Consider the following 113,413-nt stretch of genomic DNA (forward strand, 5'->3'; position numbering starts at 1 on the left):
CAATCCCAAGGAACTAATGAGGAAGCTTACTATGCACCCCCATAGAAAGAACTGATAAAAAGAACACTTGTGGATTGTACATGTATAACCTGGTTGTGATCTTGTGGAGGGGGAAGAAAAGGGAGGGAGGGAGGGAGAAAAATTTGGAACTCTAAATCTTATGAAAATGAATGTTGAAAACTACCCTTACATGTAACTGGAAAGTAAAATGAATGTTTGTTGCTCAAAAAAAAAAAGAAAGAAAGAAAAATATGAATTGGTCTCAGGCCATAGAGGCACTCAAAAAGGAATTTGAAGATAAAGTTAGAATGGTAGAGGAAAAAATGGAAAGAGAAATGAGGGTGATACAAGAAAGACATGAGAAAAAGTCAACAGCCTGAAAAGCCAAATTGGCCAAATGGAAAAGGAGGTGCAAAAGCTCTCTGATGAAAATAATTGCCTAAAAATTAGTATTGAACAAATGGAAACTAGTGACTTTATGAGATATATATATAATTTGGGAAAATAAAATTCTAAATATTTTACCCTCAAAAAAAAATAAAATGAAATCTAGACCACAGATTTCTTGACTCTGTGTGTGTGTGTGTGTGTGTGTGTGTGTGTGTGTGTGTAATGGACCCTTTTGGCAGCCTGGTAGAGTCTATGGATCTTTTCTCAGAATAAAGATGTGTAGTAATATTAAGTTTTAGAGAATGTTTCAATTTTTGTTTTTATTATATGTTTCATGTGTATCAAGTGGACAATAATTGTAAAATCTCTAAAAGATTCTGAATTTCCTTAGACATATTTTTGAGAACTCTCATTGTTTGATTTGATTATTGGCAAAGCTATTTAAAGTTGCTTAAGCTCAATTTTGTAGGAAACTTTCTCAGATGATTACCAGTATCTGAAACACCTGAGGGTTTCACACCTGAAACTCTACAGCTGAGACTTGTTAGTTGATTATCAGCATCCACACCTGAAAGACTTCCCTTCCACAACTACACCCAGAGGACATCCCAAGAATCATCTGAGAAAAGACTTCCAAAGACTTAAATGGATATTTTCCTGTTTTCCTTTTCCACATTGTATACACTGTTTATAATGTCCACATACTAAAGGGGAGTGACCCTTTTAGTTTTTCTCTGTTTGTAATGCCAACCGCTAAAAGGGGAGTACCTTCTTTTAGCCTTTGTTAGAGCATCTGCTCAATTTCTTTTCTTTCTTTTCATTCCCTTTACTTTATTAGTCATAAGAATCTGTAATGATATTTCTTCATTAAGGAAACAATTGTTTCTTAACAAGCAGGGGGGGGGGGAATGTGATAAAATAATGGGATTTTTCAGATGCCCAGGGCCCCCCACCTGAAGATTGATTTGAAATTGATTGAATTGGGTGACATAGGAGACTGAGAACCTACTTAAGGTTGATTAAATGGAGACCACACCTGGCTGGCCCTGAGTGGGGTGTTGTTCTCAGAGGCTGTGGACTAAGACATCAACAGGAGACCACCTTTAACCAATTAGCTTGAAGGACCTCCCCTTTCCAGGATGGAGACAGGAAGTAGGAAGGTGAGGCTGGCTCCCTGGATCAGCCTCTTTTTTTGCGGGGACTTTGGATTGCTGGCAGAGAGAGAGAGAGAGAGAGAGAGAGAGAGAGAGAGAGAGAGAGAGAGAGAGAAAAGAAAATAGATAGGCTTTTCTTGTATTTTCCATGTGTTGTCTTTACTCTTTAATAAATAATTAAAAGCCTAAACTCATGAATGAGCCATTTTTGGTCATTGGTAATATATATTCACAGGCTTTCCCCTAGCCTGTTGTTTAGTTAGAATAAAGGGGACAGTCAGAAAAAAAAGGAGAGGGAGAAACAAAGAGAAGGGTACTCCCATGGCTTCAACTTCTCTAGAGCGTGAGTAAATCCATGATACTTTCCAGGGTCTACCAAATGTCAACTTCATATTTTATCTCATCCACAGAAAGCCCAAATTTTGTTTTATTTTGTCTTTATGAAAGAGAATCTTCTTGTCCATTCTCTTGTAGTCTCCTTCCTCCCTGAAAGGGTATAGGAGGTTTTTTTTTCATTGTCAGCCTTTGACTTGATTAAGGTACATTACACACTCCCCTTTATCTTTTCCCTCCCCTTTCTCCTTTCTCATTCTTTAATTTATTCACCAAAAAACATTGATTCACCTGTAGACAGGGTGTTAGGAAGTTTAGTTCAAGATATTTCAGCCCTGTTTTCTTTCTTCTGGTGGTTGTATCTCACCTCACCCCAGCCCCACCTTGTCTGCCTCCACTCTTTAACACCCCACTTCCTCTGCCCCACTCCCTCCCACAGTGGCCTACTCAGGTGTTCATCCTTCACTTTTTTTTTTCATCCTTCACTTTTAAAGAGGATGAAAGACTTCATGGGGGTGATATCTTGACTTGCGCGTGAATTGGATTTAGTGAGGCAGAGTTTCACAGAGTTGTCAGCCTTTCACTCTTACTTCCAGTAGTGACCTGTTACATGTCCCATTCTCCCTGCCCCTTCCCACTCCACCTCTCCCCCCATACCTATTTAAAGGAATTTGTTTTCTAAAGTTGATTTCAGGACACATTTTATGATGCTCACCCTGGGTGCAAAATTTCCTAGTGAGGGCTCTGATTCCCCCTAGATAATATGGAAATTTCAGTATTTGTCTCCTCACCCCCAACCAGGACAAATTTTACCAAAGTCTACCTAAATTAATTTACTTATTCAATGCCATACCAATCAAACAACTAAAAATTATTTAGACATAAAGGGTGATACCATAGGCAAATTAGGAGAGGAAGGAATAGTTTATCTTTCATCTATGGAGAGGAGAAGAATTTATGACCAAACAAGAAATAGAGAATATTATGAAATGCAAAATAGATCATTTTGTTTACATTAAATTAAAAAGGTTTTATACAAACAGAAGCCTTACATCCAAGATTAGAAGGAAAGCAGAAAGCTGGGAAACAATTTTTACAGCCAGCCTTTCTGATAAAAGCCTCATTTCTAAAATATAGAGAGAACTAAATCAAATTTGTAAGAATATAAGCCATTCTCCAATTGAGAAATGGTCAAAGGCTATGAACAGGCATTTTTCAGATGAAGAAATCAAAGTTAGTGTCATATTGATGTGGGGTGGAATTGGGGTGATAAGATTGATCATGAGGCATCCCAAAGAATTACAAGACTCAGTGACTCAGTTTCCCAAGTTTTATTGCAATACTGTGAGTGACCACAGGGAGGGCACCATGGAAGTGTCTCTCAAATAGGGAAAGAGAAGACAGTTATATTTATAGTATGGATAAATTGATTATCAGTCTCATTATAATAATGTCTACCTTAGAAAGGTACAGGGGAGAACTTATCCTAATTTGGAGTTCCTCAGGGCTTAAGCCAACCCACGAAGTGGGTACCTTTTTCCATGGAGGTGTGTTTTTGGAGTTTACATGTCATAAGGTGAACCAGGGACAAATTTGGCCTTTTCTGTGCATGTTACCTCAACTTGCCAAGGTCAGAGTGTCCCTATGTTTTTCATTCCCAGGCCTAGTTTCTTGATATTAACATTTATCAATTAGGATTTCTATAGCCTGTCTCTATGTTTTGGTTGTAATTAAGGTCTCTATGACCTGCCTCTTATGTTTTTGTTATGAGTGGTGATTAATGGGGGTAATTAATAGGAGCCAGATCTCCAGGTAGTAGGCCCTGACTTTGATGAGGGGCCAAGTTTTAAGTTATCCATTAATCCCTTTCAGAACTCGGGCCTGAATCCCTCTTAGAGCTCAGATCTAAATCACAGCTAGAGTCTAAGGTTTTTCTGTCAACCCCTTTAGGTACCATTGATAGCTGCTATTGATAGGTTATATGTTAACCCTTTTAGCCTCCTCCATCAATATAAAAAAATGTTTGAAATAACTATTGATTAGAGAAATGAAAATTAGAACAACTCTGAGGTACCAACTCATAGCTGTCAGATTAGCTACAAAAAGGGAAAATAATAAAGGTTGGAGAAGATGTGGAAAAATTGGAATGTTAATGCATCATTGGTGGAGTTGTGAATTGATCCAACCATTCTGGAGAGTAATTTGTAACTAGGCCCAAAGGGCTATGGGGTTGTGCATACCCTTTGACCCAGTAATACCACTACTAGGTCTTGACAAACACAATTTACTGAGAACTGATTGACTTCATTTAGTTTCTTTCCCCAGACCAATGAATGACCTGGGGCTAACAAAACTTTGTCAGTTCCAGCCTCTGATTACTTTGTAGAACTCCCAAAGAATCTGCTACCCTCAGTTTATGTAAAATAATTTAACAGGTGAAAAGGTGAAACAAAAGACAATCAACCAAAGGCTGCCTGGGTTTTTTGGTTGTTTGTACCCTATATATAAACTTTGTTTTCGTCCCCTCCCTTTGGATACTCCTAGCTTGCTATGGCAGTATCATGAGTTATAACTCCTCTGCCCTGATTAAAGATCTTAATTTTCTTGTATTGATTGTTTTATTAATTTTCACGGTGACATTCTGGGGGCTTGTCCATGATTGAAAGAGTGCCCCCCTGCTCAACTGAACCCCATTTTTGATTTCAGACACTTGGTGTGAGCAGGAATCCATTGAGTTCTGTGGCTTGGCTTGAGTCTCTTAAAACACAGAACTTGCTTTTTTTCCTCCTGAGTTCCTAAAGCTTTTTGATCAGGGGTCTGGCAAAACTCATGTGTATATTGTGGTCTACTATGGCATGTCCACTAGAATGGACTGCTGCATGGTATGAACCATGTTCTTGTAAGTACTTGGAAAATTGGCAAAATTTTACTAAATCTGAACCAAAATACTGATGGCCATGCAGTGGGATCTCTTTTTTGAGTTTACTCTTGATTCTGTTGGCCCCAAAATAAAAGGGCCTGAGTGGGCCTCATTTTTTTTCTGATGGCATTTTGAATCAACTAAATGGCAATCTGAATGTGAAGCCTCCTCCCTTACACAAAATAGAAAGGAGAGAGAGAGAGAGAAGAGAAAGAGAGAGAGAGAGAGAGAGCAAGAGCGAGAGCGAGAGCAAGAGTGCGCAAGCAACCAATTGATCTGGGTCAAATTAATGGAGCTTTGAGGATATAGAGGAAGACTTAATTTGTCCTTGTAGAGTGCTATTTATGAAAAGTGTTCTGTATATGTGAGTGTGCATGTGTCCCTGAGTAAAAAGCAAGCTGTTTTTCTTCTTCCCTCCTGCTGTCCAAGCTAAGTCCCTTATCTTGTATTAAGTTATGAAGTTCTCTCTGCCACTAAAAGCATAATTGTCAGAAAGGTAATTTACACAGAGGGGCAGTTAGAAAGTGACTACCACTTGATTTTTTGCTTGCTTTTAACAAATTTGTTAACACTTTAATTGGAAATTGCTCTCTAATATTAGAAGTTTTAAATCCAGGCTTGTAGATCAGGTTCAGTTTAAATCTGGGACATTGTCTGGCTTCCCAGTTGGCAGAGTTTTAACACCATGTAAAAATGAGTATGTTGATAATAATGGTTTCATATTGAAATGCTAATAGTAGATGAGACTTAGATAAATTAATTATACCATTTGGGAAAATAGATCCAGTTGTAATTGAATTTATTATACTCTTATTTCAAGTGAAATGTCTTCTAATAAGATTTTTTTTTAAAGTCAGGATATATTGTAACATTTGCATTAAGAAAAAGTGTTTAAAAATTTCGCAGATCTGGAAAATTGTTAATTTCACGATCTTAAAACAAGTTACTTCAGTTTACCAATCTGTAATGTTAATATTTGATAATTATAGATTAATATTCTTTTGGGTTATAAGTTGTTATAGATTCAATTATTAAAAGAATGATTAAAACTGATTGTTTAGAAATGCAATAGATATTTTACTATGAATTCACAAGGAAGTCATCTCAAAGTTTACCATTTCCATCTCCACCTCATTTTACAGATGAGGAAACCCAGACAAACAGGATTAAGTGATTTACCCAGGGTCATACATCGAGTAAATGTCTGAGGTTGGATTTGAACTCAGGTCTTCTTGATTCCAGGTCTAGTGTTCTATCTGTCCACTGCACCACTTAGGTTTTCCATGAATTGATTAGGTCAGGCTCTAGAGGCTCAGACTTACCTCCTTGTGCTGGGCCTCCAAAAACAAAAAAGGGAGACCAGTCTGTCCATTTTGGAGAGATCCAGAGAGAACTGAGCACAGATGAGAGTACCATGGCAAGATTAGGAGCAGAGCTGGTGGTCAATAAACATTTATTAAGCACCTACTTCTTCAAATCCAACCTTCTTGGGAGAGGAGTTCCAGAGTAGTGCAGGCCCACTGGAGAAAAGAGTTGGCTGAAAGAGCAGCAAGAAACTGGAACGTGGTGTTGAGAAGCTAGAACAATACACTTATCTCTCTGCTTGCTACTTTGAGTTATTTAGTTCATTCAAGAAGGACCTCCCCACTACCTGAAGTTAATTTTTCTTTCTGGGAGGAGTATTAGTCTTTATCATAATATTAGGCTGAACAGCTCCTTCCTTTCTCACCTGGCTGTACTAATTTGGTACTTCTCCAAGCTTTCCACCCTGCCCTCATGTCAGACACCTCCATTTTTCCCTTTTCAGTTTCCTTTTCTGTGTTATCTTTCTCCTTCAGATGGCAAGCTCCTTTAGGGCAGGGACTGTCTTTCTTTTTTGTATTTGCTTAGCAAAAGTGCCTGTCACACAGTAGGTACTTAATAAATGTTGATTGATTGATTGACCTGCAATACTGGGATGTGATTGGAATTCAGCAGAATGTCAGGGAAGTACTTTTTTTTAAAGCTACTCCAAGATTGTTTCCCTTAAATTTTTTTTATTCTAAATTTAAACACCAAAAAAGAGAATTTCCATATCCACAGCAGATTAAAAAAGAGAATGTATATAAAATTATTCATTTCCAATTCACTTCACTTTTTTAAAGTATATAATTCTAACATTATTTCCAAAACTCTTGCAATTGTTTCTCCTAGGAATTTAAAAAATATTTTAGTACTGTTGGGTTTTTTGGGGGGGCATCAATATTGCTAAACACCCCTCCTATGCACCCAACAGCTGCCCAATTGAAAACTAATAAATAAAAAAAAGCAACTTTGTAACAAATAAGCATAACCAAGCAAAACAAGTTCCACTTTGGGCCACCACTAAAAATTTATGTTTCTCTCTACACTCTGAGTTTCTCTCTCCTGTAACAGCCAAATTTAATAAGGGGGGAATTAATTGGGCAGCTCGCCGAAATATTGGGGTAAGAAAGGAGATTAACAGACTCAGAAAAAACAAAACAGGGTTTATTGATGGGAACAAATTTAAAACACAAGTACGGTTTATAAAAATAGGGACAAAGATAAAAGGGATAGGAGAATGAAAATTATACGATCTTCAATCACACCACAACCTAGACTCAGCAGTTCCCAAGGAGCACACAGCTGCATCCCATCTCTCTCCCTCTCTCATGCCAGAAGGAATTTCTCTTCCTTTCTCCTTCCAAGAAAACCCTCTCTTTCACAGGAAACAGGGCAGCCCCCCCACACACAGCCCCAAGCTAATTGGCTGGCAGCCCTGATTGACAGAATTAACAGGTGGTTGTAGAACTGCCAGCCTCCCCAGCTTCTGGATGCTGAAGATCACCTGACTGCCCTCACCAGGCTTCTGGTCATGGTAATTTGGCTAGGCCCATGTAGGTATCGGTATGTGGTGATGACTTGGATGGAGCTGACGAAGAGGGGGCGGTGTCTGAGACTGGCTGGGGAGTGCAAAAGGGGCTTCTAATTCTAGCCAAAGATGGGGTCATAGAAACCTCAAATAATTAATTTCTTATACTCTCTTTCTCAGGTCCTCTGGAGACACAGTTTGGTTATTACATCAATGTTCTCAAGTCTTTCAAAGTTATCTTTCTTTAAATATTGTTGTCCTTGTACAAATTATTTTTGGTTCTGGTGACTTCATTTGGTGTCACTTCTATGAAATCTAATCTTTTGTCATTTCTTATGCTATGATAATATAATCATTATATTCATACAGCACGCTTTCTTCCTCCATTGGCCAAATGATGGATACCATTTCCTTCTTCCCTTAGATTGTACTTATTTGCTTTTTCTTTTTTTCCCTTTCAATTCCTCCTGGTTGGGGTGGGAAGTTTGTTTTGCTTGCATTTGATCCCTCTGTAACATTTTAAAAAGGTTTGAGAGACATAATTTCTGGGTAATTTAATAATTTTATTAATAAGGCCTGCAGATAATTTATAAAAAGATGGTCATTTGACTGTCTCTTAGACCAAAGACCCCTAATGTCAGTGGGGTCACAGTTGTTTATATGCCCTTTGAAGAAGATGTATTCTTAAGGGATGCCTAATCCTCTCTGATTGGTTAATAATGGAAAGTGGGCTACCTTGGGATATGTGAGTTAGTTCACTCAGATCTTGGTCAAAGAGGCATCAATTTCCATATCACCTGTCTTGATAATAGGGAGAATCAACATTTCTTCAGGACCTGTCTAAGAAAACACAATGAGCAGGAATATACCCATTAGCTGAAACTTAGAATTTCTTTTACTATTTGAGTAGATTTTGGACTGGGTAAATCTCTGAGATTTCCCATACAGGTTGGTTTTTGGATGAGGAAGCAGAAAATGAGAAAAACCTTAGTCCTAACATAATAATTGGTTATTAAATATGGTAAATATTAATTTCTCACACCTCTCTGGTGAGTGGGATGGGAAGTACACCCACCAACCCCTGTAATTGAGACTCGAGGAGAAAGGATGCCAAAGCACTGATTTTATTTCTTTTGAAAGAAAGGTGTACCACACTCAGTGGGACAACCAGGAGGTGTGACACACCCTCGAGATTAGGAAACCAAGCAGTTTTTATACTCTTTACAGACATCTATTTTAAGCAAAATGCGGTATTTAGGTTAATACTATATGTTCCCCAATAGATCTCTCTCCTGGGATGTTCAGCGATAAGTCTCTCTCCTGGGTCAGAGTGCCCCAAACTCAGGGGTTCAGCCATAGGTTATTTTGCAAAATTTCCTGTTTCAGCAACAGTTTATCATATCTACATAATGTCTTGGTGCAGAACCTATGAAGCAATTTTTAAGTTGATATGCTTATATTTAGAAAGGGGGATAGTAGCCTCCCATTATTGCCTCTCTCTAGAGAAAAAACAGAGAGAGAAAAATACCGGGCTTTAAGGGGCTTTAAGACCTTGAGATCAGATCACTAGGCCGAAGGGGGGACACTTTCCATCTCAGTGGAGGGTCATATCCCTATATCCCTCTCACTGGTGTTATGCTCCTTCAAGCCTCCCCACACCCATCCCTGGTTTCTTTGTGAAATTTAACATATTTCTATACCAAATTGTCTCTCTTTTTCTCTCCCTGTCTGTCTGTCATTAAGACTGCCTGTCCAGGGGGCAGCTAGGTGGCACAGTGGATAAAGCACTGGCCCTGGATCCAGGAGTACCTGAGTTCAAATCCGGCCTCGGACACTTGACACTTACTAGCTGTGTGACCCTGGGCAAGTCACTTAACCCTCATTGCCCAGCAAAACAAAACAAAACAAAAAACAAAAACAAAAACAAAAAAAAAAAGACTGCCTGTCCATGTTTCTCTTTGTTCAGTCTGATTCAGTTAACAGTGAAGTTCATTGGATGCCTGCTTCCACTCCCCCTTCTGCTTCCTCCATGTTTGCATATTATTCTTGTTACACACCTCAGTTATGAAAAACAGTAAGTTTCACCCCTTCTTCCTTCTTTCTACACTAACATATATGTCCTTTCACTTTCTCTTTTCTTTCCCTTCTTCACATACTCAGAATATAATCAATCTATCCCTGGGTCTTCTGTTTTTCAGTTTTGACTCTCTTGATACCCTCTGAAGACATGAAAGTTCTGAGCATCATTATATAACCTCTTTCAATTTCTCAGATATATTTGCCTCTCTGGCTTCTCTGGAATCTCTGTGTATTATTTAAAGTTCCTAATCAGGGAGCAACTAGGTGGTACAGTGGATAAAGCACTGGCCCTGAATTCAGGAGGACCTGAGTTCAAATCTGGCCTCAGACACTTAACCCTTATTGCCCTGCAAAAACAAACAAACAAACAAATGAGTAAATGAATAAATAGATAGATAAACAAACAGACAAATAAATAAACTTGAAGTTCCTAATCAGCTCTGGTCTTTTCATCAGAAATGTTCCATTTCATTAAAAGATAAATAGTTTTTTCCTGTAAAATTATATTCAGCTTTTCAGAACAAATTATTTTTGCTTATAAGTCTGTATATTTTTCCCTTTAGAATTTGGTATTACAGTCTCATCTCATTTATATCATACGTTGCCAGATTTTATGTGATTTTGATTGTGGTTCCATGATACTTTGAACTTTTTCTTTCTGGATGCTCCAATACACACACACACACACACACACACACACACAAACTGCTTCTTTCTGTATGTTTGCTATATCTACCTACACTTCTTTCTTTATGCTTGCTACATCTATTTTTAATATATGTATATGCATGTATGTATACATATACATGGGAGCTCTAGATGTTGGTTATGATGTTCTTTTGTGAAAGGTGATTAGTGTATTCTCTCTGTCTTCACTTTTCTCTTTGATTGTATTTGGTCTGGGAAGTTCTCATTTACAGTTTCTTGAAATAGAGTTTGCAGACTGTTTTTAAAAAATCATGGTTTTCAGAGAGTCCAGTGATTCTTTAATTATCACTGCTTGACATGTTTTTAGGTCATTTTAAAAAAATACTAGATGAATTACATATTTTCTATTATTTTCAAAATCAATATTGTTCTAATATTTCTTCCTGACTCATGGAGCCATTAATTTCTATTTTTTTTTCTATTCTAGTTTTCAGGGAGTCCATTATTTGTTGTTGTTGTTGTTGTTGTTTTTTAGTGAGGCAATTGGGGTTAAGTGACTTGCCCAGGGTCACACAGCTAGTAAGTCTTAAGTGTCTGAGGCTGGATTTGAACTCAGGTACTTCTGACTCCAGGGCTGGTGCTCTATCCACTGCGCCAACCAGATGCCCCAAGTCCATTATTTGAATAAGATTTACTTTCTTTTCTAAGCTATTTTTTCTTCTAAGATGTTTAATGCCCTTTTAATTCTTTCCTCTAGAGTTTTTATTTTATTAAAAAAAATTCTACCTTCATTTCTTCGAGGTAGTCACATGGTCCTTATGGAAAAAATCCACTTTTCCCACCATGAGTCAATGTGGAGTTACTTTCTCCATTTTGGATATGCCTGAATCTATAATAATTCGTTATAATGGAAGGTCTTTTTTTTTTCAATTTTTAATTTACTTATCTCCCCAGCTTAAGATCCTGAACTGGGGCTTTGTGTCAGGGTCCAGCTCTGCCCTCTGCTGTGTTTTAGGGTGGGGTGGGTGACTGATTGCTTTCATCCTAAATCCCATGGTTTCTGTGCTGACTTCCAGTCTCAAAGAATTATCCCTCCCCTCACCCCCACAATTTTTTAAAATAAAGTATTTTATTTATTTATTTTTTCCCAGTACATGTAAAGATAGTTCTCAACTTTTGTTTATACAAGCTTTCCAATTTCAGATTCTTCTCCCTCCCTTCCCTCCCTCCCCCCTCCACTAGACAGCAGGTAATCTGATATAGGTGTTTTATATATATATATATATATATATATATATATATATATATAAAATAACATTAAAAATATTTCTGCATTAGTCATGTTATAAGAGAAAAATTAGAGCAATGAGGAAAAGCCTCAAAATAGAAATACAACAGCACCAAAAACAAAAGAAATAGTATGGTTCATTCAGCATCTATACTCCACAGTTCTTTTTTTTTTTTCTCTGGATTTGAAGATCCTCCTCCATCATGAGTTCCCTAGAACCCTTCTGTATCATTGCATTGGTGAGAAGAATATAGTCCATCACAGTAGGTCAACACACAATGTTGATGATACTGTGTACAGTGCTCTTCTAGTTCTGCTCATCTCACTCATCATCAGTCCATGCAAGACCCTACAAGCTTCTCTGAACTACTCCTGCTCATCGTTTCTTACAACACAATAGTATTCCATTACATTCATATACCACAACTTGTCCAGCCATTCCTCAATTGATGGGCAGCCCCTCAACTTCCAATTCCTTGCCACAACATAAAGAGCAGCTATAAATATCTTTGTACATGTGGGTCTTTCTCCCCTTTCCATGATCTCTTTGGGAAAAAGACCCAAAAGTGGTATTGCTGGGTCAAAGGGTATGCACAGCTTCACAGCCCTTTGGGCATAATTCCAAATTGCTCTCCAGAATGGTTGGATCAGTTCGCAGCTCCACCAACAATGCATTCCAATTTTAACACAGTTTCTCCAACATTTATTATTTTCCTTTTTTGTCATTTTAATCAATCTAATAGGTGTCAAGTGGTATCTCAGAGTTGTTTTAATTTGCATCTCTCTAATCATTAGTGATTTAGAGCATTTTTTCATATGGGAATAGATAGCTTTGATTTCTTCATCAGAAAACTGCCTGTTCATATCCTTTGACCATTTCTCAATTGGGGAATGACTTGGATTCTTATAAATTTGATTTAGTTCCCTATATATTTTAGAAATGAGGCCTTTATCAGAAGTACTGGCCATAAAAATTGTTTCCCAGCTTTCTGCCTCCCTTCTAATTTTGGATGCATTGCTTCTGTTCGTACAAAAACTTTTAAATTTAATGTAACCAAAATCATCCATTTTGCATTTTATAATATTCTCTATCTCTTGTTTGGTCATAAACTGTTTTCCTTTCCAAAGATCTGAAAGGTAGACTATTCTTTTCTCTCCTAATTTTCCTATGGCATCATCTCTTGTGTCTAAATCCTGTATCCATTTTGACCTTATTTTAGTATAAGGTGTAAGATGTTGGTCTATGCCTAATTTCTGCCATACTATTTTCCAGTTTTCCCAGCAGTTTTTGTCAAATACTGAGTTCCTATCCCAGTAGCTGGAGTCTTTGGGTTTATCAAACACTACATAACTAGTGTCATTTACTACTGTGTTTCCTGTGCCTAGCCTGTTCCATTGATCCTCCACTCTATTTCTTAGCCAATACCAGATAGTTTTGATGACTGCCGCTTTATAGTAAAGTTCCAGGTTTGGTACCTCTAACCCACCTTCCTGTGCATTTTTTTTTCATTATTTCCCTTGATATTCTTGACTTTTTGTTTTTCCAGATGAATTTTGTTATTATTTTTTCTAGCTCTATAAAATAATTTTTAGGTAGTCTGATTGGTATGGCACTGAATAAGTAAATTAATTTAGTTAGTATTGTCTTTTTTTTTTTTTTATTGAGGCAATTGGGGCTAAGTGACTTGCCCAGGGTCATACAACTAGTAAGTGTTAAGTGATTGAGGTCGGATTTGAACTCAGGTCCTCCTGAATCCAGGGCCTGTGCTCTATCCACTGTGCCACCTAGCTGCCCCCGGTATTGTCATTTTTACTATATTAGCTCTGCCTATCCATGAGCAATTGATATCTTTCCAATTATTTAGATCTGATTTGATTTGTGTGAAGAGTGTTTGGTAATTGTGTTCACAGAGTTCCTGGGTTTGTCTTGGCAAGTAGACTCCCAAGTATTTTATATTATCTACCATTACTTTAAATGAAATTTCTCTTTCTATCTCTTGCTGCTGGACTTTGTTGGTTATGTATAAAAATGCTGATGATTTAAGTGGATTTATTTTATATCCTGCTACTTTGCTAAAGTTGTTAATTGTTTCAAGTAATTTTTGAGTTGATTCTCTAGGATTCTTTAAGTATATCATCTACAAAGAGTGATAGTTTTGTTTCCACCTTGCCTATTCTAATTCCTTTAATTCCCTTTTCTTCTCTGATTGCTAAAGCTAATGTTTCTAGTACAATATTAAATAATAGAGGTGATAATGGACATCCCTGTTTCACCCCTGATCTTATTGGGAAGGCCTCTAATTTATCTCCATTGCATATAATGCTTGCTGATGGTTTTAGGTAGATACTGTTTATTATTTTAAGGAAAGTTCCACCTATTCCTAGGCTCTCTAGTGTTTTTATTAGGAATGGGTGCTGTATTTTGTCAAAAGCTTTCTCTGCATCTATTGAGATAATCATATGATTTTGGTTAGTTTTTTTACTGATGTGGTTGATTATGTTAATAGTTTTCCTATAATGTTGAACCAGCCCTGCATTCCTGGTATAAATCTCACCTGGTCATAGTGTATTATCCTGGTGATCACTTGCTGTAATCTCCTTGCTAATATCTTATTTAAGATTTTAGCATCAGGGCAGCTAGGTGGCACAGTGGATAGAGCACTGGCCCTGGAGTCAGGAGTACCTGAGTTCAAATTCAGCCTCAGACACTTAACACTTACTAGCTGTGTGACCCTGGGCAAGTCACTTAACCTCAATTGCCTCACTAAAAAAAAAAAAAAGAAAAAAAAGATTTTAGCATCAATATACATTAGGGAAATTGGTCTATAATTTTCTTTCTCTGTTTTTGCTTTGTCTGGTTTTGGTATTACCACTATAATGAAATAATGGGATTTAGCAGATACTCAAAGACCCACCTGGAGTGAGAGAGATTGACTGCTGATTAGCCTACTTCAAGTTAACTGGATTGTAATCACACCTTACTATCACTTAAGAAGGTATTGTTCTCAGAAGCTAGACTGTGAACTCAACTTGAGAACACCTTCAAAACCAATGGATTTGGATGACACCAACCAATCAACTTGAAGCAGTGTGTAAGGACCACCTCTGTTCCAGACCTATAAAAAGCTTCCACAATCAGCTTGATGGAGAGTTCCTGATTAAAGCAGGCTCATGGAGGAGGACTTGAGGAAGAACCCAACCAGGCTGGAATTCTAGGCTAGATAGACCTTTTCTTAACTTTCTGAACTCCATGTTAATACCTGTATGCTTTAATAAATGTTTAATGCCCAAAGACTGGTGCTGAAGCTTCTAATTTAAGGTGATCACAAAATATAGATTTTAAACATCACACCACCATATTTGTATCATAAAACAAATTTGGTAGAACTCCGTCAGCTATTTTTCCAAATAATTTGTATAATATTGGAATTAATTGTTCTTTAAATGTTTGGTAAAATTCACTTGTAAACCCATCTGCCCCTGGGGATTTTTTCTTAGGGAGTTCATTAATGGCTTGTTCAATTTCTTTTTCTAATATGGGTTTATTTAAGGATTTTATTTCCTCTTCAGTTAACCTGGGCAGTTTGTATTTTTGTAAATATTCATCCATTTAATTTAGATTGTCAAATTTATTGGCATACAGTTGGGCAAAATAACACCTAATTATTGATTTAATTTCCACTTCATTGGTGGTAATATTACCCCTTTCATTTTGGATACTGGTAATTTGGTTTTCTTCTTTCTTTTTTAAAATCAAATTAACCAATATTTTATCTATTTTATTGGTTTTTTCATAAAACCAGCTCTTAGTTTTATTGATTAATTCTATAGTTTTCTTGCTTTCAGTCTTATTAATTTCTCCTTTAATTTTCAGGATCTCTAGTTTAGCATCTAATTGGGGATTTCTAATTTGTTCTTTTTCTAGCTTTTTAATTTGCATGCCCAATTCACTAACCTCCTCTTTCTCTTTTTTATTCATGTAAGCAGTTAGAGCTATAAATTTTCCCCTAAGCACTGGCCTGGCTGCATCCCATAGATTTTGGTATGTTGTCTCATCATTGTCATTCTCTTGGATATAGTTATTGATTATTTCTATGATTTGTTGTTTGACCCATTCATTCTTTAGAATGAAATTGTTTAATTTCCAATTGATTTTCATTCTATTTTTCCATGGCTCTTTCTTACATGTAATTTTTATTGCATCATGATCTGAGAAGTATGCATTTACTATTTCTGCCTTTCTACATTTGACTATGATGTTTTTGTGCCCTAATACATGGTCAATTTTTGAAAATGTGGCATGTACTACTGAGAAAAAGTTATATTCCTTTCTATCCCCATTCAATTTTCTCCAGACATCTATCATGTCTAACTTTTCTAGTAATCTATTCACCTTTTTCAATTCTTTCTTATTTGTCTTTAGGCTAGATTTATCTAATTCTGAGAGGGGGAGATTTAGATCCCCCACTAGTATAGTATTACTGTCTAATTCCTCTTGTAACTCATTTAACTTCTCCTCTAAGAATTTGGATGCTATACCACTTGGCACATACATATTTAATATTGATATTACTTCATTATATATAGTACCTTTTAGCAAGATGTAGTTTCCTTCCTTATCTCTTTTAATGAGATCTATTTTTGCCTGCAATTTGTCTGAGATAAGGATTGCTACCCCTACCTTTTTTACTTTAGCTGAGGCCTAATATATTTTGCTCCAGCCTGTTACCTTTACTCTGTGTGTATCTCTCTGCTTCAAATGTGTTTCTTGTAAACAGCATATTGTAGGATTCTGGTTTTTAATCCACCCTGCAATTCACTTCCATTTTATGGCAGAGTTCATCCCATTCACATTCACAGTTATTATTACTGTCTATTCCCCTCCATTCTATTTACCCCCTTTGTACTTTCCCCCCCTTCTTTCACCCTATTCTTCTCACCAACATTTTACTTCTTACCCCTGCCTCCCCCAGTCTGCCCTCCCTTTTTATCACCCCCCTCCCTTTTCTTTCCCTTTTCTCCCTTGCTTTTGTCTTTCCTTCTATCAGTCCCCCCCTTTCCCTTCCCCTTTTACTTCCCTAAAGAATGAGCTAAGTTTCTTTATCCCAATGAACGTATATGTTATTCCCTCTTTGAATCAAACCTAATGAGAGTAGGGTTGAAACAATGTTCTCACCTCCTTTATTTCCCTCTGTTGTAATAGGTTTTTTTCACCTCTTCATATGATGTAATTCACCCCATTCACTTTCCCTTTCCTCTCCTCCCCATAGACTCCCTTTTTAACCCCTTAATTTTCTTTGTACCATCATATCAAAGACAATTTATATTTATACCCTCTGTGTAAAGTCCTTCTCTCTGCCCAAATACATGTACAATTCTTAAGAGTTATGAGTATTATCTTCCCATGCAGGGATGTAAACAGTTTAACCTAATTGAGTAACTTTTTTCCCCTCTGTTTACCTTTTTAAACTTCTCTTGAGTCTTTTATGTTAAGATTGAATTTTCTATTCAGTTCTGGTCTTTTCATCAAGAAACATTGAAAGTCCCCAATGTCATTGAATGTCCATCTTTTCCCCTGAAAGAGAATGCTCATTTTTGCTGGGTAATAGATTCTTGGCTGCAATCCAAGCTTTGCCTTCTGGAATATCATATTCCAAGCCTTGCAGTCCTTTAATGTTGAAGCTGCCAGGTCCTGAGCAATCCTGACTGTGGCTCCATGATATTTAAATTGCTTCTTTTTGGCTGCTTGGAGTATTTTCTCCTTCACCTGATAATTCTGGAATTTGGCTACAATATTCCTTGGAGTTTTCCTTTTGGGGTCTCTTTCAGGAGGTGATTGGTGGATTCTTTCAATGATGATTTTATCCTCTGATTCTATGATATCAGGGCCGTTTTCCTTAATAATTTCCTGGAATATGGTGTCTAGATTCTTTTTCTGATCATGGCTTTCAGGCAGTTGTGAGATTTAAAATTGGATATTAGATCATAAATCTCCCCTACTTAACCCTTCCCTTAATTCATCTCCCAGACTAGTAAATGGAAGAAGCTTCTGGTTTTCTAGATAGAGCCTTTATTGTATATAAGGTGTTGTTGATTAGAAGGATAGGAAAACAGAAATACAGTACAAATCGTCTTAAATCTAGGCTGTCTATATTCCTTATAAAAACTCACCAAACCGATTTAGGCCACCTTTGGAGTGAGTCAGACCGTCTGTGCCGCGCCGCCCGGAGTCCCGCCAAGCCGGCAAAAAAGGCTACTCCCCTTCTCTCCACCCCGGAAGTCAAAAAACCCCGGCAGGCAGTCTGACATGCGCAGCAGGCGGACTGTACCCAGCAGGCAGTCTGACATGCGCAGCAGGCGGACTGTACCCGGCAGGCAGTCTGACATGCGCAGCAGGCGGACTGTTCATCTCCTCCCCAAAAGGGTGGTCCTTGAAAAACTGGCGTCTTTCAGTTATCCTAACCGACTGTTAAAAACTTTCATATTTTACCACATTTCCCCCCTTTGCTTCCTCAAGAAATGGAATGTTTCCTTGATGGAACAGTAAAAAGAATATAATAACTTCTGCTGACTAATAATATGCGAACAACAATACAGAAAAGGAAGAGAGGAAAGTTTTGTCCAGAGGGGCGATTTTTTTTTTTCCTCATGAACCAACGCTTTGACATTAGTCTTGCAAAGGGAGAGCCTCTGCAGAGAGTACATGTTACAGATAGTATATAACAGAAAGGAGATAGTAAAAGCTAATAAAGCAAAACAGTTCATATAAAGTCTCTGAGTTCTCTTGTCTTCTTGAAGTGGTAAGATGTCATCAGGAGGAAACTGGATTCTGGTCTGGAAAACTGGATTCTGGACTCTGGACTCTGGTCTGGAAAGCTGGATTTCTTCTTTAACTGTTTGAATTGCTGTATTTTTTTTTTTTTACTAAACCTTAGCATAGCATTTTGCAATCAGTAACACTTTTTACCACCATGTGTCTGGATCAAAGTCAAATTTAGTATGTGTTCATGACACCTGAAAATGTTATGGAAAGGTTATCATACCATATCTCATGGTTCCGAGACAGCCAGTGATTGTGCTAGGCCACAGGTGAATTCAACTGAGTGAGATAAAAAGATAAGTAAGTTCAGTTAAATTAGGTTAAATTAGGAGGGAGAGAGGATGAATACTGGACTGTGCCTAGTAATTGTGCTCTACATAGTCACCATCATAAGCAAACCATGGACTTATGTATACCTGTCTCTCCTTTTGTTGCACATATATTCTCTCCAGGGCCTGCATCAGAGTTCACAGCAAGTTAGTCTCTGAAATGATAAGTTTCCATATTTCTGAAATCTCATTAATTTCACCAAAGACAATATGATGGTAAAAATGTGTGCTATGCTGCATAACTGAGAATATATTAGTGATATATACAATAATTCCAAACCATACCCAGAGTATAATGACATATAAATAATAAACGAATGTAAATAGCTGATTATATTAGACATTGTTACATAATCTTCTTTTAGACATTATTACATAATCTTCTTTTAGCAATTAGACCACATCATCTTATACATGAATTCTCTAGTATAACAGTAGCAGATACTTAAAGTGGTGATTAATTCATCAAAAAGAAATAAGACGTCAATAAGCAAGATTCAATATTCAATAGCATATACTTAAAATGCCTTTGAAAAGTCACTTAGTTTACAAAATCGGGTTTTTAAAGAAAAGCAAAAGAAACAAAAGTAAAAAAAAAAAAAACAAAGCAAAACCAAAAACCAAAAATAAAAGGCAAAAGATTCGCTAAGCACCCTTTTGTGCTCTTAAAGAATTTAAAGGTGTGGTGAATTCCAGGTCTTTTCAGTGCCTTTCAAAAGTCAAAACAAAACAAAAAGCAAAAAGGATAAAAAAAAAAAAATAGGTATAGGGTAGGGAAAAGGGTGGGAGAAATTGAGGTGGGCCAGAAAACTAGGCCATGTGCTTCAGTGCTTCTGCCTGTGGAAGGAAATGCTTGTTAAATTTTAAGGTATTTAAGCTGCTAGAGTTTGGGGTATGCCACATTGTTTTAACTGGTTCCCCAATTCTCTGCATGCCAAAGTGGCAGGGGTTTCTGAATTGTCATTGATCTTTCTAATGCTGTCATAATGTTCTTTATGGTAGAAAATGTGGAGTTCTCTAGCATCAGTTTTGTCTGTGCCACTGATTTTCAATAAAGGCTGATTTAATTGATGAACCACAACATTCAGCTGATGCTGCTTAGCAAATGCTACAATTGTATCATTTCCTCCCCACTTTCCAAATTTCTTTAATTCATCAACATATTCTTCAAAAGGGGAGTCATTTACTATAAAAGACTCAAACTCTTGTCTATGGTTAATCATATAAGAAGCAGCTTCTTGTCTGTGTCTGAGATGATTTCTACAGTGACCTTCTAGCTGGTCTGCTAAAGCCCTAAAAAGGCAATTTCCGTCTCCTGATACTTTAGGAAGACTGAGTCCCAAAGCATTTAACTGATCAGTGGGATTATTAAATGGGAACTGCCTTTTTCCTCTGAACTCTCTTTGCTCTTTAACAGTTGCTATCTTTAGGGTTTTTACCTCTTTAGCGTCTACCTCAGGTCTATCTGAAATCTCTTCACCTATGAATGGTGCAGGCTTTATATGAGAGCAATGAATCCATGAGTCTTTTTCACCAATTTTAATGGCAGTAGGAGTTGTCAATAATACCTGAAAAGGTCCTTCCCAGGCAGGTTGAGTTCCACTGGTTTTCTGAAAATTCTTTACATATATTTTATCTCCTGGGTTGAAGTTATGCAATGAAAAGTCTAATGGTCCTGCCTGGACCACAGCTCCTGCCTCATGGAGTTCACGTAGCCTGGTCTGTAATTCCTGTATATAGGAAGCAACAGAAGTATCACCTCCCACCAGTGATGTATAAACTGGGGAAAAAGTTTTAGCTTGGATAGGAGGGTGACCAAAAAGCATTTCATAAGGAGATATATGAAGTTCTCCTCTTGGTCTACTTCGTAGATAGAATAATGCCAATGGTAGAACATCAGGCCATTTCAAATGGGTTTCAGTACATAATTTGCCAATCATACTCTTAAGCTCTTTATTCATACGTTCGACTTGGCCTGAACTTTGTGGATGGTAGGGCGTGTGGAATTTTGGAGTCACTCCCAAGAAAGAGTAGATTTGGGATAAAATCGAATCAGTGAAATGTGTGCCTTTGTCAGAATCGATGCGGGCTGGTGGGCCAAAACGAGGTACTATCTCTTTAAGAAGAATTTTGGCAACAAAGGCAGCTGTGGCTCGGGGGCTGGGAAAGGCCTCCACCCACCGAGTGAGCTGATCAACTATAACAAGGCAAAATTTATAATGTCCTGCTTTTGGCATAGTAATATAATCAATTTGTAAGTGCTCAAAAGGTGTATATGCTAGAGGACGCCCTCCATAAGCTTTGGCCTTAAAAGCATACTGATTATAAGACTGACATGTGGAGCAGCTCGAGCAGATTCGAGATGCTGTATTAGTCACACCTGGTGCTATCCAGGTTCTCTTAATAGAGTCTACAATGCCTTGTGTACCAAAATGGCCTTTTCTGTGAACAGAGAGGCATACCTGGTGGTAGAATTTCCGGGGAAGAAATGGCTTACCTTCCGGAGACACCCAGATGCCATTGATCTGTTTCGCCTTAAATTTCTTTTTCCACTTTTCTACTTCAGAATCGTCATAGGTTAGGTTGGAAGGAATATCCTCAGAAGGTGAAAGGTTAAATACATGTTCAGGAGCTTCTAATGCAGCTAGCTTGGCTGCAGAATCGGCTCGTGCATTTCCCTTTGAAACAGGATCACTATTCCCTGTGTGGGCAGGGCAATGTACAACGGCTAGGGAAGAAGGCAGTTTTAGGGCATCTAAGAGGTCCTTGATAAGGTCCCCATTGGCAATAGCCTTGCCCGAGGATGTTAGAAAGCCTCGTTGACGCCAAATCATACCAATAAAGTGGCATATGCCAAAGCCATATTTCGAGTCAGTAAAAATGGTGGCACTCTTATCTTTAGCTATATTACAGGCCTGTGTAAGAGCCACAAGTTCAGCAGCCTGTGCACTAAAATGGGAAGGCAGAGAAGCTGCCCAGAGGGTGTCATAATCAGAAACTACAGCAGCTCCAGTAAAACGGGTTCCCTCTCTCATAAATGAGGAACCATCTGTATAGAGGACAAGATCAGGATTTTCTAAAGGTGTATCAAAAAGATCGTCACGGGGTTTTTCAGCCATATCAACTAAAGAAGCACAGTCATGCAATGGTTCCCCCGAGAATGGTAAGTTAGGGAGTAGTGTTGCTGGATTAAGAACTGTGCAGCGTTTTAAAGTGATATTCTCATTACCTAACAGGGTTATTTCATACTTAGCCAGCCTTTGATCTGAAAAGGCTTGTGTCCTGTGACGTAGTAAGAGAGCCTCCACTTCGTGAGGGCATTGCACAGTTAGAGGGTTACCTAGGACCAAATCAGAGGCTTTTTCTACCAAAAGCGCTGTGGCCGCCACTGCTCTAAGGCAAGGTGGCGCTCCAGCCGCTACAGGGTCCAGCTGAATTGAATAGTAGGCTATAGGACGTTGGTTAGGCCCCAGTGACTGAGTCAGGACTCCAGAAGCCACCCCCCTTTGTTCATGCACAAAGAGAGTGAAAGGTTTACTATAATCTGGCAGTCCTAGGGCAGGTGCTGATAACAAGGCCCGTTTTAATTCTTTTATGGCTGAGAGATGCTGGGGATCCAACTGTAAACTGTCTGGAACAGAACTTTTTGTAAGAGCTATGAGGGGTTTAGTAATTTCACCAAAAGAGGGTATCCATTGTCTACAGTACCCAGCTGCTCCCAGAATGGCTCTCAACTGCCTCTTAGTAGTGGGGGCAGAGAGTTGTTGAATGGCCTGGACTCTCTTAGAAGAGACAGAGCGAGTTCCAGCAGCCAAAATAAATCCTAAATATTCTACCTGGGGCAAACACCATTGTACCTTTGTCTTGGAAACCTTGTGTCCTCTCTTGTGCAGCTCCAGCAGTAAGTGACGGCTATCTTCCTGACAAATTTCAGCATTAGGAGAGGCCAAAAGTAAGTCATCTACATATTGTACTAGTATGGAGCCCTTAAAGGTAATAGAGGCCAGATCCTGCTGTAAAATTTGGGAAAATAATGTGGGACTGTCTACAAATCCCTGTGGGAGTCTAGTCCAGGTCCACTGTCTATTTTTCCAGGTAAAAGCAAATAAATATTGGAAGTCCTCATGTACTGGTATGGAGAAAAAGGCAGAGCAAAGGTCTACCACTGTGAAACATGTAGATTCATAGGGAATCGAGGAAATTATCGTAGCCGGGTTTGGAACTATGGAATGTCTAGGAATAACATAATTATTAATCGCTCTAAGATCTTGCACAAAACGATAAACAGGTTTACCATCTGGCCCAGGCTTGGGTTTTTTAACTGGCAAAATGGGAGTATTGCATGGAGAGTGATGACATGGAATAATAATACCCTGGCTTTTCAAAGCCTCAATTATAGGGGTGATCCCTTCTATTGCTTCCCTAGACAATGGATACTGTGGAATGGAGGGGGGTGGTCCCCCCTTAACTTTAAAGGTAACAGGCATGGCAGACTTAAGGAGCCCCACCTCATTAGGGGATGAGGCCCATAAAGACTCAGGAATGTCAGAGGGGATTTTGGATACCTCCCCTGCTGTTCCTTGAGCTTCTGTAAGTAAAATTGGTAATAAATGAACAGTATCCTCTGGCAATTGTAAGGAGACAGCCCCATCTGGAGCACAAGATATGGTTGCTCTAAGCTTGCAAAGGAGATCACGACCTAATAAATTTACAGGGGCATCAGGCATGAGTAAAAATGAATGTTCCACTGTTAAGGGCCCCATAGATACCATGCGAGGATTCAATTTTGCCACTCTCTGGCTCTTTCCTGAGACTCCCACTACATTCAAAAATCCTACAGGTCTACACCCAGCATCTGGTTTGCTTACTAATACTGATTTAGAGGCTCCTGTGTCTAGCAGACAATCATAATAAGTCTCCCCCACTTTTAAGGTGACATGTGGTTCATTACTCTGGGGAGGTGAATGGACTGGCACAAGTGCATTCAAAAAATCCGGATCTGGGAATATATGGCTTTCATTATCTATGTTCCATTCCTCCCCAAGACACCATCATTCCTGTGTCCTCTTCTGAGGGGGGTCTTGGTTACCATTATTCTGGTACTGCCTTTCTGTATTCCTCCAAAAAGATCTATTTCTATTTTGATTTCGCCTGTAATTAGAATTAGAATTTCTTCTCCAAGTCCTACATTCTCTCAATTCATGCCCCTCCTTACGACAGTAACAACACACCTTAGTGTCCTTGTTCCAGTGTCCACATGGCTGACTAGGAATCGCTGGTGCCAGAATGCTCTGTTTAGGGTGATCTGGATCTTCCTCACATGAGTCAAAGACATAATTTGCAAGTTCCTTAATTCTATCTACTGAGAGATTTCTCCAGTCTGGACATTGTTTCAGAAAGTATCTGCGTATTTCTGGCAGTGAATTATAAACAAATGTGTTGAGAATGATACAGGAATCTCTTAAATCTACTGGATCCAATCTGGTGTACTGTCTAGCGGCCTCACAAAGTCTATCATAAAATCTGTTTGGTCTTTCATTAGCCTCCTGAGGTAGGCTTAAAAATTTCTGCCAGTTTTCCGGTTTTCTAGAGCAAGATTCCATTCCCTTCAGAAGTGTTTCTCTAGCATCTTTTAATCTTTGGAAATCCCTATCATCATTATAATTCCACTCTGGATCCTTTAGAGGCCATTCCACATCGGCCTTACCTTTCGCAACAAGGGCATTTCCTGCTGAGATAATATCTGTAATCTCAGTTGGGGACAGTAAAGTTTCCAAAAGGCAAGTAACATCAGCCCAACTGGGTTGATATGTATTAAATATAGTCCTTAACTGTGAAATTACAGTGTTTGGATTTTTCTCAAAACTAGGGATGATTGATTTCCATGCGCTCAAGTCACTTGGTCTAAAGGGGCTATATTTTCTGACTTGAATTGGCACTCCCTTCTTACTATGTTCTATAGCTTCCTGCAGAGGGAGTAGTTTCTGCTGATCTGATTCTGAACTTGGATTATCTCTAGTAGAAACAGCCATTTTGAGGTCTCTCTCCATATGTGAGAGTTTCCCCCACATCATAACAATGATAATAACAAAAACAATGATAATAACAAAAACAAAAAAAAAACAACAAAAAAAAATAAAATCCTTAGTCGTATGAACTATGGATGTGGTATTAAAAGGTATTTCAATTGCAGGCATGAAATTTCTACTTATATTAAACGTATTTTCCCAAAGATTCTCACGTATACTATTATACAAAAAACTTTTTGCTGCCTGAATGAGGAAAAAACCAATAATGTTATGAAGGACCATTGAGTAAACTATTCCTCTAAGTCGGGATGTTATGCTGTCCCAATACATTCCGATGAGAAAAATCAAAGGGATGGTAGAATATTCAAGCATCTTGCCCTTTAAACTGGGCTGGCTTTTCTGTTTAAAGCGAGACTTTTAGAGGCTTAAAGTCTTTAAGGGAGATTAGACAAAGGGAAAGTCCGCGGGGGGGGGGGGGGGGGGGGTATTTGGAAAATCCACCGAATTAGCCGGCTTATGGCCAAACTAGGGAGGGTGGGAGGGTCCTTAAGGTCCCTTCGGGGTCGCCAAACTGTGAGATTTAAAATTGGATATTAGATCATAAATCTCCCCTACTTAACCCTTCCCTTAATTCATCTCCCAGACTAGTAAATGGAAGAAGCTTCTGGTTTTCTAGATAGAGCCTTTATTGTATATAAGGTGTTGTTGATTAGAAGGATAGGAAAACAGAAATACAGTACAAATCGTCTTAAATCTAGGCTGTCTATATTCCTTATAAAAACTCACCAAACCGATTTAGGCCACCTTTGGAGTGAGTCAGACCGTCTGTGCCGCGCCGCCCGGAGTCCCGCCAAGCCGGCAAAAAAGGCTACTCCCCTTCTCTCCACCCCGGAAGTCAAAAAACCCCGGCAGGCAGTCTGACATGCGCAGCAGGCGGACTGTACCCAGCAGGCAGTCTGACATGCGCAGCAGGCGGACTGTACCCGGCAGGCAGTCTGACATGCGCAGCAGGCGGACTGTTCATCTCCTCCCCAAAAGGGTGGTCCTTGAAAAACTGGCGTCTTTCAGTTATCCTAACCGACTGTTAAAAACTTTCATATTTTACCACACAGTCCAGTGCTTCTCAAATTGTATCTCCTGGATCTGTTTTCCAGATCAGTTGTCTTTCCAATGAGGTATTTCACATTTTCTTCTATTTTTTCATTCTTTTGATTCTGCTTAACTGATTATTGGTGTCTCATGGATTCCTTATCTTCCAACTGTCCAATTCTAATTTTTAAGGCATTGTTTTCTTCAATGAGATTATGCACCTTTTTTTCCATTTGGCCAAATGAATTTTTTAAGGCATTGTTTTCTTCAGTGAAATTAATCACCTTTTTTCCATTTGGCCAGATGAATTTTTTTACGGAATTGTTTTCTACAGTCAATTTTTGTGCTTCCTTTTCCAAGCTGCTGATTCTTTTTTCATAGTTTTCTTGTTTTGCTTTCATTTTTCTCCCCATTTTTTCTTCTACCTCTCTCAATTGATTTTTAAAATCCTTTTTGAGCTCTTCCAGGAAGGCTTTTTGTTCTTGAGTCCAATTCACCTTCCCTCTTGAGGCTTAACATGTAGGCAATTTGAGGGTATTGTCCTCATTTGAGTTTGTGTTTGCCTCTTCCCTGTTGATACAGAAGCTCTCAATGGAGAGGACTCTTTTTTGCTTCTTACTCATTATTGCAGCTTATTTATTTATTTTTAAAGTTGAGGTCTGCTCTGGGGGCACCAGGGTCCCTATTTTGGGCTTCTTGTGCACTGAGGCCTTTATGGTATGTGCAGTTCATCTGCCCTGCACTTCCTGTCTGAGTGCGCCAGGATCAGTGGGCCTAGTCACACCTATCCTGTTTGTGACCCTCCAGCTGGCAACTTGCCCTCTCGGCTGTTGCAGGTAGGTTTTTCCACTGTCCTGCTGGGCCACCAGATTTTTGAGCCAGGATCCAGGGGCCTCAGTTGTTCAGCTGTGGCCTGCAGCTTCTGCTGACTTATCCCGACCCCCTCGGTGCTGGGCTGTTGCCCTGCGCTGTGCTTCCCTTTTGCTCAAGTCAGACCGACCTTTCCTGAAGTCTTCTAAATTATCTCTGGTTCGAAGACTGTGTCTCTCTGTCTCTTTGCAGGTTCTGTAGTTTCAGAATCCGTCCAGAGGCTTGATTTCATGTTCTTTTTGAGGGAACAGAAGGAGAGCTCAGGCAGCTTGCTGATTCCTCTCCACCATCTTGGCTTTGCCCCACAATAATCCACCCCCACAATTTTTGAGGATTAGAGTGCTCATTCTTCAGAACTTTCTAGTGACCTCTAGGGGCAGAATACTAGGGACATGAAGCCCCTGGACACTTGTGATATCTCAGTCTGAGTGCTGCCATATCTTTCTGATTGCTTCTGCTCCCCAGGGCTTTCAGGGTAGCCACCTTGGGGCTTTCTAGTCTACCTTGGCCCATTCTTTCAGGGCGAAATGGACATAGAGCCTTGTAAGCTAAAATGTCTCTGGCTCATAAATCTGAGAGGTTGCTTATAGTCCTTGTTTCTATTGCCTATAGGATTCTGACTGCTTTTGGTGAAATTTTGCAGAGGATTAAGTCATTTATTATAGACTCTCATTAGATTTCTTGATCATTATTTGATTTGGTATTAATTCCAAGTTTTTGCTGCAGTAGGTATGAGGAACACTGTCAGTCTGCCATTTTTATTGGAAGTCTCTTTTGTAGGGTATTCCAATTACAGATGTGTACTATTAATCTAGAGAACTGTATACTCCCCCTGGGGGAAAGTGAAGTATACTAAAGAGAGAGAAGAACTATACTGATGGCTTATGTGAGTCTTTTGTGTTTTCTTCATTTAAACAGTGATGTAAAATATTCATTGTTACATTCATTCACTACATGGGAAACATAACCTTAAATCACAAAATAGATGTTGTCTCTGACAAACTAAGACCTGGGAATGACCGTAGCTTAAAAGGGCCTAGTCGGCCACCACATCAATCAACTTGACCTATGTCTTGCCACTGGACTCAGATGACCCTGGAGAAGAGAGTGAGGCTGATGACCTGTACAGCCTTGCCTCACTTAAATCCAGTTTACTTGCAAGTCAAGACATCAGATTTCTGACATCATTGGTCCTCTTCAAAACAGGATGAACAAGAACAATGATTGAATGGAAACTAGTGAACTCTTTTACTCACATCAATGGATGATGTCTAGACATAGGCTCTATTCTGAAGATTCTCAGAGGAAACTCTTGGTGGGGACCAAAATGAGCCAAAGAGATATGATTTTAGGATATACCTACAGTTCACATAAGTCCAGAGTTTTGTGCCTGGGCAATAAGTTCAATTTGTTTGACTTATTGATTATTTAGGTTTTCAGGGTTCTGGGGCAATGGTGAATGAGTCACTTGACTCCAAATCCATTGCTCCTTCTTTTATGGTTATCTGATGTTGCAGATAACCCAATAATTATTGGGTTAAGAAAAAAAAAAAAAGAAAACTCTGCTGCTTTAGGAAAGAAGCCAGGATATTTGTGATCTGTACCTAAGGAATGAGCAATGAATTTATTTGTTAAGATTTCCTTGAGGATCTGTTGTGAAGAGTAATAATATTGACTGAGTAGGTGAGTTAAGAAAGATCAATATAAATGACTACAATACATTTTGTATGATATATAGAAACTGCAAATATTAGATGAAATATTGATTGAGTTGGAATGAATCCAAGAAGGCAAACCCATTTACCTTCAGGGAGAAATAGAAGCCCAGGTAGCTATATTATTAGTAGTCATTGGAATGGAAATAATAATTGTCCTTGCCCAGACCACACTTTGATATTACTTACTTTTCTTTGGAAAAAAAAAGTCTTCCATCTTCAGATTCTCTACCTCCTCTGACCTCAATCTTCTTCAAGGGTATTTCTGGCAAGTAGGACAAGGGTGGAGCCAGTGGAGGGAATGCAGACAGAAAGTGATTCAGATTGCTTCTGCATTAGACTCCTTGGGGAACAGGGGCTGTTTCATTTTTTTACTCTTTTTAGTCCCAGAGACTAGCACAGTAACTACTGTGTGACAGGAGCTTAATAAAAGCCTGTTGAATAGAATTGAAGAGGACATCCCTGAACTCTCAGAGGGTGTAGCCTGCATTTGGGGATTACCATTGACATACATGCAATGTTACTGGAAGATCCCTCTTAAATGATCTTAGGAGAAAGGGATCATGTCAACCATTCCGTAGATATCAATAGATCCCAGCTATGGTGTTTAGGGGGGTCATAAAGGTGATAACTCTAATGTAGCTTAGCTAAGCTAGACTGTCCCTGAGGGATGTACAGCATCAACAATCAACCTACCCCTGATGATTGTTGGGAAAGGGGCAGAAGAGACCCTTGAAAGGGTGTGTGTGTGTGTGGGGGGGGTGTACAGACTTTCCACCCTGAGGGAGGCTGGGAGGAGGGGAAGTGGAAAGAGCATGAGCCTGAAAGTGGAGAACTTTTTTGGAAGAGAGCAGTAAATATCTTTAAGTTTAGTCTGTGCTGATAGGATGATTACTTCCATTTCCACAACTGGTAGGAATGTGGCTCTCTTGGTTCTGAAAATTCCCTGAAGGTAGATGGATTTGCTTTCTAAGATCCATTCCAGGACAATCAATAATACTTTATTTAATATTTACGCTTCTATGTGTGTTGAAAAATGCATTCTAGTCATTTATATTGACATTTCTTAACCCAGCTTGCCAGTTAATATTTTTACTCCTCTGGTGGTGTCTGGGCTAAGCATCCCGTTAGGGTGGAGTGAGCATCCTGCCCGGGTTTGCAGGGCTAGGATCCCTCCTCCCCACAGGCGATCGCAGGGTGCCAAAGTGGGTGGCTCTGCGGGGGCGGGGAATTGGTCGCATCCTTGGATTTTCCGCCCACCCTGTGGACTCTGAACCTGTGCAAATAAAAAGCTCCCTTGGGAAGGAGAGAAGCTTGCCCGGCTGGTGTGTGTCAGTTTCTCTGCCTGTCTGTCTGCTGGTCCGAGATCAATCGCTCCGTGGGTCAGAGACAAAGCGTGTCATGGGGACAATAGCGAGGTGCAGGAGCTGCCTGGCTGCAGGGTTGTTACGGAACCAAGTGGCTATCGTCACTGGCGGCGGCACAGGCATTGGCAAGGCTATAGCCGCCGAGCTGCTCCACCTAGGTGTGTCTGTGTGCCCCCCCCCCCGAGCCGAGGTGCAGGGGCAGGGGGGGCATACTGGGGACAGTGAGCGGGAGGGCCATAGTTGGGGCAGAGGACCCCGGGGGATGCCGGGGCAGTTTGGGGGACCGTAGGGGTAAAGCGGGGGCGCGGAGGGCGAAAGGGGCAGAGCAGAAGACCCTGGAGGAGAGACGGGTAAAGGCAGGGCAACTCTGGGGGAGAGGGATGGGCGTAGGGTGAGGGCGGAAGGGTAGGAGCTGGTGGGACACCAGGAGACGAGGATCGAGGGAACATAGAGTAGGGCCTAGGAATGAAGGAAACAAGGGGACGCTGGGGGGGGGGGGGAGCGGGGGTGGAAGCTATTGGTGCAGAGACCGGAGGAGAGGAGTTACTGTCACTAGGAATGGGAGACAATGGGAAGAGTGGGATAAGGTTTTCGTAAGAGGGGCAGGAACTCTGGAATGGAGAAATAAGGAGAGGGACAAGTTGGAGGGCCGATGGGAAGAGGGCCTAGGTCTGGAGGTGACACCGCGGATCAGGGCAGTAGTCGGCGGGTGTCTGGGAGTTTTTTCTACTGAAAGCAATGGGACCTCTGGGAGAGGCATACGGGGAGGGGGTCCAGTGATTGTGAGTCGAAGTTAGAAAGTGAAACTGAAAGCAGGAAACTGTATAAGCCTGCTAAGAAAAAACTGCTGATGGCAGCATTAACTTGCTAGACGATAAGATTGACTTTTTATAATATTTCAAGGCTGTAGTCCAGAGCCAATCGGCGGCGTTCCGCCCACATTTTAGCATCAATTAGTAACAACTTTCACAGAAGAAAGAGCAATCGAGAAAGGAAAAAATCACTAAAGAGAAGGTTTCTGGGGGAATATTTGCCAAGTAGCTGGCTAGTTCGTTATTGGAATGAGAAGACATTCCCTATGGAAAGGCAGGAGATAAAGGGAGGTGATCAAATACTTTAACCACTGTGAAAAGTGTCGCCTTTAGACAAAACGGTAGGGTTGAAGGAACCTTTTAGACCAGACTTCAGCTGTCTCTTATTTAAGGACAGTAAGTATTACCTACCACAGTGGATCAGATTCTCAGAGTTTTCTGTGTTCTTGCACAATTCATTATATTATGTTTCTTCTATAATAACAGTTGGGGACTTATTATTAGGTCACCAGATGGTTGGGGTGGGGGAGGTTCTTATATTATTCATGCACCCAAATGTGGCAAAATGATCCTGGTTCTTATCTTGGCCCAGAGAGTCAGGCTTGACTTGGAGCCAGCTGTGATTTGGCTTTGAATTTTTGAATTTGGCTTTGCTTTTCTTTAGTTGCTGTGCTGTTAACTGTGGGCAAATCCCTTCACTTCACCTTCAGGTTTCTCCTCTCCCACATGCAGAAAATCCTTTTAGCTTCTGGCTGTCAAAGTTGTTGTGAAGATCAAGGACCAGAAAGTAAAAAGCATACTTTGCAAACTTTAAGTACTATATATTTATTTGCTTATCCCATTTGAAGAGACAGAAGGTGCCGAGAGGGAATTGGGAAGAGGGTCAGGACATAGCAGAGGAGTATAGGACTGAGAGAACAGCATTTTAAGTGTAGCAGAGTAGAGGGCATGAGGGTGTCACCCTTTCTTGATATTCTACCTCCCCTCAAGAGGCCTAACACATTAGTTCTCTTATTTCCATTTTTCATCCCCAGTTCTAGGGAAATCAGGGCAGCCAGATGGCACAGTAGATAGAATGCTGAGCCTAGAATCAGGAATACCTGAGTTCAAATCCTACCTCAGATTCTTACTAGCTTTGTGACCCTGGGCAAGCCATTTAACCCTCTTTGCCTCAGTTTCTTCATCTGTAAAATGAGATGGAGAAGGAAATAGCAAACTTCCCCCTACACACATACCTAGTATCTTTGCTAAGGAAATCCCAAATTGAAGCAGCAAGAGTCTGATACTACAACAACAACTGCAATAACAACATATTTGGATATTTTCTTACTAATTAATTAGCTAAAGGATCCAAGGCTCATAGAGTTGGAACTGCAAGGCACCTTAAAGACCAGCTAGTACCATCCTTTCATTTTGCAAATGGAGAAACAGAACATTCAGTAAAACTTGGTCACCTGACCTTAGATCTTGATCATGAAAGATGAGAAATTGGCAACAGCTAATAGGAATTCTAAAAATTCAATTTATTTTTATATTCAATTTTATTTCTAATAATATTGTTTTGTTTATTTGTTTGGTCTTCTTGCCAGAGTGTAATGTAGTTATTGCCTCCCGTAAATTCGATAGATTAAAATCTACAGCAGAAGAGTTGAATGCTGACCGCCTGCCCTCCAACTCAGCCATTGTTACTCCCATGCAGTGCAATATTCGAAAAGAAGAAGAGGTAAAGCTTATGCCTCTAATTTGTGTTTCTCTAAACATTATGGGAATTATGTAGACAGTACAGTATGATCCTAAGTACTTTTGGGATATATTTTTCTCATCTTAATGTACTATTGACTAGTAAAAATGCTTGGGAAATTGTTTATTTCTATTCATCAATTTTTCCTGGTTATATTAATCATAAGCACATTTTTCTTTTAATCCTTGTTAAAAAATTTTTTCTAAAATGTACACTTTCTTGCATTTTAATTATAATATATTCAAAACAAGTAAATCCAACAAATAGTAAGTGCCTAATATGTGCAAAGTACTATCCTAGATATGAGAGATAAGATACAAAAATGCAACAATCATACACATCTGCAAAGTTATCCTTTTTCACACTCACCTCACCTCCATTGTCAAATGCTTTTTTTCTACACTCACAACATCTCTCCTATGTATTTCCTCTCCACTTATAAATTCACCACCATAATACAGATCCTTTTACATAGATTAGTATAATAATTTTCTTTTTCTTTTTCTTTTTTTTTTTGCAGGCAACGGGGGTTAAGTGACTTGCCCAGGGTCACACAGCTAGTAAGTGTCAAGTGTCTGAGGTCAGATTTGAACTCAGGTACTCCTGAATCCAGGGCTGGTGCTTAACCACTCTGCCATCTAGCTGCCCCAATAATTTTCTGATGTGTCTTCTTGCCTCAAATCTCCTCTGCCATCCATACTTCATTCAGCTGTTAGTGATTTCCTTTGTTCTTTTAAACAATAGTTCAGAATTTTTTTTAAGAGCTTTAGTTAAAATGTTAACCTATTGGCAGCTAAGTGGCACTTGCCCTGGATTCAGGAGGACCCAAGTTCAAATCTGGTCTCAGACACTTAACACTTACTAGCTGAGTGACCCTGGGCAAGTCACTTAACCCCCATTGCCTCACCAAAAAAAAAAAGTTAATCTAAAAGAAAACAGAAAAGAAGCCTATAAAATAGTTGATTACTGTGTGTTGAAAGCAGTTTTCCACATCACTAAGAGTTTTTCTCAGATAAAATTCAACTCTGATTTTCTCTGATTTTTCCTTAGCTGGCATGTTCTTATGTACTAATTTCCATTAAAAAATGCTAGATAATTTTGGCAATTACTTACTTTCTGATATAATTTGAGGCCTCATCTTATCACTTTGCCTTTATTCCCATTTTTCTATTTCTACAAAAATGCTTTTTGCTCCTGTAAATTAATTAATTTTGTTAGTCTTTTCAACTCACTATAAAATACCCATAGTATACTTTTTTTTCTTTTTTAATTTTTATTTGTTTATTTTTTTGTGTGGGGCAATGAGGTTTAAATGATTTGCCCAGGGTCACACAGCTAGTGTCAAGTGTCTGAGGCTAGATTTGAACTTAGATCCTCCTAAACCCAGGACCAGTGCTTTATCCACTGCACCACTTAGCTGCCCCCCATAGTATACTTTTCAAGGGCTCTAAGAGGCATCTGTCCTCTATTTTTTTCCTAATTTCAGTTAAAAATTCATGGCTTTTCTTTTCCTTGATGTATCACTAGCACCGATCTTAAGTTTGTTAAACAGAATCAGTGTTCCTCTGTGTGTGTGTGTGTGTGTGTGTGTGTGTGTGTGTGTGTGTGTACATGTACTAAAGAGGCAGAAGATTTTCCTGTGATTATTGATCAAGTGGCAAAACAGAAGGGAAGAAGGACTGAACTAAAGAGGATACATGGGAAAAGAGATTGTCCAAGGTAGTCATTCACTCGAGCTATAAGTGGTAAAAGACCATAGGAAGGGAACATAATACATAACATATGTCTCTATCTCCCTCTCTCCCTCTCTCTTCCTCTCTCCCTCCCTCCCTCTCTCTCTCTCTCTCTCTCTCTCTCTCTCTCTATATATATATATATATATATGTATATCAGCATATATTTGTATGCATAAATACATATGTATGTACACACATACATGCATACATATATATTCTCCTAAAGGGAAAGAAAGAAGGCACCTAGTAATACATAATTATTAAACGAATAATGTATATTTCTGTTACATTCTAGAAGTAGCTAGTGCAGTGGATAGAGCACTGAACTTGGAATTAGAAGTTTCCTCAACTGTAAAATGGGGACTGTTGAGAGATAATCCTTGTAAAAGCACTTGGTACAGTTCCTAACACATACTAGGTACTGTTCCTGACAAATAGTAGGTGCTATATAAATGTTTACTCCCTTCCTTCTAAGGTTTGCAAAGTATAGCCCTCACAAAAGCCCTGGAATGACATAGGGAATGCAAGTATTATTATTATTTTTTTTTTACATATGGGGAAACTGATGTTGAGACAAGTGAAATAAGTCTCCTAAGGCCACTTAGATAAAAGATAGAGCTACATTTGAAGTATGTTTCCTTACTCACTTAACTTCTGTTTGCCTTAATCCACTGGAGAAGGAAATGGCAAACCACTCCACTATCTTGCCAAGAAAATCCCATGGACTACAATATTCATGGGGTCATGAAGAGTTGACATGACTGAATGACCAAACAACAACAACAACAGCTCCTTACTCTAGATCTAATACTCCTCTCCACATTGTCTCTAGGGCAAGTATTATGTATTATTGCTTACAGTGTAAAGATCATGAAACTGAAGCTCAACATTTTCCCCACTGATTCTTACCATTACCATCAAAAACATCAGTTGATTCCTTGATGGGTGGTAGGTAAAATGGGGGAATCAGGCCCTGGAGTTATGATCTCTGGATATTTAGAACTGGTCAGCCATTAGCAAGAGGCAGAACAACTGATCTTCATAAATACATCTTTCTTTACAGATTTGTTAACTGCTTGTTCTTAGTTCTTTCTGATGTGTGTCATCTGAGTCAGGGCCCGTTATAGAGGGATTCCAGCCATGGTAATCTTCTTTATTAGGTCATCAGTAACAGTTTGGGCTCTTTAACCAATTTATGTCCTTGTGCTTCTTTTAGGTTAACAATTTGGTTAAATCTACCTTAGATCTCCATGGTAAGATCAATTTCCTGGTGAATAATGGAGGAGGCCAATTCTTATCCTCTGCTGAAGACATCACTTCAAAGGGATGGAATGCTGTGGTTGAAACCAACCTGACTGGCACCTTCTACCTTTGCAAAGCAGGTATGGATGGCAAATACTTAGAGAAGCAAGGCCTTTCTTCATTTGCAGATCATACCCCGCCCCCCAAAAAAGAAGTATTATTGCACTAAGGTGCCCAGTTCTTAAAGGAGATGTGATTTTTGCCAATGTGAATGTTCCCTGCATTGATGTTCATTGAAGCCTCTCTATAGGTAGCTTTCATAAGCAGCTAAAATATTCACCATCTTGCAGCCTTCCTGGTGGCAAATATCCCCAAAGAGGCTGAAGCTGGTGCAGCTAACTTGCAGGCCTTCCCCAAACCCTACTTGGAGTAGTGCTATACTCTGAGTAACATTTGTGTTCGATGAGCATAGTCTTTGAAATCCTATGGTTACCCCATGCCATGGAATGTGACTTATGGGTGGAATTCTAGTAGTGCCTAATGTACTTATATTTTCCTATCTTGTTTTTATTTTGAAAATCATAATTTGATAAAAAGAACTTCTAGAAGCCTTCAAAGACATTTATTAATGTCTAATAATAGTCTAGGGGGCAGCTAGGTGGCACAGTGGATAGAGAACTGGACTTGGAATCAGGAACACTCATCTTCCTGAGTTCAAATCTGGCCTCAGACACTGATTAGCTGTGACCCTGGCCAAGTCACTTAACCTCTGCTTACTTCAGTTTCCTCATCTGTAAAATGAATTGGAGAAGGAAAAGGCAAAACCATATTCCAGTATCTTTGCCAAGAAAATTCAAATGGGGTCACAGAGAGTCACATACAACTGACATTAAACAACAATCATAGGGGGGCAGCTAGGTGGCGCAGTGGATAGAGCACCAACCCTGGAGTCAGGAGGACCTGAGTTCAAATCTGACCTCAGACACTTAACACTTACTAGCTGTGTGACCCTGGGCAAGTCACTTAACCCCAATTACCTCACCAAAAAAAAGAAAGAAAGAAACAACAACCATAGTATAATAGCCTAATAATCTAACATTATATTAATAGTTATATTATTAGTTGGTCTATTGGATTATTCTAATAAATTTAATAATAGTTATATAGTTAATTCTCAGTTGTTTCAGTTGTGTCCTAATACCCTAACCTCTCCAGGGTGCACACCTCTAGTTTGGAAGACACTCAGTTCCATACCCTTGTGGCACTGGTAACTGTTAGATATCTTTAGTAATTAAATACTTTACATGTTGGGGTGATATTCTGAACTGTGACTTCTCAGATATCAGAGTAAAGCTAAAGGAAAGATTTGAAATACTAAAGTTACATGGCATTATTTAAGGCAGAGAAGGTAAATTGGAGGGTTAACTGAACAGCAGTCTTGATGCCCAGCAACAGTTTGATAAAGAACATGGAAAACAGCCCAAGGTAAACATGGGTAGCAAGTGGCAGAACGGAGATTTGAACTGAGCTAGCTACTCAGATTGCAGTCACCCCTTCTGACCCCATGTTGTCTGAAAATGATTTAATTTTATTGTCTTGTCTTTTGTACAGTTTACAAGTCCTGGATGAAGAATCATGGAGGATCTATTGTGAACATCATTACCATGTTAAAAAATGGACTTCCTAGAGCTGTGTAAGAATTTTTACATCCTTCTTTTGTCTTGGAACCCACTCAAATTCTTTTAAATGAGTTTTAATGCCTCTTGTGATTTCAGACTATCTTCTTTTTCCTTTTGGGCTTTAAGAAGATACTTTTAAAGTATTCCTATGCTAGGTTCATCTTTGTTTTGCGATTGCTTCTGTGGTAAGGCGTAAGAAGATACAACCAAAGATTGTGGCAGGCATTGACATAATTACTCCACCTAGTCAGAGCTGCTAAATATTCCTTACTCATAGATGCCATATGTGTTTCTGGTGATTTCATTTATATCCTTTCTGCATGTCATACCATAGATACAGTATGCATACCCTTCATCATCCTCCTGCCTTTTCTCACCATGCTATACTTTAACTATTTGCAAAGGATGGTAGGAGAAAGCCAGCTTTTCAGACTTTTTCAGGTTTTAGACCTTTCTTGGTGCTTGTTGCAATACCTGCAGGTCAAATTATCTGTGAATTCCTTAGGTACTACTTGGAGTATGTGTCATTCATCTTGAGATGTCTTTCGGCCTCTTCCTTTTCATGTTTCAGATATGAGATGAAAATCTTTTTTTTTTTTGGTGGGGTAAATCTCTTTTAAGAACTATCTCTTAGTTCTTCTTTCCCTCCTTAAGAACCACCTTTTCATCTTTATTTTTCCAACTAGAGTTTTGTTGTCTTTCCTTATATAAAGAGCAATTTAGTGAAATTATCTAACTAGAGAGATATTTTTAGTCATAAAATCTTTCAGATAAAGCAAAAACAGTACAATGATTGACCTTTTTGGTTCCAAGTCACAGACTGAATTAGAATCTTTGGGGAAAATGGGACGTTAACAAATCACTAGAAACTGAAGCATCTGGTAATTGCTTTCAGGACATCAACCCTAAATTAATTGTTTTTTTTTTTTTTTTTTAAAAAAACAAACCATGTTGTGTTTCTTTTAAGCTCACAGTTGGGCATTCTTTACCTGGACAGAAGATATGGAATGAAATGATTTTACATCAACAACTTTATGTAATCAGATATCCAGGCTCCAGCCATGGATGTTACACCACCTTGAAATGCAATATCAAAGGTTTTTTTAAAAAATTTGACTGTGTCTCCAGTGCTTAACACAATAACTTTTAAAAAAATGTATGTATATATTCCCCTCAATTACATGTAAAAATAATTTTTAACATATGAGGGTTTTAAAAAAAGTTTTGAGTTCCAAATTTTATTCTACCATTCTCTCTAGTCCCTCCCTCTCTGAAACAGTAAGCAATCTGATGTACATTATACATGTGCAATCATGTAAAATATTTCCATCTTAATAATTTTATGCAAGTAGACTTAAGAAAGGAAGGTAGGAAGAAAGAAAGGAAGGAAGGGAAAGAAACAAAGAAAGAAACTAGCATGCTTCAGTCTATATTCAGACAACATCAGTTCTTTCTCTGGAGGAAGGTGGCATTTTTTTATCATTAGTCCTTTGGGATTGTCTTGGTTCTTCGTATTGCTGAGAATAGCTAAGTCCTTCATAGTTCTTTATGGTACAACACTGCTGTTACTGTGTACAATGTCCTCCTGGTTCTGCTCACTTCACTTTGCATCAGTTCATGTAAGTCTTTCTAGGCTCCATAATACCTTTTTAAAGACTGGTTTCCTATGGCTACTCATGTATAACTCATTTTGAATTGCTTGAGTTCTTGTGGGTGGGAGGTGGGAATGGAGGGGGGAAGAGAAATTGGAACACAAAGTTTTTTTTTAATTTGATGTTAAAATTTTGTTTTTACATATATTTTGGAAAATAAAATTCTGTTATAAGGAAAAAAAAAAAGACTGGTTTCCCCAAGTTGTGGTATATGAATGTAATGGAATACTATTGTGCTGTAAGAGATGATAAGCAGGGGGGCAGCTAGGTGGTGCAGTGGATAAAGCACAGGCCCTGGATTTAGGAGGACCTGAGTTCAAAGCTGACCTTAGACACTTAACCCTTACTAGCTGTGTGACCCTGGGCAAGTCACTTAACCCTCATTGCCCTGGGGAAGGAAGGAAGAAAGAAAGAAAGAAAGAAAGAAAGAAAGAAAGAAAGAAAGAAAGAAAGAAAGAAAGAAAGAAAGAAAGAAAGAAAGAAAGAGAGAGAGAAAGAGAGAGAGAAAGAGAGAAAGAGAGAAAGAAAGAAAGAAAGAAAGAAAGAAAGAAAGAAAGAAAGAAAGAAAGAAAGAAAGAAAGAAAGAAAGAAAGAAAGAACAAGAAATGCTAAGCAAATGGATTTCAGAAAAACCTGGAAAGACTTACATGAATTGATGCTGAGAGAAGTGAGCAGAGCCAGGAGAACTCTGTACACAGTAACAGCAACATTATGTGATGATCAGCCCTGCTAGACTTAACTTTTCTCAGCAATACAATGATCCAAGACAATGCCAGAAAGCTTATGGTGGAAAATGCTCTCCACATTCAGAAAAAGAACTATGGAGTCTGAATGCAGATTGAAGCATACTATTTTCAGTTTTGTTTTTGTTTTTTTCTTATTCTTGTTTATTCTTGCTTGAGGTTTTTCCCCTCTTTTATTCTGATTAATGTGGAAATATGTTTAACATGATAGTAATGTATAACCTATATCAAATTGCTTGCTGGCCTCAGGAGAGGAGAGGGAAGAGAGGGTGAGAGAAAAATTTGAAACTCAAAAATATCTTTACATGTAATTGAAAAAAAAATTTTTAAAGAAAAGAAAAGAGTGTGATATGGTGGGAAAATGGGGTATGGGTTGGTAGGACTAGGAGATGGGGTTCTTAGGAATTCCTCTTTAAAGAATTACACCCTCTTGCACACAAAACGTAGTTAGAATAAGGTGATAGTTTATTTAGGAGCAAGGAAAGGGAAGGGGAGGGGAGGGAAACCATGAAAGAAATCCTTGGACTTTTCATGGGGAGATTTGGCATAAAGCACATGGCTCAGAGGTACCAAATCTCCCCGAACAGGAGACTGGAAGGTACTTTTATAGAGGACTGATGGGGTGGATCATCTGTCCGTGAAAAGTTCCTTTAGTGAGAGAGGACCATCCCCCACTGGTGGTAGCTGGGGGAATTGGGTGAGGAGTGGAGGACCATCCCCCACTGGTAGTGACTAGAGGAATTGGGTGAGGGGTGGCTACGGATCCCTCTTCAGAACACAAAGGCCGCAGCCACACCCAAACTTATCTCCCCAGGGTAAGGGAGACCAGAATGAAGGGTAGGAATCCCAAGCTAGCTCAGTCTGATTTGGTTCAGTTTATCTCTCTAGGTGTTATCTGTCCTCTGGTTTAGTTTCTCAAGGAGAAGATTCCTTGGTGTGCCCCAGAGAAATTCTGGGGTGCTCTGCGCCCCATGACAAGTGGTTTTCCTACTTATTGCCATAAGTTTGGGTGGATACATTGGGAGTTTTCTTTTAACATCCTTTGGTTTCCAGGATAAGTTCCTGGAAATTGCTTGACATGCTCAACTCATTCCCTTCATCTTCCAAAAGATGTAATCTTTTTTGGTGCAGCCCCAAGTATTCCTAAACAGGAGTGTCTTTTTTTTTTAACTGTTCTGTGACTTAATGTACCAATTACTTTTCATGTAAACATAAATAATTAGTGGAAGTTGAATGAAGCCTTAAAAGTTATTATTTTTTTTTCCTATAAAAGGCACAGCGGAGCAGCAAGAGCTGGTGTTGACAATATGACCAAAACTTTGGCAGTGGAATGGGCATCCCATGGAATAAGAATCAATAGTATCAGTCCTGTAGGTAACCAGTTATGTGTATATGATTTGTATTCTTGTTACATTTTCCTTTGTAGACATAGGTACATTGTTAATATTAACTACAAACTAGCACATTAGGCAATAGACAAGTTAGAGAGAGATTCTGTTTGTTGTCAAAGTATTCTTTGACAGGCAACAAAATCCATAAAGAATTTTTCTAGTGCATTAATTTGTTTTGTTTGTTTCTTTGGCTTAAACTCCTTGATTTGTTTTTGTTTTGGGGTTTTTTGTTTTGTTTTGTTTTTTGCAGGTTAATGAGGGTTAAGTGACTTGCCCAGGGTCACACAGCTATTTAAGTATCAAGTGTCTGAGGCTGGATTTGAACTCAGGCCCTCCTGAATCCAGAGCTGGTGCTTTATCCACTGCATCACCTAGCTGCCCCATTTTGTTTTTGTTTTGGCTTAAACTCCTTGAGAGAAGCTGGAGATAGTGAACTTCAAGTCAAAGTGGTAAGGAGGGTAGAAGAGTAAGAAGTCAACAAAACATAATGGAAACAAATGGGAAACTATGCAGTGTATAATAAAAGATGCAACCATAAAGCTCTCTCACAATGTGAAGAAGTGTCCCTGAACATTGTATCTTTTCATTTAGGGAACATATTCTAAAAGGCAGTAAGAAATAAAATCTTTTCTTGTTTACTCTTGCTATTGGTAGCTTAGACTCTGACTGACAATTAGGTCAGACACCCCCGGTGTTGTGTATTTCTATGCAAGTAGGTAATTCACTTATGGAGAACAATTGAACCTCTATGACATTACTGAGAAGCACCTCTTCTGCTTTTGAAATCTAGTTGCTGATAGTATGAGTTGAAATTCAACCATTCTTTGGCTTATTTTTTAAAAAAATCTTCCTTTCTCCCCAAACCTAGGGAGTAATTTATTCCCCAACTGCCTTTGGCAACTATGAAAAAGTTGGAGAGACCTTGGAACAATTCTATCAATATTGCCTAGCTAAGAGATTTGGTGTTCCTGAGGAGGTAATCTCTCTCTCTCTCTCTCTCTCTCTCTCTCTCTCTCTCTCTCTCTCTCTCTCTCTCTCTCTCTCTCTCTCTCTCTCTCTCTCTCTCCCTCTCTCCCTAATCTGTTGCCTCTCCTCTCATCTTCTTTCACTCTGTCCATATCTTCTCTCTTTTCACATAGCCATAGAATGTTACAGAATTTTGAAGAATGGAGGGGGGACAGTGAGAATATTCAATTTTTAAAAGAATTTTAAATAGTTAATAGATCCACTAAAGTTTTTGATTGATAAGCTCTTCTGGGATGGAAAGTGCTCAACTGATAGAAATCAATTGCTGTAACATCTTCATATGGGTGTGTGAATAGACAAAAAAATAAAAGCACTTGGTCTTTAGTGCCTTCAGATACAGTTAGGGAAAAACTACCAATACCGTATGCATTTCACAATTCATTCATCTGGGGAGAAATGTCTATTTTATTAATATGCTCTAAGGCAGAGTCCAAGTCATTTCATTATGTATACCAACTATTAGCTGGCTTCTCTGAGTTAATTAAGTTGAGATAATGGATTCAACAATTTGGAGGATGTATATTTAAGTGAATAGAAGGAAGACCCTTCATATATACCAGGGAGGACAGTACCTAAGGTGAATTTAAAAACAGCAAAATTCTGCATTCTGAAATATGAATAAAAATAATGCCAGCTATATGTTGAGAAAACATAAGCCTTGTGTATTCAGTTCTCATGGTGAGAGTATGTATTAATGTAGAAATTATAGGTTAATCATATACATACACATATAATGTATGTGTACATTATTTATTTTTATTTTTGAGGCAATTGGGGTTAAGTGACTTGCCCAGGATCACACAGCTAGTAAGGGTCAAGTGTCTGAGGCTGGATTTGAACTCAGGTCCCCTTGACTCCAGGGCCAGTGCTCTATCTACTGTTCCACCTAGCTGTCTCATGTACTACATATATACACACACACACACACACACACACACACACACACACACACACACACACACACACCCCTACATACATATGGCAGAAGTTCATTTTAATTCCTTCTTGTATACTGAATGCAAACATACATCTGATCTTATTCACATATTCCCTGATCTCTACTATTTCACATTTCACTATTAATTCATTTAATACAGGCTGAAAAAATCCCTTTTATCTTTTGCCACTTTTACCCATTTTTCCAGTAATTTCCACAATTAGGAGAAAAATCAACAGTTATACTTAGTGAGGATACATAAAGCACACATGTAGCCAGAATTTTGCTCTAAAATCTGGTATTCAGGAATATTTAAAGTAAGACCCGCATATATGCATAGGTCCACTGGCTAGAAGCTATATCATATCTCTGTTCAAGAGAAGAGAAAACTTCCCAAGAAGATTTTCTGAAAACAAAATTGGTTCAGAAAATTATTGGTTAAAATAGTTCAAATGATCAGTTGTCCATTGATGTCATAGAAAGGATTCCGTTTTATGTAGGCATTGTATCAAAGGATATCTAATAATCTGTCTAACATTATGATTCTATGATAGAAATGGATATGTATATACATAGATAGAAAAGTATTTATAGATAAATATCTACACAATGGCACACATAAATATAACAGGCATGTTTTATTTCTTAGATCTCTTCTGTTGTGTGTTTCCTGTTGTCTCCTGCAGCCTCATATATTACAGGACACACGGTGGTTGTCGATGGTGGTTATACTTTGTATTCCAAATCATTTGACATACCAGGTGAGTCATAAACAAAGTTTGTGATTGTAGTAGTAGTAGTAGGCTTCCATCAGTTGCAGACGACCATGGATCAGCACCTTGAAGAGCCACAAGCCACAGTGTGGCTGTGCAGTCCCATACAGGAGCCGCAGCTCCTGAGTGACTTATAAGCGGTAACTGCTTCATCCTGTGTTGTATCTACTCCAGGGAGCTGGCCTGGGCAGATCAATATGGAAAACCAGCTGTTGCCCATGCAGCAGGTTTTCCCCTCTCCTCGACATTGGTGGATCCAAAGGAGAGGCAGAGCCAATACAGTTTGGCACCAGTGCCACCGCAGGAGTTGCCAGAGGGATGTGATGTCCAACTGCCTAAGGGACTCCATCTCCTGATTATTCCTCGGGGTTAACTCCCAAAGCCTTTCCTATATATGGGTATAGCCATAAGACAGAGGAGGTTTAAAATCAGGGTTCCTTCCCCTAGGCAGCTTGCCCCACCTGCCCGAAGCGATTGGTTTTAAGGCCCCAGTGACTCACTCACCTTTGCCCCTTCTCCTGTTAGTGGAAACGGTTCCGTCATGAGAAGGCCAGGAGTTGGCCTTCAGTTGTCAGAGGCTATTTGAGATGCACGCCACTGGAGCATTTTATAGAGAGTGGGAGCTTATCCCCACTCCTACCCTGGCATGACAAACCTTTGGAACCAAGTTTGTGACTGACGGTATAGGATTTTAAACTTTCTTAAATTATTCCTTAAGTGGTCAGATGGCTCTCTCTCTCTCTCTCTCTCTCTCTCTCTCTCTCTCTCTCTCTCTTTTAAAGGACACTGCAGGCAAGGAAACTATTAAATCCATAATAAATGATTTGAAAGGAAAATTACCTTTTTATAAAAACTGTATAATTTTGCTAGATAGTAAAGCATTTCTCTCTTTTTGATGTGTCTGGATTAGTCAATCAGTAAACATGTAATAAATGTTAATTGACCAAGTGGGTAGAAATATAGGGCCACCCCCCCCCAAATAATTTTGTATGCAGCCAGATTTTTGACCAGTTAGAACAATGCTCAAAGTCAGTACTAAGTAAAAATAAAGGATAAAGGTGAGAAGGGGACATTGCCTGCAATCTTAATGCCATCTTGACAATAAAAGAAGTGGTTGATGCTGATAATTGGGATATATGTAATGGAAGAGACATTGACACTGATTATCAACATGTTTCACAAAATGTTCACAAAAATGTTAAACCAATGTAAAACAAATCACAGCAAGGAAGCCAAAACCAGCTCAGAACTTTTTTTAAACAACACTTTAAATCTTTGCCAAATAGAGAGAGATAGCATCCAAGGATAACATGATTTTATGCTAGAAATTGCTTTGCAGAATGTTGCAGAGGAAGATAGTGGAAAATTATGAGTGCTGTTCACCTCACAAAACACTGCAGAGAAATATAAGGGAAAACAAGACTGAAAAAACTTTATATGAGAACTAAGTCAGATCATCTGGAGAGAATTTGAAGATAGAAGGACAACAAACCAAAACAAATGAAACTGTAAAGATAATTTCTATTTCTAAAACAAATTATTTTCATCATGAATTCTCTCTTATCTTCATCTTATAAGCCCCTTGACATCATCTCTATGTAGATGACTCTGAGATATATATCCAATCCCAGTCTCTCCCCGACACTTCAATCCTACATCAGTTGCTTATTGGATATTTCAAACTGTATGTCCTGGAGACATCTCAAATTCGACTTCTCTTAAATTGAACTCATTATCTCTCCCCCGAAACTCTCCTCGTTTCTTAATTTCTTCTTATTTTGAAGGCACCACCATTCTTCCAATCTCCTAGGTTCTTAACCTTGGCATTATCCTCAACTCCTCAGTCTTCCTCACCCTACATATTAACTTAGTTGCCAAACCTAGCCATTTCTACCTTCACAACATCTTTCACACCAGACACCTCTCTCCACTAATGCAGCTATCACTTTAGGTCAGTCCCTCATCTCTTCTAGCTTAGGTTATTGCAGCAACCTCCTTTTCAGTCTCTATTTCAAGTCTCTCACCACCCCATTCCATCCTATATACTGCTGTCAAAGTAATTTTTCCTTAAGTGTAGATATGACCATATGACTCTGCTACTCAGTCAACTCCAGTGTGTACCCTATTGCTTCTAGAATAAAATATAAACAGACCTCTCTTTTTATCCTTTAGAGTCCTTCACAACTTGGCCCCAACCTATCTTTCCAGTCTTGTTGGACATAACTCCTCTTCCAACATTCTAATCCAGCAATTCTATTTGAATGTTCACATACACACATAAATACACATACATATTCGGATTTGAATATGATTGAGTAGAAGGAAACAAGTGGATTGGATTGAATTTAGGAAATTATATTCTGCTCTCAGTGATTCTACGAGTCTTTTTAACACTAATGTTCTTTCACTAATAATTATATGGCTTCAAATCCTACCTTGATCTAAAATTCTGAGTAATTAAGAGGGCAGTGGAAAAATGTAGTTGACCTTAAATAATAGGTGCGCTCTCTCTCTCTCTCTCTCTCTCTCTCTCTCTCTCTCTCTCTCTCTCTCCACACGCACACATATATGGATATGTATATATTTTACCATTCATGACCGGAATACACATGATAGAAATCAATAAGTATATAATCAGAAATTCATATGGCGAAGGTAGATAGACTGTACTACTCTGACACTGAAAGAATGGAATGATAAAAAAAAACTGGAGCAAAATTTCATAACCATTTTTTGGTGTCATGGGCCCCTTTGTCAGTTTGGTGAAGCCAACTTTTCATAGTAATTTTTAAAAATACATGAAACAAAATACATGGGAATACCAAGAAAATTAATTTTAGAGAAATACCATTATAAATTTTTTTTTACTTCCTGAACCCCAGGTTAAGAGCCCTTAACCAAGAGAAAATTCCTGCCATGCATGTGTTGACCAGATTCTTTTTGAAGGATTTATGGGATGATTTTTGACAAGACTCCTGCTAGATAAAGTATGGATGGATTGTAATCTGGAAGTTAGGAAGAAAACAAGCATTTGTTAAATACCTACTCTGTGCCATGCACTGGGCTAAGTGCTTTACAAATATCTCATTTGATCCTTACAACCCTGGGAAGTGGATGCTATTATTATCTCCATTTTTAAAGATAAGGAAACAAGCTGAGGTAAATTAAATTACTTGCCCAGGGCCACATAGTTAGGTAGTGTATGAGACTAAATTTGAACTCAGGTCTTCCTTACACCAGGCTTAGTGCCCTATCCACTGTGCTACCCAAATAGTATCCACATCATCAGGCTTCTAGATCTGTTAACGCATAGAAACATATCGGTCTTTGTATACAGGCCCTAAAATGAGATCTTTTAAAAAAAATACTGTCATGGGGGCAGCTAGGTGGCATAGTGGATAAAGCACCAGCCCTGGATTCAGGAGGACCAGAGTTCAAATCTGACCTCAGACACTTGACACTTACTAGGTGTATGACCCTGGGCAAGTCACTTAACCTTCGTTTCCCCACCAAAAAAAAAATAGATAGATAAATAAATGGATGGATGAATAGATAGATAGATAGGAAGGTAGATAAACAAATAAATGAATGAATAGAGAAATGAGTGGATGAATAAGTGAGTAAATCAATTAATTAATGGATGAATAAATAAATAAGTGAATGAATGAATAAATAAGTGGATAAATGAATGGATAAATAAAAAAATGAATGGATGGATGAATAAATAATAAATAAATGAAAAAAAATAAAAATACTGTCACAAACCTGGAAAGATTTACAAGAATGAATGCATAGTGAAGTGAACAGAACCAGGAGAACTTTGTACACAGTTAACAACAATATTTTTCAATAAAGAATTGTGAATGACAGTTTTTCTCAGGAATATAATGATCCAGGACAATTCCCAAAGGACTAATGATGATGTGTACCATCCACCTCCAGAGAAAGAACTGATACCGAATGAATACACACTGAAGCATGCTATTTTTCCCTTTCTGTCTTTCATTTTTTTCTTCTATTCTAGTTCTTTTTATACAAAATTACTATTATGGAAATGTTTTATATAATTGCACATGTGTAACCTACATCTGAATGCTTACCATCTTAGGGAAGGGGTTGGGAAGGGAGAGAGGAATAGCATTTTGTAAAGAATTAATTGTTATTTGAGGTTTTTATGCCTCAGTGTGCACTGGCCTGGGGCTCTGAAAACTGCACGATGCCCCACCCACTGGTTGTAGCCATTGCCAGGGCTCTGGCACCTCACGTCATCACCACTCACTGATGCCTACATGGGCCTGGCAAAATTATAATGATTGGAAGCCTAGTGAGGGCAGTCATGTGACTGTCAGAGCGGCCATCCCATTGGCTGGGGCTGTGTGGGGAGTTTCTAGGTTTGGGGGAGGAGAATTGGGCATTCTAGGTGGAAGCTGGAAAGCGACAGGCATTCTGCTGCATATTTTCAGCTGATTCCTGGGCGTTGGTATTTTTTCAGGTATTATAATTTCCCTTTCCCCATTTTATTTCCTTTCCCTTGATCCTACTGATCCTGTTTGTGTGTTTTTTTAGAGTTCGTTCTTGTTAAAATAAATCCTGTTCTGTTTTGAGGGAGGCTGCCGGTCTCCTTCCTTGCCCCAATATTGCGGCGAGCCGCTTAGCTAGCACTCCCCAATTAAAATTGGCCTCCACCGTTTGAACTCTAAACTTTAAATAAAAACGTTAAAAATTGGGAAAAAACAGTAGAGAAAAAAAATACTGTCAGAAACAAACAAACAAAAAATCCCCAAACACCAATTATACATTTCAGTTTTTTATGGGCCAGATTTTTATTAAACAGTATGACCTCTCTTCAGACCAATGTCATATAATATCTTAAAAATATCTGTTAATTGAATCATAATTAATGAATGTGCTCAGTGTTCTGATGATGGTATGGTTTCCCCAAAGGAATTGGAGAGGATTTGTTGGAGAGACAGTTCTAGGCATGGGATGTGTTTAGGAATATGCTTATTTCCTAAAAGGAAAAAAGTTTACACATTTGCCAGTAATATCTCAATAGTTATTTCACTCATTTAATCTCAACAGACCACGACAACTGGCCTGATGGACTATGGGACCTTTCCACAGTCAAAAGAATTAAAGCTTCCCATAAGGAGAAATTCAAACTTTAAACTGAGGGAAGTAAGAAAATGAGATCTTTGCTACTTTCAACTGAAGAATGAATTTCAAATGAAGAATAGCATTTTCTGGGAATTTGTGCTTTTTATGGAAAGTTGCTTGATGCTTTTTAAAATTTATGTCTTGGGGCAGCTAGGTGGTGCAGTGGACAAAGCACCGGTCCTGGATTCAGGAGGACCTGAGTTCAAATCCGGCCTCAGACACTTCACACTTACTGGCTGTGTGACTCTGGGCAAGTCACTTAACCCTCATTGCCCCACTCAAAAAAAAAATTATATCTTAACACAAAGTATGACTTCAAAGACTTTAAAAACATGCCTTGACTTGTAGATTTAAAAAATTTTTTAAATGTTGATACAGATGACTAAAAAATTAGAAAAAATGTAAACCTCAAGTGATCACCTCCCCTGCCTTCTATTTCTATTCTCCTTTGCCTATATTCAAGTGAGGAATATATGGAAAGATAAAAAGTGTACTCGTTTATGGTGCATCACCCCTTTGAGCAGTCGAATGAAGAAAAAAAATTTAAGAATGACTGATGGTGGTGTTCTTCTTAGCTCTATTGTGGAGCCCAATAAATGAGAGCACAAGTCTGGATAGTGATAGGATTGTGGAATTTGCAAGCACATTTACACAACTCAATAATTTTAGGGTGGCAGTGTCTGCTTTCTTTGTGTCAATAAACATTATTTTTAAAAACAATGTCTGGTTTTGTTTTCCTTCTAAAACCAAACCAAATATAAGTCCCCTCTATCACACACATATGAAAAAGAGCCACCTTCATGGTAATTTTTAGTTCATGAGAGAAGGTACTTCCCTGTACCTTGTACAGGGTATCCAGGAATGCAGAGTCTTCAGAGGAGAGCCAGTTTTCTGTGACTACTGAGAGATGGAAAGAGTGTGAGAGGAACAGAATGGGAATGAAGGGTCATTTGTTAAAAACAAGGGAGGACAAGGCCATGATTTTTCTGTGTGATCAGGATTTTAGGAAAGATTCTAAATGTTTGCTAAGATCTTCCTTTAAGAATACATTCTCAAAGAAGTCAGCGAGGTGGCACAGTGGATAAAGCACTGGCCCTGGATTCAAGGAGGACCTGAGTTCAAATGTGACCTCAGACACTTGATACTTAAGAGCTGTGTGTCCCTGGGCAATTAACTTAACCCTCATTGCCCTGAAAAAAAAAACACAAACAAACCCAAAACAAACATTCTCAAACTTTGCAAGCTGTTGAGTTTAAACTCTGTGGCTTAGAATTTGTATTTTACTTTCCCCTCCTATTCTGAAAATTTAGAAAGTATTTCTTCTTCTCCAGGTCTATGATATTGCTCTTTTTTTTTTTTTTTTTTGGTGAATTTGGTTTTTGTTTGTTTGTTTGTTTTCTGGTCCTGAACTTAACACCAAACAAATTGGAAACTACATGTTTGTAGTAGAATAGAAAGAAAATTTACATGAAACTGCAGATTTCCATTTTGTACACCTTGCTTTTCCCTTAAAGTACAGTATCTAATAAATTTAGCCTGTAGTTTTCAAAGCTGTCCTGTCTGTGTTTCAAGATGACTCAATGACCCACCCTTCCTTTCTTCCTTCCTTCCTTCGTTCCTTCTTTCCTTCCTTCCTTCCATCCTTCCTTCCTTCTTTTCTCTATCCTATCCCCATCCCCACTGGAAGAAAAGAAACACAAATCCCTTATAATAAAACAGTTGTCCTCCTAAGACTCCTTGAGAAGACCCCAGGAAAGACTAGATTTCCAGGGGCTGAGATTCAGGCTTGAATGAAGTGCAAACACCTCCAAGCTGACTCTTCCGAATCAAGAAACAGCAAGCTGAGAGCAGCTGGGTTGGGAGGCAGCCTCAGCCTCAGGAACTTTCACCTCATGGACTGTGTTGGGGTCAGATGGCTGGGTAGGAGAAGATTGAGAGACCTTCCATTGTTTAGGGATGCCAAGCACAGCTGTGCTGACCTAATGCATTCCAGGGGCTGTGGCTTCAGGGGAGAAAGAACTAGCATATGTTTGGTGAGTGTGGTAGCACAGGGATGGGGACCCTGCTGGTAGCAGAGTCCCTGGTTTTAGTTTTAAGGCAGAGAGGATAGTTGTACTTTGTAGCCACCAGAGGGACCACAGGGAGCAATAGTGTTTGCGGTACTCTGGTGGTCCTAGTTGTGATTTAGGCATGGAGAGGAGAACCCAAGGTACGACCCTGGGACAGATCTCAGAACATAACATTAAGAAATGCTGAAGATCCCACTTTTAGGTCTTTTGCCCAAAGAAATCATGGAAGGGGGAAAGGGACCCACATGTACAAAAATATTTATAGCTGCTCTTTACGTGGTAGCAAGGAATTGGAAGTTGAGGGGGTGCCCATCAATTGGGGAATGGCTGGACAAGATGTGGTATATGAATACAATGGAATACTATTGTGCTGTAAGAAATGATGAGCAGGAAGAGTTCAGAGAAACCTGGAGGGTCTTACGTGAGCTGATGATGAGTGAGATGAGCAGAACCAGAAGAACATTGTACACAGTATCATCAACATTGAGTGTTGACCTACTGTGATGGACTATATTCTTCTCACCAATGCAATGGTACAGAAGAGTTCCAGGGAACTCATGATAGAAGAGGATCTCCAAATCCAAGAAAAAAAAAGAAAGAAAGAACTGTGGAGTATAGATGCTGATTGAACCATATTATTTCTTTTGTTTTGGGTGCTGTTGTTTTTTTTTTTCTATTTTGAGGTTTTGCATCACTGCTCTGATTCTTTCTCTTGTAACAGGATTAATGCAGAAATAGGATTAATGTTATTATGTGTATATATATGTGTGTGTATATATATATCTATATGTATATGTATAGATATATATAGATATAACCTATATCAGATTACCTGCTGTCTAGGGGAGGGGGGAGGGAGGGAGGGAGAAAAATCTGAAATTGTAAAGCATGTATAAACAAAAGTTGAGAACTATCTTTACATGTAACGGAAAAAATAAAATATCTCAAAAAAAAAAAAAAGAAATGCTGAAGAAGAAGAAGAAGAAGAAGAAGAAGAAGAAGAAGAAGAAGAAGAAGAAGAAGAAGAAGAAGAAATACTAGAAGCTTGGGACACCATTCCCCATACGTCAGGACTAGAACTTGATTATGACTATAGCTGCTAAAAACAAAATGAAAATATAAAGGAGTAAGCAAAGGAGAAAGAATCTACCATAGATAGTTACTATGGGAATAGAGAAGATCTGAGTTCATATTCAGAGGAAGATAATGAAGCTAAAAAAAAAACCACTCCTTTTTCAATAAGAAGTGTCAAATTGTCCCAAGCCCCAAAAGAGTTCTTGAAAGAAATTAAAAAGGACTTTAAAAATCAAATAAGAGAAATTGAGGAAAACTTAGAAAAAAAAAGAAGAGCTATCCTAGAAAATCAAGAAAATAATGAAAGTCAACCAACTGGAAAAAAATCAAAAACATAAGTAAGAAAATAATTCCTTGAAAATTAGAATTTGGCAAAGGAAGGTTAATGAAGTTATAAGACACCAGGTAATAATAAAACAAAATCAAAAGAAAAAAATGGAATAGAATGTGAAACATCTCATCAGAAAAATTACTGATCTAGAGAATAGATTGAGGAGTTATAAAAATAGTCACACTACCTGAAAGGTACAATAAAAAAAAATCTTGATACAAAATTATAAGAAATTATCAAGACAAATTGCCCTAAAGTTCTAGAACAAGAAGGCAAAGCAGAAATTAAAACAAACCCACCAATCACCAACTGAAAGAGATTCCAGGAGGAAACTTACAAGAAATATCATAACCAAGTTTCAAAGCTCCCAGGTTAAAGAGAAAATATTGGAAACAAGAAGAAAAACAGGTTAATCATATATATGTGTGTATATGCATATAAGTACATAATGTATGTGTACATTATATATATATACATATATGCATACATATGACAAATAGAAGTTCATTTTATTGATTCCTTTGTAACTCCTGTCCTTTGGCTTAGATGAAAATGATGTTCATGTATAGTCTGCTTTCTTGACCACTTTCTGCATGTCTATATATTTTTCTCCCACACCTCAATTATGTGAGACAATAAGTTCTGCCTCCTTCCTCTTTCTTTTTTAGTGTATCCATTTTTCCATCTACCATTATATTCTTTCTTTTTTGGGGGGGCAGGGGGCAGGGCAATGAGGGTTAAGTGACATGCCCAGGGTCACATAGCTAGTGTCAAGTGTCTGAGGCTGGATTTGAACTCAGGTCTTCCTGAATCCAGGGCTGGTGCTTTATCCACTGAGCCACCTAGCTGCCCCCCTACCATTATATTCTGATAAAGCTTTGTCAAGAATTTTTATTTACAAGTGTAATCTTTCAAAAGATAGCTTCAACAAATTACATCTTGCATCCAAGAATGCAAATATAATTCATGCAGACTATTATTTGAGTTTCCTTAGAGACATTTCCTATGGTTTCCAAGATCCTGCAGTGAGAAATAAGAAAGACAAAATTTCAATGACTTCAGTGATACAATTTCATTCTATTCCCATGAAACCTCTCCACTAATCACACCAGTTTAATCACTACTCCCATGTTTCAGAGGGAGAATGTGGCATAGTTGAGAAAGTGCTAAATATAGTCAGGAAGACCTATATTCAAATCCTGCCTCAGACATTTACTAGCTTTGTGATCCTAAACAAATCAATGAATCTCTCAGCTTTGGTCTCCTTAGCCATTCAATGGGAAAGGCCCTAGAACCTACATCATAGTTGTGAGGATCACAGGGGATAATGGATATAAATCTTTGCAAACCTAAAAACCCTACATAAATGTGAGACCTTTCTTCATAACTCTGTCACCATTACTGTCCCTCCAATTACTTGGTATTATTATTTATATGGGTATGATTCATTTTCCCACAATAAAATAGAAGTTCCTTGAAGAGAATAGGTGTTTTAATTTTTGTATATGCATCTCAAGCATCTAGCATAGTTCAGGGCATATATTGGGCATTTAATAATGATAATGAAATGACTCCACTCAGTTTCATTCTCACCTCCAGGTTTTTGTTTATGTTGTTTCCCCTGGTTGGAAAACTCTTTCTGCCCCTTCATTTATCTAAGTCAGCCCAAGTCACATCTATTCCAGGGGTCCTTTCCCAACAATCCCAGCCCACAATGATTTCTTTCTTCATTGATGAGCCTCATTTTCCTCATCTGTAAAATAAAGGACTTGGAGTAGATGGCCTTTGAGGTTCCTTCCAGCCCTAAATCAATGATCCTAAGAGCTCTGGCACATGGTATAGAGGAAAGATGAGTGGGTGGAAGGTAGCAAGACCTGGTATGAAATCCCAGCTCTCCTTTTTACCTAATAAGCAGTGACATGACTGGGATGGAAGCCTAGGGAATATAACATTTTTGTTCAATTGTATACCACTCTTGGTGACCCCTCTTGGGGTTTTCTTGGCAAAGATGCTGGAGTGGTTTGCCATTTCCTTCTCTACCTCATTTTACAGATAAAGAGACTGAGGCAAGGGGCAGCTAGTTGGTGCAGTGGATAGAGCACCAGCCCTGGATTCAGGAGGACCTGAGTTCAAATCCGGCCTCAGACACTTAACACTGACTAGCTGTGTGACCCTGGGCAAGTCACTTAGCCCCAATTGCCTCACCAAAAAAAGAAAAGAAAGAAAAAAAAAGAAACTGAGGCAAATAGAATTAAATGAGTTTCCCAGAGTATCATAGATAGTAAGTATCTGAGGCCAGATTTGAACTCATGAAGATAAGTGTTCCTGGTTCCAAGACCATCTATCCACTGCACCACCAATTTGCCTGTAATATAATATACATCGTCACATATTTAAGAACACTCAGGCACAGACAAACAAAAAAAAATGGGGGCAACTAGATGGTACAGTGGTTAAAGCACCGGCCCTGGATTCAGGAGTACCTGAGTTCAAATCCGGCCTCAGACACTTGACACTTATTAGCTATGTGACCCTGGGCAAGTCACTTAACCCCCATTGCCTGCAAAAAAAAACCCAACAAAAAACCAACAAAACCCAAAACAAACAAAACAAACAAACAAACAAGAATATTCAGGCACACTCTAGAGTGGAGTTCAGGATCTCTGTAGTCATTATTAAAATATTTCGGATCTGTCTTCAATTTCAAAGGTAGGATCAGTAGCTGAAAGGGACCTTACAGGTCATGTGGTCTATTCATATCATTTGACAGATGAGGTCCAAGGTCCCAGAAATGGTAAGCAACCCAGGTCTTCCATTTTCAAACCCACTGTTTCTGACACTTCATCAGAATTTATTACCCATTAACTACATGCAAAACACTATGCTAAGCACTGGGGGAGATACAGGAGGTTATAAGTCTAGAAGAGGAACATGATACATGCAAACATAATCAGAGTTCAAAATAGTATGTGATTAATGAATAAGAGGTGTTAACAAAGTGCAGTGTGAGTTCCGTGGGGGAGGATTTAAGAAGGCTTCAAGGAAGTGCCATTTGACATGGACTTTAAAGGCAAGTAGTAACTTGACAATACAAGTAGGAAAGCAGTGAGTATCCAGTTTGGCTGGAGCATAAAGGATGGGGAACAGAGAAGTAGGTTAGGCAGGTAGGGTGGAACTAGATGGGGAGGACCCTTGAATTAGAGGACAAGGAGTTTTGAGCTTTATTTAATGAAGCAATATTGGAGGGTTTGGGGCAGTGACTTGACATGACCAGATCCTTAGCATTTTTGGTAAGGCTTAAAAAAATAAGCAAACAAAAAACTGACCCAAGGGCTATGTGTACTATGGTAGATTATTTCTATTTTGAACTCATTTCAGTTCTTTGCAAAAGGGTTTTTGTTGCCCCGTTGTTGGCTTTCAGCAAATTTTGGTACGTGCTAAGATACTATATGTATCCCAACAGGTCATCAACAGTCATGGGCAGTTTACTTTGTATATTTCTAACTCTAAAGAACATGAAAGAAGAAACATCAGTGGCATTTTAATTTTAAATAAGGGTAACTTCTGCTGCTGCTGCTGAATATGCCCTTAGAGAGGGCTTTGTTTTGTTTTTGCATGCAACCTGTTCAATCAATAACATGTATAGTGTTCCATTTTGACAATATTCAAAAACAGTTTTTCTAGCACACTTTGTAAAGCAAGATCCAAAAAGAAGGGTTCCTTCTAAATGGTGAGGGACTCGAGATACTCCTCTTTGCAAATACCAAAAGTCTGACTGTATTAAGTCACAAGGCAAATATAAGGCCTTCTCAATCAAGCAGTAACTATTAACTAAACAACTCCTATGTTCCAGTCACTGTTAGGCTCTTTGAATACAAAGATAAATATGAGATAGTCCCTGCTTTCATGGAGCTGACAATTTAGCCAGGCATATTCATATATAGTCATAAAAAAAAAAGATACAGGGGCATCTAGGTGGTGCTGTGGATAAAGCACCGGCCCTGGATTCAGGAGGACCTGAGTTCAAATCTGACCTCAGACACTTAATACTAGTTGTGTGACCCTGGGCAAGTCACTTAACCTTCATTGCCCTGGGAAAAAAAGAAGGAAAAAAAATACAAGGTGATATTAAGGGAAATGAGACTGTTAGTTGAGAGGGTAACAGTATCAAGAAAAATATAAAAAGTTTATGTAAAAGGTAGCATTTGAGTTTAGCCTTGAAGAAAACTAGGGATCTCAATGAGATCCATTATTTTTTTTAAAAGAGCCACCCAATAACTCCTGTAAGACAAATCAAATGCTGAAAATAATCAAGCCATTCACAGCAGATCATCTCACAATATTACTGTTATTTTGTATACAGTAGATTTCACTTTGCATCAGCTCCTGCAAGTCCTTCCGGGTCTTTCTGATAGTATCCTGCTCATCATTGTGTTTTTTTTTTTAATATAGTGAACTACATTTATATAGTACTTTTTAAAGAGATTTCCTTACAATGAACCCATGAGATTGATTATTGAAACAATAGTAATAGATAACTTTTATATAGTACCTAAAACTTGACAAAGAATTTTCTTCACAATAGCACAGTAAAGTAAGTACCATACTCTTGCCATCATCATCAATCAATCATCATCCATCAATCTTCATCATCTTCTTCATTCAAACCTCATCATCAATGACTCTTCCTCATCAATCAATCCTCATTAATTATTCCTCATCTTCCTTCAATCATCATTAATCAATCAATTCTTCATCATCAATCATCATCTTACATTACTCTTGCCTCTGCTTCAAAAATGCAATGATCCAAGACAACTCCAAAGGTGTTATGAAAAATGCAATCCATCCACAGAGAAAGAATTGATGGTATTTGAAGACAGATTGAAACATAATTTTTTTGTTAGTTATTTTATTGGAAATTTTTAAAAATGATGAGCAGGATGCTATCAGAAAAACCTGGAAAGACCTAAATGAACTGATGCAGAGTGAAATGTATGTACTGTATACAAAATAACAACAATAGTGTAAGATGATCTGCTGTGAATGACTTGATTATTTTCAGCAAAGCAATGCAATGATCTAAGATAACTCTGAAAGACTTATGAAAATTGCAGTCCATCTACAGAGAAAGAACTGATGGTATCTGAAAACAGGTTGAAGCATAATTTTTTTGATAGTTCCTTAATCGGAAGTTTTGGTTTTGTCTATTTTCTTTCACAACCTGGCTAATGTGGAGATGTTTTATGTGACTACTCATGTATAACTTATATTGAGTTACTTGAGTTTTTTGCAGGAGTGGAGGGAGGGAGGAAGAAAAGTTGGAACACAAAGTTTTTTTTTTTAAATGTTAAAAAATTTTGTTTTTACATGTAATTTGGAAAAATAAAATCCTAAATAAATAATTAAAAAGACAAATCAAATGGATGAAGACTACCTATTTTCTAGATTATGATATTCATTTGGATAGACAGTCTATTGAGGTAGTACATTAGTACATATACCTAGGATGGGCACTTCAGATTGACAATAAGTCAACACCAGAATTTAGGATGGGAAGAGAGCACAAAACCCTTTAAAGAATATCAATGTCCTTCAAATGGTGGTGTGTGGTTAGAAATCTTGGACCACTACCACCTTAGAGGATCCATTTTTCTGGTGATGCAAAGGGCAATGGAGAAACCTATGGTAAATGTGTATAGACTGTAGCACAGTGTACAGCAATGACATAGTTTTAAGAAGTGGTGTAAATTATATCTTTTAAGAGATATGTGATTAAAAAGGAAGGTGGGCTGGCCATCCAGCAAGAGCAAAGGATTAATAACATGATAGCTCAGGCATTGTTCTGGTGCCCAAAAAGTACATCAATACTGAAAAGGAAGGCTTCTGGCAAATTGGGTGGACACTCTGTGGAGGGTCTCTGGGGAAGTATGGACAAGAATCACACAAGATTAAAAGGCATAGATCTATACTAGTGGAAGGAACAGTGATAATGAATGGGGTCACAGATCTTTTGAAGCATTGGTGGATCCTGAAGGGAAACATCTGCATGCATATTGATAATCATTTCTCACATTTTTTGTCCTTCAAAACCACAGAAGCAAATATATCTTTGTACTCAGACGCTACGAGCTTTATTCTTTCACTGGCATCACTGTCAACAAGGAAATGGATAGCCTAAGAGAGAAAAACATATAGGTAACAAATTGAAGAATGATAATCACAGAATGATAAAACCAGTGGAAATGGCTTTCTCAAGGAGTCTAGCCATGAAAGGGGCAAGTGATATAAAATGATAATAAATGGGAATGATTTTATCATCAATAGTAATATCATCACCTTAAAATGTTTCATAGCTATAGAGATATGTCTATACTTATAATAGTAACAAAATCTGGAAAAAAATGCATAAACAAATCAAAAGATGACTTCATAGAATTTATTCTTATTATTTTAAAAAGTTAATATATACTTTTTTTTCCTATAAAGTCCTTTGTAATGGCATCTCTGTTTGGAATGCTTGTTCTTGTTGATAATAACAGTTTGGGCTGCTAAGCCCAGCCCAGCAACCTTGGAGCTGGGTGCCATTATCCCACTTTTAACATTGAGGAAAGGGGTGGGTGTACAAGTGAAGTGACTTATCCAGGGTCATACAACTAGTAAGTGCCTGAAGATGGATTTGAAATTCGGTCTTCTGACTCCAGGTACAGATCTCTGTCCACTGCACCACCCACAGCAGTGATGGGGGACGAAAAAGTTCAATTGCATAGGGCCAAGCACAGACAGATCCCAGTAGCACTCCCATAGAGACATCCATCCAAGCCCCAGAATGACTATGCCAACCACTCCGGAGTCCCTTCCTCTCTAGCCCCCCATCTCTGCTGCGGATCCATAAGGAGATCGTGAGAGACCTCGCCATAGGGTTTGGTAACCTCCCTGTAAACTGTCGATGTCACCATGGCCCTGGGCAAGCAGCCTGGTCTCAGAGGGAACTGAAGTTAGTCTAGCCGGGTCCGTTCTCCATAAAGCCCCGGGGAACCTTTGCGGATGTTCGTGGGGCCCCATTCTTTTTCAGAACAGCTCATTCTTTTGGCTCACTAAAACCTCGCCGTTACATATCTCAGGACGGTATCTATGTCCTCCACACAGCATTTTACAGCTGAGGAACCAGAGGCTAAGGGACTGGCTCAGGGTGTTGCAACCTGGAAGTGTCTACCGCGGGCTTCCTCACCCCAAGCGCAGAGGTGAATGCGAGGCCGCCGCTGCCCCCCTAGGGGTTCTCGGGAGGGGGACTGCGATGGGGGTGGCGGGAAGGCTGACTGGTGCGGGCCGCTATCAACGTTCCAGACCTGCCGGTGGCTTTCGGGCTGTATTCTCCTTCCCGTGGTGAAAAGGCCACATGGTTTCTCGAGATTGGGCCAAGCTTTTGTACGCACTTCTGCTCTTCCTGGGGACCTCGATTTCCTCATCTGCGAGATGGGGAGATAGTAGTTCAGCGGTGTCTCTAGGTCCGATTCTGGATCCGCTGCCCACAGTTCGGACTGAGGAGCTCTGGCCCCAGACCGGTTCTAGGTGGGGAGGAGGGGAAAGTTGGTTAGTGCTACTTTGCATACCCACAAGGCTGTGCGCCACAGCGCGAACTCTCCTGGGGAGAGCACCCTTCTCTTTGAGTTCCCCCTCGGCCTCCCTCGGAGGCAGAACCGTTGAAGTACATAGGGTGAGTGTTTCAGGGACCGAGCTTCTCCCCAGGAGTCCGGGAAGGGAGGGAAACTCCAGGGACAGTATTAGTCGCCATGAGCTAAAGTCTGGGTGTTGTAACTGGGCTGGGCGGGGCGGGAAGTTGAGCGTATACTCTGGTTTCTCTTCAGATCGTATAAATCTTTCGCCTTTTACTAAAGATTTCCGTGGAGAGGAACAATCACGAGTCTTTAACTAATTTTTCGAGGCCTCTCTTCGGTGAGGCTGATTTTGTTGTCAATAAAGAAAAGACAAACATGGTTTAATAAGCTTTTTTTTTTGAAAGTACACGTTTAGGGGTAGCTGGGTGGTGTAGTGGACAGAGCACTGGTGGTATGTCAATTCAAATCCAGCCTCAGACACATAACACTTACTAGCTGTGTGATCCTGGGCTAATCACTCAACCACAAAGAAATACCCGTATTACAGTGAAACTGGAAGAAAAATACATATTTAATAGGTCCAGTATGTGCTCTATCTAGTCAGGATGGGAGTCCTACCTCATTCACAGTTTTTTCAAGCTTCTCTGAGCAGTCTTGCTAATGCACATTCATATAGGGAACGCACGTGCTGAGAGCCCATGCAACCAAAGTTCCTATGTCAAACCAGTGGGTGGCTGCAAAGGAGGTGACAAAGTCCACAGAGCCGTCTTCCAAGGGGAGTTTTTTCAGCAGGGCCAACCCTAGACTAAGAAATAGGAAAGGAAATTGAGGTGGAGATTAATTTAACAAATATTTGGTAAACACTTAGTACATACAGGACTCCAAGGTAGGACCACTAGGAATACAAAGCCAAAAATATATTCAAGGAGCTCACCTTCTACTAAGGCAATACAACATGCACACAGATAAATATAAACCTACAGTAATTTGAGGAAGGAGAAAGCATCAACAATTACAAGATCGTGGAAATGATAGGAGGTATCAGTTGAGCTGAATTTTGAATGAAGGTAGGTATTCTTGAAATTTAGGAGGAAAGCAACTAGATGGCTGAGTGGACCTGGAGTCAGTTCAAATCCAGTTTCAGACACTTACTTGCTGTGTGACCCTGAGGAAGTCACTTAACCTCTGTTTGCCTCAATCTACTGGAGAAGGAAATGGCAGACTACTCCAGGATCTTTGTCAAGAAAACCCCATGGACAGCACTGACGTACTGTGGTCCACAGGGTCACAAAGAATTGGACATGACTAAATGGCTGAACACCAACAACAAGGTATTCTAAGAGAAAAAGGAGAGGAATGAGGGCATTCTAAACAGGGGGGCAGTCGTTACAAATGCACGGAAGTGGGAAATAGCATTAGGTTGACTAGGTCTTGGGAAGTGCTCTTCATATTTCACAGCATGCTCGTAACACCCCAGAATCACTGTCACTTTGGGATATTTACTTTTTGGAAGTCTATTCAAATCCTGCTCTTTTTCAAAAACCCATCTCTGTCAGGCCATGAAGTGTTCTCTGACCACACTATGCCATAGTGATCTCTCCCTCCCGGTGCTTACCTGGGCAGCTTATTTGGCACTTAATCAGGTATCTGATCATTGAGAGATCTCTTGGATTTGTATTGTTTATGGTACTTTCAGGTCTTCTCTTACCTGGTCTTTGGTGCTCCTTCATCCTGGCTCTATCTCTTCCTCCTTTCATCTACCAAATGTGCGTATTAACCAAGAAAGACTCCTCAGACCATTTTTCCCTCTGGCAGAGGCATAGTCACTCTTTTTTAAATGGTAGCATCCGTGGGGAAAGGTCTTGTTCACCCTCAGCATGGTCAGCATTTACTAAGCTGGGTGAGGAAAGGGCCACTTTCCCCATCTCCTTTAGGCCCTATGGTCCCAATAAATGGGTTTGGGACTTTGGTCTTGTTTCATTTGTCCTTTCCTAGTTCTAGTTACTGGGTTGAATCTTAGACTGAGAAGCTCAAGCTAGGGTGCACTTGGATCCTGGACCTCAGACTGGATGTTGCTGGCAGTGCTGTAGGGAAACCTTAAAATGCCAAGGTGATAAGGATACAAGACCAGGAGAGCTTTGGACTTGGAATTTAGTGGGGCTCATGAGATCTAAGAACTAAGCTAAGCTCACGATCCGCCGCCAACCGGCAGGCGGCGGGGGCCGGGGCTCCTGGGACGGCAACCCCTCTGTGGTCGAGAGGCCGACGAGCGCGGACGGCGGCTCGGAGCGCGGTGGCTTTCTCCTTTCGGCGTCTCCCAGCGTCCGGATCTCCCCGCGGGAAGGGGCCGCTGCGACGCTTCGGCTGAAATTAAAAATGGTTCAGCGTCTGACATCGCCATAGGTTGTCCTACAACACAGCTTCCAACAAAACTCGGCTGTCACGAACCCCAGGTAACAGAATTGTTTACCTTTATACTAAGAAAGTTGGAAAAGCACCAAAATCAACCTGTGGTGTGTGCCCAGAAAGACTTCGAGGTGTTCGTGCAGTGAGACCTAAAGTTCTTCTGAGGCTATCAAAGACCAAAAAGCATGTCAGCAGGGCTTATGGTGGCTCCATGTGTGCTAAATGTGTCCGTGACAGGATCAAGCGTGCTCTCCTGATTGAGGAACAGAAAATTGTTGTGAAGGTGTTGAAGGCACAGGCACAGAGTCAAAGAAGTAAAAAAAAAAAAGAAAGAAAGAAAAAGATTTTTTTTTAATAATAAAGAAAATTAAAATGTGAAAAAAAAAAAAGAACTAAGCTAAGCTATGGACCTAATTTCCCTCTTCTCAGAGACTAAGGTGATGGAGAGGGACGTTACGCAAGCCTGATGTTGGGAGAATATTTTTATGGTTCTTCTTCCTAAACATTTGAAGTAAATAGGTCTTTGTAAAAGTGAATCTATTTAGTGTTTAAATGGAACTAGGGTGGTAGAGACTCCTAATGTAGTGGGAATATAATCACTGGGAGCTTGAGACAATGGCAGAGAATAGACTTGTCCTCCCATCATTGGGGGGCTAGAGTGGTAGTCATCTTTTGTTTTGTTTTGTTTTTTTGTGGTGCAATGAGGGTTAAGTGACTTGCCCAAGGTCACACAGCTAGTAAGTGTCAAGTATCCAAGGTCGGATTTGAACTGAGGTCCTCCTGAATCCAGGGCCAGTGCTTTATTCACTGCACCACCTAGCTGCCCCGGTAGTCATCTTTTAAAAAAAAATACATTTTAATTGATATATTTTGGGGTTTTTACACAGTTTTCTCTATTATTTCTCCTTCTCCCCCTCCCTAGAGAGCCATCCTAAATAACAAATCATTTTTTTAGACACAAAAAAAAAAAGAAGAAGAAGAGGAAAAAGTGAGCATAATTGACCTGCGCATCAAAACTCTGAAAGTCTGTTGCAATGTGTAACACTTATAGACTTCCTGCCTTTGCAAAGAAGTGGGTTGGGAATGCCCTCTTATATCTTTTCTTTTTGTTTTTTTTTAACATGTCTGATTATGCAAAGTATTACCATATTTTTCATTCTGTACAAGAAAACTTGATTAAAAGAAAAAATGGGGGGCAGCCAGGTGGCACAGTGGATAAAGCACTGGCTCTGGATTCAGGAGGAAACGAGTTCAAATCCAGCCTCAGACACTTGACACTAGCTGTGTGACCTTGGGCAAGTCACTTAACCCTCATTGCCCTGCAAAAAAAAAAAGAAGAAAGAAAAAAAAAGGAAAAAGAAAGAAAGAAAAAAAAGGAAAGAAAGTGAAAAATAGCATGCTTCAGTCTGTTCCATCAATATCAGCTCTTTCTTTGGAGGTGCATAGTATGTTTCATCAATAGTCGCTTGGGATTGTCTTGGATCATTGTATTGTTGAAAAAAGTCAAGTCATTCACAGTTCTTCATCAGACAATATTGCTGTCTCTGTGCACATTGTTCTCTTGGTTCTGCTCACTTCACTATGCATTATTTCATACATGTCTTTCCAGGCCTTTCTGAAATCATCCTGCTTGTTATTTCTTATAGCACAATAATATTCCATAACCATCATATACCACAGTTTGTTTAGCCATTCCCCAATTGATGGGCATTCTTTTCATTTCCAATTCTTAGCCACCACAAAAGAGCTGCTATAAATATTTTTATACAAAAAAGTCTTTTTCTCTTTTGGGGGATGCCTTTGAGATATAAACCTATCATTGGTATTGCTGGGATATCTCTTCTTTAAGCCATCTTTGTTCTTTATGATTTTGTCAACATTCCATTTTGGTTGTGTGTGTATATGTGGAGGGGGTGTTCTTTTTGTTTATGTTGTTTTAGTTGTATTTAATATTTTCTTAGGTCTTCTTACATTATGTATGAAAAAATTTTTATGCTCCCCTGTATATTAACATTAATTATTTTTATAGTATTATAATCAATTTGTAGGGACCAATTTTTAATTGGGGAATGTTAGCTAAGTGGCTTGCTGCAATATTGGGGCAAGGAAGGAGACAGGCAGCCTCCCTCAAAACAGAACAGGATTTATTTTAACAAGAACGAACTTAAAAAAAAAACACCACAAACAGGATCAGTAGGATCAAGGGAAAGGAAATAAAATGGGGAAAGGGAAATTATAGAACCTGAAAAAATACCACTGCCCAGGAATCAGCTGAGAATACACAGCAGAGCTCCTGTCGCCTTCTAGCTTCCAGCTAGAATGGCAAATTCTTCTCCCCAATCCCAGAAAACCCCACACAGCCCCCAGTCAATTGGATGGCCGCTCTGACAGTCACATGACTGCCCTCACTAGGCTTCCAATCATTATAATTTTGCCAGGCCCATGTAGGCATCAGCGAGTAGTGATGATGTGAGGTGCCAGCGCCATGGCAATGGCTACAACCAGTGGGTGGAGCACTGTGCGGTTTGCGGAGCCCCAGGCCAGTGCACACCAAGGCATAAAAACCTCAAATAACAATTCTTTACAATTTACATACTGGGCAGCTAGGTGGCACAGTGGATAAAGGACCAGCCCTGGATTCAGGAGGACCTGGGTTCAAATCTGGCCTCAGACACTTGCCACTTACTAGCTGTGTGACCCTGGGCAAGTCACTTAACCCTCATTGCCCTGCCAAAAACAAACAAAAATACAAAACTAAGTAGGAATAAACAAATTATATACAAATTTGTTTAGCCATTCTCCCAGTTGATGAGCATTTACTTTGTTTTCAATACTTTGCCACCAAATGAAGAGCTACTATAAATATTTTTGTATATATTAAGATTGTTTTCTTATCAATGTCTTCTTTGGGGTATAAGTCTAATAATGAAATCTCTGTGTTAAAAGGTATGGACATCTTAGTCATTCTACTAACAAAATTCCAAATTGTTTTCCAAAATGGTTATACTAATTCACAGCTCCACCCACAATGTACCAATATCTTCTCACAATCCTTCCAGTATTGACTATTGCTATCTTTTGTCATCTTTGACATTTTTCAGGTTGTGAGGTTAAATGTCAGGGGTTTTTTTGTTTGTTTTATTTTGTTTTGCATTTCCCTTATTATATTTGTGATTTTGAATTATCTTGCTATTTATGATTCTATAATGTGGTTGTTACTAGTTTATAATTCTTTAAAAATTTATTTTTTGGTGGGACAATGAGGGTTAAGTGACTTGCCTAGGGTCACACAGCTAGTAAATGTCAAGTGTCTGAGGTTGGATTTGAACTCAGGTCCTCTTGATTCCAGGGCCAGTGCTTTATCCACTAAGCCACCTAGCTGCCCCCTACAATTCTTCTGAGAACTGTTCATATCCTTCAATTACTTATTTATTGACTTTTGGAAACATATATACACATATGTTAGTTGATTCTATATCTTCCATCCTAAACTCTTATCAGAAAAAAATATTGGTATAAGCCTAATTTCTTCCAGACTGAATTTTAGTTATTTCAGCAGTTTTCATGAGTTAGGGCACTATTTACTAAGTAATTTATGTTTTTCACTTTATTGAAGTGGGAAAACTGGATTATTTAGTTCCATTGTGTCTGATTCTCCCTTGTCTAGTCTGTTCTATTAATCTGCCTCTCTATTTCTTAACCAATGCAAGATGGTTTTAATGATTTCTGCTTTATCATATAGTTTGAGTTCAGGAAACACATTCCTCCTTCATTCCTACCTCTTTTAATTTACCTCTAGATATTTTGCTTTTCCAAGTAAGTTATATAATTATTTTACCAATTTCAGTGATGTATACCATTGGTAATTTGATCATTATAGCATTAAAAGTATAAATTAACTTTGGCAGTATTTTTATTTTTATTGTATTGCTACAACCCAACCATGAACACTGAATATTCCTTCATTTAAGATGTTCTTTATTTCTCTAAGGAACACTCTGTAATTAAATCTATACAAGACCTTTTTGTGCTTTGGTAGGTTGATCTCAAATACCTGGAATTTTATAGGTTTTTTGAAACTGGATTGGCTTTTGTGAGAATCAGAGCACTACCAACCTGCTGAGAAAGATATTGCAGGGAAGCTGGTCCATGAGGAGAAAGCATGAGGTGAACTCTGGAGGTTTCAAAGGTCAGATTGGTGTCAGGAAGTGGTGTCTGCTGCCTGTGGGTCATGTCAATCAGAGCTACCAGCCAATTAGCTTGGAGCTGTGTGTGTGTGGACAGCCCTGTTTCCTGTTTCACAGGAGGCTTCTGGAAGAAGCCAGGGAGAAGCAAGGGTCTTTTTGGTTCCAGACTTGGGGCTTGGTGGGAGGACAGATGCAGGCTCTTAGATAGCTAGACTAAAGCTGTTTTACATCTCTCTCTAACATCTCTTGCAAAACAGATCTTAATACAAATTGATACAGCTCAAATTCTACTTCCTCAATAACTAGACCATGAGGTAAAAGCTACCTCAAACCTTATGGTTCTGATCTTATTATCAAAATCAAAGTCTCATAGTTTACCTGAACCTTAACAAATTTATAACATGGCTGTTTATAGCTTTATCTAATTCTATATCTGACAAACATTATTAACAACAGGCCAAAGGGTTACCACTACCTTGATACATGCAAACCATATAACCTAAATGTTTCAAAACACCACAGAAGGCAAAACTTTAAAATCTTTCCATTTGACCTTATTTCTCAAAAAAAAAAATCACTCAATTGTTTAAGATCTAATCCTCACATAAAACTTCGGTTACAGAATACCTTTGTAAGAAGAAGGTGACCATAGAGGTGGTGCAGTGGATAAAGCCAGGCCCTGGATTCAGGAGGACCTCAGTTCAAGTCAGACACTTGACACTTACTAGCTGTGTGACCCTGGGCAAGTCACTTAACCCTCATTGCCTGGCCAGAAAACAAACAGCAACAACAAAAAAGAGTCAATATGACCCCACTCCACTCTTAGCCTTCAGAGAGAAGCAAATATGACTTGAAGTTTTTGGGGCAGATAGGTGGCATAGTGGATAGAGCACTGGCCCTGGAGTCAGGAGGACCTGAGTTCAAATCCGGCCCCAGACACTTGACACTTACTAGCTATGTGACCCTGGGCAAGTCACTTAACTCCAATTGCCTCACCAAAAAAAAAAATGTAATAAAGAATTTAGGATGACACTTAAGCAATTAATTTCAAAACAGTGCATGTCAAATAAGTTGTCCATAATAAACCATGTTTAGTATTACAGGACATGATTTACAGACAGATGTTATTTCCAGATTGCATAATAAACTAAAAGTTGACCTTTCCATAGGTGTAACAAAACATTCTATGAGTTATCCTGTACTTTTCTTGAAACAAACTTGAGATGTTTCTGATTCAGTTTTAAAATGCATAACTTAGACAGATGACAATGCTAAATGCTTATACACACTTTTTGTTTTTAAAATATTAAAAGGATTAGAATTTCTAGGTTAAATAGTTTTAATCTTATACCTTCATCTCACCCAGATATTACAGTGTTAACCTAAGGGATGAAGAGTCAATATTGTGTTCATGCTGATCACACGACATGATTATAGGAATTTGCCATAAAAGAAGAGGCACAAAGCTCTGAGGGAATAATCCTTCCCAAACTTCATGTCCACTCTAGGTAGAAGTTATATAGACAGTCAAATGCAGTGTGCCAGGCTTAGCATCAGCCAGGTGGGAGAGTTTACATTCCATATGTAATATCTGGGAAAACTGAGTCAGGAGATGCCTACCTCACCCTTTGCCAAAAAGTCGGTCTCCCAGACTTCCCCAAGATAACTCCACCTGCAGTGCATACATGTAAAAATTCCATAAGGTTGCTAGCATCATGGGTCATATGGCTTGACATTCCTTGATGGTCACAACTGGAGTCAGACTCAGAATAATAATAGTTAATAGTCTCATTATGTCTTAAATAGAAAGTTCCAGTAATCAGTACTGCAAGTGAACTCACTTTTTAAGGATCACATATCCTAGATAGCAAGCATTAACTATACTTGTACTTAAGTTAGATATATGCTTTTCATTCCTGAGTTAACACCAAACAAATGGAATTGCTTTAAGATGTTTAATAACAAACAACAAAAAGTGTTGTAATAAGTGTAATTAATCCCAAATTGAATACAGAGAAAAGACTAGAAAATGTTTCACATAATATTGTATAGTAAAACAGGTTCAGGTATTAACTATGTAAGCATAAACATTGGATACTGTCCTCAGAATTCCTTTAAACAATGGGAGCATCTTTAAAGTGATAACTAGTTTGCATGTGTTTCAACACATGTTCTAATTTCAATTAAATAACAACATAAGTAAACTCAGATTCTAAATTACTGTACAAAGCTGTGAGAAAGATATCCCTGTTTTGATCTGAATTTATTGGTATTAAGCAATAGTTAAATTGGTGCCTGAACTTATCATGTGTATCAGATATGTTAGTGAACAATAGTAACTTATGAGCTATCATATATCACCTTAATGGGCAAACTGAGTTATTGCAATAACAAACTTCCACTTTGTCTACTCTCGTAATAGAAATATGCCATGAGAATTATAAGCAGGACACACCAAACCTAAGAATGAAACTCAGGGGCAGCTAGGTGGCGCAGTGGTTAGAGCACCGGTCCTGGATTCAGGAGGACCTGAGTTCAAATCCGGCCTCAGACACTTAACACTTACTAGCTGTGTGACCCTGGGCAAGTCACTTAACCCCAACTGCCTCACTAAAAAAAAAAAAAAGAATGAAACTCAAATATTCAAATATTCAGGGTCCCAGAAAAGCTTTTTCCATCAATTAATAAAGTCTTACAAATCACAGTAGGCTTAGACATGACTGTTATCAACATCAAATTGTCATTGCACCAAATTAGCTTACAAATAAGATAGCAGGTTTTCTAAATCACACAACTGTTAACTCAGCAGAAAAAGGAGGGAATGGTGGAGATGAGAGAGAAGAAGAACCTAGGGCTTGAATAATGTATCCTGCCTACTGAGGAGAACACATTATTTATTCCTTTCACCCTCTTTGGCTCTGTGAGATTTAAAATTGACTATAAGAGCATTAAACTCCCCATTTAACTTTCCCCTTATATATCTCCCAGACCAGTAAGAAAAGAAGGCTGTGAGCTTTTAATCAGTGAGGGATTAGCCTTTATTGTTTAGACAACAAACAAGTGATACTGATTAAGGAAATAGGAAAGTAGAAATACAAATGAATAGTCTTAGATCTAAGCTTAGTCTATATTCTTTTATAAAACTCACTGAATCCCAAAACTGCCTGCCAGGCCGAGAACCAGAGTGAAACTCGTGGCGCCACCGCTAACCTGAGAAGCCAGAGTGTGAGTGAGACAGAGCGAACTTCCATTCTACCCTCCATTTTAAGTTGGAGTCCCATGCTTGGCCACGCTCTCCCAGGCAGCAGCAGGCGCACTGATGTTGGAGGTCTCCTCCCCAAAAGGGCGGTCCTTCAAAAGCCACTTTAGTAGCATGTGTTCAACTCTTAAATGATTAAGCTAAAACTTCTGGGTTTTTTTTTTTTTTTTACCACAGCTCTTTGTGGGTTCAGAATAGTCTTGGGTTATTCAAACGTCCTTTCCTTTATATTTAAAGATTTTTCTCCTGGTTGTTTGCAGATTTTTTTTTGATGGAATTGTTAAATTTAACCATTATGTGTCTTGGAGTTTGCAGCATAGAGTTCTCTTTTCTGGAGGTAATTTATTGATTTTTTGATTGGCACTTTGTTTTCTGTGTTTAGAAGTTCTGGATAGGGATTTTTTTTTGGGGGGGGAGGTATTTTTCCTTTATTAGGGTGTTCAGGTTTTTGACTTGTCACTTTTTTCTGGGAAACTTATACACAAGTTGTCTCTATGCATCCTGTCTTCAAGATCAATATGTTCTGCTTGTATGGTGAGCCTATTCTCTCTCTCTCTCTCTTTTTTTTTTGGTGAGGCAATTGGGGTTAAGTGACTTGCCTAGGGTCACACAGCTAGTAAGTGTTAAGTGTCTGAGGCCGGATTTGAACTCAGGTCCTCCTGACTCCAGGGCCGGTGCTCTATCCACTGTGCCACCTAGCTGCCCCGAGCCTATTCTCTTTTAATATTATTGATTTTTATTTCTTTCCTTCTAGATTATCATTTATTTATATTTATATGAATTCTCAGGTATCCCTTCTTTCATGTGACTTGCCACTACGGATTCATGTTTTTATCTTCTGTCAATTATTTCTGTTGTTCAGGCTGGCCACAAATTCTGCTTTATTTCTCTTTTAAACAACTTAGGAACATCCTGCTATGGTTCCATGCTCTATAGGGAGTCCCCAGGGTCCTCTGCCTCATCAAGTGTTGATTCATTTTTTTTTTTGACCTTGTAATACTTACTAATAGATGCCTGAACTCTTTTACTTGATATGGAGGCCATATTTCTTCGACTATTTAATCTACCCTTTTGTTTTACCTACATTTACAAGGTCTTTCAGCTTCCTTTCTCCATAAATCTTCAGTAATTTATCTATTTTCCTTATTTTCCCCTATTTCTCCCTTTTTGACTCTCCCTTTGATAGAAGCTTCTCTGGGAGCTGGATCTCAGAGTGTTCCTGCTTCTCCCCAATACTGGGCAGTTCCCAGTTCTCTAACTTCTGTCTCTTTCCTCAGTGACTTTTAGGGGGCACAAGATGACAGGAAAGAACTGGACCAAGATGGATGCTGGGTACTTTCTCTCACAATTAGTAGTTTGGCACATGATCACATATACCTTTCCTGGCCCCATTCCCTGATTTCTCTGACCCAGAGACACAGAAAGCTGCTATGCTGGTATTGTAGCCTAAACAAATTTCTACAGTTTGCAATTTGGATCTTGGTGGCACTGAAAGGAAAAAGTGGTTGGGGTTGATGTATTGAGTTGAGTTCCATTGCAAATGTGTGGGGACTTATGCAATCTTGTTGCCAGGAGTAAAAAAAATGAAGGCATGCTGAGTGACCATGTTAGGGATTAAGGAATAACTCTTTTTTTGTTTATTCATCTTTTTTTTTACATTATTTGAGTACCTGATGTCCTAGGTCACTAAGACTGTTGGAATTTATTTGTATTTGGTGTTGTATGATATGATTATGGATTTGAGTCAGATTAAACTCTGACCATGGGGTCTGGAAGGTACCCAGCCCTGCCCCAGTATAGTTTGTTTAGAAGTTTATTGCTTGTCAAAATTCTCACTGTCTCCTTTAAGTTTTATTGCCAATTAACAGTATTTTTACTTCTGCTCAGTCTCCCCACTTGTCAGCTACATATTAGTTTTGTCTGCAATCTATCATGTGTCAGAACCCCAGTCAGTGGGTCAGGGAGTTAGCCCACCAATTCAATACTCGGGACTCAAGAAGAAAGGACGGGACTCGGCACAGGATGCAGCCATTGAGTTGAGACCAGATGTTAAGTAACATTGTCTCTTTTTCTCAGAGCAGAATCCCCTTGGCCCTGGAGTCCCAACAATGGATTATTCTTTTCTTCCCAACATAGCCGAAGATAAATTTTAACCCTGTCATCCTTATCTTTAGAGACAGGGGCCTGGAGAGGGGAGTCAGTGGGAACTGTGAGATGTGAAACATCTGACTCTCACTCCCCTGTTTCCTTTTCCTTTGGTTTGACCTTGTTCCCCCTCCCCTTTTCCCCCTTGTCCCTGGAACACGTATGCATGTCTCCATATGCACCCTGGGTGAGACAGGATTGGATGTTAGATTGTGAGCTCATCCACCCTAGGTGTACGTGGGGACAGTCCTTTTCAAGATTACTATAAAAACCTAGAGGATTGGGCATATCTTTGCAAGACTTCAATGTGTAATTGGGTTTTGCCCGTCCTCATGAGGATGTAATAAATCTGTCTCTGCTTGACTTGGTGGTCTCCTCGAGTTATTTGGGTAAACTGAGGCAGTTTGCTCCATACAGTGTTTAATTCCTATTTTGGAGTTATCTGAAAGATTATAAGGATCACAGAAAATATCTAGTCCTCTCTATTGTTGGTCACATGACCCAGAAATCAGTAGTCACTTATACATAGTTGTTTACATATCATCTTCCCCTTTACATTCTGAGCAAGGAACATTTTTGCCTTTCTTTGTATCCCGAGTGTTTATGGAACATAGTAAGCACCTCAGAGCACTACCATCTTTTCCTATGCCCTGAAGGGATTAGGGTCTTAGTCAGAAGAAGGAAGTTTCTTTGTCTGCTTCAGGTCATCTGGGACCAGTTCGAAAAAGAGTGCTTGATGGGATTTGTCGCGGTGGTTTTAGGAAGATGATCCCCTAAGATTAAACAACTATTGTTCTGAGTTGTACCATGAGTTATATAATTATATTTGTATTACAAAATGTACTTGTTCAAGAATCCTTTTTTATTCTCAAGAAAAACAGTGAATGACTTAACTCTTCTCAGCAATACAATAATCCAAGACAATTCCAAAGAACTCATGATGAAAAATGCTATCCCTCACTAGAGAAAGAACTGATATTGTCTAAATACACACTGAAACATAATATTTTTCACTTTCTTTCTTCCACAGGATGACTAATATGGAAATGTTTTACATGATTGCACATGTATAACCTTTATCAGATTGCTTACTGTCTCAGGTAGGGGGGAGGAGAAAGAGGGAGGGATAAAACTTAGAACTCAAAACTTAAAAAAAAAAGGTAAAAATTATTTTACATGTTATTGGGGAAAAAGAAAATATTCCTTTAAAAATATCTTAGGGATAGCTCATGATGCAAGCTCAAATCCCCTGGAGTTCACACTAACTTGCTTCTCTGGCATCTTGTTCTATTTCTTTAATAGTATTTTTTTCCAAGTACATGTAAAGATAGTTTTCAACTTTTTTTTTTTTTTGGCTGGGCAATGAGGGTTAAGTGATTTGCCCAAGGTCCCACAACAAGTGTCAAGTATCTGAGGCCAGATTTGAACTCAGGTCCTCCTGAATCTAGGGCCAATGTTTATCCATTGCACTACCTAGCCGCCCCTCAAAATTTATTTTTTATAAGATTTTGAGTTCCATATTTTTCTCCCACCATCCCTTCCCTACCCTCTCCCCAGGACAGCAAGCAATCTGATATAGGTTATATATGTACATCACATAAAATATATTTCCACATTAGTCATGTTCTGAAAGAAGAATTAGAGCAAAAGGGAAAAACTACAAGAAAGAAAAAAACAAAAAACAACAAAAAAATGAAAACAGTATGCTTCAATCTGCATTCAGACTCCATAGTTCTTTCTCTGGATGTGACTACCGTTTCCCATCATGAGTCTTTTGTCATTGTCTTTGATCATTGTATTTCTGGGAAGAGCCAAGTCTATCACAGTTGATCATCACTCAACATTGCTATTACTGTGTACAGTGTTCTCTTGTTTCTGTTTACTTCACTCAGCATCAGTCCACTTAAATCTTTCCTGGTTTTTCTGAAATCTGTTTGCTCATCATTTCTTCTAGCATAATAGTATTTCATTATATTCATGTACCACAACTTATTCAGTCATTCCCCAATTGATAGGCACCCCCTCAATTTCCAATTCTTTGCTAGTCTGGCATCTTTTTCAATAAAGTATGCTTATTCTCTTTTAAACTGTCCCCCTCATAGAGTAACTTTAGAATAACCTTATGTACTCCATTTACCTTAATTCTTAGAGGCTATCTAGTCTGAAACTACATCTTTAGGTGACTTCAAGATGTAGACAGTGCAGGGGATAAAGAGTGGGTACTGGTACGGTGTAAGTGGGTGCCACAACGAAGTGCTTGCATGTGATTTTAGGATAATTACTTATGAAAGTTGATAAATGTTATATGTAGTTATAGATCAACTTATGTGTACCTGGTATAATTTGCAAGGATGATTTTTTTTTCACTAAGGGTAGGAAATAGATGTTATTTCCCTGAAAAGATCCCATGTTATCTTTGGAGTACTTTGGAGTACTGGTTGGGTGGGTACTTCTTCAAAATGTGCAGTTTTAAAAGAAGGAATTCTCATGGGAGTGTTAGGAGGTGGTGGGGAAGGGTGGAGAGAGAGAGACAGAGAGAGAGAGAAGTCTATAATTAGCTGCAATAAGAAACTTCCCCTTCAGTTGCCAAGAGAAGTCAATGCTCCCCAACTGGCAAGGCTATGTCAAGAAGCTGGAATTCCCAAGAGTTATAGATGCTAATTTGACACATTATTGTTATTAAATTGACAAATCCTTTTCCCATAGGGTTTGGGGGGAGGGGAGGAGCTTAACTGGGAGTTAACCTGGTACCACTCCCAGGAGACTCTTGGGAACCTGGAAATACATGCTGAGAATATTTACTGCTTGATCCAATTCCTTGTTCTTTGCTATTCTGTGTCACATATTCTTATTCATAGCCTGAGCCAAAGAGTGATTTGTGGGAACCACCCTTTCCCCCTTGGCCAAGATTGAACCCAGTCCTTGTAATCCCAGAGATTGAGGGATCTGGATCATAGGTTATGTAAAAGTTCTTGTCATATTCTGCACAGAATGTCTTTACTTCATCATCATCTTCAAGAGATATTGGCTCATGAGCTATATTTATCTTTATGGTGGTTTGAAGTCAGCTTGAAAGGGGTTTGAGGAGGGTGTAGCTAGGTGGCACAGTGGATAAAGCACTCACCCTGGATTCAGGATGCCTTGAGTTCAAATCTGACTTCAGACAATTGACATGAGCTGTGTGACCCTGGGCAAATCACTTAACCCTCATTGCCCTGGAAAAAAAAAAGGATTAATGAGAGGGTCAGAGTAGTAGAACTGGAGGCAAAGAATATAGGCAACTTTTTCTAGAAATCTAGTTATGAATTTAAATATAAATATGCCAACTATAAAATTACACATTTAATTAAAGTGATTTATCTGAATTACAATGTAATCCTAGGAAATGATCTAAATGAAAGATTTCAATTAAACATACAGAAGATTTTCTTAACCAGAAAAACAATGAAAAATTAGAAAGGATTTATGAAGGAGAATATATTTAGCTTTTATCTCTGAGAAGCTTCCAGAAATAGATCTATTACCTATCTATGCTGCTATGCCTAACCTCCCCCTGCCAGGGATTTATTGGGAAGCTAAGTGCTTACAGGTATATGAAGAATGAGGTAGGAATCTGTCAACTCTACTAACTGTTCTGGGGGCCAGGACTTGCTAATACCATTTAGCCATAGTCAAAACAGCCTGAAATCAATCAAATTTTTGAGGAGGAAGATAAAAGCTTTAAAAAAAATAGACTAGCTGGCAGTCTGGTGATTGAGCTCGTCAATAGATGATAGATCATTCGATCAATAGATGATCGATGGATAGATAGATACATACGTTTATTTTAAATGGGTAGCAACGTGGCACAGTGAATAGAGTACCAGGGCCTGGAGTCAGGAATACTCATCTATGTTAGTTAAAATCTGGCCTCAGACAATTACTAGTTGTGTGCCCCTGTTCAAGTCATCTATCCCTGATTTCCTCAGTTTATTCATTTGTCAAATAAGCTGGAGATGGAAATGGCAAACCACTCAAGTATCTTTGCCAAGAAAATCCAAGATGGGGCCACAAAGAGTAGAACATGACTGAAAATTGATCCAATTGCAACAATATCCATCTAGATCTATATCTGTCTGTGGAGAAATTTCTATCTGTTTATTAGATCTATCTATCCATCCCTTTATATCTTGGACAAACACTGAAGAAGGACATTAAGCTTAGTCTAGAACTGAACAGAAGGAAGAGAGAAGACTGAATGACTCTTGGGAAATTTTATAGCATTTCCAACAACTTCAAGTTGTTCCCTGACACAAAAATCTACCTTCTTAATATAAGCATCCTTCCACTGATGATATCTCTCTATCTCTCTATCATATCTCTATCTCTATCTCTATCTCTATCTCTATCTCTATCTCTATCTCTATCTCTATCTATCTCTATCTCTATCTCTATCTCTATCTCTATCTCTATCTCTATCTCTATCTCTACATATTTAACAGGAACTAAGGTAAATGATACTTAGGCAGGGTATGATCAGCAATAGAGGTGGACTTGCCATGTAACATGGACAAATATAATGCTGCTGCATTGGTAGCCTTGGTGTGTCCAAAGGCCCAAAGGAAGGTCTCTAAACTATTGGGTAGATCCCTTAGGACCAGGACTAGAATCCTATTAGATAAGAAAGCACAGAAGGGTTATAATCCATATGGAGGGAGTAGGTAGTGTGATGAGAGCATGGATCCATTAAATGCTGAAGTTAAAGGACAGTTAGATTGCTGTGGGGCTAGTATCACATAGATAAAGGGCTTAGGATAAACCAACCTGAGTCCAGGTCTCTAATACTGAGATAAACAAGGTAGGATCAAAGGTCAGAATTCTGGGGACAGGGCAGCTGCACAGCCCACAAAAAAGCTGGTTTCTTCTCAGAGCCAAAATGACCAGGAACAAGGGAAGGAGGTGAACCAGTAGACAGACTAGTGTAAGAGATAGAAAACAAAATGGTGAAAGAGGAGTCATATGGTAAAAAAAAAAAAATACCACGGCAGAAATCTGAAGTGGAGACTCAAACTTTGATGCAAATTTGGATTTTATATAAGAAAAAACTTCCTAACAATTTCATCTGTTCAAAAGTGTAAACAAATTAAATATTTGTTAAGCACCTACTATTGGATGGTCCCTGTGCTAAGTGTTTGATCTTTACAACAGCTATGGGAGGTAGATGCTATTATTTTCTCCCTTTTACAGATGGGGAAACTGAGGTAGACAAAGGTTTAAGTAACTTGTTCTGGGTCACATAGCTAATAAGTGTCTGAGGCTGGATTTGAACTCAGATCTTCCTGACTCTAAGCCCAGTGCTCTAGCCACTGAGCCATCAAGTAGCCTAGTGAAGGCTGAATGACCATTTGCTAATTTTGTTGTTGAGGGAATTCTTTTCAAGGTAAGGGCTAGATGACCACTGAGGTGAATTCTAATGCAGGAATTCTGTGATTCTGTGAGTCAGAAGATAAGGGTTCAAATTGCAGCTCTACTACCTTGCTCTTAAAACCATTGGTCCTGGAGGCAGCTAGGTGGCACAGTGGATAAAGCACTGGCCCTGGATTCAGGAGGACCTGAGTTCAGATTCAACCTCAGATACTTGACACTTACTAGCTGTGTAACCCAGGGCAAGTCACTTAATCTTCATTGCCCTGGAAAAAAGTCAAACCATTGGTCCAGATCTTTGTTGGGAGACTTCTAATTTCTCTGGTTTGTTTTGCTCCCAATAGTTATTATTAGAGAGGTACACTAAAAAATTTACCCCAGAGCATTTAAATCACATACTGAGAACCATGCTGGTATCAGTGAACCTTGAGAAAGCTTGGCAGGGTCAGCACATGGCATTTCTAGTACTTGCTTATAATCTCACCAAGATAACACCAGCTTTACTCAGGACATATTGATGTTGGCAAGAATCATAGTTGCTTGCCAACCTGTGCATTCATCTGTGTCAAAGGATAGATGAGATCTGGAGACAATGACCTCTAATTAGATTATAGAGACCTTTGACCTGATCATAGTCTGAGGCCAGAAAAACATGTTTGAGTTTGTCAGAAACCCCTGCCAGGGGGTGGAGATCTAGAATGCTCCTACCTTGGTGTTTCTAGAAATGTAGAGGGTGCTGATAGCACCTGTAGGCCTCCAGCAGCATAGGAACAATTGAGTTTAGCATTTGAACACAATTAGAATTATATATAAAGATACCAGATGGTCTGCTTCCTTCTGGTGTTTGTTTCTCACCTTTCCCTTGTCCCCCCCTCCCCCATTCCCCCCTTCCCCCACCTCCCCGCCCCACTCCCTTTGCACAGTGGTCTCCTCAGGTGTTCATCCTTCACTTTCAAAGAGGTCAAAAGACTTCATTGGGTGATATCTTGACTTGTGCGTGAATTGGATTTAGTGAAGCAGAGTTTCACAGAGTTGTCAGCCTTTCACTCTTACTTCCAGTAGTGACCTGTTAAGTGTCCTATTCTTCCTGCCCCTTCCCACTCCACCTCTCCCCCCATACCTATTTAAAGGAATTTGTTTTCTAAAGTTGATTTCAGGACACATTTTATGATGCTCACCCTGGGTGCAAAATTTCCTAGTGAGGGCTCTGATTCCCCCTAGATAATATGGAAATTTCAGTATTTGTCTCCTCACCCCCAACCAGGACAAATTTTACCAAAGTCTACCTAAATTAATTTACTTATTCAATGCCATACCAATCAAACAACTAAAAATTATTTAGACATAAAGGGTGATACCATAGGCAAATTAGGAGAGGAAGGAATAGTTTATCTTTCATCTGTGGAGAGGAGAAGAATTTATGACCAAACAAGAAATAGAGAATATTATGAAATGCAAAATAGATCATTTTGTTTACATTAAATTAAAAAGGTTTTATACAAACAGAAGCCTTACATCCAAGATTAGAAGGAAAGCAGAAAGCTGGGAAACAATTTTTACAGCCAGCCTTTCTGATAAAAGCCTCATTTCTAAAATATAGAGAGAACTAAATCAAATTTGTAAGAATATAAGCCATTCCCCAATTGAGAAATGGTCAAAGGCTATGAACAGGCATTTTTCAGATGAAGAAATCAAAGTTATTGTCATATTGATGTGGGGTGGAATTGGGGTGATAAGATTGATCATGAGGCATCCCAAAGAATTACAAGACTCAGTGACTCAGTTTCCCAAGTTTTATTGCAATACTGTGAGTGACCACAGGGAGGGCACCATGGAAGTGTCTCTCAAATAGGGAAAGAGAAGACAGTTATATTTATATTATGGATAAATTGATTATCAGTCTCATTATAATAATGTCTACCTTAGAAAGGTACAGGGGAGAGCTTATCCTAATTTGGAGTTCCTCAGGGCTTAAGCCAACCCACGAAGTGGGTACCTTTTTCCATGGAGGTGTGTTTTTGGAGTTTACATGTCATAAGGTGAACCAGGGACAAATTTGGCCTTTTCTGTGCATGTTACCTCAACTTGCCAAGGTCAGAGTGTCCCTATGTTTTTCATTCCCAGGCCTAGTTTCTTGATATTAACATTTATCAATTAGGATTTCTATAGCCTGTCTCTATGTTTTGGTTGTAATTAAGGTCTCTATGACCTGCCTCTTATGTTTTTGTTATGAGTGGTGATTAATGGGGGTAATTAATAGGAGCCAGATCTCCAGGTAGTAGGCCCTGACTTTGATGAGGTGCCAAGTTTTAAGTTATCCATTAATCCCTTTCAGAACTCGGGCCTGAATCCCTCTTAGAGCTCAGATCTAAATCACAGCTAGAATCTAAGGTTTTTCTGTCAACCCCTTTAGGTACCATTGATAGCTGCTATTGATAGGTTATATGTTAACCCTTTTAGCCTCCTCCATCAATATAAAAAAAATGTTTGAAATAACTATTGATTAGAGAAATGAAAATTAAAACAACTCTGAGGTACCAACTCATAGCTGTCAGATTAGCTACAAAAAGGGAAAATAATAAAGGTTGGAGAAGATGTGGAAAAATTGGAATGTTAATGCATCATTGGTGGAGTTGTGAATTGATCCAACCATTCTGGAGAGTAATTTGTAACTAGGCCCAAAGGGCTATGGGGTTGTGCATACCCTTTGACCCAGTAATACCACTACTAGGTCTTGACAAACACAATTTACTGAGAACTGATTGACTTCATTTAGTTTCTTTCCCCAGACCAATGAATGACCTGGGGCTAACAAAACTTTGTCAGTTCCAGCCTCTGATTACTTTGTAGAACTCCCAAAGAATCTGCTACCCTCAGTTTATGTAAAATAATTTAACAGGTGAAAAGGTGAAACAAAAGACAATCAACCAAAGGCTGCCTGGGTTTTGGTTTTTTTTTTGTTGTTTTTTGTTTTTTTTTTGTGAGGCAATTGGGGTTAAGTGACTTGCCCAGGGTCACACAGCTAGTAAGTGTTAAGTGTCTGAAACTGTATTTGAACTCAGGTCCTCCTGACTCCAGGGCCGGTGCTCTATCCACTGTGCCACCTAGCTGTCCCGGTTTTTTTTTTTTTTTTTATCGCTGCTGTTTGTACCCTATATAAACTTTGTTTTTGTCCCCTCCCTTTGGATACTCCTAGCTTGCTATGGCAGTATCATGAGTTATAACTCCTCTGCCCTGATTAAAGATCTTAATTTTCTTGTATTGATTGTTTTATTAATTTTCATGGTGACATTTTGGGGGCTTGACCAGGATTTGAAGAGCACCCCCTGCTCAGCTGAACCCCATTTTTGACTTCAGACACTTGGTGCCAGCAGGAATCCATTGAGTTCCCAGTCTGGACTCAAACTCTATGGCTTGGCTTGAGTCTCTTAAAACACAGAACTTGCTTTTTTTCCTCCTGAGTTCCTAAAGCTTTTTGATCAGGGGTCTGGCAAAACTCATGGGTAAATTGTGGTCTACTATGGCATGTCCACTAGAATGGACTGCTGCATGGTATGAACCATGTTCTTGTAAGTACTTGGAAAATTGGCAAAATTTTACTAAATCTGAACCAAAATACTGATGGCCATACAGTGGGATCTCTTTTTTGAGTTTACTCTTGATTCTGTTGGCCCCAAAATAAAAGGCCCTTGAGTGGGCCTCATTTTTTTTTTTTCTGATGGCATTTTGAATCAACTAAGTGGCAATCTGAATGTGAAGCCTCCTCCCTTACACAAAATAGAAAGGAGAGAGAGAGAGAGAGAGAGAGAGAGAGAGAGAGAGAGAGAGAGAGAGAGAGCAAGCAACCAATTGATCTGGGTCAAATTCATGGAGCTTTGAGGCTATAGATGAAGGCTTAATCTGTCCTTGTAGAGTGCTATTTGTGTAAAAATGTTCTGTATATGTGAGTGTGCGTGTGTCCCTGAATAAAAAGTAAGCTGTTTTTCTTCTTCCCTCCTGCTGTCCAAGTTCTAAGTCCCTTATCTTGTACGAAGTTATGCAATTCTCTCTGCCACTAAAAGCATAATTGTCAGAAAGGTAATTTACACAGAGGGGCAGTTAGAGAGTGATTACCACTTGCTTTTTTTGCCTGCTTTTAAGAAATTTGTTAACACTTTAATTGGGAATTGCTCTCTAATATTAGAAATTTTAAATCCAGGTTTGTAGATCAGGTTCAGTTTAAATCTGGGAAATTGTCTGGCTTCTTAGTTACTAGGGTTTTAACACCATGTAAAAATGAGTATGTTGATAATAATGGTTTCTTATTGAAATGCTAATAGTAGATGAGCCTTAGATAAATTAATTATACCATTTGGGTAAAAAGATCCAGTTGTAATTGAATTCATTATACTCTTGTTTTAAGTGAAATGTCTTCTAATAAGATATATTTTTCTAAAGTCAGGATATATTGTGACATTTGCATTAAGACAAAGTGTTTAGGGGCAGCTAGGTGGCACAATGGATAGAGCACCAGCCCTGGATTCAGGAGGACCTGAGCTAAAATCTGGCCTCCTTAGACACTTGTCACTTACTAGCTGTGTGACCCTAGGCAAGTCACTTAACCCCAATTGCCTCAGCAAAAAAAAAAAAAAAGATAAAGTGTTTAAAAATTTCAAGGATCTGGAAAATTGTTAATTGCATGATCTTAAAACAAGTTACTTCAGTTGACCAATCTGTAATGTTAATATTTGATAATTATAGAATAATATTCTTTTGGGTTATGTCGTTATAGATTTAATTATTAAAAGAATGATGCCAGGTAATTAAAACTAATTGTTTAGAAATGCAATAGATGTTTTCATTGTTTTATGAAATGAATTCACAAGGAAGTGATCTCAAAACCACAGCTACCTAGGTTACAGTTGCCCCTCTGTGAATCCCCTAGGCATAACAAACCTGTGACTCTGGGAAAAATAATTTAGCTTCTTGGCGTAAACAGCAGCAAAAGTTTTAAAAATTCTGAAAACTGAAGGTTTCTCTAATACAGCAGAGAAACTTGTTCCACTTAGCCATGGTGCTGTATTTGAAAGTTTTTCTCAATAACTCTGTTTAGTTTCTTACGGTCCGACAAAGTACATATTATCGAAATATAACACCCATTAACAATGGTGTGGGAGGGAGTTCAAAGCAAAGTTTACTGTTGTCTCACTCTTTTTTTTTTCCAGGGCAATGAGGGTTAAGTGACTTGCCCAAGGTCACACAGCTAGTAAGGGTCAAGTGTCTGAGACCATTTTTGAACTCAGGTCCTTCTGAATCCAGGGCCAGTGCTTTATCCTGTTGTCTTTTTTTGTAAGCTTCACAAGTATTTCAAGTTTTCATACCCCTAGAATTTTAATATTATGATGACTGTGCAATTTTATACCTTTTCATTTATAGGTGCTTGAGTAAGTTTTGTTTCATAAAAGTTTTGTTTTGTAATAAAATATTCAACTGGAATTGATTTTATTACTATCTGGTGTTTCTGTTAAAGCACATTTATATTATTTTAACCTTTTTCCTTCCCTTAATATTATTTTCTTGTTTATATTTTTCTTGTTTTTTTTTTTTAAACTCTTTGGCACAATTTTTGGGGCGTTTCAATGTGGTGTGTTTTCAAGCCTCACTCACTCATCCTCTCATTCCCAAACATTAACCTGAAGTTTGTTATGCGTTTTTTCTTGTTTATATTTTTCTTGTTTTTTTTTTTAAACTCTTTGGCACAATTTTTGGGGTGTTTCAATGTGGCCTTAATATTATTTTGTTTCATTGCCAGAACTACAAACTTCCATAGAATTCATCTACTTTTAAAATGTTGTCCTACCTGCTACTAATATGGTATTTTTAGGCAAACTGCATTTTCATACTAAGTGTGACTTATATCAGAGCCAACCTTAATGAGGTATCTTTCATCTTTATTTTTTCTTTTCCTGTCTAAAAAGTATGATTTCTGTTACAATTAACTTCTAATGAAAATGTAAAAAGATGGTATTAAAAGCACATTGTACTTTTAAATCAAGATGACTAATGAGATTAACTTTCATCATTGCTTTATGCATCAATGACAAATATTTTGAAAAGGTATAAAGTATCTTGTTATCAAGTAAAGTTTTTAGGGCATCTGATATTAGCTAATGTTCTCTGTTTCGTAGGATCAGAGATCTCTCTACTACCAAAACCTAATGTGACTATCTCAAGGTGTAGAGCTCTCACCCCAACCACTTTCCTCCCTGACAAAGAGGATGGGAACCCTGACTATACTCAGGATCATGATCAATTGTATTAAAATTGTTCATTTTAGGGCCAGCTAGATGGCACAGTGGATAGAGCACCGGCCCTGGAGTCAGGAGTACCTGAGTTCAAATCCAGCCTCAGCCACTTAACACTTACTAGCTGTGTGACCCTGGGCAAGTCACTTAACCCCAATTGCCTCACTTAAAAAAAAAAATTGTTCATTTTATTTTAATCCTCCAACATCTCCATGAAACTGAGATAGAAAACCCAGATTATTCCTGGTATGGTTCCTGACTCCAAAATGGTTCTGGTAAATTAACAGTCAGGTATGCTATCACCACTCCTGAAGAGGTCACTGAGTCAGAACCCCTTCCTTTGCCTTCTTCAGCATAAAAGGCTGAACTTGAAGCCCTGACTCTGGCTTTCAAATGAGCAAAAGGAAAATGAGTGAACATTTACACAGATAGCAGGTATGCTTTGGGGGGGGGGGGGAGGGCGGAGCACATGATTTTGGAATGTTATGGAAATATCAAGGATTCCTAACTTACTCTAGCAGCACTCTCATTAAGAATGGGGTACAAGGGGGCAGCTAGATGGTGCAGTGGATAAAGCACTGGCCCTAGATTCAGGAGGACCTGAGTTCAAATCTGGTCTCAGACACTTGACACTTACTAGCTGTGTGACCCTGGACAAGTTGCTTAACCCCCATTGTCCCGCAAAATAAAATAAAATAAAATAAAATAAAAATCTTTACATATAATCAGAAATAATGGGGTACAAGGGGGCAGCTAGGTGGCGCAGTGGATAGAGCACCAGCCCTGGATTCAGGAGGACCTGAGTTCAAATCTGGCCTCAGACACTTAACACTTACTGGCTGTGTGACCCTAGGCAAGCCACTTAACCCTAATTGCCTCACCAAAAAAAAAAAAAAAAAAGAATGGGCTACAAGGGGCAGTTAGGTGGCACAGTGGATAAAGCACCGGCCCTGGATTCAGGAGTACCTGAGTTCAAATTTGGCCTCAGACACTTGACACTTACTAGCTGTGTGACCCTGGGCAAGTCACTTAACTCCTATTGCCCCACCAAAAAAAAAAAAAAGAATGGGGTACAAGTCTAGAGATTGATTGCTTGACTCCCTTTGTTATCAGCAACCGTGGCTATTATTAAAGTGCCAGGACATTCCCATGGAGATTCTCCCCTTCCTGACATAATGCCCTTGCTGACCTGTATGCCAAGCAGGCTGCTTGGAAGCTTCCAATTCCTATTAGTGTGTCTTCCTTTATGTCTGCAGGGGCCAACCCTCAAATTAACATTGACCCCAGGAGAGCTTGCTCTTGTCCTGGAGACCATGTTCTGTCCCATCCAAGTCAGGCTAAGACAGTGAGAGGAATGATTAATAATCTGATGATCAGATCTCATAATTCCCACTGACCCCCCCTTTTCCCCCCTTCCCCCCTTCCCCCCCCCCCATCTCTAAAGATGTTCAACTTGAATAACAGGAAGAGTCACTCAGGTATTTCAGCATTGTTTTGTATTCATGTTAATTTTAGAAGGATGACAAGGAGTGTTTAAAATCTAAATTGTGGTCGCCTTAAATTAGAAGCTTTAGCACCAGTCCTTGGGCATTAAACATTTATTAAAGCATACAGATATTCCCAGGGAGTTCAGAAAGTAACATTTGAACTGACATTATTTCTCTGAGTGAATTTAGAGCATTTTTGATTTCTATATCTAAAATCTCCACATCTCATATTAATATCTTGCTGTCTACTTCTGCATTTCAGCAAAATATGTCCCAGTTTATGGCAATAGAAGCAGATTCTTGAAATATGATGGTGATAAAGTTTCTCTTGTTTTTCTTCAACCCCTTTATTTTCTCTTTCATAATACCAATGCGCTAGGTGGTGCAGTGGATAGAGCACCAGCCCTGGATTCAGGAGGATGTGAGTTCAAATCCGGCTTCAGACACTTTACACACTTATTAGCTGTGTGACTCTGGGCAAGTCACTTAACCCCAATTGCCTCACCAAAAAAAAAAAAAAAAAAAAGAAGGATGACAAGCTTAAAATTGACCTTCAGCTATGTTGGGAAATCAAAGAAATCAAAGGTTTGACCAGTTAAAGAATAAAAGAATAACCTATTGTTGGGACCCTAGGGTCAAGGGGATCCTGCTCTGAAAAAGAAATGTGTCGCTGACCATCTGGTCTCAACTTCATCGCCACATCCTGTGCTGAGCATTGTGATTGTTTATTAAAAAAAAAGTATAAAAACTGCTTGACTTATTGCTTTTGTGTGTCACATTTCCTAGCTGCATATGCACCTCTTTCAAAAGAATAAACAAGTTTTATGCTTTGGCTTCCTTTCTTCTTGAGTCCTGAGTATTGAATCAGTCGGTGCATTCCCCGACCCACTCAACAGGCAGGATGCAAGAAGGATAAAAACTGTGTTGGCGCATGATGGAATATCTGCCCTCTTTAAGTCAGTGAAGCCCTGACAAGTTGCTTAGTTTGGGCCACAAATATTGGTGGGGAAAAATGAGACAATCTGCACTTGATGCTTATCTACAATGTGAAATCTGTCCCAAATATAATGTTCTTTCTTTCTCTCTCTTTCTTTTTTTTTTTTTCTTGCAGGGCGGTGAGGGTTAAGTGACTTTCCCAGGGTCATACAGCTAGTAAGTGTCAAGTATCTGAGGCTGGATTTGAACTCAGGTCCTCCTGAATCCAGGGCCAGTGCTTTATCCACTGTGCCACCTAGCTGCCCTCCAAATATAATGTTAACAAGCCCCTAAGACCACCCCAGGGAAAATTCCCTAACCCTGAGAGCCCCTTTCAAGTTTGGCAGATTGATTTTATTCATTTCTCACCATCCTCTAGTTATAAGTTCCTATCAGTTATGGTTTGCATGTTTTCCCGTTGGGTAGAGGTTTTTCCTTTTAGGCAAGCCATGGCAACAGCCCTAGCCAAATGCATATTAGAAAGGATTTTCCCTACCTAGGGAATTCCTTTTATTTTTATTATTTATTTTTGCAGGGCAATAAGGGTTAAGTGACTTGCCCAGGGTCACACAGCTAGAAAGTATCAAGTGTCTGAGGCTGGATTTGAACTCAGGTCCTCCTGAATCCAGGGCTGATGCTTTATCCACTGTGCCACCTAGATGCCCTGTACCTGGGGAATTCCTAAAGAAAATCACAGTGACCAGGGCACTCACTCCCAATTGTTACCTGTGTGGTTAGTGCTTCAATACTTACACTGTGCTTATCACCTCCAATCCTCTGGTCTGGTAGAATGGAATTATTAAGGTTCAACTTACCAAATTCATAGATAATTCGGGTCTGCCCTGGCCAAAAAAGCCTTTTCCCTAGTTCTTTTTTTTTTTTTTTTTTGGTGAGGCAATTTGGGTTAAGTGACTTGCCCAGGGTTACACAGCTAGTAAGTGTCATGTGTCTGAGGTCAAATTTGAACTCAGGTCCTCCTGAATCCAGGGCCAGTGCTTTATCCACTGTGCCACCTAGCTGTCTCTCCCAAGTTCTTTTGAACAAATCCTTTTGGTAAATGTTCTTTTACCCTTTGAAGTCATCACCAGTCATCCCATGCCCCTCCTTTCTCACCAGCAACTCCCTCAGCACCAAGATTTCCTTTCTGTCCTACTTGCTGGGACTCACTCAAAACTTTTTGAGACCTTAACTACTTTGCCTCTCAGTTATTTTCTAGAGACTCAACCTTAAATCAGCTTACTCAGCAGCTGGAACTTGGACACTGGGTCTATTGGAAAAGGTAGCTATGCAAGGATTCCCTACAGCCCAGGTCAAAAGGTCCCTACCAAGTCCTGCTGACCAACCTCTCTGCAGGAAAACTGAAGATAAGTTGCTAATTGGACACATCTCTTACCTGAAGAGGAGCTCCAATCCCCACACAGATTTTCCAGTAACTCAGAAAAAGAAGCAGATGACAGCAGGGTAGACCACTTTCCCAAGATACACAGGATATGAACTGAGAATGCTGTGTTCTTTGCCCCACCTTACATTAATTTAAAACTTTTTTGCAACCTATGTCCCACTAGCAATTACTGAATGTATTTTAGTTTCTATTCTTTCTGTGTATTATTCCCATTAGCAATTTTTTAAAAAGAAGATGATAAATATGTATAAAATTGCCCCTCTTTGTAAACTTCAAGATATCGTACTCTTAGTGCTGCTTTTTGGTCATAGACAGAATTCCAGAATTCATCTTGACCAAGAGGAGGAAATGACAAACACAATTTACTGAGAACTGATTGACTTCATTTAGTTTCTTTCCCCAGACCAATAAATGACCTGGGGCTGATCAAACAGTCAATTCCAGCCTCAGATTACTTTGTAGATCTCTCCAAAAATCTGTTACTCTCAGTTTATATAAAAGAATTTAACAGGTGAAACAAAAGGTAATCAACCAAAGGATGCCTTTTCATGCACTTTTTTTTTTAATAGTTGTTGTTTGTGCCCTATATAAACTCTGTTTTTGGCCCCTCCCTTTGGATACTCCTAGCTTGCTATGGTAGTATCATGGGTTAGAACTCCTCTGTCCCATTAAAGACCTTAATTTTGTTATATTGATTTTTTAATTAATTTTCACATTGACAGTCTATATCCCAAAGAGATTATATAAAAGGGAAAAGGACCCACGTGTACAAAAATATTTATAGCAGCTCTCTTTGTGGTGGCAAAGAATTGGAAATTGAGGAGATGCCCATCAAATGGGGAATGGCTGAACAAGTTGTGGTATATGAATGTAATGGAATAATATTATGCTATAAGAAATGATGAGCAGGAAGACTTAAGTGGACTGATGCTGAGTGAAGTGAGCAGAAACATGAGAACATTGTACATAATAACAGCAACATTGTATGATGATCAACTATGATGGACTTAGCTCTTCTCAGCAATACAATGATCCAAGGCAGTTCCAAAGGACTTATGATGGAAGTCCAGAAAAAAGGACTGTGGAAGCTGAATGCAGATGGAACCATACTATTCTTACCTTTTTTCTTTCTTTCTTGGAGTTTTTCCTTTTTGTTCTGATTCTTCTTTCACAACATGACTAATGTGGAAACATATTTAATGAGATCATACATATATAGCCTATATCAGATTGCTTGCCATCTTGGGGAGGGGGTAGGGAAAGAAGGCAGTGAGAAAAATTTGGAACTCAAAATCTTATAAAAGTAAATATTGAAGGGGCAGCTAGGTGGCACAGTGGTTAAAGCACAAGCCCTTGAGTCAGGAGGACCTGAGTTCAAACCTGGCCTCAGACACTTGACACTTACTAGCTGTGTGACCCTGGACAAGTCACTTAACCCCCATTGCCCTGCAAAAGAAGAAAAAAAGAAAAAGAAAAGAAATAAAGAAAGAAATAAATGTTGAATACACTCTCAATTGGGTGGAGTAATCTATTTAACTTTGCAGAAAAATAGGAAGGGAAGGGAATAAAGAGAGAGGGGCAAAAGAAGGAAGGGCAGATTGTGGGAGGGGACAGACAGAAGCAAATCCCTTTTGAAGAGGGATAAGGTGAAAGAAGATAGATAATAGAGTAAATATCATGGGGAAGGGAATAGGATGGAGGGAAACAGTTAACAATAGTTTCTTTGTTTGTTTTTGGTGGGACAATGAGGGTTAAGTGACTTGCCCAGGGTCACACAGCTAGTAAGTGTCAAGTGTCTGAGATCGGATTTGAACGGGTCCTATTGAATCCAGGGCCAGTGCTTTACGCCCCTTAGCTGCCCAAGAGTTAACAACAGTAATTATGAAAAAGAGAAAAGGGGGGGGCGGGGGGGGGGGGCGGGATTGTACAAAAAATATTTATAGCAACTCTTTGTGCTGGCTAAGAATTGGGAATCAAAGGAATGTCCATCAATTGAGGAATGACTGAAGAAACTGTGCTATATGATTGTGGTGGAATGGTATTGTGCCAAAGGAAATGACAAACAGGATGATACCAGAAAAACCTGAACTGATGTATAGTGAAGTGAACAGAACTGGGAGGACATTGTGCACAGTGACAACAGTATTGTTTGATGAACAATTGTGAATATCTTAACTACTCTCAGCAATACAATGATCCAAGACAATCCCAAGGGACTAATGAGGAAGCTTACTATGCACCCCCATAGAAAGAACTGATAAAAAGAGCATTTGTGGACTGTACATATATAACCTGGTTGATGTCTTGTGGAATGGGAAGGAAAGGGAGGGAGGGAGAAAAAATTTGGAACTCTAAATCTTAAGGAAATGAATGTTGACAACTACCCTTACATGTAACTGGAAAAAATAAAATAAATGTTTGTTGCAAAAAAATAAATGTTGAAAACTACCTTTACATGTAAGTGAAAAAAATTAAATACTATTAAGACTGAAATAACTAAATAAGTCAATAAATTAATAAATTGATTGATTAAGAAAAACAAAGGGGAGCTAAGAGTATGTGCCAGCCAGATGCCTCTACACTTTCAGTGCCTCATGTCACTACCATGGATAGCATTCTGGTAGGGGTACCTCCATTTTCTTCCTCTAACAGTGCCTTCCTTTGTAGCAATTTAATTGTCTATGTAGGGTGCCATATTCCACTGTTCTGATCTATATTTTGCCACTGGACCCAGATGGCTCCAAGAGGCAAGAATGAGGTTGGTGACTTTGCACAGCCCTTCCTCACTTAAATCCAAATCACTGCAAAGTCACGACATCACCCCCTAGTGTCATAGTCCTCTTTGAGAATGAAGGACAAGCAACAGTCATCTTTGCAGTATTGAGGTATTTTTCCCCCTTGTAGTTCACACTTGTAGCCATATTTAGCAACTATTGCTCCCCCTTACTGTCTCCTTCAATCTCTACAAGATGTGGGGCATGTGCTCTTTTTTGGCCACCTCTTGAGTGTCTTCCCTAGTTTTCTCTCCCCTGCAGTTCCTTGACTTCCAGGAGATGGTGCCAGATCTGTCTCTCTGTCTTATCACAGTGTGCTTACAACACAAAAATATTTCCTCATCCTTGGCTACCTCTCTTCTGTGTGGTGGTAACCTTCCCCAGGTCTCATATACAGGAAATCTGCCAAGGGCATGAGGAACCCTTTCTTCTTGCTCCCTACAAGTAAACCTCTCTCTACAGTGCCATGTTGCTTTAAGATGGCATTGCAGTTTGCATCCTTTCTTCTCTAGGGACTGAGTATATTACTTCCTATCTGTACCAGTACTTCCTTTTTTTTTTAATTAACAAAGTATTTTATTTTTTTTCCCGTTACATGTAAAGATAGTTCTCAACTTTTGTTTATACAAGCTCTCCAATTTCAGATTTTTTCTCCCTCCCTCCCCTCCCCCCCCACTAGACAGCAGGCAATCTGATATAGGTTATATATATATATATATATATATATATATATATATATATATATATATATATATATATATATATACACACACACACACACACACACACACATAATAACATTAAACATATTTCTGCATTAGTCATGTTATAAGAGAAAAATCAGAGCAATGATGACAAACCTCAAAATAGATAAACATCAGCACCAAAAACAAAAGAAGTAGTATGGTTCATTTAGCATCTATACTCCACAGTTCTTTTTTTCCCCTGGATTTGGAGATCCTCTTCCATCTTGAGTCTCCTGGAACTCTTCTGTACCATTGCATTGGTGAGAAGAATCTAGTCCATCACAGTAGGTCAACACACAATGTTGATGATACTGTGTACAATGTTCTTCTGGTTCTGCTCATCTCACTCATCATCAGCCCATGCAAGACCCTCCAGGTTTCTCTGAACTCCTCCTGCTCATCGTTTCTTACAACACAATAGTATTCCATTATATTCATAGTTCATATATATGAACTATGATGGTTTTCCACTACTCTACTGTTTTGTATTTTCTAGAGAGACAGGTTTTGTCACAAGACTTTCTTCCCTACCTGGAGTTGTATTCATATACCACAACTTGTGCAGCCATTCCCCAATTGATGGGCATCCCCTCAACTTCCAATTCCTTACCACCACATAAAGAGCAGCTATAAATATTTTTGTACATGTGGGTCCCTTTCCCCTTTCCATGATTTCTTTGGGCAAAAGACCCAAAAGTGGTATTGCTGGGTCAAAGGGTATGCACAGCTTTATCACCCTTTGGGCATAATTTCAAATTGCTCTCCAGAATGGTTGGATCAGTTCACAGCTCTACCAACAATGCATTAGTGTTCCAATTTTTCCACAGCTTCTCCAACATTTATTATTTTCCCTTTTTGTAATTTTAGCCAATCTGATAGGTGTCAGGTGTGTACCAGTACTTCCTACCGGGTCTAGAGGTTCAAGGAGAGGACCCCACAGTCTTCTCAAATGTTTCTTAGTCTCCTTGTTTCCCCCAGGGTAGCTGCTCTGGATTATTCAAATTTCCCAAGGTCTACTGCCTAAAATATCTATAAGAGGGAGGGAGCAGGTACTTCTTGTGCCTGAGGGAAAGAAAGATTTGTAGTCTAGTATTTTTCTCCCCAGTTAAAAAAGTCAAATCCTGGCAAATTATACTAGATACATCTGTAAATTTAATGTAAATTACATGTAGTTAAATGTTATATAATAAACATTGTCCATATATGATGTATTCACCTTCAGTGAATAAATACTATCCTGTCCCTGAACAAGTGACTTAACCACTTGTTACCTCCAAATAATTCTAAGATAATAGTTGCTGATTAAGTTTCCTTGATAGGAAGCTACTTACACCAATCAGCCACCACCTCTTCCCTTTTTAAATTCTCTGGACCCTAAAAAAGACCTTCTCTGAAATCTCTAATTTCTGTACCCTCCTCCTAAGAATGAAGTCTGCTGCCTTGAGTTAGTTCTATATGAATGCCATCCTTACTCATTTCTCTTGGGACATCATACATCAGCCTGCTCACTCACTGGCCAGGTATTTGTCTCCCTTAGTTTGCTCCTACCTCTGAATGTTCAATTCCTCTATCCTCTGTGGGGGGAAAGTTTTCTTTGGATATACTAACCTATAGCCTAAGTTTCCAGGGACAACTAATAGCAACTGGGATACCTCTTGTAATAAGGAGATGTAAGTCATGGAGAGCCTCTGGCACCATGGCTAGAATCTACTGTGAAGTAATAGGCAGAATGGCACTTGTCTTTCTGCTTCTCAGGCAAGGATTTCCTATAGGTCAAGGCAACATTGGCAACCTTCCACCTTCAATAACTCTGGAAATCTTCCACATTCTCCATATTCTTTCACAATCGTGTGCTCATTCTTGGCTTCCTCTTCATCCAGACTTTGGCCCAGATATTGTTTGTAGAACTCCTTCCCTGGGGCTAGAAGTCTGGTGAAGGGGATCAATTCCTTGCCTCTCTTCAGTTTCTATTCTCCTATTTATTGAGGAGTCTAAGTGGGTCCCCTAAGGGCAATAAATGGTTGTAATATGTCATCTTTACAGGATTGTGGTCATTATCTACGGCCATTTTGTCGACTAGTAGAATACTTAGCCTCTGAACTATGATGGTTTTCCACTACTCTACTGTTTTGTATTTTCTATAGAGAGAGGTTTTGTCACAGGATTTTCTTCCCTACCTGGAGTTGACTACTTCTGGCTCTTCTGCACTCAGGCCATGTGAGGTAGTAAACTTCTTCAGTTGTTTTTTCAGTCCAATAATGTATCAATTTTATGTCTCTGGATTTCCTCCATTCCCTTATCAAATGAGATATTATCTGTAAAATGCTTAACACATAATAGGTGCCAAATAAAGGCTTAGTTTCTTCCCCTTTCCTTCCCCTTGATACTCCAAAACCCAGGTCCATGAGCAACCACATATGCCTTTTACCAAAACATCAATACATACTGCGTAAATCCTGTGTCATCTTTCTCATTATAATCAGGTACCAGAAATGACACATACTGACTCCACCAAGATTCAGGGATTGTTGTCCCTGGCAGGATGCAATTAAAATGCTTTGGCTAAAGAACTCCTTGGAGATTCTATAATAGTTTTTGGTTACTTAATTTCTGCCAGGTCAAGCTATATCCTTCAGAAATTTGCTTTCAAAATCTGAGCCTTAATAAGATTTTATCCTGGGAGGGAAATTATGGTAAAAAAATACTTTTCTGTGGCACTTTGGTCATTCACTATGGAAGCCTTTTAATTCTTGTTCAGATAAGCCTGTGTATTTCTAAGTCACCTTGGTATATTGCTCATGTTCTTCTGATCTAATAATAATAATGATAGATGGATGGATGGATGGATAGATGGATGGATGGATGGATGGATGGATGAATGGACAGACAGGCAGTGTTTATATAGCACCCTGAGGTTTGTAAAGTGCTTTACAAATATTTCATTTTATCCTAATAACAACCCTGGGAGGTAAGTGCTATTATTAATCCCCAAACTGAATCAGACAGCAGGTAAATAACTTGTCCAGGGTCACAGAGCTAGTAAGTGTCTGTGGCTGGATTTGCACTCAAGGCTTCCTGGCTCCAACACTTCGGCCATAGCCCTCACAAAACCAATCTAAAAATATGCTGCTATTTATTCTCCTCACATGTATCTCAAATTGGCAATGCTTTTCTTTCAACATATTTGATGCAGGTCTCACACTTCTTGTATACATTAGCTTTTATTGGATACCTGTAGAAACTTTGCCCCGCTAGATCCAGATTCTTATATCCCAAGTATAACAACTTGGAGAACTTTCATAGTCATGGATTGGTATGCTTTGGATTGCTCTGACTGTTTTCTTCCACCCTTTATGGGATCTCTCACAGTTCAAAATTACTCTATTATTGTATCCCATTTTCTGCCACTCCTTTAACGATAGTTTGATTTGGGGTGACCCAGGCCTAATTCTCTGTGCTCATTTTCCTTATTTTTGGTTGGCTCACAGTATACTCTTTTTTTTTTTTTTTTTTTTAGTGAGGCAATTGGGGTTAAGTGACTTGCCCAGGGTCACACAACTAGTAAGTGTTAAGTGTCTGAGGCCAGATTTGAACTCAGGTCCTCCTGACTCCAGGGCCGGTGCTCTATCCACTGCGCCATCTAGCTGCCCCCACAGTATACTCTTATACCCTCACCTTGCGTCTGGGCTTATTGTTAGCCAACTGGTCTTGAGACCACTCAGGGCTACATAATTTTTATTTCAATTAATGGAATACTCTTTCTTCTTTTTTTGACAAATAGTATTTAAAAATTTCCAATTACAGGTAAATATAGTTTTCAACATTCATTTTTTATAAAATTTCGAGTTCCTAATTTTTTTCTCCCTCCTTTCCCTCCCCACTCTCCAAGATGGCAAGCAATCTGATATAGGTTATACATGCACAATCTTGTTAAACATATTTCTCTTTGGAGACTCTTTGGAAGGAGTCTCAGGCTCTCTGCTGCATTTTCTTGAGACATGTACCCTGCTCACTTTGAGTCATGAATTACCTTCGCCCCATCCATGATAACCACCATGATCTCTAATGCCTAGAGTCTGTAGAAAAGGTGTCAAATGCTAACCTCATGGAAACACTTTTTTTTTTTAATTTTTAAAAATTTTGTTTTTCCAGTTACATGTAAGGGTATTTTTCAACATTCATTTTCATAAGATTTAGAGTTCCAAATTTTTCTCCCTCCCTCCCTCCCTCCCTCCCTCCCTTTCCTCCCCCCTCCACAAGATTGCAATCAGGTTATATATGTACAATCCACAAGTGTTCTTTTTATCAGTTCTTTCTATGAATAGTAAGCTTCCTCATTAGTTCCTTGGGATTGTCTTAGATCATTGTACTGCTGAGAGTAGTTAAGTCCTTCACAATTACTCATTGAACAATACTGCTGTCACTATGCACAATGTCCTCCCAACTCTGCTCACTTCACTATACATCCATGTTCATTAGTCTTTCCAGGTTTTTCTGGGATCATCCTATTTGTCATTTCCTGTAGCACAAGACCATTCCACCACAATCATATAGCACAGTTTCTTCCATCATTCCTCAATTGATGGACATTCCCTTGATTCTCAATTCTTAGCCTCCACAAAGAGTTGCTATAAATATTTTTTGTACAATTTTCCCCCCTTTTCTCTTTTTCATGATTATTATTGTTAACTGTTTCCCTTTCATCCTATTCCCTTCCCCATGATATTTATTCTATTATCCATCTTCTTTCATCCTATCACTCTTCAAAAGGATTTGCTTCTGTCTGTGCCCTCCCCCACTCTGCCCTTCCTTCTTTTGCCCCTCTCTCTTTATTCCCTTCCCCTCCTATTTTCCTGCAATGTTAGAGAGATTACTCCACCCAATTGAGTGTGTACATTATTCCTTCCTTGAGGTCTTTGAGCTAATTCTGATGAGTGTTAGGCTCATTTACTGCCCAGGTTAAATAGATTACTCCATCCAGTTGGGTGTGTGTGTGTGTGAGTCCCTCTTTGTGGCAACTCTGATGAGTTTAAGGTCTTTGAGCCTTTTCTGATGAGTGTAAAATTCCTGTCCCTCTATTCCCCCACTCCATAAGCCTTTTCCTGTTTCTTTCATGTAAGATTTCACCTCTGCCATTCCCCCTCCCCCAGTGAATTCCCCTCACTCCTCAATTTAACCCTAAGGATGTCATCATGGGGCAGCTAGGTGACACAGTGGAAAAAGCATCATGGAAACACTTCTAAAGGCCACTTGAGCCAAATTAAAATGTAACTGGGAAATATTTAGCAAAATAAATAAAAATGCAATAAAATATAGATAACATTACATTTTAAAACTAAGTCAATATGTAGCCCACAGAGATCTTTATGTCCAGATTAATGGCTACTATTTCTATGAGTAGAACACCACTGGTATACAGGATGGAGAATTGATTGATTGATTGGTTTTTGAGGCAATTAGGGTTAAGTTACTTGCCCGGGGTCACACAGCTAATAAGTGTCTGAGGCCAGGTTTGAACTCAGGTCCTCCTGACTTCAGGGCTTGGTGTTCTATCTACTGCACCCCTGGATGGGGTATTTATATCTACATTGTTTCTCTTTAGCTGATCTCATAGTACACTATGACCTCATAATTAGCCAAGGCACCTACCTTCCTCTAGTTTTGGACATTGAATTTGGCACCTTGGGCAAAATTTGGCAACATCATTAGAATAAAGGTTAAGGTATAGCTATTACCTAGCTACACGTTAAACTGAGCTATCAAATCTTAGTTTGGGAGTGATGACATACTTCAAGGTCAAGAATTCTAACTTTTGAATAGTATAATAGTTCCCACTGTTATTGAATTCCCAACTGGCAAATGCATTAATTAGGCTTTGGATAGCCATTGCCTTCCCGGTAGAAGACTGCCCCCAAAGGTATCCAGGCTTACATCAGGGCATAACAAGATAAGTTGAATTGGCAAACTTAAACAAAATGCACATGTGAAAAAATTAATTAGGTTTTTGAAGGCTTGAGCACATTTTCTATTCAAGCAGTTTCCAAAGGTTAATGAGGGCAGTTTCTGAACTTCCTTTGTTCCCCTCTACTTAGGATTTCTCCCAACAATTAATCCATGTGTGAAATTATTAAGTGACTGTTCAATGATGGTATCATTTTCTACAAATCTGTCCACAAATTCCAGAAACATCTTTAGTTTGTGATAATTATTTGGATGTGGTCAAGCTATGAGTCCCTGGCTTCTCAGAGACAGTATTTGGTACTTACTCTACTGAGATACCATATGACTCCCATGTAAACCTGAAACATGTAGATCAAAAGTTTTAGATTGGCAAGTCACCAGCTGAGCTATTTCCCTTAGGAGTTACTTATATTTTCCCAATTTACAGCGAGATAATCCAGATAAACCACTATCTCTAAGGACCTATTACTTTTTTTCCAGTGTTAGAAACAAGAAAGACCTGTTTAATCTGGCTTACACAGAAGAAGAAAAAAAAAGTTAGATGCAAATTTATACAACTTGCAGAATGGATGTGGCTTTTTTGTTTGTTTGTTGTTTTTAAAGATATTCAAGGGCACTGACTATTTCTTCCTAAGGTTACTAAACTATGTCATTGCAAGAAAGTATCAAATAAATAATGAAGACAGTGTCCATCCCTGCTTTACCCATGATCCTCTTGAGAAAGATTCTAGTGTTTCTATATTGTAAATAATGCTTGATAAATGCTTTGGAACTGGTTAGGGACAGGTTCTTTCCTTTTTTTCCTTTTAAAATTTATTTTAAAATGTTTTTTTTTTCTGATTATATGTAAAGATTTTAATTTAATTTAATTTTTTTTTGCGGGACAATGGGGGTTAAGCAACTTGTCCAGGGTCATACAGCTAGTAAGTGTCAAGTGTCTGAGACCAGATTTGAACTCAGGTCTTCCTGAATCCAGGGCCAGTGCTTTATCCACTGCACCATCTAGCTGCCCCCAAGATATTTTTTTGAGTTCCGCCTTTCCTTTCCCCTCCCATAGCCAGCAAGCAATCTGATATAGGTTATACATTACAATCATGTTAAACATATTTCCACATTAGTCATGTTGTAAGAGAAGAATCAGAACAAAAGGGGGAAAAATACAAGAAAGAATGAAAAACAGAAATAACAACAAAGCAACAACTAAAGTGCTTTTTACTAACTGTGTATTACCCTGAATCCTATTTTTCCACTTGTTTGTACTTTTCTCTTTCCTATTCCCTGTCCCTTCTCACCAGTGTTTTCTTTCTGGCTACCACCTCACTCAGTCTAGCCTCTCTTCTATTATCCTCACTTCCTTTTTGCCCTTTTCCCCTTTCAACTGCTAGTTTTGCCTTCCCTTCTATCAGCCCCACCTCCTTTTAGTCCTTTCCCCTTTCCCCTCCCTTCTATCAGTAACTCACCCTTTTCTTTCCCCTTTCCCTTTCTAATTCCCTAAAGGGTAAGATAAAATTCTATTCCCAACTGAGTGTGTATGCTATTTACTCTTATAGCTGTCAGCTAAAAGTAAGGCTTAAACAATGTTCACCCCTCCCTTCTTTCCCTCTATATAGGTCTTTTGTGCCTTTTCATTTGATGTGATTTACCCCATTCTGCCTTCCCTTTCCTTTTTCAGTATAATCCTTTTTGTTATCCCTTAAGGTTTTGTTTTTTTTTAATATCATCACATCAGAATCAACTTATACCCATACCTTCTCTCTGTGTGTACTTCTCTTAATTGCCTTAATACATCCCCTGTAGGGATGTAAACATTTTAACCTTATTGAATAAAATGTTTTTCCCCCATTTTACTTTTTCATGTGTCTCTTGAGTCTTGTATTTGTAGATTGAATTTTCTGTTCAGTTTTGGGCTTTTCATTAGGAAAAATTTTAAGTCCCCTATTTCATTGAATGCTCATCTTTTCCCCTGAAAGATTACAATTAATTTTGCTGGGTAGTACATTCTTGGTGTAATTTCAGTTCCTTTGCCCTCCAGAATATCATAGTCCAAGCCCTTCAATCCTTCAATGTTGAAGCTGCCATGTCCTGTGTAATTCTGATTGTTGTTCCTTGATATTTAAATTGTTTCTTTTTGTCTGCCTGCAGTATTTTCTCCTTTACTTGATAATTCTTGAATTTGGCTATGATATTCCCTGGAGTTTTCCTTTTGGGGATCTCTTTCAGGAGGTGATTGGTGGGTTCTTTCAAAGACTATTTTTTTCCTCTTCTAAGACATTGGTAGAGTTCTCCTTGATAATGTCATGAAATATATTGTCTAGGCTCTTTTTTTGATCATGTTCCTCAGGTAGTCCAATTATTCTTAGGTTGTCCCTCCTGGATCTATGTTCCATGTCTGTTGTTTTTCTGAAGAGGTATTTTACATTTTCTTCTACATCTATATTATTTTGATTCTGCTTTACTTCTTCCTATTGTTTCATCGAGTCATTAGCTTCCATCTGCCTAATTCTGATTTTGGCACCTCCTTTTCCATTTGGCCAATTGCATTTTTTAATGAGTTGTTTTCCTAAGTCAATTTTTGTCCTTTTCCCAAGCTATTGCCTTTTTCTCTCTTGCATAACTCTCATTTCTTTTCCCAATTTTTCTTTTATATCTCTTATTCGGTTTATGGGTTTTTTAGTCTTAAGATCAATTCATCTTCCCTTTTAAGGCTTCATATGAAGGTGTTTTGACATTGTTGTCCTCCTCTGAGTTTATTGTTTTGATTCTCCCTGTTGCCATAGTAATTTTGTATGGTGATGGTTCTTTTCTGTTTCTTATTCATATTTTAGCCTCTTTTGTGCCTTTTGAAGTTGAGTTCTGTTCATGGGGTACAGTGTACACTGTCCCAAGCTGCTTTTGCTGGGGTCCAGGGGCCCAGTCACTGGCTTTCTGCTCTGAGGCCTCAGCTGCTTGCAGCTTGCTCACTGTACTAGAGTGGCCTAGCCTAGTTGGGCCTGTTGGGTAGCAGATACCCCAGCTGGCAGACTGTCTTCTGCGTTGTGACTGGGGACCTCACAAGTGGCCTGCTGTGCCACTAGCTTACTGAGGGTCTTTAGCTGCTGATCTGTGCTGTGACTAAGACCTTTTTTTTTTTTTTTTTAGTGAGGCAATTGGGGTTAAGTGACTTGCCCAGGGTCACACAGCTAGGAAGTGTTAAGTGTCTGAGGCCGGATTTGAACTCAGGTACTCCTGACTCCAGGGCTGGTGCTCTATCCAGACTAAAACCTCTTGTTGGCTTGCTCACATGCCCTCTGCTTTGAACTGTGCTCACCTTTTACCAGATGAAACAGATCTTTCCTGAAGATCTTCTAGCTTATCTTAAGTTGGAAGATTGTTTCACTCCATCATTTTGCAGATTTTGTAGCTCCAGAATCTGTTGAGAGACTTAATTTAACATTGTTTCTGAGGAAAATTTGGGAGACCTCAGGCAGCTTCCTGGTTTCACTCTTCCATCTTGGTTCCACCTCTACAATTGAAGGGGTTTTTTATTTATATATTTTTTTTGTGAGGCAATTGGGGTTAAATGACTTGCCCAGAGTCACACAGCTAGTAAGTGTTAAGTGTCTGAGGCTGGATTTGAACTCAGGTCCTCCTGAATATAGGGCCAGTTCTCTATCCACTGTGCCACCTAGCTTCCCCAGGGTTATTTTTTTTTTTAACATGCTTAGAATGGATTTTTTTTGGTCAAATACATTTTTGGTCTTTTGTTGATATATTTGTGAGATTTTCATTAAAAAAAATCAATTTAATTAGGTATCCTTATATTTTTCCCAACATTGAATAATCTGAATTTATTGATATAAACAAATTAGTTACAATAAATCACTTTTATATATTGCTGCTATAGTTTTATTAAATAATTTTGTACCAATATTCATTAATTATATTTCCTTATCTCTCTAATTTATTCTTTCTTAGTTTGGGTATCCAGACCATATTTGTTTCACAGAAGTTTGTTTTGTTTTGTTTTTTAAGCTGCCATCTTTCTTTCTTTCTTTCTTTCTTTCTTTCTTTCTTTCTTTCTTTCTTTCTTTCTTTCTTTCTTTCTTTCGAAGCAATTGGGTTAAGTGACTTGCCCAGGGTCACACAGCTAGTAAGTGTCAAGTGTCTGAGGCTGGATTTGAACTCAGGTCCTCCTGAATCCAGGGCCACTTCTCTATCCACTGCACCACCTAGCTGCCTCCATCTTTCTTTACTTTTAAAATTAGGTTATGTGGCATAGCAATTATTTATTCTCTTAAATGTTTTTTATAATTCTTAAATTGAGTTATTTTTTTAAATTCAAGATTATTTTTAAAATTCAAGGTTAGCAACATTAAAAACAAAGAGCTAAACCATTTATAGATAGTCAAGGAGGAGAGGAAAAGGGGAAGAAAAGAATATACTAGGATTATAGGAGATAGGAACATCAGACCTTCTCATTTGTATCTGCTCCTGAGGGGGTTAATCCTGAATTCTGAGCCTAAGTCTAGAGCACATAATGAAGCACCTAAGAGAAAGTCAGGGGATTTATGGGAATTTCAGAAGGACACAGTTTTAGAAGCACATCAAAAGATAGCCACACTTAAAATACCCAAACAAAGTTCAGGGATGCTTTTTTTTTTATGGAATCGAAGCATAGATTTTGATAGCTTACATCTGACATATTTCAGCTCTTATTAAAGATTCTTGTAGGTAAAGAAAGTCTTTGTGCCAAAGAATTCTTTTATCATTGATTTTATGAAGGCACAGAGATTTAAAAAATATCCACCAAATACACCCATTTCAGGAGGTATTTTTTTTGTGTGTGTGATAAAATGCACTTGTTTCATCTTCATATTATTGCTAAGTAAAAGAACAGTTTTTTCTTTTAGCTCAAATGTCCTTGGAAATACTTTGTCATAAGAAAAATAGCACGTTTCTTGGTAACATACAAGTGCTATTTCCTCTGTCCTTTTATCATAATATGCTTTTGCTAAAAGCCTTCCTTTTAATGGACTATTTTTATGAAGTTAGTTATCATTGAAACAACATGAAAAATGACTTTTATGCTTATATTTCTCAATGCAACTGAATGTCTGTAAGACATGCAATATGTTCGATTTTTTTTAGGTATCACATTTTAAACCAGTATTTGTAGACTTGTGTTTCTTTCTGGCATTAGTTAAACTATCAACATGAATTTAAATATTACATAATTTTTATTATGTAATTTTTATTACATATAATTTATATATAATTTTATTAAAACCTTTTCATATTGGGGGCAGCTAGGTGGAACAGTGGATAAAGCCCTGGCCCTGGATTCAGGAGGACCTGAGTTCAAATCCAGCCTCAGACACTTGACACTAGCTGTGTGACCCTGAGCAAGTCACTTAACCCTCATTGCCTCACAAAAACAAAACAAAACAAAAAAAACCTTATCATATTAAAATTTTCTCTTGATATGGTACTACTATGAATAAGTTTGCAATATACCAAATTTCTTCCTATGTAAATTTCAGCAACTTATTATACATATACAATTAAATGAGTATCTTTATATAAGTGGCCTCATTCACTTGAAATGCAAAATGCAAAAAAAAATTATTTCTCAATTAATTGAGCACAAAGATTTCCACATGTATTACTGATTCTACATTCAAAGTTTCTTTGCATATGATTTGTAAGGTACAGTCTAACTTTTTAATTCTTTTTTTTTTTTTTTGCAGGGCAGTGAGGGTTATGTGACCTGCCCAGGGTCACACAGCTAGTGTCAAGTGTCTGAGGCTGGAATTGAACTCAGGTCCTCCGGAATCCAAGGCCAGTGCTTTATTCACTACACCACCTAACTTTTTTAAGTACCTACAGGCAGCACCAGCAATTCTCCTCTTTTTTTTTTTTTTTTTTTGGTGAGGCAATTGGGTTTAAGTGACTTGCCCAGGGTCACACAGCTAGTAATTGTTAAATTTGTTAAGTGTCTGAGACCACATTTGAACTCAGGTCCTCCTGAATCTAAGGGCGGTGCTTTATCCACTGCACCACCCAGCTGCCCCACAATTCTCCTCTTGAATGAAAATCTTTACATTTAGAAATTCTTATATAATGCAAATAATCCTTTTAATGTCACAAATTTAGTCTTCAAAAACATTTGTTTGTTTGTTTGTTTTTTGCTCATAACAAACATCTACTTTTCTCTGAAAAAAATGTTTTTCTTTCCAACATATTCTGTATATGGACCTCTAAGATTTTCAATTTATTAGGTTTCATGTGATCTGCAACCAAAATATTTGTATAAAGCAAACACAGCCATTTTCCTTCCACATAAGTAATAGTGTGATAAATTATAAATATAATGAATAATGCCTTCTGGAATTGAGCTTTTTATTTTACTTTTTATTTTTGTATTTCTGTATTTCAATTTCTTAAGCCATTTTTGTGGTTCTTGCTTTCACTAGTTTCAACTACTCCAATGGGTTTGTCTTCAAATCTCTTAAATATTTATCAAAAGAGAATATTATCGGGGCAGCTAGATGGCGCAGTGGATAGAGCACCGGCCCTGGAGTCAGGAGTACCTGAGTTCAAATCCGGCCTCAGACACTTAACACTTACTAGCTGTGTGACCCTGGGCAAGTCACTTAACCCCAATTGCCTCACTAAAAAAAAAAAAAAGAAAAAAAAAGAGAATATTATCTTACTTTAAGTAATTAGGGAATATTTAAGGACAATTAATCTAACTTTTATTTTGAACATTTCATATTGATGTTCTTTCAGTTTCTTAAAGTTATTTTTAAAAAATCAACTTATTATATTATACTTATCAAAATGAATGACTTCAAAACTATAACCAGTATCATAGCTAACCCTACAAAAATGTCCAACTCCAATGCTTCATTGTAAAATGGAGGTGACCCTGGGTTCTAAGAATAGTTTCTTCCATGCTGGAAGGACTTCAGAGTATAATCTACTCACTATTGTGTATTAGTTCATATAAATCTTCATGGGTTTCTCTGAAACCATTCCTTTTGTTATTTCTTATGGTAAGTAGAACCAGAATAGTTTATACAATAAGAACAACATTGAAAAGATAGATGAGTGTAAAAGACTTTAGAACTTTGATCAATGCATTGACCAATCATGACTCTAGATGATTCATGAAGAATGCTACTTATCTCCTGGGAGAGAGGTTGCAGAATGAGACATACATTTTTGGACATAACCAATGTGGGAATTTGTTTCTTTTTTTAAAAGAATATTTAATATAATTTATTAAATATGTATAATAATCATTGTTTTTTTTCTCAATTTGGGTGAGTGGTAGTTGGGTGGTAGAAAGAAATTAGGGATAGGGTTGCCCCTTCCCTCCAAAAAATAAAGAAAAAGAAAAGAAAGTAATTGAAACATGTTTTTGAAAGGCACAGTAAAGAAGGAAAGCTGAAAGGAATCATAAAGCAGCAAAAAAACTTCAAAAGTTCCATGTTAAGTTTATTATATACTTTTTTAAAAGCAAGATCTATATAATAGAGATCTGTAATTTCATTCAGTCTTCTCTGTTCTACTGTGTATATAATGCTCATTTTAGTTGATATTTTTTAAGTTCAGAATTTTTAAAAATGGGAGATAGGCATTTGTTAATTCAGATTTGACCACTTGTATTAAATAAGAAATACACTACATTTATTGTCAGTTGGAATGAATTCTTCCTGTTAGTCTTATTCTCCTTGTCTTTAAATTTGAAAACTCTGTTTTGAAAAAAAAGAGAAAACTTTGTTTTGATTGATAAAAGTGATGTACTGATGTCAGAATTTCTGATAATTAACTACTGCTTTATCTCCCCTCTCCCTATGTTGTTGTGCATTGTGGTTTGGTATAGAGTTGTGTGTATGTGGGAGGGGATAATTGATCAGTTTAAAGAGGTTAAAGAGATGTGACTAGGGATTGGTGTAGACATTCTCACTGGCAGCTCCTTGAGAGGATTAAAGACACCTTAAGACCCACTGATTGGGGATGAATTGATTTTTCAGTCCTGTCTAACCCTGGAGTAGTTTACCATTTCCTTCTCTTCCTCATTTTACAGATAAGGAGACCCAGGCAAACAGGATTAAATGACTTGTCCAGGGTCACAAAGCTAGTAAATGTCTGAGGTTGGATTTGAACTCAGGTCTTCTTGATTCCAGGTCCAGTGTTCTATCCACTGTACCACCACCTAGGTTTTCCATGAATTAATTAAGTCAGGCTCTTGTGGCTCAGACCTATCTCCTTGTGCTGGACCTATATAAAAAGGGAGACCAGTCCTAGTTTTGTCTATTTTGGAGAGATCTGGAGAGAACTGAGCACAGAGGGGGTACTGTAGCAAAACTACAAGCAGAGCTGGTAGTCAATATACATTTATTAAGAACTTACTTCTTCAAATCCAACCTTCTTGGGAGAGGAGTTCCAGAACAGTGCGGGCCCACTGGAGAAGAGAGTTGGCTGAAGGAGCACCAAGAACCTGGAATGTGGTATTAAGGAGCTAGAACAATACACTTTTCTCTCTGCTTGCTACTGTGAGTTATTCAGTTAATTCAAGAAGGGCCTCCCCAACCACCTCAAGTTAATTTTCTTTCCAGGAGGAAAGTCTTTATGATAATATTAGACTGAGGTGGGCAGCTAGGTGGCACAGTAGATAAAGCATCAGCCCTGGATTCAGGAGTACCTGAGTTCAAATCCAGCCTCAGACACTTGACACTTACTAGCTGTGTGACCCCGGGCAAGTCACTTAACTCTCATTGCCCCGCAAAAAAAATTTTTTTAAATAGTATTTGATAATATTAGACTGAACAGCTCCTTACTTTCTCACCTGGCTATACTACTTTGGGACTTCTCCAAGCTTGTCAGACACCTCTATTTCTCCCTGTGCTATCTTTCCCCTTCAGATAGCAAGCTCCTTGAAGGCAAGGACTGTTTTTCTTTTTTTGTATTTGCCTAGCATAAGTGCCTGTCACATAGTAGGTACTTAATAAATGTTGATTGATTGATTGATCTGCAATACTGGGATGTGATTAGAATTCAGTAGAATGTCAGGGAAGTACCTTTTTTTTTTTTTAAAGCAACTCCAAGATTGTTTCCCTTAAAATTACTTTTATTCTAAATTTAAACACCAAAAAAGAAAATTTCCATATCCACAGCAGAATAAAAAAGAGAATGTATATAAAATTATCCAATTCACTTTTTTAAAGTATATAATTCTAACATTATTTTCCAAACTCTCATAATTGTCTCTCCTGTGAATTTTAAAAATAATTTAATATTGTTGGGGTTTTTTGGGGGGGCATCAATATTGCTAAACACCCCTCCTATGCACCCAACAGCTGCCCAATTGAAAACTAATAAATTAAAAACAAGCAACTTTGTAAAAAATAAGCATAACCAAAGAAAACAAGTTCTACTTTTGGCCAGCACTAAGAATTTATGTTTCTCTCTACACTATGAGTTTCTCTCTCCTGTAGGGGTCAAATTTAATAGGGGGGGAATTACTTGGGCAGCTCACGGAAATATTGGGGTAAGAAAGGAGATTAATAGCCTCTTTCAGAAAAAAAGAAAACAGGGTTTATTGATGGGAACAAATTTAAAACACAAGTAAGGTTTATGAAAATAGGGACAAAGATAAAAGGGATAGGAGAATGAAAATTATACGACCTTCAATCACACCACAACCTGGACTTAGCAGTTCCCAAAGAGCACACAGCTGCATCCCATCTCTCTCCCTCTGTCATGCCAGAAGGAATCTCTCTTCCCTTCTCCTTCCCAGAAAACCCTCTCTCTCACAGGAAACAGGGCAGCCCCCCCACACACAGCCCCAAGCTAATTGGCTGGCAGCCCTGATTGACAGAATTGACAGGTGGTTGTAGAACTGCCAGCCTCCCCAGCTTCTGGATGCTGAAGGTCACCTGACTGCCCTCACCAGGCTTCTGGTCATGGTAATTTGGCTAGGCCCATGTAGGTATCGGTATGTGGTGATGACTTGGATGGAGCATGGTGCTGACGAAGAGGGGGTGATGTCTGAGACTGGCTGGGGAGTGCAAAAGGGGCTTCTAATTTTAGCCAAAGATGGGGTCATAGAAACCTCAAATAACAATTAATTTCTTATACTCTCTCTCTCTCTCTCTCTTTCTCTCTCAGGTCCTCTGGAGACACAGTTTGGTTATTACATCAATGTTCTCAAGTCTTTCAAAATTATCTTTCTTTAAATATTATTGTCCTTGTACAAATTATTTTTGGTTTTGGTGACTTCATTTGGTGTCACTTCTATGAAATCTAATCTTTTGTCATTTCTTATGCTATGATAACATAATCATTATATTCATATAGCACGCTTTCTTCCTCCATTGGCCAAATGATGGATACCATTTCCTTCTTCCCTTAGATTGTACTTATTTGCTTTTTCTTTTTTTCCCTTTCAATTCCTCCTGGTTGGGGTGGGAAGTTTGTTTTGCTTGCATTTGATCCCTCTGTAACATTTTAAAAAGGTTTGAGAGACATAATTTCTGGATAATTTAATAATTTTATTAATAAGGCCTGCAGATAATTTATAAAAAGATGGTCATTTGACTGTCTCTTAGACCAAAGACCCCTAATGTCAGTGGGGTCACAGTTGTTTATATGCCCTTTGAAGAAGATGTATTCTTAAGGGATGCCTAATCCTCTCTGATTGGTTAATCAATGGAAAGTGGGCTACCTTGGGATATGTGAGTTAGTTCACTCAGATCTTGGTCAAAGAGTATCTTTTTTAGTATTTTACTTGGTCAATTTCCATATCACCTGTCTTGATAATAGGGAGAAGCAACATTTCTTCAGGACCTGTCTAAGCAAACCCAATGAGCAGGAATATACCTATTAGCTGAAACTTAGAATTTCTTTTACTGTCTGAGTAGATCTTGGACTGGGTAAATCTCTGAGATTTCCCATACAGGTTGGTTTTTGGATGAGGAAACAGAAAATGAGAAAAACCTTAGTCCTAACATAATAATTGGTTATTAAATATGGTAAATATTAATTTCTCACACCTCCCCGGTGTTATCCTCCTTCTAAGCCTCCCCACACCCATCTGTACTGGTTTCCTTGTTAAATTTAACATATTTCTATACCAAATTGTCCCTCTTTGTCTCTCTCTGTCATTAAGACTGCCTGTCCATGTTTCTCTCAGTTCAGTCTGATTCAGATAACAGCAGGGTTCATTGGATGCCTGCTTCCACTACTCCTTCCGCTTTCTCCATGTTTGCATATTATTCTTTTCATACACCTCAGTTATGTTTCACCCCTTCTTCCTCTTTCTATATGAGCATATATCTCCTTTCATTTTCTCTTTTCTTTCCCTTCTTCACATACTCAGGATATAATCAATCTATCCCTGGGTCCTCTGTTTTTCAGTTTTGACTCTCTTGATACCCTCTGAAGACATGAAAGTTCTGAAGGGACACTTGTTTCTTCTTACCCTAGTAGAATGTTATCACTGCATCATTATATAACCTCTTTCAATTTCTCAGATAAATTTGCCTCTCTGGCTTCTCTGGACTCCTGTGTTTTATTTAATGTTCCTAATCAGGGAGCAGCTAGGTGACACAGTGGATAAAGCACTGGCCCTGGATTCAGGAGGACCTGAGTTCAAATCTGACTTCAGACACTTAACCCTCATTGCCCTGCAAAAACAAACAAACAAACAAATAAATAAATGAGTAAATGAATGAATAAATGAATGAATGAATAAATAAATATAAAGTTCCTAATCAGCTCTGGTCTTTTCATCAGAAATGTTCTATTTCATTAAAAGATCCATTGCTTTTTCCTGTAAAATTATATTCAGCTTTTCAGAACAAATTATTTTTGCTTATAAGTCTGTATATTTTGCCCATTAGAATTTTGTATTACAGTCTCATCTCATTTATATCATAAGTAGCCAGGTTTAATGTGATTTTGATTGTGGTTCCATGATACTTAACTTTGAACTTTTTCTTTCTGTATGCTCTAATACACACAGTCACACACACACACACACACACAAACTGCTTCTTTCTGTATATTTGCTATATCCATCTACACTTCTTTCTGTATGCTTGCGATATATCTATAATATATGTATATACATGTATGTATACATATGCATAGGAGCTCTAGATGTTGGTTATGACGTTCCTTTTGGGAAAGGTGATTAGTGTATTCTCTCTGTCTTCACTTTTCCCTTTGATTGTAATTGGTCTGGGCAATTCTCATTTACAGTTTCTTGAAATATAGTTTGCAAACTGTTGTTAAAAAATCATGGTTTTCAGAGTCCAGTGATTCTTTAATTATCTCTGCTTGACATGTTTTTCAGGTCATTTAAAAAAATACTAGATGAACTACATCTTTTCTATTTTTTTCAAACTAAATATTGTTCTAATATTTCTTCCTGACTCATGGAGCCATTAATTTCTATTTTTTTATCTATTCTAGTTTTTAGGGAGTCCATTATTTGTGTAAGATTTACCACTTTCGGGGCAGCTAGGTGGCACAGTGAATAAAACACCAGCTCTGGAGTCAGGAGGACCTGAGTTCAAATCTGGCCTCAGACACTTAATGCTTAATAGCTGTGTGACCCTGGGCAAGTTACTTAACCCCAATTGTCCCACAAAAACAAAAACAAAAAAAAAAGATTTACCACTTTCTCTTCTAAGCTATTTTTTTCTAAGCCATTTAATGTCCTTTTAATTCTTTCCTCTAGAGTTTTTATTTTCTTAAAAAAAAATTCTTGCTTCATTTCTTCTAGGTCCTTATGGAAAAAGTCCACTTTTCCCACCATGAGTCAATGCTTATAGTAATTACAGAGTTACTTTCTCCTTTTTGGATATCTCTGAATCTACAATAATTCTTTATAATGGTAGGTCTTTTTTTTTTTTAATTTACTCATCTCCCCAGCTTCAGATCCTGAACTGAGGCTTTGTGTCAGGGTCCAGCTCTGCTCTCTGCTGTGCTTTAGGGTGGGGTGGCTGACTCTGATTGGTTTCATCCTAAATCCCATAGGTTTCTGTGCTGACTTCCAATCTCAAAGAATTAGCCCTCCCCTCACCCCAACAATTTTTGAGGATTAGAGTGCTCATTCTTCAGAAGTTTCTAGTGACCTCTAAGGGCAGAATACTAGGAACATGAAACCCCTGGACACTTGTGATATCTCAGTCTGAGTGCTGCCATATCTCTCTGATTGCTTCTGTTCCCCAGGGCTTTCAGGGTTCCCACCTTGGGGCTTTCTGATCTACCTAGGCCCATTCTTTCAGGGCTGAAAGCTGAAGTGGCTCACAAATCTGAGAGGTTGCTTATGGTCCTTGTTTCTATTGCCTATGGGATGCTGGCTGCTTTTGGTGTAATTTTGCAGAGGATTAAGTCATTTATTATAGATTCTCCTTGCATTTCTTGATCATTATTAGATTTGATATTAATTCCGAGTGTTTGCTGCAGTAGGTATGAGGAGCAGTGCCAGTCTGACATTTTTATTGGAAGTCTCTTTTGTAGGGTATTCCAGTTACAGATGTGTACTATGAATCCAGAGAACTGTATACTCCCCCTGGGGGAAAGTGGAGTATACCAAAGAGAGAGATGAACTATACTGATGGCTTATGTGAGTCTTTTTTGTTTTCTTCATTTAAATAGTGATGTAAAATAAAGGTTATCCTATACTTGATATTCATTGTTACCTTCATTCACTGCATGGGAAACATAGCCTTAAATCACCAAATAGATATTGTCTCTGACAAACTAAGACCTGGGAATGACCGTAGCTTAAAAGGGCCTAGTCGGCCACCACATCAATCATCTTGACCTATGTCTTGCCACTGGACTCAGATGACCCTGGAGAAGAGAGTGAGGCTGATGACCTGTACAGCCTTGCCTCACTTAAATCCAGTTTACTTGCAAGTCAAGACATCTTCAAAACAGGATGAACAACAACAATGATTGAATGGGAACTAGTGAACCCTTTTATTCACATCAATGGTTGTCTAGACATAGGCTATATTCTGAAGATTCCCAGAGGAAACTCTGTGGTGGGGACCAAAATGAGCCAAAGAGATATGATTTTAGGATATACCTACAGTTCACATAAGCCCAGAATTTTGTGCCTGGGCAATAAGTTCAATTTGTTTGACTTATTGATTATTTAGGTTTTCAGGGTTCTGGGGCAATGGTGAATGAGTCACTTGACTCCAAATCCATTGCTCCTTCTTTTATGGTTATCTGATGTTGCAGATAACCCAATAATTATTGGGTTAAGAAAAAAAAAAAGAAAACTATGCTGCTTTAGGAAAGGAGCCAGGATATTTGTGATCTATACCTAAGGAATAAGCAATGAATTTGTTCATTAAGATTTTCCTTGAGGATCAGTTGTGTAATAATATTGACTGAGTAGGTGAGTTAAGAAAGATCAATATAAATGACTACAATACATTTTGTATGATATATAGAAACTGCAAATATTAGATGAAATATTGATTGAGTTGGAATGAATCCAAGAAGGCAAACCCATCTACCTTCAGGGAGAAATAGGAGCCCAGGCAGCTATATTATTAGTAGGCATTGGAATGGAAATAATAATTGTCCTTGCCCAGACCACACTTTGATATTACTTACTTTTCTTTGGAAAAAAAAAAAAAAAGTCTTCCATCTTCAGATTCTCTACCTCCTCTGACCTCAATCTTCTTCAAGGGTATTTCTGGCAAGTAGGACAAGGGTGGAGCCAGTGGAGGGAATGCAGACAGAAAGTGATTCAGATTGCTTCTGCATTAGACTCCTTGGGGAACAGGGGCTGTTTCATTTTTTTGCTCTTTTTAGCCCCAGTGACTAGCACAGTGACTACTGTGTGACAGGAGCTTAATAAAAGCCTGTTGAATAGAATTGAAGAGGACATCCCTGAACTCTCAGAGGGTGTAGCCTGCATTTGGGGATTACCACTGACATACATGCAATGTTACTGGAAGATCCCTCTTAAATGATCTTAGGAGAAAGGGATCATGTCAACCATTCCTTAGATATCAATAGATCCCGGCTATGGTGTTTAGGGGGGGGTCATAAAGATGATAACTCTAATGTAGCTTAGCTAAGCTAGACTGTCCCTGAGGGATGTACAGCATCAACAATCAACCTACCCCTGATGATTGTTGGGAAAGGGGCAGAAGAGACCCTTGAAAGGGTGTGTGTGTGTGTGGGGGGGGGTGTACAGACTTTCCACCCTGAGGGAGGCTGGGAGGAGGGGAAGTGGAAAGAGCATGAGCCTGAAAGTGGAGAACTTTTTTGGAAGAGAGCAGTAAATATCTTTAAGTTTAGTCTGTGCTGATAGGATGATTACTTCCATTTCCACAACTGGTAGGAATGTGGCTCTCTTGGTTCTGAAAATTCCCTGAAGGTAGATGGATTTGCTTTCTAAGATCCATTCCAGGCCAACCAACAATACTTTATTTAATATTTACGCTTCTATGTGTGATGAAAAATGCATTCTAATCATTTATATTGACATTTCTTAACTCAGCTTGCCAGTTAATATTTTTACTCCTCAAAGCACATATATCACAGATTCTATCTGCACCTAAGAGTAACCTTGAAGAATGTCTGGGGCACTGGAAGAGAAGGGGAAGTGGAGGTAGAGTGGTGGTGGTAGTGGGGATTTATCTTATTGTGTAAGGGATGTAAAACATCCACTCTGAAGATCAGAGGTCCCTGAGCCCTGGAGGATGGAGGGTGGAAAAAATTCAGATGGCCAGCATCATGTAGGACAAAAGACTAGTCAGGATCCCCACTGTCAAATCCCAGAAATTCCATTTTCTGGCTGTGCGATCCTGGGCCAGTCACTTCTGAGAGATAGTGTAGTGTAGTGGGAAACCTCCTGGAACTAGAGTCACAAATAAGTCCTGGCCTGAAATCCTGCTTCTGTCTTCTTTCTCACTAGTCTCATCTATCTTTTAGTCACTGCTAAAGTGATTTTCTCAAAGGTCTGCCCATGTTATTTCCTCACCCCCCCCCCCCGTAAATAAACTCCAATGGCACCCTACTAACTCTGAGATTAAATATAGATTCCTCTATTTGCCATTTAAAACTCTTTATAATCTGGCCTCTTCTTCCCTTTCTAGTCTTCTTAGACTTTACTTTTCTCCACACACTTTACAAGCCAACACTTACCGTTCCTTATACAACAGTCCATCTCTTAGGCTTTGTCTTGTTTGAAATGCTAAGGGATCTCAAATCAAATCTTCTTCCAGAGGCTTTTCCTGGTCTTCCACCTACTACTGTCTTGTCCTTTGTAGAGAGGACACACACACACACACACACACACACACACATACGCACAAGAATAGACACACAATATGTATATATGTGTGTGTATCTATCATCTATCTGTTCATCCATCATCTATCCATCTATATATATGTATCTATCTATCATCTCTATCTCTATCATGTATCATCTAACAATCTATCATCTCTCTCTCTCTATCTATCCATCCATCC

The 113,413-nt window shown here is 38.7% G+C and overlaps 2 protein-coding genes and 1 non-coding gene across 3 annotated transcripts; all 3 read left to right on the plus strand.

Moving 5' to 3' along the window:
- Positions 1-29,827: 29,827 nt before the first annotated feature.
- LOC122745841 (peroxisomal trans-2-enoyl-CoA reductase-like) lies at positions 29,828-49,031 on the plus strand. Its single transcript, XM_043991298.1, has 8 exons — positions 29,828-30,061; positions 32,305-32,438; positions 35,409-35,574; positions 37,046-37,127; positions 40,782-40,878; positions 41,768-41,875; positions 43,512-43,623; positions 48,718-49,031. The coding sequence occupies exons 1-8, from the start codon at positions 29,938-29,940 to the stop codon at positions 48,801-48,803; spliced, it is 909 nt and encodes a 302-aa protein (XP_043847233.1). The 5' UTR covers positions 29,828-29,937; the 3' UTR covers positions 48,804-49,031.
- Positions 49,032-60,114: 11,083 nt separating this feature from the next.
- LOC122752030 lies at positions 60,115-60,230 on the plus strand. The gene has a single exon (XR_006355836.1). It is a non-coding gene; the product is annotated as a U5 spliceosomal RNA (small nuclear RNA).
- A 2,053-nt stretch (positions 60,231-62,283) lies between these two features.
- On the plus strand, positions 62,284-62,672 carry LOC122751523 (60S ribosomal protein L34-like; the record flags this gene model as incomplete). Its single annotated transcript, XM_043998603.1, has 1 exon — positions 62,284-62,672. A coding segment is annotated over one exon (363 nt), but the record flags the coding sequence as incomplete, so codon positions are not given.
- Positions 62,673-113,413: the final 50,741 nt, after the last annotated feature.

This window comes from Dromiciops gliroides, chromosome 3, assembly GCF_019393635.1.
Source record: "Dromiciops gliroides isolate mDroGli1 chromosome 3, mDroGli1.pri, whole genome shotgun sequence".
Lineage (NCBI taxonomy): Eukaryota > Metazoa > Chordata > Mammalia > Microbiotheria > Microbiotheriidae > Dromiciops > Dromiciops gliroides.

Bases quoted from the DNA above. Each gene is read 5' to 3' on its own strand.
- LOC122745841 (XM_043991298.1), top strand. From the start codon at position 29,938: ATGGGGACAATAGCGAGGTGCAGGAGCTGCCTGGCTGCAGGGTTGTTA. The intron at 32,439-35,408 runs GTAAAGCTTATG...TGCTTCTTTTAG, and splicing joins ATATTCGAAAAGAAGAAGAG to GTTAACAATTTGGTTAAATC. The intron at 40,879-41,767 runs GTAGGTAACCAG...CCCCAAACCTAG, and splicing joins GAATCAATAGTATCAGTCCT to GGAGTAATTTATTCCCCAAC.